This window comes from Trichoplusia ni, chromosome 23 (genome assembly GCF_003590095.1).
Source record: "Trichoplusia ni isolate ovarian cell line Hi5 chromosome 23, tn1, whole genome shotgun sequence".
Classification (NCBI taxonomy): domain Eukaryota; kingdom Metazoa; phylum Arthropoda; class Insecta; order Lepidoptera; family Noctuidae; genus Trichoplusia; species Trichoplusia ni.
The window spans coordinates 3123006-3238351 of record NC_039500.1 but is presented as its reverse complement, the minus strand read 5'-3'; the positions used below and the strand labels follow the sequence as shown (position 1 = coordinate 3238351).

Below are 115346 nucleotides of genomic sequence, written 5' to 3'. Positions count from 1 at the left end.
TCGTTTACGATTAAAGTTTCCTTCAACCAAAGACAGTTTAAATTCCAGTAACGAGAATTAAGTTTAAACATCTATGAGACAGGAAAGCTTAACGGAAACGTGCATTAAGGGGATTTTCTTTTGAGCTTTTTGCTTTGGGTTGAGCGGAGGAAGAGATAATCTATTGACTTCAACTTCTTTTCACTCATTTCCTATACCCTATGTGTACCGGGACTGCGGCAAGGTCTGTTTGTCCCACCGTTAGTTAAAAATATGCCGCTTCATTTCACTCAAAGGGCAATTCTTTGCAAGGGGCTAGCCCACGTTGTGAAGAAGGAAAGAAAAGACAACAGGGGCCATAAATGTACAAATTTGTTTTCCCAAAACGAATCGCACATAATTTTTCTTCCAGAAGTTGTTAGTAAACGTTATACGTTTATTGTATAAGAGATATTTACCTTCAAACAGGAGAGATGCCCGTTGGCCTGCTTGAGGTACTGCGCGATGACGCCGCTCGGCAGCGGGCATTGCTCATCCCGAATATGAACTACACTTATTAACGCCACCTGTAAACACAACGATAACTCTTAGATAATAATGAACCCTATTCCATATTAAACAGATTAGAAAATATAGCAATTTTCAGACTCCCGGTGCGTTTAACCAGAAGTCGCTATTGCAGTTATAAAACAAATATCAAGGATTTACTTTCTCTACTGGTCTTAAGTAAATCTAATGCTACCTCGTTCAAATTACTCTTTTTTTGTCCGGCGACTCGACTCGTTCAAATCCTCCTGGACTGTCTTCGCCCTGAGGAACGCGGAGAGGCACGAATCATACCAGCTAAATCCACCGGAGTGCTTCACCCTTCCCTTGTACCACGGGAATCCAAACCTAAAAAGGTATCAGTTTATTCTCACCGTGTCATCCGGCCTGAGTTCGCCTGTGTCCCGGAGATCTCTAGCCAGTATCACCACGAGCGGGTAGCAGGACCGGGGCGGGGGGCCCAGCTGGAGGGGCTCCTCCGTCGACAGCCTGAGCGGTTTCTCGTCGTGAGGGTTGCTCCTGGAACAATGGAGAGAGAGACAACATCAGTATGAGGAAAGTATACGTACATTTACAGCATGATTGAGAAACACTATACACTAAACATCTTTATGGACATCCTTCGCTCTGGGAAGGCGAAAGGGTGTGCCGGACTCCTACCGGCTAAACCACTGGAATACTTCCCGGTTTCCTTTAGTCGGGGGCCAAGCGGGAAACCTTTCGCAAACTACGGCATGATTGAGAAACCCTGACCGATCCTTGAAGGACTCATAAATGACTTGCCAGATGTGCTAAAATAATATGAAAAAATCTAGGTCTTAATGTGACATCAAAATTTAGTTCTTAAAAACAGTATTAACGATAAATATTACACTGAATATAGGGAAAATTATAGGTAGTTGTTATGATTGATCAGCTTCCAGTGGTGCCTTAGGTAACCTGTACGTTTTTTTTTTAATAATTAAAGTCAAGTATTTAATTATTTTTCAAGCTACACAACAACCTGATGGACAGGTATTTTGATACATACTGTATGAGATATATTAGATATATACAAAATAAATTTGAGTGTCAACCAACCGATTTGTTTATATTTGCCGCGAATTTGACTGGATTCTATTTCTTTAACTTTATAAATTAACATATTTATTAGTCTGTCCGTGTATTACACAATAACATCTAAAAATATATTTAAACTTTGTAATTTTCCATAATATCTTTCTAGACTTGTAACATGTTAAAAATAGAATTCATCACGTTATTTGTTTACCTTACGACCTCAGGGTCTTCTTGACGATTTATTATTATAATAAAATCATAAAAAACTGACAAAGTATGATCATTAATTTCAAATTCCCTTGTAGACACTATTTTTTTATATGTTAAGGTTAAACATGGAATAGTTACATGTACGTCAAGAAGGTATTAATGACTGTGTCGTTAATTTTTTTACATACAAAAACATTTATGTTTAGCACAATAGACATATGTATAAAGAAAACAAACAAGTGTTTGTGATCTTTGACTTTCGGCAAGAGAAGAAAGGATTTGGTTTGCATCAACCCACAAACGCAACAAGGTTTTTTTTAACAGATTTTATTTATTTCTAGGACCCTATTTATATAACAAATTTAACAGGCTACTTAAGGTATATAGTGTTGGCTTAAATAGGTGTAATAGAATGGTAACAGAATACCTACAGTCCCTCAATTACTTAGATACGGAAAAATTGCTCGAAATATTACAAGTTACTGTTTAGCTTAGTAATTATAATTAGTGGTAATGTAATTAAATAATTAAGGACAGCTTATCCTGCTTAGTAAGTTATTATACAATTATATGATAGAATTACAATTAAAATATCCATCAATCATTTTTCTGTTGTGATAACCCAAAACACAGGTTTAAAATAAACCTAGTTCGGGTGGTCCAATGGTATCTTTAGACCATCCTTCTCGTATATTATTATGTTTGGTGTAGATTAACTCAATTCCTATGATTATAACTATTAAGATATTAAGATCGTAACAACCTTTGCTTAACTTAGACCTTCATTGTTGTTATAGTGGCAACAGAAATACATCTTCTGTGAAATTTGAACTACCTACCTATCAGGGTTCATGAAATAGGTGCAGCCCAGTGATAGACAGACGGACCCTCAGTATAAGATATTGTATTTACCCTTTTGGTATAGAGGCCTAAAAACTCTAGATTAATCAAAAACACTGTTCATTGTTTTATCTCACAACCGGCAATAAATTATTTAGGTTTCTGCGCATAAGTTTCGTAGAAAGGAATGATAACACAATTTCCTGTAGATAAAAATAAACAATGCTAGCTTGTTCTTGCTAGTTTACATTGTAAATGATTCGAGACTATATACATACGTCCCACTGCTGGGCACAGGTCTCTTCTCATGTAGGGAAAGCTTGAGCATGAATACGTTTTCTGGCTCCAGGTTTCCTCACGATGTTATCCTTGATTGTTTGTCAGTGGTTTTCATTAATCATTATTTAATTAATTTAGTATTATTGTCATTTTTTTAATTACTTATTTATTTATTGGCTATATTATTTATTATATTCTCCGCGTTTCGGAAGGCAGGTTAAATTGTGGGTCCGGCTGTTATTCTTATATCTTTGACAGTCGTTACTGGTAGTCAGAAGCTTGAAAAGTCTGACAACCAGTCTAACTAAGGGGTATCGTGTCGCCCAGGTAACTGGGTTGAGGAGGTCAGATAGGCAGTCGCTCCTTGTAAAAACTGGTACTTAGCTGAAACCAGTTAGACTGGTAGCCGACCCCAACATAGTTGGGAAAAGGCTAGGCCGATGATGAAGAAACTTGGTACAACAATATTATTAAACGTTTGTTTTTGACGATTCATAAATTGTGTCAAACTCGCTAAATGATACTGTTTGTATGAGCTGATTTGGATTTATAGATGAATACATTAACTTTGTAAAGTTCATTGTATATTTATTTAATTATTTAATTAAATATTACGTATTTAGTTCAGCTATCACTTGTAGGACGTAGGTATAGTATTTTTAGACGACCTTTGTGTTACTTTTGTGTTTGACTTGATTATACGTTGGAAGTCACTTTAGTTAAGAAAAAATGCAGTCATGTGAGAGACGGACTCGTCATATTGTGAGTTCCGGACAAATAAGCTAAAACAAAACAAATAAGTTCAGTCCTAAAACCGATTTGTGACCATAAGGAACAACTGTTGTACAACCTATAAGATATAGGTATATTATGTTAAAGGACTATATCACCTGTGAAATGTCAACTTTATAGCTATTATGGTTCATAAGATAGATGCCTGGTAGCAGACGAACGGACAGACGGGCAACCTTCTTCAAAGCTTTTACCCTTTGGCTAAGGATCCCTGGTACGAAAATCATATACTTAGCCATATAATTAAATGTGATTACGTCTTAATAGCTATCGCGTAATTCCTGCTGCGTGGGAAGAAGTCAGGTGGTAGTACCACCATGGTAACCCTAGTTAGAAGACACTAGAACGTGAAGGTCTGGGTAGACCATCACGTCAGTAATATTATAATGGTTGTGGAAACGTGGCAGCACAATACACGGTATAGAGTGGCATCTCTCTTCCACAGTAGCCCCTGGTCCTTGTATTATATTGATTGGCCAGCCTTGTAAAAAGGAAAACGAGGATACCTCGGATAGAATTTATGATATTTATTATTCATTTCAGAAGCCACAATATGCTGAATATTAAAATAATAATGTATGAATACTAGAAGGCTAAGAATCTATATTTAGATTAATAAAATTTGTGTCTAATTAATAAAGGTTTTATAAAATCCAAACAAAAACTACGATTTTTGTCAAATGTGAGTATTATTACTCCGCGTGTCTTGAAATTGATTAGGAGAATAGTTGTATACAGGGTTACAGGAAAAGTCGACCTAGATCCGCTAAGGGCGTGTAGTTTGCAACGTTTCTGACTGATTCTACTATGAAATACCCTATCCTAAACTCAACGGTTTTCGAGATATTCAATTTTTTACTTTTTTTGAAAAATTATCAAATTTTTGTCAATTTAAGCACATAAATTAAAATTTGTGAGTCCAATTCATCGTTTTATTTGTTTTTTACACAAACAATAAGATGTTTTATTATCTCCATAACCAAAATTGTGAGTAATGTAACTAAATTAGGTCATAAAAGGGGTTGAAAGTTAAAAAAGTAAGTCAAATTTTTGAAACTTTGTTTTTCGTTAGTGAATATCTAAAAAAAAATGTATGGGAGATAGTCGGCGGATGTGCTATAAAATATCTACGTTTCAACAGCTAACCAACAAGGTACAACAGTCAAGGTTTTTTCTTAGAATTCATAGAAAAAACCCTAGTTAAGTGCCCGCAGGTAGCAAATCAAAAGGGTTCTCGCCTATTGTTTTTCAACTTTGGTCGGAGCGTGAAAGCGAGAAAACTTACGATTTATGCAGGTGTGTGAGAAAGACAATGAGCCGAACCTGTTTGGGGTTCAATACGCCATTCCATTTTGCTTTGTGTTTGGTTGTTAGTCTGTTTATGTGATTCATCCATGATAGATGCGATATCGTTTTGCTCTCTGTTTTCTACTCGACTTGGCTATGTTTTCGGACTGTTTCTTCTTATTTGTGACTGCTGTGCTTGTGAACTGGACTCGGATTTTTGCTTGTGATACGGAACTGTTGATGATGTCGGCCTACACAAATGAAGAATATGCGGATATGTTAATTTGCTACGGATACTGCAATTGTGTGTCGGCACAAGCTCGTAGCGAATACATAACCCGCTATCCTGGTCGTCGAGTGCCGGATGCGAGCGTATTCGACGGAGTTTATCGAAGACTCCGAGAAACTGGCTCAGTTTCAAGACGACGTACAGATTTGGGAAGACCACGTGTAATTGTTGACGACGGAGAACAAGACAATGCCATACTACAACGATTCCGGTTGGATCCAACTATTTCCACTAATGTTGTTGCCCGTGACTTGGGAGTCTCGCAATGGAAAGTATGGTCTACTGTACACACTGCGGGCCTGTACCCATACCACTACACGCCGGTACAAGCGATGGAGGAAGGCGATCCCGCCAGACGAATAGATTTCTGCAGATTTATGTTGAACGCCGATGCAGTAAGACCCTTCATTTTTTAAAAGAATTTTGTGGACGGACGAGTCAAAGTTTGATAAAGACGGTATTACCAACTACCATAATGCTCATTATTGGGCCCCACAACAACAAGGTAATCCTAAAAAGAAGAGAGTGAAAGGGTCACAACGCAGATTTAGCGTAAATGTGTGGATGGGAATAATTTCAAATTATTTGGTTGGGCCTTACTTTCTCCCAGACAATTTAAATGGAGAAGATTACGAAAATTTCCTAAGAGGGGACCTAAGCGATTTGCTCGACGACTTACCATTACAACTATTTCAAGAAATGTGGTTTCAACACGATGGCTGCCCTGCACATTACAGGAGAAGTGTCCGAGTATGGTTAGACACAAACTACGCTAATAAATGGATCGGACGAGGTGGGCCTTTACCGTGGCCAGCCAGAAGTCCGGACCTTACCCCCATGGATTTTTATGTATGGGGGCACATGAAGAGCCTCGTGTACAGGGAGCCCAACCCAATTTCCACTGTGGAAGAGTTGAGAGCCAAAATAATTAACGCGGCGGATCAAATAAGGCATAATTTAACAACAAGTGTTGTTAAAAGTGGATTGAGGAGAAGATTGCGACTATGCGTACGTAACAGAGGTGGACATGTTGAGCACGAAATTTAAAAATTGTTACACAATCCAATAAATGTTTATTATTATCAATCTTGTTATCGTTTCTGAGTGCAGGTGTTAAATTAAACGTTTTCAACACGGTAATTTTTTACCCTCTCAGTAGCTTAGTAGCTAAGTTTTTGGATGATTAAAAAAGAAAACCTTGACTATTATACCTTGTTGGTTAGCTGTTGAAACGTAGATATTTTATAGCACATCCGCCGACTATCTCCCATACATTTTTTTTAGATATTCACTAACGAAAAACAAAGTTTCAAAAATTTGGCTTACTTTTTTAACTTTCAACCCCTTTTATGACCTAATTTAGTTACATTACTCACAATTTTGGTTATGGAGATAATAGAACATCTTATTGTTTGTGTAAAAAACAAATAAAACGATGAATTGGACTCACAAATTTTAATTTATGTGCTTAAATTGACAAAAATTTGATAATTTTTCAAAAAAAGTAAAAAATTGAATATCTCGAAAACCGTTGAGTTTAGGATAGGGTATTTCATAGTAGAATCAGTCAGAAACGTTGCAAACTACACGCCCTTAGCAGATCTAGGTCGACTTTTCCTGTAACCCTGTATATAAATTAATTTCATGATAAATATACGAATTACATTCTCAATTTTAAAACATAATCAATAGCTTCAATTATTGACGGTACTGCTTTTATTAACCGACTTCCAAAGAGGAGGAGGTTTTCAATTCGGATGTTTGTATTTTTTACACTAGTGTTGCATTGCCAATTTATCATCAAATGAATTTCAAAACTATTTTGATTCACCTTATGAGATTAATAAAGATAGCAAAGATCTAACGTCAGATGGAGTCGAGGACTTTTCTAGTCTATCATACTAATAACAATCAATGCTAAAGCTTGTGAGAGTATTTGTGTGTGTTTACTTATCATTTCTTCACAGACAAACGGGGAAACCAATCTGGATTAACTTTTATCCGACTTCTTGAACGAGGAATAGGAGGGTAATGTTTTTGCAGCTTTAACCCACGTCCAAGCGAACGAAGATGCGAGCAATAGGCATAGCCAGTAGGTCTATAACTCTAAGCGGTTGCATCAATAAGTCACGGCCACCAGTACAATGACAGAGCGACATTCACACGTACGCGGCCGGCATACGTGAGCCCGAACATCCAACGGTAATGACGATTAGCGAGATCTATTGTTTATGGGAAAATAGTATTTTTGGTAAACAAGGGGAATATTATGTGAATTTTCGGAGGTCGGACCTTATTTTATTTAACACATATTGCAACAATATTAATCCAAATAAATAAATATTCTATTCTATGTAATAAACACGGAGATGTTTAGGAAATTATGGTGAAAAGCAAATCTAAATAAATCAGAATACATTTATTCAAAGGGAAAGTTCCAAGGGAAAATTCCAAGTATCACTTTTTGAAAGTCACAAAATATATCTTTAGACACCACCCCAAATCTTCACCGCTGCGCTTTCTAAATGCTATAAGCAGAAGAAACGGCGCAACAAACCATAAATCATATTCCACTACGAGCAGTAGAAACTGATGAACATGCTTATATAATTCAAAATACCTACAGATTTTAGATAAAATACATCCAGACACAGAACAAATGCTTTAGCTCATTAAACAAACATTTTCCTCGATGGGAATCGAGCCGACGAGCTTCGGTATAGCACCATCACTAACCACTAGCCTTTCGTGTGATTGACCCACGCTCGTAATAATTACCGTCGTATGCACGGCCGAAATGAAATGGCGCGAGGAAGCGGCGAGCGTTCCTTTGTATGTGTGTGTAAGCATTTTAAATTTCGCGCCATAACATAGACCGGTGATACAGGATGTTTATTTTTGATTGTTGAAAAATCTTTAATGCTGGATTAGAAATAAAAAACGTGTACAAAATTGTATCTTTTTATTTATTAAATTATTAACAAACATTAAAAGTTGTTCCTTATAATTAGTTACAAATAAAAAAAAATTAATTGGTTTATTTTAATCTAAAAAAATTTCCTTTCTTTTTTCTTTTTATTGTCTTTTTAAATCTTTTCGTTTCCATTCCTTCTGAATTTTTCAAGATCAATTATAATTTACGTCGCCTCCTTCTATTCAAAATCTGATCTTGCAAAATTTATAATTGAAGCAATGGAAACAAAAATACTTAAAAAGACAATAAAAATAAAGGAAAAATTTCTAGGAAAAGGATAATTTTCTAAATAATGACAATAACCATAGAATAAAAATGACCACTTTACGGAAAAAGGAAGGGTAATGAGTTTGACACCCTATGTATGTATGTATGTATCTGAATCGGTTGTTAGACCGTAGCTCAAAAAGTACTCATCAGATTTTGACAAATGAGGTGTCGATTGATTCGTCTTAACACCAGGAGTGTCATAGGCTAGTTTTTTCTATAAAAAATAGGCTACTTTAAAAAAAAAGCCGATGAGACAGAAAAAGTTGCACTAAATAAATTGATTTCTTCACAAATAACGTACTTGCATTAGTTTTGATTCAATGAGTATTGAAATACCATTTGGCATTACAAATATTACTTAAAATAAATAAAAAATAAAATAGCAAAGATTGAATAATTAGAAATTGTTCGACCTGCTAGCGCCATCTCTTGTGTGTTGACCGTATTATTTGGAAATGCTCTAGACACGGTATTTGTCCTGAACGTGAAGTTTGAGTAATTGTCACAAGCCACCAAAAAGAGAAAAATAAAAATAAAAGTTATAAAAACTAAAACCCGACTACGGAAAAAAGCATCTGAAAAGTATGAAACAAGAATATATTCCAGAATCAACGAAATACGGTATAGTGAGCATCTCCAGGTTATGGCCGTATTCGCATGCCGTTATGATTTATGCGTGCTTATTTAAGTGCTTACAATGGCATGCGACTACGGCCATAACCTGGAGATGCTCACTACCGTATTTCGTTGATTCTGGAATATATTCTTGTTTCATACTTTTCAGATGCTTTTTTCCGTAGTCGGGTTTTTTTGTGGCACGATGTTAGTTATACCTACATTAGCGACAAAATTTTATAAATTTTCGAGAGTGTGGTATTCAATCCAACATTGACCGAGACAAAGGAACTTCTGACACTTCTGGCAAACGGTGTTAACTTCTTTCCGTATTTTTTTTAAGGAGCAACGAACGCAGCGGTTTCTTTTAATTTTGTTTCTTTTGCTCCCCGCTCGATCTTCTAAAGAATCTGCATAGATTGGAAAGTGATTATCACCATCTAAGCGGAGAAGAGCAGGAGGATTTATTAGCCGAGATAAGGTCAAATTTGGGTATTTCTGAGCCAGTTGCTCCGCCAATTTATATCTGAATTGCCTGTGGCTGAGGGGATTTGTGCTGTTCTCGCGATGTATGATAAAAATGTTCAAAATGCTAACATTTATTAGCCGTTTGAACACTTTCAAGTACCATTTCATCCCCCTTTTGCGTTCCATTAAGTACATGGACAGCATTTGATCTTTTAAATCTACACCGCCCATGTACTTATTGTAGTCGTGCACAACCACAGGCTTCAATATTTGTTGTCCTGCTCTTCTTCCAGGCAACATGTCCGCATTGTGGTAAGTCGACACTGTGGTTACTAATTTAACGTCTTTCCAGGATAAGACAGATACGTCACCACAGTGTCTACTTACCACTGCTGCTTTTTGAAGTTTCCTTTCGTTGAGAATTTGTATGTCCCTCGGTGTCCCCATTCTTCGCCTGTTCAGAGTTCCGATGACATCGGTCTTATTCAACTTTAAAAATCGTGTCAAAGTAACTGAATTATAAAAGTTATCCATTACAAGACAGTGACCTTTGTTGAGGAATCTTTGCATGAGCCTTAGCACCACTTTCGCACTTGCGCTCGTAAAGCCATACAAGGAGTCCTCCGCAGAGTCCCCTGTCTGTGGATATTTTTTTCCCGTGTAAACCTCAAATTTGAGCAAATAGCCTGTAACCGCCTCGCAAAGTTCATAAAATTTGATACCAAACCGTGCTGCTTTTGTACGGATACACTGAATCCAACTCAAGCGTCCTTTAAAAAGCAGCAACGATTCGTCAATGCTTATTTCTCTGCGAGGCGTGTACATGCTATTAAACTTTTTATTACAATGGTCAATGATGGGTTGTATCTTAGCAACTTTACGATCGGAACCATGAACACTGATAGTATTGTTATCGACAAAGTGCAGGAAACGCATGAGTAGCCAGTACCGTTTTATACTCATAAGTTTACGAAAACCTGGCATGGCCAGGGTACCCGTGCTCCAGTATTCACTCACACGTCCTGCGACCATCAGCGACATAAAAATCATCACCGCAAAGAGCTTGTACAGCTCATCAGTAGTGGTTTCTACCCAATCATTTAATCGAGAATGCGCCGAGATACCGTCCGGTAACTCGGATGCTTGCGCTATCGTTTGCCAGGCATACTCGTTGGTCTGTGCCACAATACTGTTCATTATATCGTGATCCCAAACATGAGTGAATAGCTTCAGAGGATCTGTTTCCTTAATATTGGGACCTCGCTCGCCTGCCTGGGAATAAACTTCCGGTTGACCTCTAAATGTACTATAATCGCTTGACCAATTGAAAGATTCAGACAGCCTCTCGTGTTCTTCGGGATCTTCCTCAACATCTTCGGCTGTCTCTTCCAGGATAGCTCGAAGCTCCTCCAGCGACATAGGTTCCTCCTCTTCCTCACTGCCCGAATCCACTCTTAGCTCCTCGCCTAATGGCCCACTGAGTATCTACAAGAGTAAATTGCCATTTATGATAATTCTTTTTGATAATGTGACAAATATAATCATATTCATTTATAATTAATCAGAGGGAGAATGCGTGCAAAACTCTAAAAATAAAAAGTAAAAAAAAATTGTTAAATATCTACCTCGGAATAAGACATATCAAGGTCATGAGGCCTTTGATTAGGCTGCCAATCATAATCGTCGTCATCGGGAAAATGTCTTCCGGTACCCTACAAAGATGAAAATTGAAAAAAATATTTACTTGTTAGAATTCCCTGATTAACAAAAATATTTGATACAAATATTTATTAGCAGCATACCACACTTTTTGAAGTGCTGGCTTCGGGAAGCCCGACGTCGTCAATAATTCGGTCTGGCTCCATTACCTACGGTTATTTAGGATAGATTAGTTTTTTATTTATTTATTTATTTCAATGATGACAGAATGAAAGAAATAAAAAAAAAATCTGTACCAGTTAGTCAATTATGCCATTTAATAGTTTATTGGACGACGTAGATCTTGCCTAGTACCTTCTTGTGTCCACGTAGAGAAAATGAGTTAATTTGATTAAGAAATCAATTTTATTTTTGAAAATAAAAACATATTCTTCTTGGAATGATCTGATCAATGAATTTAAAAAAAGAATCAAATTAAAATTAAGAATTTATGAGCAACATTCGTCTGGGGGATAGTGATCATATACACTATAACCACATTTGCACCAGAAAAAATTTGATAGTAGAAGCCGACGAATTGTATTTCTACTCATGATGACACGGAAGTGCCTTATGGAGTTATTAACTTCCGTGTGGCAAATATGACAAATATTTTCCCGCAAGAAATGGGTTTCCTCCCATGGCCACATACACTCTCCTTTATAGCAAGAAATATAGTCGCGTTTATGCAAAAACCGGTCAAGATCCAGGACCACAACCATGATGAATTCCTAAAAAGAAGAGAAAACCACTAATGACTTATTGATACTTTCTGATATTTATTGCTTTCGCTTTTATAATATTATAAAGTTAAGATAGATACGCGAGAAAAACCGTGTGCAGAAAAATAGTTACGAAAACTTGGACGAAACCATATGAAACGCTAGTAGTTTTACGTGAGCGAAATCGATTAACAACACCAGTTATTTTTTTTTTTTTATATCATGAGCATGTATAGTATCGTTTATTAGTAAAAAATATTGAAATAGTAAAATAATATTGTTTTTTTTCATCTCGTTTCATTCCATTCCATCTCATTCCATTTATTTAATAACAAGTGTCAATAACGCCATAAAATGCGCAATTTATTTCATTGTCGCTATATACAGTTTACACTGCAATTATAATATATAGTTCAATATATCAATGGATTCAAACAAAACAACATACTGTACAAAAACATCAAGACTGACGTAACATGACGCCATTCGATTGCGTCATCTGCGTCACGTAAATGCAAGCCCTATTATGAGAATGTGTGCGTGCATTTTGCATGACCTTAGAAAATGTCAATTATTTTTCATATTCTGATAAAAAATGTACTAAAACCTTTATGCAATTCGAAAGTTAATGAAATTTCCTTTATAATGATATATAATAACGACATTTTTTTAAGATAGATGCAAATATAAATCGATAAGAAAATCAAAACATTGACAGAAAAAACATCGCGAGAGATTTGATCGTAGAAATATCACAAATCAAGTTAATAATACATTTATTTTCAATTGTTTTATGTTCTACATAATATAAACAAAAGCAAAATAGACAAGAATACTTACAGTTGTTTATTTTCGTGAGAATCACACAAAAGGAATTTCACCGGTCGCACGTGTCACCAGAATGCACTTGTTTTTACTTGTCGATCCCATTCCCATGACGAAATCCATTCAGTCTAATGGCCGCCCGTGACAGATTCATTCAGTACGTTTTCGTTGCAAAAAAAAATTTACCCAAAAGTCCAAAGAATAGAGAACAAAATCGCATTTAAAAAGTTTGTTAGTTTTGGACGTGGATCCACGCTTAGGCACACGAGGGTAAAGATTTTTCGAACGTGGATCCACGTCTAAAACACACGAAAGGCTAGACCAACAGGCCAGCCCAAAATAAAACACACACATAACTTGCATTCATACACATACCACCAAGCTTTAACCAGAAGATTTATAATAATATATATGTTGACAGGTCATCAATACAGATTACGTAGCCGAAAAGCCGTCATAACTTATAATGATCTAGCAAAGCGCATTGCTGGGGTCACATAATACTGGCCCACCATAAATATTCGGCGTTAGTTGACAAGTTGACCTTACTATGACACTGAACTATCACGGTTAGAGGTTAACAAACCAGCTTGTGTGTAAAGGTTATGGTGTTTTCTATGGAATATAGGAAAATATATGGAAATGCGTAAGGCTACATGCGCATGCAGATTTCGAACGTCTTACATTTTGTACCTCACCCCAAGATAGATTTTTATTAATGCCGTCGCTTGGGCATGTCAAGATTCACGATTTTTAACATGTGAAATGTTAATGACAGAAGACAAAGTCTGACGAAACTCAGATAGCGAATAAGTTGGGACTCCAGTACTACGGCAGTGGCACTTCCCTCTACTTTTTATATTCCACGATGTTTGTATCACACCATTGCATTGTCAGCATCTCACTGTCAGATTATTGAGTGTGATTGAAATCAATAACGTCTTTAGGTATTGTTGCTATGCAGTGTACGGTATAATCTCTCTTCTTTTTGTAGAGACGCATTTTGCAGAAAGTCCCTTTCAAAACATTTTCCGGCTTTGGACCTGTAAACGTTTAAGGTATCTGGGTCAAAATGTACCCTGAAAGTTTCCACAATTCTTTATTCTGCGCCATCGAGTGCCAGCCCTTTCTGTGTGTGTGCAATTCATCCCACCATTTTTTTTCCTGGGCCGGCCTCGGCGGCACTGTTCGACTGCTATCCCTCATCTTGTCGCGACCTCAGCGATGTGGTCACTTGGTATCGTATGCGTCTAAAATAAGACTCATAGCTAGAATCTATTTTTTCTTAACCTTTAGAGATATTCTTCTCCTAGCTTAAGCTGAAGCTTTAATTGAAAATTCCAATGTTCGAGCACTCCCCGGCATAAACGTGAAAAAAGAACGATGCCGTATTCGACCATGAATTCATCATCAGCCTATCGCAGTCCACTGCTGGACATAGGCCTCTCCAAGTGCACGCCAATGAGATCGATTTTCGGCTTCTCGCTTGGGGTAAACGAGTTCTAGAGTGGAGACCACGCCTCGGCAAACGTAGTGTAGGACGTCCTCAGGCACGGTGGAGTGATGACTTGCGCAAGACGGCTGGCAGGAGCTGGATGCGACCATGAATTAATCTCTCCAAATTAAACGATTTTGAAATTTCAAGACTAATCAATCGTTTGATCTTTTACCGAGTTCGCATGATGTCATTTAATGTGAGGTCATAGCTCTAGAAGTACATAGCCACGTATTAGCATTCATACGTGACTAACTTCTTATTTCCCTGACAGGGATAACTGTTATCCTTATTTTGTACTTGTTAATTGAACGTTCCGTTTCAACCGTAAACACATCTGTGCCATATTGACGAAACTTTCCATAATCACCTGAATGACGAATTTGTTTGTCAAGAATCTCGTTCAGGTATTGTTTTAATATAATATATAATAATAATATAATATTGGACAACATTCACACAACGCCATCTAGTCTCAAACTAAGCAGAGCTTGTATTATGAGTACTAGACAACTGATAAACATACTTATATATTTCTAAATACATACATAATATAGATAAATTACAAGCAGACACAGAACAAATGATCGTGCTCATCACACAAACATTTGTCCTGGGTGGGAATCGAACCCACGACCTCCGGTATAGCAGTCAGGGTCACTAACCACTAGACCAACAGGCCCGCTATGTTTAATGGTTCTTTAGGAAGTTTAATGGATGTTCTTCCTTCATTTAACAATTTTATATCACGTTTATTTTCTGTGGACTGTCACATTTTATTTAGAAGCGATTGTTTACAACTTCTCGACAGTCTTTCTTTTGTAAAAATGATCTGCTGAGATTTTAAGACGAGAAGGTTTCAACTTTAAACCTATTTCTTTTAATGGTTAACCAATATTTATGTTATCGGATCTCAGAAGATTTACTCTAAATCTTGGCGCTCTTTCAAGTTTCCTGAGTCCTGAATCGAACATAGGTACAAATTCAAGTCAAAACGCTTTAGAACAATTAAAAGCCATTGACACACAGAACATATACATAAAAAAAGACAAAACATTTGTCACACAAGTAACGGTACGTCCTTGGGGTTACAATGATAATTAAACGTGTGTTTACACAATGAGTGAGTTGTGTTGTGAAACAATAGTGAGAACGTCTGTCGATAATGCGAGGCGAGTCGTAAACGTTGCTGTTATCATACATTCTAGATCGCGGTATGATTCATTGTTTTGACATTAACTCGGTTATACATAAAATGGTAATTATTTTAATTAGTCGCGATTATAGGACGGAGATGATATCAAATGTTGTTAGTATTAGTAACTTAGTACTAACGTGTAGAGGGTCCACAAGTAGGTTTTACGTTAAGAAGGTTGTATTTGTGGAAGCAACGTGGCGACGACCTATCGCTAGTTTGATCCTATTTTTGTGTTCCACGAATTTTTGCTCTGAGTCTGATCTATTCTATATTCTGTGGTCTGGTTGACTTTGTGCTTGTTACCCGAATCTTAATAAATTGCCCCTAACGCAGAGTTAGAATTCATAAGGACGGGAGTCCTTTTTTTTCAATGTTTATAATTTATGATTCCTACAAACCCAAGCGCATATAGTTAAGTAGTCGTTAAATTTGACATTTAGTCACAAATGATTAGCCAATCAGCATTGAGGTCTCTCGCTAACAGCAGAGTTTATAACTCAATAGCACCGTTGAAATCAATAGATTTCCACACAGTTGTTTACAGAACCTGGTGGCGAATAGAGACTATCGTATGATGGTGGAAATTCTAACATGTTTTGCAACGAGGCATATAATGACAATCCTACTATCCTACAAATATTATAAACGAGAATGTTTTTACAGGTATATGTTTATAAGCATGTATGGATGTTTGTTCCTCTTTGTGATGACTGAATTTAGACGAAACTTGGTACATATAAGGTACATATAAGTTTATAACTGGGATTATTGATACACATAGGAAAGTTTTTATCCCGATGTATGTTACCGTGGGATCATTTTCGATTAGTAGCGGTCGGGCCCGCGGGCTACAGCTAGTTTATAATACAGATAAATGTAATTAATTTTGCTAATATAAAGTGTTTACTTAAAGTAGTAGGGATGAGGATCGATATAGGGGTAGATTACGACCAAGGAAACGATGGATGGATTGTGTGATATGGCTGCAAATAGTTCTTCTTGTGAGATGACGTGAGATAGAAAGGTATGGAAGAAGACATGATGCGCCGACCCCAAATAATAGGTAATTGGGATAAGGGCTGGGGAATGATGATGTTGATCTAACTATTAACTTCCGTGAGAATGATTAATATTTAAATGATGCAACTGCTTACTCACGCTTATTTATTGGGATCACCCGACTAGTTTTGGACCCAACCGGGGTCCTTAATCATGAGCTGATTTTCAGCTACATAAAATACAAAAAACGACGAAGTTAACATAATTAGTCACCGCATCACGTGTGTGATGCTCTATTATAATTAATTAAAGGGTGTTACACAACACTTTAAAGGTAACCTGTATTATAATTATGATTATATTCCGCGCATGCAACGACCGAACAGCTGATTTTAATTGAGGGCCAATGTCAAGCAATAAAAGCATTATGTCATAATTAAATTTTAATAGAGATAATTATAAGTGAAACACGTGTTTAAAGCTTACTCACAGTTTAATGTCAATTGCAATAATAGTGAAGTGTTGAAGAACTTGTGATACAATCTACTTGATTTTAATCAATTAACTCTTCACTTATGACTAATTTAAAGGAAAACTCTGTCTTTCCTACCAAGTACCTAAAATAAACTTTTTAATGGCAAGAGTCTTTGTAAATAACTTTAACCATGTTTATAATTATTTTTTTCATGGCACAGACCTTAACTACTTTGTATTGAGTACGCAGAAAACATTGCGAATCGAATAAAATTTAACCTCAGACAGTAATCGAATTCACGACTCCTTACATTGCCTTTGGAAATTTCAACTATCTCTGTTCATAAACAGTTTTACTATCACTGTTCATGAGATACAGCCGCTGATAGAAGGGACATACACTGTAGATAGTTGTAAATTTATTGTATATGCCTTGTAGGCACAAGAATGTACAAGGTTCTTCAAAATGTCATCCTCGATCCATTGTATGTACCTGCATTATTAGCAAATGAAGTTCTATTCTATTATATACAGCGGATCCTTAGTAATAAAGTACCGTCATTGAACCTTTGGGTACGAAAACTTAAAAAGGAAAATCTTCACAATCGTCATCGTATTCAAGCAGACATTATTACAGCACACCCTAACACCTATCTTACCCCATTCTATCCTACCCTAACACCCTTACTACCATCTGGCTACTCTAACAACTGAAATCTAACATAAATAAGGGAAGAATTAATTTAAACTAAAATATCATATCCGGATGTGGTTGAAAGATTGTAAGTCGAGATAAGATTGCAACTGTATAACACAGATAAGTGTATATGAATGTAATATGCGAATAATCTGATAGATTATTATGATTAGTCTTTATCAAACACCTGGGATTATTGTCAACAAATAACAAAGAATACCACGTGATGAAATAGCCGACAGAAAGTCTAATCAACAGGGTTGATTCAAATCAAATCGATCAATTATGAAAGTTTTCTGAGAGATTATCTAAAGAAACAAATTTTGCAAAATGTAATGGTCAATACTAATAGTAGCGTAACATATATACGTATAATATTTTGTTTGTATACGACACGTATACGAACAACATCAAGACATCGTCTTTAATTCAAATATCAAATGTCCAGTTATTACGGTTTATGATATACAGCCTTCTGACAAACGGACCGCCAGCGCAGCCTCAGTAATATATTTTACCCTTTGGGTATGCAAATCTAAAAATTATGTCTTGAATTGATTTTTAAATATTATATATTTCGCCTTCTTGAACCCTTGATAATCACCGAACGCTAAATTACCTGATTGGTTAAACATCATAATATATTAGGTATACCTCATAATCGGAACAACAAACACCTAATTCTCAGCTCTAACAAGAATTACAAACACAAAAACTAAAAAAAGACCTCACCTATATACACCTTATAATAGGCGTCGGGATTTACCCTGTATCACGTATATGGCAAGCCTTGTCACTGTGCTGTTGCTATGGTGTATCTTGAGGTTAGTCGAGATATTAGCTTGTGTTTTTACTTCAGCGTTGTGGTTTATGTAGTGATAGTTTTCAACATGCAAGAAGATCAGAAATGTTATCTGTAGTAGCCATCTGCATCGATCTATAGAATATTGTATGTTAGAAATTTTTTTTTAAACGATTTCAGTAATGAATCTAGTCTTTGTGTCACGAGGGTTTTATACAAACATTCAAGTCACATGCACATGGACATTCCGACTCAAGACGAGCATTCGTAGATCACAAAAATGCTTGTCCTAAGCAGGGATTGGTGCCACGGAACGCTCAGTGGGTTTGGAATGGTGACCTAGTGGTGATATAGAAGAAAATAAAAGAAGGAATGTAATGAATGGCGGATTTCACCCGGGGGACAATTGAAATTTTGGTACCCCAAGGTGAAAGAAAACACTTTTCGTAAGATCAATAATACATAGTTACGAATTGTTCCTATAGTGTTTTACATTTGTCAGTACAAACATGTACATCATATTGTTAACGCTTGTTTACACATAACCACAATGTGTGAACAGCGATGTTACTATGTCGCACAGTTATTTTATGAATAAATTATGTTGTCCGCACAAGTTGCTTATTCAAACAGACATTTTCCCTTTTGTTAGATCCAAACATCGTGCTTTTACTTTCACGGTATATGTAATGGATGATAATGCAGCAAAAATATGCAGTCTAAGATATTTCCAATTTTGAAACCTGTGTCTCCTGTCATTATACTGATATGGCTGTTTTGTTTGCATACCAATCCTAGGTCTTGTCAGAAATAATGATATTATCAGATTCAGTGGGATCTTAGTCTAGACGTCTAACATCAGGGTCTTTTGTAATTTAGCTTGTTTTAGAGCGTTGGTTGTAATCAAGAAGATTGCTTAAAGCGGAAAGCACCATTACACAGTTTAGTCAGATTCCTTTCATATTCCATGGCCAAAAAACCCTAAAGGCTCTAATTCTTAGATAAATAACGTGCTCCAAATCTGGGCATTATTTCGGGGAAGTCCTCACCGCAGCAATACCATGAAGCCGACTCTTGTTCAATTATCAAAATATTTTTAGTGAATCATATTCATGATAGTGATATGCTCGCGTGGTTTGATACAAAGTGACTCACAAATCAATGGATCGAGTCACGATGTTAACAGCTGTTGAATACTTAAACGGGTTTTATTATTTATGAAGATGGAGTGACGTTGCCTTAGAGTTCTAGTAAAGGCCGGTCGGAACTTTGTCAGGATACGTCCAGACTTGATCTGGACCGTAACAGTTTGAGTTACGCATAAATAAAGGAAGGCTAGTCAATATTCGGACGAAAAAAAGAGTCATAAGTATTACTTCCTCATCACAGATTTTTAGTTACGACACCTCTCGAGCCAGACGTATGCGAATAATTGAACAACATGTGCATCACGATACCTTGTACTTTTGATAAATCTTTGATCAACCTCGACTGACCACTTACTAGCATAAACAATTATTTACTCAAAATAACTCATGCTGGAGTAGAACTGTATTTATTGCCATTTATAAGTACTTATACCAAAAAGAAGTTGATGCATTTTTCCGTCACCATAATCCGACGTGATCGGAAAGAGATTAGACACAGGACACTGTTAGACGTGCTTTCCGAGGCACGGTCGTTAAACGTCGTGCCCTTGGTCCTCGTTGCACAAGATTCGCTCCAATGCTCGTTACCACGTCCTCTGGTGAGGTAATAGCTGCTTGATCGTTTTCCTTCCTTTCATTGGATCGTGATTTACCGATGCGTTGGGTTTTGAAGGTCTTGTGGTTTAGGTGTAATAATTAAGTTTTTCGTTAAGTCCATTGAAACTTAGTTTAGAAGTGCCCGAATTGAAATTATGTAAAGAGATAAAGAGTTACAGAATTAAGAGAATTCTTAGATCAGTGTTGTTGTCTTTGCTGAGGACATAGTAATTACAGTTTATGAAGTCAATCTTGTTAACGACGAGTCATCGTCTGCCAATGTGGACTGTCTGAACTTTCTTTATTTAGTAATTAAGAAACCTCGGATGTTGTGCTTGCAGTTATAAGATAGTAAGTTATCGATTTGGCAATATTCTTAGAAATAGCGATATACCAAGGCAAATGGCGATAGCAAATATTAAATCGATTGAAAACTCGCATTGACTAGCTTACGCAGGCTGGCTGCAGTGATCGATTCGCTACGTTCGGACAGACAGACATTATGCCCTACGAGACTAAATTCCTCGTTCCGAGGGTCTGATTAGTTAAGTCATTAAAAGTCTGTCACTCCCTCCAGCTCAACCAAAACCGGGACAAATCACGTGATAATTTCAAGTCCGGTAAAAGATTATTATAAGAGAGATTAAAAAATCCTGAGGATGTAAAACCATCAGAGTTACAAATGCAATGTATGATAGAATTAGGTATTGCTACTCGAAGTATCGCGGTCATTGGGTTAAAAAAACTTTCCATAACAGTTATGTTTCTAGTACCTCATTATATCTGCATTAGTGGTAAGCAAGAAACTTGCGATAACCGTATTGCTCTGAGTTATTTAAGTGCAGAATATGAGGAAAAATACGAATTTATCATATTGGCTGTCGCTGTGTTTTGCTCTGCTATTAAATGAGGAATACTTCTCCTTCATGTCAGACCAAATTAGGCATTAAAATTTAAACTTTTTACACTAATAAAAACAAAAATACGTAAACAAGTAAGAAACACAAAAACTCATGTAAAAGAACTCATCACAGACTAACATGCTAGGATCAAAACGTCACAAGTGACCGTATTAACAAAAGATCAAGTTACGTGCAAGTGCTGAAAATTTCCGTCTGTCAGTCACTCATTACATCCATAATGAAAGATGGCGGACCATAATAGGATCGGACAGTGAATACTGCGTTTGTTCCCAACACATGTGAATGGGTTAATTGGTGACGAGACAGTTCTGGAAACCAGTCTCACTTTTATTTTGGTTTGCAGCATAAATATTGGATGAGAAATTTTAAGGGATTTTTGCGGTAAGGGTCAAAATAATACCTTGTATATCACCGTGATAACCGGACGGTTGAAAATTTAAATCATGATCATTTTTATTTGTATACCTAATTGTTTGATTTTAGTGAATTTGCGGCTCCAATTTGCACTTCATCAGCTTTTTATGCTAGTCAATTCCAAACATTCGAGCAGTTGACAAATGTTTCCGCACATGCAAAATGGTTGCACAAACGATCGTTCTTGTTAGATCGTTTACGATGCGGCAGGTTTGATAGGTACGTCAAACAAGCATGTGCTTGAACTTTCGTTTGAAGAAATTGATTTTGCTGCCTGGTTCATTTTACACTGGTTTGGAAAGCCATCAAAGGGACTTCAAACGGTTTCAATCCAATGTTTGGTTTCAGTCGAAATTTTGATCATTTCGGGGAAGATATTTTCGCAAAATCTGTACTCAATTCAATCTTATACCTTGCGGCTTTTTATGACGTACCAATGTGAGTGACCCGTTGCTATTGATTCTGACATTATTGTTGGTCTTTTTTATTTGTTTTGTTATAAACATCCTTATGAGGAATGTTGTCCCTTAGGCCCGGGATGAATCATCTCCTTTAAAGGTTGTCTTTTTGTATTGACATTGCAAAACCTTCAGAAAATTGAAAATAGTCTCTGAACTCTTCAACAAAGGACAATTCATCCAAGGACTCATTAAGAAACTTTGCAGTCACGTGCAGAAGTCATTTAAGTCATTCATTCTATAAAAGTTAAATACGACTTCCTTCAGAGGCAAATTAAACAATTTTCGTCGTATACAGTTACGTAGCACGTTATTAAGGCAGGCTAATAATATCAGATCTGTCATCCAATTGGCTTTGTGACATACGTCCAGGAGTTATTTAAGTACTGTTTAACATTAGACGGGTCATTGATCTGGTAGCGATGACTTTTGTTTTGTTTTTATCATGTATTCTTCAGAAATCAGCAGAGGTTGGGAGTTCTCCGGGCTTTGTAATTAGAGACATGTAAAAGCTGGCAATAAAATACATTGGCACATCGCCTCATGAATTTTTCTGTCATTTATTCAATTATTTAAAGCTCTTTTATCTTTCAGCAAAAAAGCCGGGGTATTAGTAACAAATACCACTCTTCAATATACAAATATAAAGATAGAGATTTTCCATCAAGATAACTACATTCGAATGCAAAAAAAATTGGCTCCAATATGTCTCTACAAGAAACGTGGGCGGACCACGAAGGTCATTCATAAACCTTTTTTGCAATTCCAATACGAAATACAAAAAAATCACGACCTTGTTTCTGTGTAGTTACAATATTGCAAATAAGACGGTATTTTTCTATCAATTAGTGTGCATCGGTGAAATATCAGGAGCTAATCACTATATTTAAATAAGATGCGAAGCGATGAGGAAGTGAGAGAGCGCACTAGACGCCGTAGAGTGGCATCTTGTTTCCACAACGGCAAATGTATTATTTTGAGTTCTGGTGACCCATCAAATCATCTTAAAGTAATATTATTTCTGATAATGAGAGAGATGCTCTTGTGACTGCTAAACAACAAAAGAAAAAATGATCCCAAGAGAACATAAAATCGGGATAAAAACTATCTTATTAACAAATAGGCTAGTTTTTATCCAGGTTATAAACTATCTCTTTACCAAATTTCGTCCATCAGTTCATTCGTTTCTGTGTCAAAAAGTAACAAAATCCATCCATACTTTCAATTCACGTTTATAATATTAGCAGGATTACTTTAAGACGTGGTGGTTGACCCTCTGGTTTGTCAAATAATGCGTCTGATCCTCAGGAAGACACCTGAGCTATGCCATATACAAACAGACTGATTAAGTTTGCTTTACAATTAGCGATCGTGTCATTCAGGTCAACATTGGGAAAACCTGTATTTTTTTCGTTAAATGTGAAGTACCGTCCGAATTTGTTCCGTTCCGAGAATATTCTGTTGAATGGAATTAATCATGCTACTTGTAACTATTGTAGAGGACCTGACAGACTTGTGTATGAAATCAGATTTTAGGTTATATTTGTGAGGAATTACCATAGTAAAAACAAAGCTTTTGGTTTTTATAAGAAAATTTTACCCAGAGACGGAATGGGAACCCTAGTACTGAAGCTTCGCTGCCTGACGTCTGTCACCAGGAATTTCGTAAACATCGATAGCTAGATAGATGAATTTGAAAGATGATGTATCAAGCAAAGTTTGGTACAATCAAATTTTATCGGACCATTTTTTGTTGCAGATACGTTTTCTTAAGCATATTTGTAGTTTCGCAAGTCCGGCTCGTATTTGACCAGATCTTTCAAAGAAATGATTTTTTAATTTGAGTTACTTTAAGTATTGCTACATTCCAAGTTTAACAGTTCCACACAAGTTCAATTTTAAATTACACCTTTTATTGTTTGAACATATTTTATGGTGGCTTATCGCCAAGTTTTATGGGATTCTTAAGCGAGGTATTTACTGGTTGGCGCCGGATTCCAGGGCTTTAGCTGTAAAATGTATAAAATGTGCACTGTATATTTTCAAGGAAACTAGTCAGAAAACCATTCACTACCACTGAAAAAGTTATTGACCAAATTTTATTTTCAAAATGTTATTACTAATCAGTTTTTTTATTGTTTCCGGAGTATATAATTAATTGATTGATTATAATTATTAAATTAATGTTGTAAATGTGTATTTTTTTAGTTCGTTCTATTGAAACAAAAAAAATGATTTGTATGTTCCTTGAATCATATTGCGATGAAATTATTAAAATGTCCAAGTTATCAAACTTTCTTATAACTGCTACATTGTGTGTGTTATTTGACTTCAATAATAATTGTGGTTTTGTAGAGTATAAACAACAACAAAAACTATATATACTACAGTCACGCTTATAATAAACTAGCTGTTGCCCGCGACTTCGTCCGCGTGGTTAGAAGATATAAGTTATAATTTATACATGCCTTCTATCTATCTTGTAGGATTCAGTCAGTTTTTTACGACCTCACATTAGAAACTTCAAAAATTGTAGCCTATGTGTTATTCTGATGTATAAGCTATATTGTGGTAAAGTTTCATTCAAATCCATTCAGTAGTTTTTACGTGAAAGAGTAATAAACATCCATACATCCATACTTACAAACTTTCGCCTTTATAATAGTAGTAGGATGTATTTTTATTAAACATAAAACATACTATATTTACTCATATGATTAGAATTAGTAACAGTTAAACTGTACAAGAGAAACACATAACAGGTAATTGGCGAAACTGTTATAAATATGTAATTTATTTACACGTGTGTAGAGATTTTCTATTTCAAATACGGTTTTCACAGAGTTTGCAATTTGGGTTTTACGAGATTATAAAGTAGGTCTACGTGTAATATAGTCTTGAAAACGAAAACTTCAAATGTATGTGAATGAGAAAGATTCTAACATTTCTTTTCGACAAGTGAGTTATCGACACGTGAGTTGGACTTGGACTTAAATTAAAACTGCACTGCACAAATTGATCGATCACAGGTTAAGCTAAACTTGAGACGGTCGGTCCATGTCATGACGAGTTCCTCAGTGTTTCGGAAAACCCGTTAAATCGTGGGTGCCGACTGTTATTCACATCTTGGACAGTAGTTGCGGGTGATCAGAAGCTAGAAAGTCTGATTAAGGGGATGGGCAGCCGACCCCAACATAGTTGGAAGAGGCTAGGGTGATGATAATGTGAATCTGAATAGTCAGTTCAATACATTTCAGGTCAGCGTTAGGGATTGGATAAATGTAGCATGTCTATGGACCTAACCCCTTGCTGAAAAGCAGAGACTATGCGGTGCAGCGGCTTTTTGCGCTGCCTCACTTCAATAATAGCTTATAAGTTCCTGCTTCCAAAGCTCTTAAAAAACAGATTTAAACTCAATAATATTTTCTATCGTTCCGACACTTGTTAACGTTCTATAAAGGTTTCCTGGTTAAGACGCATGCGTGGATTGTGACACATTTATTATTAAACAAACACTTTGCAACCAGAAAGGGTTATCTCTTGTTAGGGTTGAGGTCACATAATCATTCACTAAGCGTTAGTCCAGTTTCTGATGTTTTCTTCCTTTAACTCAGTTAATTTAGATAAACTCATATTTTGTTAAAGAACGTGTACTTAATACACTCTAATTATAGACTATATGAGAATATTGTTAATAGGTTATTTATGAAATACAACCTTCTTTGATTTGAATATTTAATCAATGGCTGTCAAAGACGGGAAGCCCATAATACTTATTAAAAAAAAGTAAATATACATCGAATCGTCAACATGGAATTCTTAATTCAAATAGTTCAATTTCAAAACAAATAACAAGAATAGACCTTCGTGCTTTGTAATAAGACCGAATTTTAAGTCAATTTGTCACTTTTGATGTGTCAGTAGGTATTCCGTTTCGTATTCAAATATTAATTAATGTCATTAATTGTCCATGACTGTGATAACAAGAGACAATAGTAGAATTAATTGTTTTTTTTAGGGGGAAAAATATTTAAACCTATAACTAATTACGGTTTAGGAGACAAAGCGACATTTAAATGAATATTGAATAAAGTTGTCAGTTTTTATTCAGTCCTAAGTAGTTTTTGTTTTTTTTGTGTGACGTTATTATTTTTTTATAACTTAAATTTTTGCTTTTAATTTATTCTGTTTTAATTCTTCAAGTCAATTTAACTTCGGACAGAAAGAGTAATTGTAGAGTTTTTAAATTTATTATACAAACTATAGTATAGCTGTAGTATTATATTGCTTCAACGAAGTCGGCTTCCATAACAAATATCATCGAAATCAGTTCAGCCGTTTCGGCGTAAAAAGTTTACAAGCGTACACACATATATACAAACACACTTTAATACTTTCAAATTAATAATATGAGTGTCATTTTTAAGAACAAATCTCAAACAAATCAGTCCTATAAGTCTGACTTCTCCAGACATTTTCCACATTAAAGGGTAGGTCTAAGTCTGTGGATGACTTATAAGACCTCGTTCGCGACCACGCCTTCGTCTAGACACTTATACAAATATCACCAGCGCAATCTAATTAACAAACCACTAATTACCCTCGTACACAATAGCTTTATCTATTAAGGTCGGTTTACATTACGTATCTTAGTATTCGGGAGAGTCATTTAGTAGAGTGAACGTTACTTGCTTTAGTACAATAAAAGGGGTGATGACATTTTTTTCTGCCATGTAGTTTAGACACTTATATTTCCCTATGTCCCGCAATCGTTAAGTGATCAAATTACACTAAATGCAACTAACCCTATTCTACTTTATCACACCTACAAAAATAAATCATTCTTAAGCGTTCAATCGTACGTGTACTTAATACTAAAGAACTAGCCTCTCCAGAAGAATTAAATTACTCTTATAAGCACCAAGTTAATGTGACAAGGCCTTAAATATGTTGTCACTAAAAGCAAGTCAAAATTGACAGGGAGTAATGCTAATCAGATAAGCAAAATAGTGATAACCAAGGCGCGTCTATGTGAGAGATTTGCTTATGACATGCTCTGATTGCGTAAATCGCAAAAAAAAAACATATCAAATATCTACTAGACTACTGAACAGATACATAAAAAGCTGCACAGAAAAGCTTTCATTATTCGCTGGTATTAAGGAAATAGTAACAAAATAAATGTATTTTAACTATTAGAGGTAATGATGTCTAGTTCGCCCACAGAGCAACGAACAAACGAATTCTGAAAGCGACGGAGATGCGAAACGGCTCATTTAGGAAACCGCATAAATGTAGCAAAAAAAAATATTGTTCTACTGATGTGACCGCTACAGCTTTCCTAGATTTATTTATTTGACTTCATCAAACTAAGTCCGAGTTCAAGGGTGGCTGTGAGTTCTGCGAGAGGAGGAGAACCTTTCTCTTCCCGTTTAAAGAGTTTATGACCTCAACCACCAACCGATGAAGGGAGTTGAATTTAGTAGAGACTAAGTATGCCCAACTGCTGAGTACAGCAGTAAACCGTGGAAGCCTGACAAAATGGGTTGAGAAACCAGCACTGGTTGGATAGATCCTAACACAGCCCACTATACTCCCTAACTTAGGTCGATATTACTTGACAGCTCTACCAAAGTAAATTCAAGACTCGTTTCATACCATCGTGATAATAAGAATTGGAATATTAGTATAATGCAAATCAAAGTCTGTGACTTAGAACACAAAAAGTGTTTATTGAATGCCTCCATTAGAGGCACTAATTGATATGCCTATATTCAGTTACTGTTGACTTTGCCAACGAACACTGTGAAAAATTGCCAGATAAAATTGTGGGCGTCTATTAAATAATATTTGTATAGAAACGATATTTTAATGAATTTATTTTTTGTTGTGTTGTAAAGATAAAAGAATTTCCATTTAGGGAGGAATCGCAAGAAGTCCTTAAAACCCATTTACTCTTAAGACACTTAATCAAGAAAATTATAATGTACAAAATCAAAATCCATTTATTCATTAACTTGGGCTACTAAGTGGCCCTTTTCGTGAGTAAAAAAAGCAGACGGCACCCTTTATTTACCTTCCCCGGTTCTCAAGGGTTTAAGCTATGGAGAAGATGTTTTGCACGAAATCCACAGAGCATACGATGAAAAAGTTTTTTAAAATAACTGAACTTTTTAAATACCTACATGCTTTAACAAGAACAGGGGTAGTGAGAGGAAACCTACTCGATATATATTTGTTCTTTCCAAATGAGGAACCTTTATTCTATAAATGAAAATTGTCGTTTCGAAAATTATTATTATCAATGCATTAAATGTTCCATATATGGTCTTTGAGCATATCAAGGATTCCGATCGGTTAGTTTTTGAATTTGGGTGACGAATGCGTCATGTCGTACCCAAATAGGCAATAAACAAGTGAAGATCTTAAGCGTTTTCCTTAATGCGTGTTACAAACAAAATTGTTACCTATTCGATTATACATATTTTCTGTTTGGCTAGGTTTTTGTAAAGTCTTCTCTTTTTTTGTTTAGGAAATTATTGTAGTTTTTAATTGATTTTCCGAGTACTGTACACAAAGGGTAAAAACATAAGTTTACCCACCCACCAAATTATACTGATCCAACTTAATTCATCCAAATTATGTCATCCAACCGATACAACCGAAGAAAGCCTTCTTTAAGCCTACTTGGTCAAAATCCCCACCATCACAAACTTGATCAATTTAATTAAAATACTAAAAGTTTGAAACATCAAAATTGTTAAACAACTGTTCTTCAACTTCTTAATAAGCACTTCAGCAATTGCAATAGTCACAACTAATGGCCTATTGACCTAGTACCATATCATAAATGTACAAAGCCTGGGGTCAAGGGCTCAAAATCATCATATTTAGACATACAACGCACTGAGATTTCTACTCACGTACATTCTATTTACTTTATATAACATAATCATAGCGAATGTCCAATGTTGCGTTGTTGCCAAAAATATGGACAGTTGTGCGTACACCTGCTGTTGTGTCATGTATGTCTGAATAATAAACGCTTGTTTAAATAATATGGTATTTTATAATTTGTTTTTGTTATTGGGACAAGCATACCAGGCAAATCGTAAGTTGGAGTAGGAAAAATACTAGTCCTAAAGTGTAAATAAGTGCTTCCACTGCCAGTAGGAGGTAGACATAGCCATAAGGTAAGAGAATTGGTAGGTAAAGAGAGGCTTTCCAATAGCAGAGATATGAGATCAGCAACTAAGCTATGACCCGACTTAAGGATCCTTGATCTTGATCTTGAAATCATGGAACGTATCTAATGTATAAAATTTTCATGTCACGGTGCACAAAATTAAACTCCGCAACGGCTAAGCCGATTCTCATGAAATTTCGTGCACATATTTGACAGGTTTGAGAGTCGGACATCTATTTTTCAAACCGGCTTTTTTTTATTCTTCAAAGCTCAATTGTTTGGCAAAAAAACAGCTAGTTATATATATTTTTTTTCGCTTTTACTGCTGTTCAATCAAGTCCAGAAAAAGTTTCAACCCTGCTTAGTTAGTCCCGTTCCAAGCTTATATTATAAACAACTTACTTAGTGAAGTTAAAATTGTTCGAAGCGAGGATCTCCGCCAGGGATCCCCACAGCGTCCTGTGCAGCTCCCGAACCGGGGCGCCCCACCAGCTCGCGTGCCAGTACCGCACCGTCGATGACACGCAGCAGTTCACACCTGGAACAAGGAGATGGGAGAATTAGGAACATTCTGAAACCACATACCACATGAAGGCAGAGAAAAACCGCTTTCGTAGAAGTCGAAACGTTTTAACCTAGGTAGAATTCCTTGCTTAAGGCTACATAAGGAAGTATACGTCAGGAAGTATAAAAGGCAGGAGCAGCCGAGGATAGATCCCGATAGCGTGCAATTGGGGAGGCCTATGTCCAGCAGTGGACGAATATGGGCTGATGCTCAAAATGAAGTATAAAAAAGAACTTAACATTCTTTTTCGTCTCTAAAATTGGAAAAGAATAAATTAAAATCTTTTGACATCATTTAATTTCCATAAATAAACATTTACTGATAAACAACAAATTAAGGTCATCCAAAAAAATTTTTACGTAAACATTGAAATCAATTACATCTACAATAAAATCGTATTTTTATCAGCGGCGCAGGTGTCATTGAAAGATTCTATCACGCTTGGAACACGTAAACACTACGCAACATTTTCACAGCTGTTATTTAAGAGAAAAACAAAACAAATATCGAAACACTAGACTTTAAAGAACATTGCAAAAACAAAAGAATCCCAGTCTAAATCGCAAAAATTAAAACGTAAATTATCTGGTGTTTGTACGTCTGCGTTGGCAACTATTCAAAACTAGATTGAAACGCACCGACCAGAAGGAACACTAAATAAAAGTTTCGTTTAACATTTTGAGATTTATTGTACAAACAGATCCGATGTGTGTATCTGTTTTAGACAATTGTGTGATTGCACCGAAAACGCACTTAGATCCCGCGTAGGGGATATCGTAAGACATTTTTTAGTCATAAACATGTAAAAACCACGAATTTCTATCCATTGATATTATTGTGTGCTACATATCTAATAATAATCGCAAATTTTGTCTCTTTAAGGATGCTTCAAATCACTTTTGATCAAGACCCACAAGACTTTGGCAATTTTTTTAAATAGCATCACAATTTCCTAGAAAACGAAGAAAACTCTGTCTCTAGAAGGAAAACTGTTTATTTAACGACTTGTTTGCAGCAGAGCAGTAACAGTTTGACATTTAGCACCGAGACAGACGCTCGAAGGCTGGACAACGACTCGAAAGCAAGTGTTTTGCAATCGATTTGGATCGAGCAAACTGCGCAGTCAACAGTTACCTGACCAGTAGTAGTTGTAAAGTAACTAGTATTAGATATACCGTACACGAGGCAATGCAAGGCTTGAAATAAGCGACGAAATTACTCTTCAACAGCTTGCCTATGGAGGAACTTCTATGAGTTCTATCTCTGGGCTAAAATTAACAGACTTTAAAAATCGAAAAACCCACAAATTTTATCAAAATAGATCAGCCGTTTTTATAGTTGTAAATTGAATTGTCATCGGGTTTGAAGCTACCTTGATATTTCAGACTGCTAGCTTATCGGGAAGTGGAAACCGGAACGACAAACAAACAAGAAAGTGTATTAAAACGTGGGGAAAAATTGCTGGATCGGACTTTCATTGCCGCCTGGACAAATATCCTTAGCGTTTTTCTAAAATAACCTATTTTAAAAGATTATTTTAGAAAAACGCCGACATAAAGTAGACAAGTACTTCAGACATTAAGAATTCTTTCATTGCTAAAAGTCCTGTTTGAAGTTCGATTCTCTCTCTACATCTAAACCTGGTGGAAATTGGGGTAGGCCTATGTTCACCAGTGCACCTCGAGAAGCTAAATTGAATGACTGATTGGAATCTTTAAACAATCTTTGTTGTAATGCGAAGCTAAAGTTTGAAGACTTTCCCTGGCTCATGTCCTATAGATGGAGATAAATGGCTTGAATAACAATTCTCTACACATAAAAAGAAAACAGAAATGGCTTTGTGTGTTTGTTAAATGGTAGGAAACTAGCTACCTCAGCAAGCACGCAGGCATGACGATTTCCGTTGAAACCTTTTGCAATCTCCTTTTACGAATTGCGCGGAAGATAGACATTGAAAAAAATAACCCTGAATATATAAAACGTGAAATATTATAAAATAATTTTAAATGATGTGATGTAGAACTTTGGTATAATAAGGACTTGTCATGATGGATGTTTCGTACCTTAATTCTTACTACAAAACAGGCTTAGCACAATGGTTACCTAACCTATTTTTGCTATTAACACTTAGGGTTAACATATAGCTGGCAATAACGCAAGTTTCGTTCGTTTAGCCATAATTAGTGTCACTGTGAGGGATGAATCTACAATCACCTAGATGTTATATGCTACATCTGTAGTTATGTGTCATGCAAATTCTAAATACTGCATATATTCGCTCAACATGATCAGAAACCACAGAAGCAAAAAAAACTACAGACAATTCGTAAACGCCACCACCACACTAAAACCAGATTTCATTATCAATAAACTTCTTAAAAAACAAGTGAAAGAATAAGCAACGTCAATCAAAACCATGTCAAGAAGGTCGGAGCGAAAAGAATATTTGTACTTTTCCACCTTACGAGGTTGAAGAAAGGCGACGAAATCGAAAGTCCATACCTCATATTATCACAACATCACAGCCATTAACAGCCTCACGTGAATCTGTGTTATTTGCATCGGGTATGCGTTCACGGTCGCCTGCTTAATAACAGAGTTGAGTGAAAGCAAGTTCATTCCTCCGTCCGCTCTGGGTAAACTGGCTTGACACTTGACAGCTTATGCTTATGTTTACCTAAGATACACTTTATATTTGGTTTCGTACAGGAATCTGCGTGATTTCTGCGATATATCATGACTTCAGTGGCCAACAATATAATGTGCTTTTCACTTGAGTTTCGGAGAGTATAAAGTTTTGGAGTATTGAAGAGATTTTTGGCGGTTGTTTGCTTTTAAGCGAAAGTCGATATCGTTTTGCGTATTATTCAACTAAGATGGTTGAGGTTTTAGCAGTCAATGAAATTAATCGTTCGCTGCTAAAATCTTGTACTTGTATTTGAAAAATTGATTGTCTTCATACGTTTACGCTTATCATTTATGAAAGCTTTTCTCCAAAAATGATATCACTCATTAGTTAAAACCCACTCGGCAACTTTTCAGCGAAGGTCTTTGCAGTGTCTTAGTACTTAGCCAATTATTTTTTTTTTCAAACATAATATTAGTTCAATCTAAAACAAGTTCGAAGCTAACTCGTACATTGTAGTGGTGTTGAAATGGGTTACTTTATTCATTTCGACCGAACTACATGGCAGTTACTGACCGCTTTATTTTGCACTACAGTTTGTAGTGTACCTTAGACTGGTCTGCTGGTCTTAAAAAACTTAAGAATTCATGTGCCTAAACTTTTGGCACATTAGTTTTAAAATTTATTGATACAATGTATAATAAACGACGGTTCTCAGTCCATTAGGCGACGTTTATAATTAAGATACTTAGATATATTACAATTATAGAGACTAATTACTAAAGAAATAATACAGAGATTAACGAAAAACAAAAACCAAGAGTTTTATTGAAATTAACCATATAAAAGACCACAGAAATTTGCTTCATAAAAAAAAATCTATTTGACCTGACATAATTACACCGATGAATAAACGAAGGTGAGCCCGCTAAGTGGTATATGAACCCAACTCTAAAATATTCCATCTATAATGACAATCAAGGAAGGGAGCCACACCTGGGCGTATAAGGAAATATCCCAAGAAGGAAATTAATAAGCGATGAGTCAGCGTAGTGATCACGTGGGCTTAGGTAAGGGGTGAACGGTCTGGCATGGCCAGCGGCCAGGTTACGGCAACATGGGGTTAAAAAGATTGGACGCATTGCAGATACGAGACTGTACACGAAAATTAGGGTAAATTAAATTTGCAATGAGGTTGCAGTGGTTGAGGTTTTGCTTAATGAGGTTGTATGTCTGGTCGCTGGTCGTGCATCGATGGAAGAGACAACAGCATGATTTTAATCTCTTTTTTCCATGTTTCAAGGCTTAAACACGCCTAACACGATGTATGAGCAGGTCATAAAATATGATGGTTAAAAATCTCTAAATATTCTAAGTAGGATAAGGATAACCCAGTTAGATTTTCTTGACAATTAAAGGATTAAAATAGCTGGATATTAAAAATCTAACCACATTTTAACTCGTCGCATTCAAGAAAGGCGTTAATCAATATTGTTATTAATTATTTGTATAATTTAATCTTCGACATTGAACATAATATTCACACACTGATATTTGAAAAACTTTTCTAGCATACGAGTACGTCATAAAAGGTTAATGTATACAACTATTGATTTATGAATCATTAAACTTTTGGAATTAAATTTATTCAGTCACGTTTGTGCAGTTAACCGATTAACCGTTGCGCCAGCCGAATCACGTGTATGCACTGTGCAATAATATCGGTTTTTAAAACAGGTCACCTTTAGCAAGAAAATACGTAAGAACCGGCGCACATTTACGACTATTTTAAAAATAAATTTCAAATAAAAATAAACAGTACGATTGGAATTAATGTTTAGTTTAAAGTTGTATATCAGGTAGTAATCTAGATTCGAGATCTATGTTTATATACGGGATGGTAAGGCAGGTGTATTGCAATTACGGGAAAGAGAAAGAGTATGACAACGAGCGTAGCGGCATCTCGCTTTCGCAAGGACCAGTTTTAAGGTGTCATTAGCTTGAAGCTACAATGCAGGTTGAGCTGTTTATTTTTTCTTGTAGCGCGTCAGTATTTTTAAATGCTTTAACTATATGTTTGTCTGATACTCATTCACGGCTAAATTCCTGAATCAATTTTAATTAAACCAGCTAACAATTATGCTTGAATCTTAAGACGGTGTATGCTACTTGTCCCCTTTATAGTCGATCATCATCATCCTACATCCTACGCGGACGGGACCGCAAACAAAACCTAGTATCTTTCAAAACACTTAGCATATTTAAATAAAAATAAAATACTAACCTCTAAGATGAGAAAACTAAAAAATAAGCATTGACCTTGAAACAATTAGCGTGTCCAACGAAATAATAGTTTTATTTGTTGATTTAATTATCAAGAAACATAATAGCTGTATTTAAAGTTAACACGCACTTGAATTTAGATCAGTATGGTAATTACTGGCGACTGTGACCCAGTGGCTGTGTCACAGAGAGCGAGACACGAGACATAGCTGATTGGTTGACAAAATAATAAATGTCAGACTGATTTAGGTGCTCTTCACCCTGTATTTATTGAGATAATTATATTAGTTTTAGACATTATTTCAAACAGGTCAACGTTAGATTACGAACGACTGACTGACTTGCACGTATTTTAGAATAATAAAAACAATTTGAAAACCTTGTCGGTTCTGTGGGCGGTGTCTTTTACAAGATGTAAAACATAACAAGTATTTTTAGTCAACTTTTCTAAACCCTTCGGCTACAAGTTGTACGATTACTTGGAGATCGTTTTCTTACTTACTATATTGCATTGGTTGTTAATAAAGTAACTTCTAAGTCATATTTTTTAACAACCATTGTTTTAAAAAATGTTTCGAAGAACGCGAATGATGTCAAATTTAATTCAATTGCCATTGTAAATAGGGGAATTTGGGCTCTGATATTAGTTGGAACCTACTTAAAATTTTACATACCTACTATATTTTACTATATTAGTTGTGTTTCAGATAATCCTGCAGCGGTCATTGACCAGCCATCTCGTCTGACGCGGCGAAAGTGAGAGTGTTTGGTATTCAGTCCAAAACTTGCGCATGCGCTTACTCCGGTCGTCGCTAACTATGGCGCGTGCCACAGCGGTCACGTGACCGGGGCGTTGCAGCCGCAGTCTGTTGCAAATGGTAATAGTATTGTTTATGATGTGTTAGCTTTTATATTTGTTATCACGTTGATATGCGATGATTCAGATACAGCATTGAGAGAATTTACATTTTAACGTGATTTAAACCATGTCTTAGTAGGTAAACTGACTCGAACGCGACAAGAGAAATGAATTTGAAGATTATAAGTGATAACATTTATAATATTTGCAAAATAAACTATTAAATTTCGTATCTTAACGGGACGTACACCTGGTACACATTATTGGATACGGAACGATTCGGGCTTTCAGAATAAACACCAGAAACATAAAAAAATATAAATTCAGAAATAAATTGCTGAAACTACCAGCTGATTGCCAAAAGAAAAAGAAACAATCAAAACAGCTAGGGTTTATATATTAAAATACGTCTATTTAATACATTGTTTGTTATTATTCAACAATTATGTACATTAAGTATTAAACAATAGGTACTAGAAGAATTTACATAATTAATTCAATATTAACATGGACAGTTAATATTTGTTTTTCCTTTAAATTTACAAACAAATTTATTCTTTAACTATATGTCATTCACGTCACAAAACTGTTTTTTTTTTAATAAATCCGAACAAATCAGACACACAAGTTTTGTAAGTTCAAGGTGTTATAATTTTAACATTATAGAAGCTGATCTCGGAAAGTGGAGAGAGCAAGGGAAATACCATGTATATTAATAGATTTTACGATCTAAATCAAGCGACACTTTATTTCATCCGTCACAGAATCCGCGAGATTGCCCTTACAAGTTGATTAAATTTTGTATGAAACGGGAAACTTATTTGCGTAGTTAATTTCGCAATAATTAATCATAATAAACTTAAGACAGATTTGAGTATTGGTCATTGATAACGATATTTTCTTGACCGTATATTATGGCTTCCGTACGTTCAAATAACACCAGACGTGATCTCTCAGAATAGGTTCGATCTCTGACAATCTCAAAAGAGAGCAATATGAGTGACCCCTATTAAACCAGAGCCAGAGCAATCTATGGCAGTTCTAGCCTGTTCCTCTCCATGGGAAAAACTTTCGGATCCGCGCAGCAAGAGTCACTAGATCTGTAATTCAACGTTTTTATAGCGCTTTTTCAGATCTACGGGAAATCAAAACATTTTGATTTTTAGATTTGATTTCCCCAATCGCGAAATACATTCGGTGGCAAACGTCTTTAGTATACTTTGGATGATTATAACTTATCTGGCTGAATGACAGAGGCATGCTACTAACTCGACTAAACGTGCGCGTCTCATCCATTGCTCTTCATACAATTTCTTAGATGATCTACACTTTTCCTGTATTAATTAGATAGGATATTATTGGAAATGATTGTATAAATCGTCTATCTAAGTATCAAGGCCAAATTTCGTTAGGCAATGTACCCACTGACGTGGTATCGATTGTAACAACAGTTGCAGGTTGTAAATGAGCTCATGGCCCAGGAATAATACTCATTACGACCCCAATGTCATTAACAAACAAGTTACCAACATACCTAAAACGATACAATTCTGAATCACAGTCTATTTACATATACGGAGTTTAAATAAAGGAATTGCAGAACAATGGTCCTTATTGTTTGATTCGAACAAAAACAAGATGGTGCGTGGTTATGACACTATTTACGCCATTTTGGAATCTAAAGTTGTTTGCAAAAGCATCACGCGTCACTAATTTTGCTTCAGTGAATTGTAAAGACACCGAAACTGACGCAACCAAACTAACAGCTGATAAATATCAAGGACTACGTGACACGACACTAGTCGTTAGACAAATATAATATTAAATGAACATCATAAATAAATTACGGTTCAGTCTTATGTCTTTAATAGCGGCATCCATTTTTAATGTCATAATGATAGTTAACTCACGACTTAATGATAGGAGTAACAAACTACAATCACGTGTTCCGAGAATTGTTATTGTACCACAATTTCTTTGGTGTGGCAGATATTTAAGGCTTTTATGTATTCACTTATCAAAGAGATGCTTCAATAAACACGGAAACATTTTCCAAGTATTGGTGTGGTAGGTGTAAGTAAACAAAAAAACGAAACGATCTTTGCTAGTTCCTAATAATTACTATAACTTAGGCATCAAATAATTCAAGATATATGCCACGGATATTTCATAAGTGAGACCCAAACCACACAAAGCTTTCAACAAATACCGAATAACAGGAAGATCAACGGACGAAGCACAAAACTTCTGAAACACCCCGCCTTGCGCGATTGCCTTAATATACTTGTGAATATACCAAGCGCTCCAAGTTTTTGCGTCACGTCGAACTAGCACAAAAGCGTGTAGCCCAACCGCTCGCTTTCTACATTGTGTGCCACCCGTGACACTGGGATACCGGTCACGGTGCGTCGTGTAAAACAACCAGGTCTCAACTCTTTACCTTGTTTTTGAATAGTCATGTATTACTTGGGAAAAACAGGATTGCGACAATGAGAAATTTGTGGAAATAGGTAGGATAAAAAGGTGGTTTTTGTCCAACTAGTTTACAGTATAAATATGAGAAGTAAATTTGTTATAGAGATAAAAAATAAAAGAGTATATAAAATGAATGAACGATACTACGTATTGGAGTTATGTTCTCGATGATATATCTGTTTACTACTAAGGCCATTGGCCAACTCCATCTTTTTCTAGGAATAAGGGACAATTTCTAGAAATACTCATCTCAAGGACGACTCGACGTAATTGAAATGAGTATTTCTAGAAATTGTTTATGTTTTCTAAAAGGTAGTTCCCCAACTTAATCCTCTCCCCTTTTCCTAGACAACATTCATCTCCAACGACGCCGAGTGTATACGACCTTCACAAGGTGTGGCAAAAACAGATATTTACAAAATAATGGAATAGAAGTCATTTCAAAGCAACGATTCGCGATGGACCAACCGGGAGTTCATAATTATCGGAAGCAGCGTTCTTCTCGACTGATCAAGTTAAACGGACTTGGTACATAACACACGAGAACCGTACAGTTACAGCGATAGTTATCTAAACAGCACGTAACGATTAGCCGACAGACCTGTTTAATAAACTTCGGTTACGCGTATTGGAGAAATTTACCGGCTTCGCTTGGATATATGGATGATTATGGTCAGTTCGGTAAAGGGAAAAATGTTGTTCCAGGAAGGGTTTTACTTTCACCGATTCGATCTAATAACCAGTTCTATTCACTGTTACGAATCATTTTATGGGTTAGACTCGGATCTAAGAGCTGCTAAGCTCTTTTAAAAGCGCTAAGACTGTGAGAAATAACATTGTGAGAAAACCTGGTTTCCAAATATTGGCCTGTGCCCAGCAATGGGCATTTGCAGGAAAGTATTAAATTTTATAAGGCTTATCAGAAATATTCAACAGTTACGCTTTTGATTTTTTAGGGCACTAGGTATTAAGAAGCAAATAGAATATGACTATTGGTTTATGTAACGCAAAGTACGACCGTACGACGTATCTTGATATAGGGTGAATTGAAAATTCTCAATATTAGTATTAAATAAGTAAGTTGCATTGGTACCTAGCTATGACTTCTTACTTTATAATTGAATAGGATAGGATATTTTTATATTAGTCTTGTATTCTGCTGAGATCAAATTTATATGCCATCTATAAATAACACTTAAGTGTCAAGACAATTTATATCTCCGTCAAAACTTTAGCCACACAAGTCTTGAAACAAGAAGCCACTAGATTGTTCAGTGACTGCAATGAACTGCAGTATTTCACAAGCTTCATTACAATTTACATCTTATTATAAAGCCATACGTATGAATTTAACTTGCAGATACCTCGATTAGGATATTACCCTTAATGATCGGGTACCTTGCATCACACAGCATCGCATCTCGTGACCTAATTGGCAATGCGTTGTGACACCTTGCCAAGCGTTGCATATCATTGCCATTTAGATAAAAGTATGGTTTCTATGTGATGCAGAATCACACACACGATTTTAAAGTGGATTTTTACTACCTTTTGGTTGGAAAGGTCATAAATATAATATTATAATATTCCATAAATTTCACACAAGGCTACTAGTCTCAAACTAAGTAAAGCTTGTATTGCTAGACAACTGATAAAAAATACTTTGTTAATTCTAAATACATACATAATATAGATAAATTACACCCAGACAAAAAACAAATGATCGTGCTCATAATACAATCATTTGTCCTGGGTGGGAATCGAACCTCCAATTTAGCAATCAGGACCACTAACCACTAGATCAACAGGCCAGTCAAATAAATATTTCTATTGAGAGATTTTCCTTTATACGACATTCTTATTTCAGGCATAAACGTATTTGTGCATAAGAATTCAAAAAGGATCACGTGATAATTGCACCTTTTTGGTTCAGGCAAGAAAACCGAGAGAAGTAATAAATATTTATAAAGGTAGTTAAACAGTATCAAAGATTACGAAAACTCACATTCACGCCTGATTTAGTTTACAGTTTAACTTGCAGACCTTCGGATAATCGAAAGTAGTTCTAGTACATTTTGGGAGCTAAATTATTAAGGTACGTTTTCATTTTGAACCTTATTATTTTGGGAGAATGGTGTAAATTCGCAAATATCTCCTAAACTATGAAGATAACATCTGTAAAGTGTATATTGTTATCTAACTCCGAATTCAGTGCATTTGCACTTGCGTATTTATCTCCTCTTACAACTGTATGTAACTAGATAATTTATTCTATTTTTTGTAGAGCGATTAAAACAACTAAGACAATAAGCTGATAACCAGTTTAATAAAATATAATTTTATTTGCTTTTGATGCACACGAAGAAGAATAAATCCGAATTATCTTATTCAATAAAGAACACAAAACCAAAAAAACGACTAGCTTTTTCAATTATAGACCGATTTCTTTTTTAACCAACATCTTCGCCTTATCCCTATCTTCCCTCTGTACATCCAGAAAAGCCATGTCTTCTTACTTGCCATTATTTTCCATCATGGTCCAATTACGCCCAGACCTGACCACCTTTTTCCCCGTTTACAGCCGGCCTTGAGATCCACTGCTGGACTTAGGCCTCCCCAAGTTGCGTCACATCCCCTGTCCGGAGCCTTTCACTCCCAGTCCATATGGCCATCAGTGAATCGATATGTCCTATCTAATCTCGAGTAACCATATTCATTGATACAATATCAAAAACAGCAGTTTTCTAAAGGTCAAAAAACTCACCGTTATATCCTATAGGCGCGTTTTCTTGTATCTTAAAGGTGAAGGGTATGTGCACCCTCTGCATGAGGAGTCGCGGCGGCTGCATGGCGCGTCCCCACGCGTCCTCCCGACCCTCACCCATTATGCCTATGACTTCCATGTTCCTGAGAATGAAGGAAACCGAATATTACTAAGTGGACGATATTAGGTACGTATTTAGGTAGAACATTATGGATAAATCAGGTCATTTGAATCTTAAAACGGTAGTATGATTAGGTGATATGGATGAAAACACTTGGGTCTGATGGGGACTAAACTTGGACAAATTCCGTTTGAATTAAATATACCTACACACAATAGTGATCAGAAAGTTATCCTAATGGCAAAATGAGACGTTGCTCTAACAAAAAAACTACTGAGCCAAACTTGATGAAATTGTTTGTGGGAGGAAAGAACAGGTATTTCGCGTGAAATAGAATAAACAAAATAAGTTCAACCACTCCGAAATTCTGAGGCAAAACACAAAATAAGTACACACAAATTTACAACCGCCTACGTTTTTAAATTCGGTCGAAATAACAGAATAATTAGAAACTCAGAAGCCGTTAGCATCAACAACTCTTTCATCAATTCAACAACTAACGTAACTGGCAAGTAGGAGAATATTATGTGTAATATCATAGGTTTGAATCTGTGTCATACATGTGTGTATATGCTAATTTTTTGCCAAGCCTTTGCCGCAACGGCGTTGCACCACGAGAGGTCTAACAGATTTCTGCAACCTCTATGCCTGGTAACCTCTCCGCGGTTATTAATGGCACGAAGCAACCATTATCTTTGGTAATTAAGTAATGAAGAATGCCGATAGAGTAAGCTGTTTACATTTATGTCTTCAAGGTTAAATTGAATTGACGTTGGAAACAAGTGACTGATTGATAGGGAAAGTGATTTTTATTTGAGGACAAATATTGCCTATTATATCTTAGTAAGATGGTGCTCATTGCTGAAGTTTGGACTTGGTGGAAAGGAAGACGCTCACACAGAGAATGTCCGGGTACAAGTGTTATTTCCTTCTATAGAAACTTAACTAACAGCGAACCAATGAAAAAATACAAATAAAAAAAACTTTTACTTTATGCGATTGCAATTTACTTCATGAGACAGGATCATGGCATAAGCAAAGGCACATGATGATAATGAGATAGAAACAAATGATCCTATATTAAAAAAAACGATACCAAATAAATTAAATTGTCATAGATTAAGAGATTTAGAACTAGAAAAAACTTGGGCCAGTCGTTTCGGTGGAACACTATAAATATTTATTAAATATTAATATGATATAAGTTTATATTATGTAAAATATGCAGTGTGGTTTTGATTTATTTCCTAATGGAAAGGTCAAGGCTACTTAAGAAAATGAAGGTAAGCCCATAATTAATTAAAAGCAACCTAGAGAATTAATGGGTTCATAAAAATGTTGTTATTTTATAAAGAGTTACTGTTATTTTAGTCAGTTAATTTATTAATGAAGCTAACTGAATTTAACCAAAGAGTTAGCAAAGTTTAGGGTGATGGGAAAAGACAAAAGAAGATGGCAAAAGACCGTTTGGTTGAAAATAAATTTGTCGGTATCTAAAAATTCTAACCCTAACAATAACTTTTCTTATTTTGTTTCCACTCTAACCACAAAGTCATGAAGAAAAATATTAGAATTCTAATATTGTTTAAAATTTTATCAAAATCAGTCGAGTCGTTTATGCGAAGTATTAACTAACTCCCTCACAAATCTTTCCTTCGTAACAACAGTGTTACTCAATTAGGAAATACCGATGTTCCACGAGTAAACGAAGATCCCTCAACGAAGGTTTAACAAGTCACATCACCTTTACATTTCTATCTATGAGCACCTCCACTACTTATAACTAGACACTCAATTTAAAGTGGCAACTATAATTGCATCCGTAATTAATATCATATCTAAGTATCTGAGTTTCTATAAATGAGGTTGACATCATTTCAATTTTCGATTCAATATCGAGATAATTATATACATATCTAATGCTACTACCAACTCTTCGAGAATAATGGCATGTTACTAGCCCCCCTGTTTTGTCATATGAAATTATTTCTAGGGAGTTTCTGGTGTAGAACAAACACTACAGAGGAATGAAAAAATAATATTAGGACTGGACAACCCTCATCACTTAGGAGTATGAAAAATTGAGTAGCTGATTCTCAGACCTACTTAACAGAGTATGGTAACCAGCATTAACATATGTGACCTGTAAAAGTAAAAAATACCCGACTACGTAATGAAGCCAGTATCTATTTTAAAGTTTACAGAAACCATGAAGACGTTTAGGCTACAGAGGTTCTTTCACCAGGTCTTACAGTAATATTATTGCACTAGCTGTTGCCCGCGACTTCGTCCCCGTGGGTAGAAGATATAAGTAATGATTGAGGTATACCTGCCCGGTTTTTTTCACATTTTCCATTATATCTTAGCTCCTATTAGTCGCAGCGTGATGGTTTATAGCCTAAAGCCTTCCTCGATGAATGGTATATTCAACACAAAAAGAATTTTTCAATTTGGACCAGTAGTTCCTGAGATTAGCGCGTTCAAACAAACTCTTCAGCTTTATATATTAGTAAGTATAAGTATAAGTATAGAAGTATAGATATAGATTATTACGCCAACTAGGCTCCTTAATAGAAATAGCACTTTTTAAGATCAAGATTTCACTGGACAGCACCATGATACGCCCAATATACCGCTTGAAAACATAACCCTCCTACCGCAATCGAGTAAATAGACACTGTATTTACTAGGTAGTACTGCTTGCACTAACATTTCACATCATAAGCAGGATGTATCATCTCACAATAACATCAGTTAATTGAATTAGAATCACAATATAGCTCAATTGAACCCTACTGGTCCTGTTTGAATACATGATGTGGTACTAGTCATCGCCTTTCGTTTCACTCCATGACACGACACTAAATACGAGGAATTTTAAAATTACAAAGATGCTGAGCTGATTGAGAAACTAGACTTAAGATTTAGCATAGGATTTTCATTTTTGGTAAAGTTAAATTTGATAGCTTGTTTATCGGTTTGAAAATTCACATTTATACGTAGAGCATTTATATCAAAACAAAATTTTAAGCAGTCCATAAATTTACTGTAAAAAGACTTTCATGTAAAGTCCTTCATACATTTCTAAAATCTCTATAAATAAGAAAAAAAATACCCATCCGATAAAACTGACCATTAAAACGGAGAGCACGTTTTGACGAAGCTGAAGTGATCAAGTCCTTAGAGACTTAACGATAACTTAACTTAGATTCGTGTCAGTAGTCAAACATTTAATTACCAAAATATAAATCAAACAAACAATTACTCATGACATCACAGTATTTGTTTTCATCTACCGTACGATCAACGGTATTTAACCATAATGAGATAGACTCAAGGAGTATTTACCAAGGCGGCACTCACCTTTGTGTCAAGTGGAATCTCAAGAACGAGTCCCGTTGTATATGGGAAACCGCATACAAAAACGTTTGTTATTGACGCAAAGATTACTAAGCGCTATCAAAAGAAGAAATGACAAGAGATATCTTGGTAGGAGGTAGAACTGTTAATCGTAAATTGCTTGGTACAGGGGCAAAATCAGGTGATGATGCTTTTTAAATAGAAATAAATAAGGTTTGGTATAGCTTGAGACATACCGTTGCAGTTTTGAAGTATACTCTCAGTTAGATACCTTTTTTCTCCGTGTGAACTAAATATCAAGTCATAAAACCACTGAGATTTACTCAAGTTAATTAATCTCTTTATCAAATTGAAATAGTTTTCGAGTATTTGAATCTATTCGATCAGTTGTCGTACGAGGTTCAAGGAAGTCTGTTCACTGACTCCAAACGCCCATATACAGTTTCCGGGGCCTAAAAATCCATGCAAATATAATAAACAACAAACTAGTCGAGATAATTTAACCAAACTCGGAAAGTCGTAAAATCTGTCAGTTTAGTCATTTTGTTTATTACATATCCTGTTTATTGGCTGTGTGGAATTTATTATTCTTGCGGAATTTGCAATACCGGAAAGAATAGAGCAAAGGCTAACTTGGTAAAGTATGTTTTGCAAAAAACTACTGTGATCTGCTGATGATGATGATGGTACTGCAGGTTACCAAGCTCTCTCAGGACCGAAGTCTGTTGAAAGGATTTTTATTTCTGGAGGAAAATTTCGCCCTTGGTGGCAGGTTTTCAGCAAAAGTTCGACATTAAGGATGCAGTCTTTTAAAACTGAAGGTCAATTGATGATAATTAAATGCGGAAAAATTATGTGATATAATCGTAATTAGATCACTTACTAGACCGGCAAAACACGTTTAATAGGTTTGAAACCTTTGTGATCGTAATGATAATTATTAATTATTATAATAAATAAGAAATAAGCGTTTTTAGTTCTGTTCAGCAGGAGGAGGAAAATATTAATTGCAGTGAGGCATAAGATTTACACAGTGAAATAAATCTGTCAGTCCAAGGACCATAATAAATTATGCACTCAGTAAGTATATGTGTTACATTATCAAGGTAATTAGATAAAAATACCGCGGTTTCTTGGCTTCTTCACCTGAAGGCGTGCGTATTCTTACCGTTATGCATAATTTTAAATGACCTACCTGTACGTTAAACTTGAATTATTTATTTATTAAAATAATATGTCTTCTGAAACAGTTACCTGAATTAATTTAGTTCCACTATTAGGCCTATCACTTAGTATAAAGTGGTAAAAAGCGTAATTGCTGAATGAGTGAACATATTTTTTTTATTCTGCTTATTTATTTTTCGTTTTCATCAAGATTCTTTCACCATCTTCAGATATAAAGCAATGTCTTATCTGACTGGCTTGAAAGAAAATATCAAGTAAACCAGCTAAAATTGTACCGTCTTTAAAATATTCTTTCTTCGAATCTAAAATTCAATTTTCCTTGCGTTTCATAATAAATGAGATTCGGACAAAGAATTGCGATTGCATTCGAAGAACCCAAGAGATCAGAATAAAAGAGGACTACAAAGTAACTTGAATATTAAAATATAACATTTGAACAACAAAGTTAGAAAAGCAAACGTACTCTCATGCAAAATTAAAAAAAAATGGATCAAATAAAAACCTTTTTCTATATCCTTCTTAAGAGATTCATTAAAAAGGACTCGGTTGATCCTGGAAAAACAAATGAATTACGAAGGGATATTGCATGCGGTTATTGCATTTCGACATTTAACGGGGATACTTTTATCACCCATCTTGATATTGTGCGAATGAAAAACCGCAAGAGAATTTTCCACTCGAGCGAATTCACGAGCGGACGTTAGCTATTTATCACGTGTAACTATATCTCATGCAACTGGAGCACCAGGGTCGATACTTGATATGCTGTTATCAATTAACCTACACCTGTCCACTGCTAAACTGAGCAATAATTATTCTTACGTAAAGGCAGTCAACAAGACTCAGTTATTAACCTTTATCCTATAATCTTTGATTTTTTTTCTGAATAGGTAGGTGACAGCACTAGTGCTTTTCAGAATATACAAGATATTTTTTAGCCTATTCAAAGATAGACAAAACAGTACGTATTTGCAATCTTTCGCAATCCTAAATAACTCTATCAATAAGCAATCCAACGAAACTTGCTTCTTGAAGTTGGCTTTCTATTTGGTTGAGGATAGTCTTTCACTGGGGGTCTATCACCAAGTGTTGAAAGAGGTTTGTCTTGGAAACAAGAAGCCGATCTACCCCCCTAAATACGGCATCTCTTTACATTAAATTGAAGAGTTCCAAAGATGCAGTTGTGGAAGGCTCCTAAATCAAATCGAAACCTGAACATGTTAACACCTTGACCATTTATAGGCCTATCGACGTGAGACCATGACTAGCCTTTTCGACATCCATTTCCTGATTCTAGAACAACGTTTACAAGAGATTCTTGACACGTGTTGTGAATTAAAATAATAACTCTAATCGTTTGGAAGACTATAATTTTCTGTTCAAGTGCTAACATAAATAAATACAAAATGGCATGTTTCAGTAAATGATTGTTTTTAATAACCGTTTCTATTTATACAAGTGGTACAATTATGTTGGAGGCTGTTGTGTAATAGCAGTTTATCGACAATTATTTCTAAAATTATGGTTGTTACTACGACTCACATATTGCCACCTCTTAAAGGCCATTATTTTGCTTTAAGGGGCGAAACTTGACTTTAATTCACGTCAAAACGCCCCGACCTCCTTCTCCAAAGCCAGAGTCGCGCGACCGTTCGAGCATGCTCTACGCGACTTTGGCTACCTCTTACCTTACTGGAAACAAGACAGCTTGCTACACATACATAGAGGTCTGACCCTCTTCATTCCGAAACTGCAATTTCGCAATCTTTTACATCTGAATGAGAATCATAAAAACAATACGAAAGGAGTTTTGTTACTTTTCTTACATAATACACTAGCTGTTGCCCCCGACTAGTCCGCGTGGTTAGAAGATATAAGTTAGAAATTTTTGAACGGAAGCCCTCGCAGATGAATATGTTTCCCCGTTTTTGCCACATTCTCCATTGTATCTTCGCTCCTATTAGTTGCAGTCTGATGTTATATAGCCTAAAACCTTCCTCCATGGTCTATTGAACACAATAAGATTTTTTCAATTTGAACCAGTATTTCAAGAGTTTAGCTTGTTCAAACAACTAAACGAACTCTTCAGCTTTATATATTAGTATAGATATAGATGAATAGGATAAATACCACAGAATAATGATTTGATTACTCGGACACTTGTTCTAGAATTATTTTAATTGGAAAAGTCAGATACATAAATAGACATAGTTGATCCCTCACCTGACTTACACAACATGTTTACTTACCATTTAATTTGTAGGTAATAATTATATACAGTCTATTATGTATCAATACTATTGAATCATGTGTTCTATTAACTTTGTATTCAATTTCACTTATAAGTAAGTAGCGGTCAGTGGGTCATCTTAGGGCCAAAGCTTGGGGAATAATTTTAGGGGCTCGAAAGAATCATTTAAAAAAATGGAAGAAATATTTCGACATTCCAGAAATTTCTAGTTTGGGTAGTCATGTGCGCATAGGATGTAGCCGAATTTTTCTTTTCTCCGAACGTCTCGAAGTAAGGATGGTAGGATCACTGGGTTCATCCAAAAAGCCAAACCTATCAAGTCAACTCATGTTGATAAGAAGGTATCATATTATTATACTGAAAAGGACAAAAAATCTTCTTAAAATTAATATAATCTTCCAAAACAAACACCTCAAATCATGATGAGATACAAAGATTGACATAAAGGAGGTTCTCAATATCCACATAGCAACTCTTCACACACAAGTGCTAAATATATACAGGTGTGGCCGGTCTAGCTGGAAATCAAAAATGCAACGTAACCAATATTTATTTACTATGTAAGTACTTGTAAATTATTTAGAACTACTATAAGTTAATAAATATCATAGAATGTCAAATTGAGACAGAATGTTTCACAAATGGACCTGTATAAAACTATATAATTATTTAGACAATGCTAAGTACTGACTTGTGCAGTCTTTGTTATTACACTATTACTTAATTGTGATAGCTAGACAGTCGACATATTCACAGTTTTTGCATTTCTGTTGCTGCTATAAAAAATATTAAAACGAAATTTCTACCCATTTTCTGGTTACCCACCCCAAATTTTAATGGTTGCCCAAACAATCGCTTTTCTATTCCTATGGATCCCTCAGTGCCGCAAGTCCGACTCGCCCTTGACCAGTTTTATTATTATTGAATAACAATTAATATGTAATACCTATATAGAAACATAGACATTGTAATGATGAGGAAATAACTGATAAGTGCTGTTTGTGTTGACAATGTTTCTTCAAACTGATAAGCAAATAAAATTTAAATTGTAAAAGTAGATAACAATGCATTATTCAATACTGTACAGTGTACAAGTATTAAAGCAACAGAGAAAATAGTGGTTTCTTAGGTTTACGCGAATGTTATAAATTGAAATGAAACTTTTACAGATTTTATCGCAGTTTAATTTTAGATATTAGTTCATTTCAACAACAGGGAGAAATTATGATTTTTTATTGTTTAATCTAAAAATGGAGTCTTTCAATCCTTTCAATCCCTGTATAAAAAGAGCCTATGCAGCTTGTATAGAAAAATAAACAAAGCTGGATAAAAGTTATGCATTAATGCAGCACGCAAAATTAAAGGAAAAAAGCCAGTAAATGGCAATGCAGAATAAGACTATTCTTAGCAATTTAAACTCTACCATTAGGAATCAAAGTTAATTAATACACAAACAACATTTGAAAGACATACTAATAATTAAGTTAAACCAAAACCAAGGAGAATGCAATACTTATTTAAATAAACACTCATTTGTATTTCCCAATGCACTTTCAATGTTAATCAATGATAATTATTAGATTGCTTTAACAAGTATTTAAATTACCAAAAACAAAATGCTGCTATGTGAATAATTAAAACCAGAATAATAAAAATCTGGTTTGACTTATGCAACTCTTGTTTTTCAATTTAAACATTATTAAATACGATCAGATATAGGTATATCATGTGATTTAAGCTTATTTAATAATGTTCAATATTCTTTTGCACAATTTCCTAACCAAATATAAGTACTTAAGTTAAAAAAAAATTGACCTTTCTAAGTGCTTACTAATTCACATAGAAAATCAATAATATATCATTCTACTTGTGTACTTTTAAAGCATTCCTATAGCAAATGTATTTTTTTAATTATGTACAATTTATCCATAAAGCATCTTGAAATACAGCATGCTTTAAAACATGCAAAATCTTTACCAAGCTTCAAAATAAGATAGGCATAAATACAAAAATAAAGGCCACTCACAGATTTAATAATATAACTATCTATTGTCTGCCATTTTAGCTGTGTTGCATTTATGTTTTTTTCATAGAGACAAAGCTAGCCAAATACCAATATTGGTATATTGGAATAATTGAGCAGTATAACCATGAAAATAAAACAAACATTTAATTTGTTTTTCTTAGGTTTGTCAGTTTCTTAATTAATTATAAAATCTGGGCATGCAGTTAAGAAAAATATGATTAGAAAACCTAATGGTTTGAAAGCATAATTTTTAATGGGTGAGTGATGTAATTTGATGCTTAAAACTATAAAACTCAAATTAAGTTATCATTAGGTATCTCATTAGTCTCATTAGACTATTTTAATGCTTGTTTTTTAAGATCTATGTAATTTGCTTTTTTTGACCAGACTAGTTTTTTAAAGCACAGGAATTTATTCTTATGACAAAATTTTTAAACTAGTTTTTTAATAATTCATCATGTCATCTTCATCAATACAAAAATTAGATGAATTGAATTTTACATAGGATTATATTTAAAAAATATATGATTCCATACAATAAGTATTGATCAGCTGTTTTTTTTTATTATAATTCTGTATAGCCTTCATGGAGAAAGTTGTCTGTAAATCTGTAGGTTTGAGTGGGCTTTATTTAATAACTTAGTATAAATTTTATAATATGTACCTATAGCCTAAGTGTGTTATTTTGATAATCAATAAATATTTTTTTCATAATATAAAGAGAACTGAATAATATATATTTTTTTAAATATTGCAAGTGTCTGTCATATTATTATGTCTTCATATATCTGTTGATAAATCTCATGGTTAACATTATTATGACTTTCAAATACCAGAATGATTGTTCAGCAATGTTGTGATTAATGTAAGAGAAAGTGTACCTTGTTAACTTTCTTCTTGACTCTTGTGGGCTTGGAGATTTAGATGAATTTGTGACTATGATGGTGTTGTGACAAGTGTCAGTATTTAATGTCTAGGTGTGTACATTTATATAGTAACAATGGCAAAAGTGTATTATATATTATGGAAATTTACAAAGATGGGGCCTGTTAGAGTCAGGTAGGATTACATCTATTCCTACTAGAAAATTGTAAGAAAGTCCTACTATCCTTCTTTGTATATAAGAATCTCGTAATAGTCAGAATGAGAAGGCAACAGTCTAGCACATTCTGTGAGATAAAAACGATAATAAACAACGCGCATTTTTAGATAATACCTTATCACAAATGATGACTTACCTCAGTAATATAACTAGCATCACGAACAGCGCTACGAGAGCACCGATCATAATGAAAATATTTGGCAAATCTGCCAATGTTAGCCCCGTGGAGCCCATTTTTCACAGTCTACCTCACACTGTCACAATAATTTACAACACATCAATGTACTATAGATGCTACAAGCAAGCATCAGTTCACTATTTAACCCAGATTTTTATCTTAAACAGTCACGACCTTGCTACAAGATTCAATTTGCAAAACCCATAAAGGTACGTACTGTTTCACTTATTTCATAACGAGTGCAAAATGTACGCCGGGCGTATTGCACAATTATGTTTTCGATTTGTACATTAAAACAACGACGGTGCGACTGGACGCGACAGCCGACGTATTATCATTACATTATGCCGTTCACAAACAATAACAATGATCATTGATCGAGAAATCGGACAATATACGTGTTCTCGTACGCGAGTTTTTGACAGTAATGAATGACAGTTGCTGCGGCAGAAACACCTCTCTCGTTAGTGATTGAACCGTGAACGAAGTGCGAACGAACAACGAGGTTCGTAAACGAAAGAGGACATACATTTTCATGTACGTTAGAAAGAGACAGATGCAACAGCTGAGTCTTCGTGTAGCGCTGCTTTAAAGAAATATTGTTTTGTTTCAGGGTTTAGTTTAAGATTTTAAGCATGAGAGTTACATCAAGTAAAAAATATTTTTAAATAAATAAGAACAATGTTCACATTGTATAGAATGCATTACATTAAATTCTTATTGTACATATATTATTGAATTCTTATTGTATTCATATTGTCTTAGTCGCATATAATACTTAACCATAATGGGGTAATCCCAAGATGGGCTATCATCATCATCAGCCCATACTTGTCCAGTTGTCTGCGTTTGGGTTACCGAAAGAATCATGAATATTGTTTTTGACCGGCGTTTATTTTATGATGCAACTTAGTCAAATATATTTTTACTTTTCGAATCTTTAATTGATGAAATTGGTCTCACATTTCACGAATAAAACAGAATAATTCCAGATGTTTCATAAATTGTATCTACCACCGTTAAATATAAGAATATTAATAAATGCAAAATGCATGTCCATGCGATACAAGCAGATAGAGTAAATACTTGGCACTTTATAATTATTATAAATTCTTAACACGGTTATTTAAGTACTCATGTTAAACAGATTATGACGTGTAAGATGCTCGTGTACTCAAGTGGCCCAGGGCTTATTTACATTTACAAAGGCTTCCAGTTTCAAACCCAAACATTTGCCTCTTATATATGTGTTTGTAGTTTGGAGTTATTAAGTAGACAAGTGTGTGTAATCACTGACGGATCCCGGGAAACGAGCGCTACTCGCTAGGGGTTCTCAAACCAAATGCTTTTGAATTTTGGGGATGAAATCTTAACATTAACTTTAAATAACTAAGGTATTATGATAAAGATCACCTTACAATGGGAGCCAGTGGATTTATGGCGCCGCCGTGGTGTGCCTAAGAAACGTTGGCGGAACTTTTTAAGATTACCGGGTGAGCTGGCTCCAAGTCGCCCAGGGTGATGGAGAATCCTGAATGATTTGGTGGATTCCTTTAGCCAGCTATATAGGGCTAGAAAAAGGCATATTGCTATGACAGATACAGTTTTGCAAGTCTTTAAGGAGCAATATAAACAAGGCATTTTGACTGCACGGATAACCGAGTGGTTGTCACCACGCGAAACGCTCTATGTGCGTCGTGTTCGATCCCTGCGTATGTCATCCGCGAAAAGCGTTTTGTGCGTCTGGATTCCTTTGTATATGTGAACTTAATGTTTGTGAAAAACTTCCGTGACCAGGGATTAAATTCCTTGTAGCTAGAGTATTTACCAAATACGTTATGTTAAAATTACTAATGATGCAAAATGAAATTCTAGAACTATCAGTGTACCCAATTAATTTATGTATAATTTAAATAATGTTTTAAACTATTCATTATTCGACGTAATTCTGATTAAGTATACAATTTATAAGATCATTTTAGCACAAGCATTTCATAATGTGATATCCATCCAATGACCATCATTTAGTTCTATTTAATATTGAAAATTTAAGTCGAGGTTAGAGAATTAAGGTAGGTACAAGAAACATAACTTCACAAAGCTTCAACTACTTACACCATGTTGTGTAAATTAACCCTTCAATTCTAGTAGGGTACAAAATACATACTTACATATGAAAATTTGGGGAAAGGGTTCATATAACGAAATTATGATTGGACTGCCAATATATCTACCTATTATAGTAGGAAGGTGGTCTAATCCCAAACAACTACTAACGTGTAATGTAAATGTGAAGATAAATCTCAAAGTAACTATCTTAGGGTTGGCAGCGGTTCGACAGTTATGCCAGAATAGATTGGCAATAAGTTTAAAAATAATGCGTCATTACGACTCGGCATCACGATACAAAAATTTCCGAAACAATTAAAACACCCCATCAGAGCAATTTATAAACAAATAAAAATTGCATGTGCACCTAAAGAGTATAAACACATAACCATAAAAAAAACTTCAAAAATATCTTCGTAAATAGCTCTTTTAATGGGTTTTATTTAAAAATCGGATATCAAAGATCGTAAAACGTAATGAGAAACGTAATTTTCTACACTGCCGGTCATAAACTCTTTACACACAGTATTCGAAAATTGAAACAAATAAAAAACTTCGCGTGTACAAGCGTAATGAAATCTGAAAAAACTAATCGTAATTATTGCTTTGAGGGGACTAAAGATATAGAGACTTTTTAAAATGGTAAGGCCGAGGTCGTATATCGAGTAACGCATACATAACTATTCGTGAAAAAGTCTGTCCATGGTTTTGCACTACCTCAGAGGCCCAGTGAAATAAAAAAAGCAGTAGAGTAATAATCCGGCCTAATGCAACAGAGGCCAGGCTTGACCTTTGGAAGAATAGATTTATAAGGACTTGATCCCTAACCTACATAGTCCGATTTTTTACGGATTACATAAATATGGACGGGCGTGGGCAGTGGAAGACTAAGATGTACAAGATGCTCTCTTGAACTTTTTCAGAAAAAAATGGTTCTCTAGGTTCGGCCGTAGTGTCTGAAGGCAAAGGAAAATTGTATTTGATTGTATGTATGGAATTATTAAAAAAATTGGTATAAAAAGATGAATAGACGTTTATAAGTCATATCAAATCCCCTTTAAAATTACTATCATAATTTACGAGACGAATAAAACATGACTTTAACATACGAAGGTAATTTAATAGGTAATACCCGCATGTAGGGTCCGCCCACATGTATTAGCATCGATTACAAATGGGGACCCGATCATGCATGAAAGCTTTTTGAAAGCGTTATAGTCAAGGAGACGGACACTTTTTACATTTATCTTCATTATTTTTCTGCGGCATTTCGATTGTACTGCTATTTTATTTATGCGGTTGAAATATTTATTCGCATCCTTTAATATAAAGGTTAATTATTAATTGCAGCCCTTATTATAGAGCAGTAGGTAGGCGTGTAGTGTAGGTAGATAGTGGACGCAATTCATCAAGGCTTGAGCTTTTTGTTTTAGATATTTTAAATCTAGTAAGTAACCCTATTTCTACTTTTTTTTCGTAAGCATAATCAGTTTTCAATTCGATTTTTTTTAACAGAAACATAAAATGCCAATCGTCCACAAAAAAAGTCGACTTCTGGCCTATATTCCGCCCTACCACCGCGGTTGTCATGTACACAGGCCGACACAAACTGTAAACAAAACACCGATCGATATTAGTCAGAACCACAACTAAAAGCTGTGCAGCCTTTGTCACGACCACTCGTATTCCAAAATTAAAAAAGCTTTTTGTCAATTACGGGCGCGAATTCTTGACATAAATTCCGGCGGGAAATGCTCGCAGATTTACACGTTCGGATACGCGAATGAAGGATTTTATTGTGTGGGATTGTTCGCGCATCAAGCTGTGGAACAACGTGGCATCCTGTATGGAGAAATGGTTCGGTGATAAACGGTTGTGGTTATTTGGTAACAACCTGCCGCTGCTACCGAGAAGGTAAATAATTGTAATTTTACAAATACACCCAGTGCTTTCTTCAATTTGTGTGCTTTTGTAGCAGCACGTTAAATTGACCTCCTTATGTGTACTCGATTACATCTGTTGACCTTTTGGGCTGATAAAATACGTACCTAATTCCTTCACCTAGGTACCTACTTGCCTCATATCTTGAGACTCTAATAAGTTGTTAAAAGCTTCATTTAATATTACATTAAAAAAAACTGTGAATTGTTTATGTTCTGACAGAATTTTACAGTCCAGATTTTGGACGTGAAAAATAACAAATCTATCTTTATTGTTATATATGTAGAATGCGCTGCGAAGCGGTTAATATTATTGTATTATTTACATTTATTTACAAACGACCAATTTAAAAATTACGATTTTATTTAGGTACCTACCTAGTAAGCGAATTATGTTCACCACAATAAGGTACCTACTGTACTTTCTTTTTGGCCGTCGCGTCGTTTATGTCAAAGCTGTCGGTGGTCGCAGTAAATTATATTAATTGGTCTAAAAACTTTAATAATATTGCCACTTAGCACTTATTAGGTCAACGGCAAAACAAGCACTAAACTAGTCTTATACCCAGCATTTCATGCGCGTTCTGGTCCAGAAATACGGACTTTCTTAAGGCCAAGAAAATTCAAAGAGTATTTAGTATATTCAATTAAAAACTTGTAGCTAAATAGCTACTTCTTGTTCTCATAATAATAAAAAAAAGTCCGTGATTCATCTATTATAGTATTGTTTTTATAATATTAACCTCGGCCTACGAGACTCTTCCATTCTTCGAAGCTTTCATTATTTCAATCACTAGCGTAACTCCTACATAAGATTATCTTCATACGTCATAAAAAAACATTGACTAGTCCATCACCAAAAAGCAGAAATGTATTCAAAAACAAAGCATTTAACTCCCTACGTCGCAGTCAAGTTATAGTTTCTTAAGTACAACCATAACTCCCGAATTGACGCGCACTAAATAAGGGGAAGACGTTGTTAAATGTTTACCCTACTTTCTGAAATTATAAGGAACTTGAACTTGAAAACAACCCCTAACTTAGACAATTGATAACCTTTGTCACAACATTTTCACGGAACAATGAGCAAATTAGGTGTCTCAAATAAGTAACAGTCAAGCTGACATTTAAGCTATGAGTTACCTTAACCTTATCTTACCGTAAGACTTGCTGGGACTGTATTATAATTTTATTTAATCTAAGTAGGTATTAAGTACTTATTGGAAAAAGTTAAAGACTCGTAGCAAAAACTCTGAAATTTCGCTAATTCCGTTTTAACATTAGCGTGGCTAATTTAAAAGGCTCAACTGCCCAAAAGGTCTAATTCTTGTTCTTATAGGGCTGTTTGCTTCATAAGGTTGGCTATCATTTCAGGTATTGAAGAGCAATTTTTGTTTGTGCCGAGATGTCGCAAACAAGATTTTTTTGCCAGGCCTAGTTGTACCCTGGATTTCCCCTTATACGATAAGTTAGAGAAGGTCATCCGACTAGGTGTGTATTTCCTAATCTTTAATATGGTTAGAATATTTTCAACATAACCTATTTCTACAGCACCATGTTGTTATGGACTCACTGATAATGAGATCTTTAGCATTCTCCGACACACCCAAAATCTTTTTCTAAGACGGTCTTATTATAAAAGCATTATTTTAGACGTTGACGTAGTATTATAAACTAGTAATAACATGTACATTGCGGGATTTTGCGACGGTCTCACAGTAATCGATCGTTGAAGGCAATGTAACAATTACAATTACCAACTTATTTCTCACACCTTTTTATAGTAACTATTTCATATTGCATCTACGAGTAAAATCTATTTTCATTGCAATAATTCAAGGCCATAAATACAACATTATTGGCACTCGCAACTTATAAATGATAAAACAGATATTACGATAAGATAAAAAATATATTACGCAACTAATTAACAGGTAGGTTATGTAATTAACATTGATTGAGGAACTCATTAAAACGTGTTGAGTACGTGACGAGCTATCGATCTTCACACGTTATTAAATTAATTGGCTGTGTCATTGGATATGTCAAGTTGGTAATTAAGTATATATTAGACATGTTAGAAAATCAATTCTTTGATTCGTCATTGTCCATGAACAGTGATAGTAAAGACTTGGTGCCATTTAGTAAACACACCATAAATAAAGAACAACATAAAACTTTTCCATATTATTTCATACGAAATTACAACATAATATTTACTTAAAAACTCTATACAAAGAAGCATCTTTGTTTCCTTGTAAGCGATCCCTCAGGGAGTTTCGTGGTCGGTTCCCAGTAAGACTTATCAGCCTATATACGTCCTACTGCTTGGCACAAGAATCTCGCCGGATACTTAGTTTAGGCAAGGTTTTAGCTATGATCCCCACGCGGGTTGACGATTTCAGACTCCAATATGTCGATAATCCAGGTTTCTACTACATGTTTGCATTTTTTTTCTTGATTTTATTGTTCATTAATATTTTAGCTTTGGTAGCCTAGTATTGTGAATATAGATTATGTGTACGCCACGCTTCCACGGCTGCAAGGGAAGGAGATAGAGTTTAAAAGATGGCTCCCAACTCGTCTAAAGTCAGTCAAAGACTCTACATTCCTAATATCAAATTAAGTCCTTCTTTCCCTTTGTCCTCAGAAAGAAGATTGTATATGATAATCTTCTGTCAACAACAAAAAGAAATAAATGGAGACAAACTGCTTCATGTCATAGTAACCAAATGTTTCCGTGAAACCTAAGACCATCTAGGTTAAGTTAAAAATAAGCTGAAATACAAACAAACCAAACATTAATTACTGCTGTCTTCAAATTATGTTCGAGAGTTAAAATACAACGCACAATATTTTCGTCTATAAGTATTTAAATTACAGTGACAGAAGATGAAACGGGACATCAACTGCGCTATTGTATCGGCGGAGGTGGTCGCCTTTAGGTACACTCGTAATCTGAACCTGTAGAAACCAATGGTTATTTTCTCCATGCGGCAAATACTTGGTAACTGGATGGCCCCTGAGAAATACCTCTGGATTGTTTAATTCTGATAGAAGACACCTCACGTTTTGTGATTGTATTAATTCCTCGTAGGTTGCAGTCGTAAATATTCGCAATGACCAGCTCTATAGTAGTTGTAGCGAGAAAGCTTGTTGATAATTTACTGGTAGTTCTTCAAGCATAGCATATCGATGTGTCGCGGGTTCGCTCCCCACGTAGGACAAGTACTTATGTGATCCACAATTGATTGTTCTGTATGTCTTTGTGCATGTGTCTTAAATACTTGAATGTTTGTGATTCCCCCAGCGACACAAGGATTAAAATCCGTCGTGCAAGAGTCCCTAACCCAAACTGCCCTAAAGGTACTGATCTAATGTGATCTCTTTGTATGTCCAGATCACGCGCGAGCAGTCGCGCTATGGAGCGGTACGAGAAGCTCGCCAAGCTCGGCGAGGGCTCGTACGGGCTCGTTTACAAGTGCCGCAACCGCGACACCGGCGAGATCGTCGCCGTCAAGAAGTTTGTCGAGAACGAGGACGACCCGCTCATCAGGAAGATCGCGCTCAGGGAGATACGGATGCTCAAGGTGAATTATAGTTGTAATTAGAATTTTTATTATAATAGATTTCATAAGTCTCATGACGGCTGCAGAACTTACCTGCAGCTAAATAAGACAGATAAGTAGAAGTGAGTTTTATCGAAAGCCCATTGTTTAAGAATGGTTTAACCATGTGTAATTATCGCCTGAATATTTTTTATAATCGTACTTAACTATATTTAATTTTAACATATTACGTAGCGCTAAGTAAGCAGATTAACATTTATGCATGCTGTGATCTCCTATAATAGAGGCAGTAAACTAAACTTGATCTCTGGATAAATTATGTTTAAAAGCTCGCATTGTGTATATTCCTTGTTGGAGGTCCTAAATTAATTAATAAATAGTCTCCACCCTGATTTTTTGGGTAAAACGCTATGCTTTTTGTTAGTACCATCATTTCTTTAACGATTTTTTGAGAGGTAAAACCTGTTCCCTCACATTCTCCTCATCAAAGAAGACAAATTGTTTTTAGTTATCGCCTATGTTAAGAAATCCATCATCATTAAAAAGAGCTTTTTTTCTTCCTTCTTATGTGTTCAAACAAATTTTAAATGAAGTTCTTATGGCATACATACATAAAGTACATACGATTTAAATTAAATAGTCTAACTCATACCAAATATTATCAAACGTACAACATTAATTGATAGTTGTCGACACGAAGTAAACTAATATACATTCAGTTTGTTACCTTCGTTATTGTTCCGATATTCAATGACACTGATGACACATTCAAGTGTTTAGTTCAGTGACATGTGATTTGTGTAATTTTGTTGTCACGTTACAAGAACGTTGCACGACATGTTGCTTTTACTGTCATTAATGTGATGTATTGATGCCTGTTGACATTTTATGGCGGTTTGTTGACAGCTGATTCAATTTCGTAAACTAGAATATTGAATCGGACCTTGTTTCAGACACGTGGTTTTTAAGAAATATTTTTTTATTAAATGAATAAATCTTATCGCGCGTCTTTTGGTAGAGACTTATAAAATATGCACCCTTGTACATATGTATATTTTTATATTCTGTCTTTTTGACTGTTTTAAGTCATAAAAAACTATAAACACACTAGGATAGTTATTAAATCCCTTAACTATCCCTCCTTAAGCATATTTTCTTTTACTTCTCAACCGTGCTCTCAATTGCATATATTTTTGACAACGATTTTCTGTATTCCGTGATAGCTAACATTCATTACATGCCGCAGTTATTCACCGACAACGGAACATAAAGACAGTCTTATGTTTTCTAAGCAAATACAAATGTATACTGGAGCACTGTGACCACCTTAAATTGAAGACAGCATTTATTGAAGCGAGATAGCCCAATACATGGTGTAGAGTTGCGTCCCTTTTCCACACCCGCAATCTTACTATCAAAGGCGGATGGTAAGCCCCTAGGACCGCCATGCTATCTTTAATTTATTGTGACATGACCTTTAAACCGACGTTTGCAAGTATCCAAGGTCGCGACTTCGCAGTAATAGAGCATATTGTGACCACTATCGATTAGTGCATCGCAATGAACTAGGATTTGCTTTCATAATACTTCTTAGAAACATACGTAATGAATTAATCAATAAGTTATGGAAATATGCTTTATTATGTGCAATTGTTCAGCTTGTGTTGAAATTCCACTTGTGTAAAAACTTTACTATGTTTTCATTTAAAGTTCTTTCGTAAGATTTATCAACCACTCGTAATTATTGCTTTTACAACTTACGCACTCCTCATAACTAAATTTAATATTATTGTGGTGTTCTGCAAAGCAATCATGCTGAGCGGGATTTCCCAAAAGAGTTACCGGTTTTTCCGTTCTAAAAAAAATTTTTTTCTACGGAACCAGCTTTTTCTTAGATTTAAATTGCAAGACGTTTTACCAGCAACAACATCAAATCTGCTTAGTGCCAGTAAAGTTTTATCCTCCTAAGTTGCAGATCTAGCCAAGTGACATTAATACAACCTCTAACGACTATAGCTCTTGCCGCTAGAATGCACGGTTGACAGATCAAAGTCACGTGACTTATCGAAACGTTGTCGTAATTTCCTTGCGCTTGAGCGTTATAAATTGCCGTTAACGATTTTAGAAATGTCTCTCTGCTGAACACTAAGTCTCTATAGTGGTTTCTTAGGTTTACGCGAATGTTAGACATTGAAATGAAACTACTTTTACGGATTTTATCGCGGTTTAATTTTAGATTTTAGTTCCCGACGCGACGTTTCGAAACCTTTGCAGGTATCATGGTCACGGGCAGACTGAGATGGCGTTCGTCTTGTCAGAAGATGTTGCTCGTTCTACCTTCATATTTTAATTAATTATTTGTGGTCCGACCTACGCAGTATGAGCTCACTGTGTCTTGATGTCTTGCAGCGCTGCTCTTGGGTTTGGCCTTGAGTTTATTTATTATTGGATCCCAAGTAGGTGATATCTTCCAGCCATCTTCTCTATTGAAATTAGGGTGTTTTTTAATCTCAATAGCCTCGCGAAACATCCTAGGTAGGAATTTGGATTCTTTAGCGAAGATCTGTGGTTGGTCAAATCTAATATAATGGCTGGAACCTTCAGCATGTTCGGCGACTGCAGACTTCGTTGAGCGGCGGTGTTTGACGTCAGCTATGTGTTCTTTAACGCGGGTCCCTATGCTTCGTTTGGTTTGACCGATGTAAGAGAGGCCGCAGTCACAATCTAGTTTGTATACTCCTGCATCTTGTAGAGGTATGTGACACTTGACAGATGGTAAGGACTGGCTAATCTTCTTGGGCGGCTTGAAGTATGTTTTAATTGAAGCTCGCTTCAGGATGTAACCAATCTTGTCAGTGACTCCTCTGACATATGGTAGTACAGCAGGCAAACGATCAACAGTGGCTGGCTTCACTCGGTTTCTGTGACGGGGCCGTGGAACTTGGAGCTTGTTGTCTCGCAGTACTTGCTTGACGTGTTGAAGCTCAGCGGCAAGGTGTCTGTCATCACAGAGTCCGTGTGCTCTCTGAAACAAAGATTTTCCCACGGTAGCTAACTGTTTAGGGTGGTGGTGAGATTCACCGTTTAAGTACCTATCTGTATGGGTCTTCTTTCGATACACGGTGTGACTTATGGTCTGATCAGGATTTCTTTTAACTAATATGTCCAAGAAGGCAAGAGATTTATTATCCTCCAACTCCATAGTGAATTGAATTTTGTTATTGATGGAGTTGAATTGTTTTAAAAATGCATTTACTTGACTAGATGGTAAAACTGTGAAAGTATCATCTACGTACCGTTTGTAAAACCTGGGAGTGAAAGGAGCTGTTTTTAAGGCTGTCTCCTCGAAGTCTTCCACTAAGTTACTCACTAACTAAGTCACTAAGTCTCTGCTGGAAAAAATCCTCCACAAAGATCCAAGACCTTCAAACCACCAAAAGTAATTGAATGCAAAACTTTCTAAAATATTCCCCTCGGAGCTAAATATAGGCATTGAACGTGAAGAGTATTACCTACCAACGTCCATAAATACTTTGAAATGTTAAAGGTGAATAAATCAGGGGCGTCCAAAGCTTTGTATGTAAATTGGCTGGCTTACAAATATCCTCGAATACACAATTTAAAGTTTATTAATTTATATTATATTATATTTATTAATATTGTACATTTAGATGCATTTCCGATGGGGCAAACAGTTAAACGATTGTGAAGTTGATTTATAAATATTTATTCAATAATAATATTTTACATAAATACTAGCTGACCCAGCAAACGTTGTTTTGCCGATCTTTTTCTAGTTGTAGGTATTTTTAATGCCACATCATAAAAAAATAAAAACAAACGATTTCGTCCAAAAAATAAAATATATTTTTTTTAGTGAGGGCAACCCTTATCACTTAGGGGTATGAAAAATAGATGTTGTTCTATTCTCAGTCCTACAGAATACGCATATAAAATTTGGTAAAAATCGGATAAGCCGTTTCGGAGGAGTACGGTAACTAACATCGTGACACGGGAATTTTATATATTAGATTAAATCAAGTTCAGTAGTTTTGCTCTCCATCCGATCTATACCCATACATTTGCATGATATGTAGTTCATTTTGGCCTTATCTGAATACTACTGTTAAGAAAATGTCACTACACCTCCCTCCATTTTTCTTCTTCTAAACATCTCGATCTTAGCCATATATTACACTCGTGCCGCGGTGTACGGTATTGAGGATGTACATGGATTTTTTCCCTGTATTGGTATGAAACAGAAATCTTCAACGTATATATCTAACCTTCTTTCTTGTCAACAGAATCTAAAGCATCCGAACCTGGTGAATTTGATCGAGGTGTTTCGTCGCAAGCGCAAGCTGCACCTCGTCTTCGAGTATTGCGACCACACGGTGCTTCATGAACTAGAGAAATTTCCAGCCGTGAGTATTTATGTATAATTTTTATAACAACTTTCATGAGAATCATGAGATGGCGCGGTGGCGGTGTCGCGAATCGTATTCTCAGTACGACTTTGGGTCCGAAACTAATCGAGCTATCCCGATAAGTACGCTTTTTTATTACACGTATTTGATGTTATTTCAAAAACTTTTGTGAAGCGGATCTATCGTGATCGCCCGACTAGTTTCGGATCATGATGGATATATTCGTCGTCAATAAATATCTAAGTAATCTTTGAGAAAAAGTTTCTCGTTGCTTGTTAATTTTAAAATCATTTTTTCTTTTCCTTTAATTCATTTTGGCGTAATAAAATACTAATAACGGAATTAAATCATGAACAAAACTTAATTCACATAACGTATTATATGCTTGTGAGCATAAGCTTGCAGTTATTGAGCGCTTATTTTGACCTTGGCCATAGATAATACATATAATAATGACCTTGGCTAGTGATAAATAAGTGTCAATCGACAAGGGAAGTTTTAATTTGGAGAAACAGCCTACCTTTTTCATGTTTCAAGTGAGAAAATAAGGCTGGTTCCCTATCTGTAAGACTTTCACAGCTAAACCACAAATAGATGTCAGCGAAATGTTGTATGTAGCCATTTTACACTTATATTTTCAATAGATATTTGCTGTTAGCCTTCGCGTAGTTTTTATCACAATATCCAACATTGATTTAAACGAAGTTACGGGAGAAAGCTAGTTAATACAAAATATCCCACGACACGAAATAACGAGCAGTTTACCATTCTACAAACAAGTCCCCTTTTTTACTTTTTTTTGTTATTACTGTAATAGCCTGTAATTTAATGTTGCGTGTTAAACTTAGTTTTACTTGTAACGTCTATTTATCGTATCATTCGAAGGGCTTGCCTTCAAACGAAGGGTCAGAAATAAAATGTTCGTTTGGTATTTGTGATACAATAACTATGAAAGAGAGAAAGAAACATTTATTGGTAACTATATACTACTAATATTACACTATATACTAACTATTTTTGCTTTCAAAGGCCATACGTACCGTAGGTAGATACTTATATTCAGTGATGTTCTTCATTAATACTAGATACTTTTGTCTCTATATTTGGTTTGTCCGTGATTCAGACGGCATGACTTAAGGGTGACATTTTGTTATCTCGTTCTTGTATACGATCACAATTGTCAGAAAAGAAGTAATCTTCACTTTGGTTTTGTTAATCACATTTGCAAAGGGTAACCAACATACATTGTCTATTGCCTCGGTACCCAATAATAGTATTACAATTGATAACATTCATACAAAAATGACAAGTCAAAGTCACTGCTATTATTATCTATTGCCTCGGTACCCAAGTGACAGTTTAACAATTGATGGTTTATACAAAAATTACAGGTCAAAGTCACGTGGTCAATCAAAAACGAAATGAGTCATTTTAAAATCCATTAAGCTTTTTGTATTGAAATTCAAATTTATTGTAGATTTATCACATGTTTAAAAGAGCTGAATTAACAAATCGTTTATCAACAATTTATTAGAGTTTAAATTTAATAATAGTTTTATATCTTTCTTTTTTTTGTGTCTAAAGTCTGTATTTACCCAGTGACCTTCAAATGAAGACGCGGGAATGGTGTTTAAAAATCAAAATGGCGACCTTGCTTTTTTATGACAGATAATTGTGGCACCAGTATTTTACTATTATAGTCTATATTTTGATGCTTCATTTACTTTTTTACGTTTTGTTGTAAATTACAGGCTTGAATATTTTAGCTGTGTTGAATGTTAAAGTTCGACTATTTGTTTTTTTCGTAATGTCTTTAATAAAAATGTTTCTATTAAGTTTTGGTACCCGAATATAACTATCTACCATTCAATGTATTTAACTTCAAGCTATTAGATTCTCAAAATCCAATTCAGATATTTTAATATAAGCTATACACCGCGTCACCGCGAAATCTTTTCGTGTTCCGTACTTAAAGGGTTTAACGTAACTTCGCTAAGGCCCCGTCGCAATGTCTGTCCGTCTGTCTGTCATCAGGTTGTATCATGAACTCTTTCTTATACCTACCTACACAGTTAAAATGTTCATTTTTCATTTTTCAGTTTTCAATTTGCCCTTGTCGCCTTAACAACCAATAGTATACTGTCTAATTGTCTATCTATTCCATTTTAATTTGATTCGGTAATAAATATCGGATATTCGGATCTGTGACCACATTGATCTCCCTGAGCCTCTTTATAAGGAACACTCGGTGTTGTGAGTGCAACTTACGGGTTTTTTAACAGGTTTCGAGAAATACTGTGACACATGCCTCTATTTAGGATCATCTTAATATGATCTACTTACCTTCAGAAGCGAGTCAGAAAGTGTTCTTATGTTGCGAAGACAGTGTATTGATTATAAAGGTTGCGTAGCTAAAAATAACGTTGAACATCAAGACAAATAAGATCCTTTATTGCCGTTCTATTTACGTAAATCGTTTCTCGATCGAATTTGTCGCGAGCTTCGACGTAAGCACGGACGTAAGTATTTTTATCTCCCCATACTTAGGGTTGAGAAAATCGTACGATTATTGACTTAGTACAAGGTTTATTTTTTTGGTCTTCAGATTTGGGAATCAACATTTCTGTGTTCAAATCAAATTAAAAGTCGTTTATGCAATGTTGCTCCTAAGCAACACTCATAGAGTGTAAAATCTACTAGAAAAAACGGGGCAACAGCAGCACGCTGTCTTTCCATTTACAATATATAATACAATATTTTAATCCATACTTATACCTATTATAAATGCTAAAATATTAGGGATGGGCCGAAATTCGTTTTACATTCGGTTTAACCGAACTTCGGCAGCTTGAACCGAACTTCGTCATTCGGCCGAATTTCGGTTAAAATGCCGAATATTCTGCACTAAATATACTTGCACTATCATAATAGAAATTAATGAAAAAACGTATGTGTAGTAACAGTGAAATAAAATAAGCCTAATATACTCATAGTCATTTACTTGAATAAGAAAAAGTAATCATACGTGATAAACAAAAACTTTAATTATTTTTTTAATTACCTTTCTCAAAAATATTTGGTTACTTAATCAAACAAAACACAAAATTAAACCGCTCTTCTTACTAATCAAACCAGCCTTAGAAATCTTTATTTAAAAACAAAATTTTAATCAACAAAGTTTAGTCAATCAAACCAACAAAAATCACGTAAAAACAATTAATTTAATTTGCAAAATGTAAATAATAGCACGTGATAAGATGGTGACGTCTTTACAAATGACTAGCTTGCTAACGGCCCCGCGGGGAAGTGCGGAGTACGGTCGAGGTACATCTAGCAATATTTGCAGCAAGTGCGTAAACAAGACACAACACGAAAAAGGTCGGCGAAATTGAACCGAATTTCGGCCGAAGTTCGGCCGAATTTTTCATTTTTACCGAATGTTCGGCCGAAGTTCGTATTCGGTTTAAACCACATTCGGCCCATCCCTATAAAATATCTCTATCTCGCTGTCTCGCACGGTACACTATTGGATTTTGGAATAGACGGCTTTAGAATTTAATATTGTTTATTTAAATTATTTTAAATCAATGAACAGTACGCATTACGCATCTGTGAAAGTAAGTCAACCTATCTGTAGTATCGGACTCTGTAACGCTTGGGCAGAGTCGCGGTTAACTGCTAATTCTTACTATAAAACGTAAAAAAAATGCAAAAAGTATTTTGATATTTATCACAGAAACAAAAGTTTTGGGTTTCAACTCTGGAGGCGCCGGGTATCGATCCCGGTACCTCTCGCATGCTAAGCGAGCGCTCTACCATCTGAGCTACGCCCCCGTGGTAGCACTTGGCGAAATAGTTTATCAGTATCTGAGAGTACCTTTTATATTAATTTATTATCAAGATTTGTTATATCTCAAAATAACTTTTTATTAGAAACGAATAAATAAATACCTGATTGAAAATTATTCATCAATATTTTTTATTTTTTAAACATTTCACTAATGATTTAATTCAAAAATTTAACCATAAAAATTTTATTAAAATCGGTTCAGCCGTTTTTTAAGTCGTAAATTGCATTGTCATGAAACCTCGTCCGAAAAAGATAGGTTCAGATTTTCAGAAAAAATATGTACCTACCTATAGATAATAAAACTTATATCCATCTCAAAAAAATATTACGAAGCAGATTCATAAAATAGCTGTGCATGTTACAGCCATCGCTTAATTAAAGTATCAAAAACGGTCAACTTAAATCAAATCTTTGTGAAAACTTCTTCTGAAGAATTCTTTCCAACTTTCTTGTAAAACCAGCCTTAACCGTAACGGTTAAAATCTCATAAAAATAAGGGAATGTCAAGTTGTTCGTACAGAAGTCACGTGACCTGTACGAGACCATGTCACGTGACACGCAGTAGCTGCTTTAGTGTCACGCGAGCTATGACGTCACGGCTTAGTACCCACTGTAAGCATACCGCTACGTTTTATCGTGATTTTATTACTATTGAGTAAGCGAGACGCCGTTCTACCCCTTGTAATGCGCTGTCTCTTTCCCACAGCTGGTGGTATTCCCAGTATTGTATTAAAGTTTAATGCTTTGACAGTTTCTCGAGTGTTCGTTACTTGATTTCAATATCTTTGTTTATGTGTCCGTTTTATATACTTTTTATTGTTCTATTGCTATTGTTTGGAACACGTTATTTTATATTTGACTAGCTTTCGCCCTTGGCTTGGTAGTTAGAAGTCTTATTGGTTAATTGGACCATAAGTTGATTGGTTAATTGAAAAGCTAGTAGGCCATAACAGTATAAGCCCTAGGGCCTGTGTATTGGCTACAATGTATATCTGGCCCCTAGCCAAGTGACATTTAGGCAATTATCAGCGTTCATGAGATGACAGGTTAAAGATTTATGTAAACGAAATGGCAAATCCATACATTTAAGCATTTTCTATCAACTTGCGAATGTAATAAATGACGTTTCGCCAGAAAGACTGAAATAGGAATGTATACACAAAACTTTTGAACAATTTAAGCAATAAATTGCATATGATATGTTCATGTTTGAATGATGTTTCACCTTTTAACAGTGTGTATTAAAAAGGCTTTACGCAAGAGCTATAAATTTCCTCTGATGCACGTGATAGCAAATAATTAGTACTAAATTGACCTCTGTGGAGTTTAATAAATCCTCTTTCGTTATTTTTTTATTGCTTAACTTCTTTAATTGAATAAGGTATTATATTCACTATCTGTAATTATATATATTCATATCAATTACGTTAATTTCCTGCAACGATTTCGTAATTTAGCCGGTAGTATAAAAATAATAACGTATTCTTTTAACTAGCATTATACCAAAAACAATTACTAATGTTAACGAAACCTCTTTTTCAAAGTGAAACCTCCTTCAAGATCCTTAATGAAACCTCCTTCGAACCTGTGATTTGACAAGCAGTCCGCTATAAAAGGCGGAGCGCGCTTAGCAACGCTCTCTCCGGTGTCAGCTGGCTTCGCTGGAACATCTCCGTGACCTTCGTTGTATTTATTCAGCATAGCAGCCATATTGTTATTTCGATAATTGCCATTCATATTCCTTTGCAGTAATTAGAGTTTGATGTATTAACTTTAAGTTTTCTTTGTAATGATTTGGTTAAATTGTTTGTGACGTAACCGTGCTTTCTTTTTTAAAACCTGTCCTCACTTCTGGTTTCTAAGATTAAATTATTTAACATTAACGAAAAATTGTTGAGAATGTGGGTAGAGAAATATGACTTAGCTCGAGGCGAGGGGAAAGGTATTTTATTTTTACACAATTCATCTTCTCCAAAATTCTCATCAATCTATTATTTAATTCAGCCTTTCAAGATCCACTACTGGACGTAAGCCTCCCCCAAGTTGCGTGTGGAGGCCTTAAATGAAATTATAATACCTAATCTCTACATCAGTGCTTTAAAAATGTTCATGTAAAACTATCCGAAGAACCACTAACACTTCAGAACAAGGACTGTTTTATTGAAAAATATAAGGAAACCTTTATAACACGTGCATTATAATTATCTCACTATATAACATATTTATATTTAATAAAACTGTTAGAAGAATGCCAATTATGTTAGTATAAAAAAAACGCACGGAATAATAAAAAACACGTGTATGACATTCTGCACTTGACTGACAATTATTATAATTGTTTAGCACAGGTATCACGGCATGCAGCTATTTAACTTTGATTTGTTTGATTACCCCTATAGAGAATTTGATTCATTGCTGAAGGAGTTGCAAAAAGTTTCAACTATTCCATTTTTACCTCAGATTTATATAACCTAGACTAGGCCCGAAGCATATATCTTAATAGTCAGATAAGAATATATTATGATTGTGTTTTTATTTCTTCGAATTTGACAGTCGGCCTATGTCTTGTATTATTTATTTTCAGCCATTAGTGTCCCACTGCAGGGCAAATGCCTCCCTTCCTTCCATCAACATATCTCGGAGCGATCTATGGCTAACAGTCTTATATTATGTAATCTATTTTCTTATAAGCCGTAGTTGAGTCTCACAAAAACAAATCTGCGTGAATAATTTCTCCTACTAGACTAAAAACAATAAGGCTAAGATTTCATTGGTGTTCGGGGTAGGTAAGATTACTAAGTCCGTACGGTCGAGACAAGTACCTACATAACAAGCCTTAACTCTGTTCCCCAGGGCTGCCCGGAGCTGCTCTCGAAGCAGATAATCTGGCAGACGCTACAGGGCGTCGCGTACTGCCACCGACACAACTGCATCCACCGCGACGTCAAACCGGAGAACATCCTGCTGACCAGTGAGGGCGTCGTCAAGCTCTGCGACTTTGGCTTCGCGAGGATGATCAGTGCGTAATATGTTTATGTTACTTTAGGTATAACCCCAATGATACGTGTTGTAATGCTATGCAGCACCATGTGCTGGTAACAAAAAGCGGCTGACGTCACCTAGCGGTTTAGGCCGTTTAGGATTACTCACTATACCCTTAACCCTTCATCTCTCCTTATCCTTTCCCGATCAGGTGGCAGTTGTTCGTCGGAGTACTCCGTCCATACGATGATACCGTTCGGCGTGGATGTGCGCAGGAGAGCTAGTACCTATCTAATTTTGATACATTTTTAAACTAGTGTAGATTGATTTATTAGATATTTAAACTGACTTTAGGATGTCATGTTGGATTTCTATGTTACGTTGTACTAATGTCTACGACATGGTGTAGTTTCGTATTGTTTGTATTATTGAGATGGTAATTTGATTTGATTTTGTTACTTTAGAACTATATTGTTATTTGGTTGTTTTAGCAGTTGTTTATGGAAAGTTTTGGCAGTAAGTTTTAATTTAAGTCACTTAGAATCAAAGATCAACCTCTCGAGCTGATCTAATTAAGATTCGAGTCGTTAAAAAAAGGAGTATTTGGTATTAGTTTATACGTGGTTAATACAGAGTTCCCTTCTTTTTGGACCGATTTTCCTTTTCCCCTTAAAATGGGATAATAAGCAAAAGGTTCAAAGCTAGACTTTTTTATTTAAGCACGCAAATAAACTCTCCAATAAAAAGAAATCAAAATTAAATTTATATAAAATTATACTCTTATTTATTTTATAAGAGCCCTAAGCAGTTTAGTCTGGAACAAAACACTCCTTCATAATACTGGTCTACACTTCAGCGGTAACGGAGCATTCTGATCTAGGTGAGCGATAACCTCCTTGCCAGGTCGAAGCTTATCGGCGATCGGCCTCTTACCGATCGAACTGCTTGGTATTATGTGGAATAATGCTGATGTTATTAAGGGTTAAGCTTTTTGTGCTATTATTATACGTTCGTCTGCGATGGTGGAATCAACTGCATGCAGTAAAACCTGCTATAAGAAGGTTATAAGAAAAACCTTGGTTAACATTAGTGGTGGCTAGCATGGATTTGTATGAACGGTGCAGGTTCGTTAAAAACGCAGGCAAAGTACCAATGTGACTACTGACTAACGGTAAAGGAAAATTTCGTTAATAAAAGAAACCTGGATTCCAAATAAGTATTCATGATCGTGATGATCAAATGACAATACTCAGACTTTACCAATACGGGAAGAAATAAATACTGGCCTTAAATTTTCGTCGGGCTTTGGACAAGAGAATCTGCCCATCTACGAAAGCCAAATTATAAGACTTTATACATAACTGAATAGGGGTGGCTTATAGCCTAAAATAGTGTCAATCATATCAATAAGGTAAAATAACCAATATTTTTAAATAAAATAATAGTCAGTCATTAGGGCTATTTCAACCTTCAACCCTCAAACGAAATACCTCATATTCCAAGCGAGTACATAAACTAAGTAAATTCATTTAAATATTCAAGAAGTTTTTGGCCGGCCATAACGACACACATCGCATGATGGAAACAATTTATGAAGCACGTGAGGGTTGAAAAAATATCGATTAGAGCTTTAAATGTCCGATAATTCAATAAATGATTTGCCTTTGCTATTTTATTGTGTGTAATAGCAACAATATATGTCTTGTTTCGTTGTGTTTACTTGTCATGTCACGTTAAAACCCCAAGGGGCGCACGGTGACTCTACCAATTCAAGGAAGTTTGGACGCAGACTTTTTATAGCGACTAAGGCGTTTAATCCATGTGTCGCGGGTGTTTCAAAATATTCAAGCCTGTACATATCCGGACTTAGAACAAGCATTGCATCACAAAAAACTTAACCTACCCGGGAATCGAACTCTTGACTCGTCACACGCAGTGGGTTTTGCTTGGTAACCACAGCCACTCGGATTTTCGAAGTATGATGTAAGGGAGACTTTTTTTCACAACAGCAACGATCTTTCTTTGTATCCTGTTTACCATTACAATTATTATTTAATTAACATTGCAACTTAATAGTACATACTTGAGTAATTAAAATTTTTTATTCAATGGAAACTTGATTATCTTTTTACAAGAAATCTAGTGTATATTGCTGCAGAGTTTTTGTTAGTGTTAATTATGACTGGAAGCGGCAGTTAACAATCAATCAACATGTAGGATGCCATTTTAATAATTACGATGGAAGTCTTTAATGCCTAGATAACTAACACATCAACTCCACGTGTAAACAATTTCGTCTAACTCGTACTTACGTATTGATAAAATTATTGACATATATTATTAGTAATTATCCCGGCAATTTCGTAATGCCTCACAAACTATGCACATATAACATGTTTCATCCAGGAATGCTTCTTTTGGTACGCACTCTTTAGACGGCCGTTGATCAACTTGCAAAGATTTTTGTTAAAATACATTTATTTTTTTCAACACACCTACATTCTACATGAACCTCATAGTTTAAGAACCAATTTAATAGTTGCTAGTTAAATAAAAGCTTGTTATAAAAAGTAATGCAAAACTCCTCGACCTTGACACACATACGAGAATATTTTGTATTTGCAACACATTGCATTAACTCTTGATTCTAAGTGTAATACTTGCACAATATGTAGAGGTACTCGCAGCTCCAACATCTTGAATGAAGATGACTAGTATTGAATATCAGGGCTCCAATCCTGCTATTTACAATGGCCGATGAACGACGGCTCAAAACGACACTTTTTGCATTTTGTATTCTCTCATGCATTTTGCCTACACTATAATTGGAAATTTATTATGGGACGGTAGACTCAAGGTCAATAAAATTAATTTTCAATTATTGTGTTGGCATAATGCTTTAAAGAAAAGGAATAATTTCAAATTAAATCCAATCGCCATTCATTCATCGGCCATTGTAAAATAGCAGAATCGGGGCCCAGTAATCTTATATTGTAAAGCTCCAGTACGGCTCATAATGGGACAGAAGAAAAGCATTTAGATGACAAAAAAAGGTTGAACCTAATTAAATATTTATTTATCTGTTAGACAAAAAGTAGAATGACACCTTTTTGTGCCTGGTCGTAACATAAAACAGCTATTTAGGTTCAACGATCTTACTACGTCATTAAACAATAAGTTTGGTAGCGACTTTTTACGTCATGAGAGGGGGCAATGTAATCAATTGAAAACTCGTTGATACCAAAGACTTTTTGCTTAAAAATTACTTTAAAGGTAGATTAAGTCTAGCTTAAAGTAGACTGCATTAACTGTGATAAGATAGGTCAGTGCCTCAGGTCACTGACAGTTAAGTAAATTAGTCTCTAGGTTCAGACATTTGAAAGGTTTACTATAATAGTGCACGAACACGAAGATAGTTATCTAAAATAAAATGAACTGATTAATTTACTTGGGTACTGAAATAAACTGCATGAAACAAAGTTAAAACAAGTTTTTAGTTTAAAAAAATCATTCAGTCCAGTTTTGTTCATTGCCCATAGCACAAATTACTAAATAGTTACTATGTAACCTATAGGCATTGAATAAAGAAAAGTACTACGCTTATAGTGTCCTAATGTCTAATGTAATGTCCTAATGGGGTCTCTCTCAAATCCTTTCACGATGACCTATAATATCGAGACTTAACAATATATTTATTAAATCTATTAATAAACACATCACAAACTAATCACAAAACGATTCTTTTATATTTAGAGTTTAACCTTCTTTACGGCTTAAATTTTTTAAACCAACTTCAAAATGGGTGGATACTAATCACGCAATTCTCTCGTCACCATTTCTGCTTTTATCCTTACTTATAATATACCTGAAACCTTGTTTTTTTGTTCGTTACCCGTTCACTCTGAAGCGCCTAAACCAATTTTGACATGCTTTTTATGGTAAGCATATCATCATCATCAGCACCATCAGCCCATATTCATCCACTCCTGAATACAGGCCTCCCCAATTGCACGCCACCGAGATCTATCTTCGGATGCACGCATCGTAAGCTCAATGGTTTAACCACGGCTAAAACCATTACTTACGCTCAGCTATAAAATAATAACTTAGACCAATTCTGTACTCTTCAAAGCCTCATATGTTTCGAAACCCGTGTCAATGTCAGAAGCAATAAAAGTAGCATTATGTATTAGTAATGGTTGCCCCATAATGTACGCTATTACCGCACTGCAAGCCGCAACAACCTTCCACAACACCATTGCCAAGGTCGGACATAAACTGTAGCCGTTTTAAATGCTATACATTGGTGAACATTCAATGCATCTTTTAAAGAAAAAGTACTATCTTTTAAATAGTAGGTGTTAAGCATACAATTTATGTTTTGGAATTGAGTTATTTGAAAATGTTGATGGTTGGCAAATTGGTGTGTTTTCTGGCACGATAACGCAATTAAGAGTATGCGATTCCCGTGTTAAGGAATTTAATCCTTGTGTCTCGGGGATAAACATTCAAGACACATGCATAAATACACCCAGATACAGAACAAGTATTCAACGATCGCGCAAACGCTCGTCCTACACAGGGAACGAACCCGCGACACGGCGATCACAGTGGCTTTAACGTAACAATTCAACGACTCGACTATCCGTGTATTTAATGCACTATTGGTGTTAATTGTCGTCGTTTTCTTATTGTGTCTTACAAAAATAGAAAAACCGTTTGATAAAACTAGAAGTCGTCCACATACATTTGCAAAGGCATTTGTACTAAAAATACAACAATTCAAGTCCACTTAAAAGCTATCTGCATTAACGTTTATAAATAGTACACACACAACAGACAGACCCTGGTTGATTCCCTAGTCTATATTTACACTAAGCCATTAGCGCAAGCAATTTAAAAACCACGCTATTAAAGTGTTAGCACGCGCATATTATATGGCGATAGTGCCTGTAAAATTGTTCAAGGATTCAAGACTGAGTTCTTAAACGACTAAGAATCTGCAATCTACATAATAGTCGTAAAAATAGATCAAACAAAAATGGCATTTGGTCCTCGATCTTCATTTTAAACTACGACTATTTATAGCCAAAAAGACAATTACGCTCTTAATAGTTTCATTAAAATGGCCTTCAAGACTAGGAAGATTACTGTAAAACTTTACTGAATTTAGAAATTTAAAATTTTGTCAAGAATTTGTTAAATTTATTTATTTATTTATTTATTAGGTATACCAACAGCATAACATACATATTTAACAAATTAGAAATTAAGTAACATAGTGTCTCGTATGCATGCCTATGCGTATAAATGTTCTACTTCTGGGCACAAATAGTATCTTGTTCTACCGCATGCATGGTTCGATCCATCGGACTTTCCCCAGGACCTTAGATTTCATAATCTTAAAAGGTGAACCATACGATTCGACGACCTCCGTGGTCGAGTGGCGTACGCACGGTTTCAAGGGTGTCGCTAGCTCTGAGGTCCCGGGTTCGATCCCCAGTCGGGTTAATGTAAAAATTCACATTTCTACATTGTCTTGGGTCTGGGTGTTTGTGGTACCTTCGTTGTACCTGAATTCTATAACACAAGTGCTTTAGCAACTTACTTTGGGTTCAGAACAATGTATGTGATGTTGTCTGCATTGATTTATACTTTAGGAGCGTTTGCTCATTTACAATTTCAGACACAAATATTCCTATTTTTGGAATCCAGGTTTCCCAATGTTTTTCTTCACCGTTTGTCAGTAGCATCATATACCTCATAATTATAGCAGCCTGCATTCTTGTGAGGACGTTCACAATTTTCTCACATCAGATCTTTGTGGGCATGGTGCATAGTTTGTCCCACAAAAGCTAAGTGTCTATTAATAAATCATTCAAACTGTCTTCGATCATATCAATAAGTTGTTCCAGTTTATTCAAGCAGTTTAAGACATGTCTACCCTACTTTCGTGGCTTTATTTATAGACCCCAAGGTTCTGGGGTCGTGTATAGGGTGATCCATTAATCAAACTATCTACAAAGGGTCTGAAGCTCAAGCTTAGCCTTCAACTTCGCCCTTTGTAAAAAGTAGAGGTATTCTTGTTGTTTGCTAATATTGGTAACAAGTCAAGGTGGATTGAATGCTTGTATGCCAGAAATTTTTATGTAGTGTTGAGTAGTGTGCCTACATAACAATTTCAGGCTTATTTATACACATACTTAAACTTTGTATATTTTAATGAATGCTGTAAAGGTCTATCAAACCAAGAGATTTTGAAATTTAAGACATATTTCTATAAGAATTAGAACATAATTAAAATCTTGTTAATACAAATGTTACGAAATCAACTCTTTAAGAGTTTGCTACGATACAAGCGATTGTGAAGAAGTCAAAAACTCAATTATCGGTTTAACATTTAGTAGATTTCTTTCATCTAGAAGGAGTCTTTAATTTGTTTTCATTCAATTTTGTTACTATTATATTCCATAGTATGTGACGGTAGCTAACAGCATCTTTCCCGCCAACATGTCCAGGCCCGGGCGAGAGCTACACGGACTACGTGGCGACGCGCTGGTACCGCGCGCCCGAGCTGCTCGTCGGAGACACCATGTACAGCACGCCGGTCGACGTGTGGGCCATAGGTATGTTATTGTATTTAATAAATATACTTGTTAACAATGTTTTTTTTTCTCTTAGATACCCATGAGTGTTTTGTGTTTTCATCTAACTTAGCATATAGAATATAAACATTTCTTTTTGTGGGTTTAAGAAAATTATCAGATAAAATAGATAGACTGATAAGGATCTGATCTTACAGTGTTTTTTTTAGTGGTGCATTGCAAGTAGCAGAAAGCAACGTATATTATGTGATTTACTTAATTTTGTCAAACAGCAATATGTTTGTAACCCAGCGACACAGAAAATAATAATTTCATCAGGCATTATGTTATCAGCATTTCCTCTAAAATACTATAATATACCTTATACAGGACAAATGATTGTGTGATGAGCATGATCCAGTGTCTGCATCACTTTAGAAATATGTACATAAGTATGTTTATCAGTTGTCTAGTACCCATAATACAAGCTTTGCTCAGTTTGAAACTAGATGGCGCTGTGTAATACTTGTAGAATTTTATATTGAACTACGCTTTTGTTTCCAGGCTGCGTGTTTGCCGAGCTCCTTTCCGGCGAAGCGTTATGGCCGGGCAAGAGCGACCTAGACCAGTTGTACCTCATTAGGAAAACCCTCGGCGACCTGCTGCCCAGGCACATGACTATATTCTCACAAAACACCTTCTTTCAGGTAACCCCATTTTAGCTAAACTTTGTCGTAATAAATAGACTACAATCAAAGATGTTCACTGATGTGGAACTAAGGAATTCTCTTGGATATTTTTTTTTTAATTCACTCTACACGCATTCGAAAACAGTGTTTAGTTTTTAATATTGGGAATATTATTTTTAAAGTTACAAAATGAACTATTTTTTTTTAATTTAGATGTTGTGCTTGACTGTACTCATTTCGTTCGATGCAAATGCCTGATGGATACCAAACTTGAAAAGTTTTTCTCTTTTTCCAGGGCATGGCGCTACCAGAACCTACAACGTCAGAGCCACTTGAGAGGAAGATCCCACAAAGATATTCCAGCAACGAGCTGGTCCTAGATTTTATGAATGTAAGAATAACTCTTATTTCAACGCAACTAAGACTTATATCTCGGGAACTCTTTCCCTTTGGTATTGTTCAATCGTGAAGTCTCCTTTCCCAGAAAGTTTTTCCGACAAACTGGATTTGGTGAGGTTCGATACATAAGTGAGCTTGGAAACAGACAAAAAACGACGAAATATCCAAGTGAATTGATGTCACATGTTTCTGTTGGTGGTAGTGATAACTCCGTTATCATTCCCCCTTACCAAGAAAGACCTAAAATGTATCACTAGTTTCTCTTTATTCCAGAAATGCCTAGACAAAGACCCCATGATGAGGTGGACGTGCGAGCAGTTGTTAAGGCATCCAATTTTCGAGAACTTCCTATTCACAGTACCACATTCAGACCACGAGGAGTATGAGAAGGCCAGAAGAGCACAGGTTCGTCTTCTAAAGTCTCTATTAGTCGAGGCGAGGAATATCAAGCGAGTTGCAATACATTGCGGCGTCGCGCTGCTCTTGTGGTAAAATATAATATTATCGCCGGCAATGATTGCCACTAAAAAATTCCTCGCACTATGCAGATGAGCTTGAACATGAGTTTTATTCTTTAGGGCGTTTCCTTTTAAGACTGTTTATCTTTGATATACGTTTAATTGCAAAGATTGAATTTGTTGCCCTATTGTTGCGCGGGGTTTTTACTAATATTCGAGTCTCATGCAAAGACATCCAGCCACCCAGACTAGGTTCAATCATTTGTGGGTCACACAGATGATCGCGGCAAATTGGCGTAGTGAGCTATAGGGAATTACCACTCGACTACCCATGTGGTCCATAATGAAGCTAAAGCACTGGGTATTATGTGTGAATACTTCTAAAATAGGGATGCATAAAAAATACTGTAGTATGGGGGTCATTTATAGTCCAAACTACAAGCTACTCACTCCGACTATCCAATTATTCCGCAGCGTGAATTTGCGGAACGTTACCTAATGAAAGACGACCAAGATGATATGCAAAGTGAATTAGTTTCACCAACTCCAAGGAAGAAGGGCAAAAAGAAATGATCGCACGCGAAGAGCTTTAGTAAGCGCGTGCAGTACCACGGCGTTCTGAGGTGAACATACCAGCCTCTCTGCCCAAATGATATTCCTAAAATCGTTGATGTCAATTGAAAACGCTGAAATATCTGGAAATAGGCCCTGAATTAGTTTCGACGTTTCTTCTCAGGGTAGTTAGTTACGAAATGACGATTCGAGCTAGCCTAAAAATAATTTGTCGTGTAAAACCGATGTCCCCATTAGCTTAACATAATAATTTCATTTTATTTCATGTAATTACATTTCGGTTGATTAGACGTGTGACCCTGTCATCTCCGATGAGCGTTTTCTATTGAAGTTAACGTTTGACAAAATATCATTTGGCTCGAGAAGCTGTTCTGATTCAGCTAGTGTAGAAACATTTTTGGGTACCGTAGGAACTGCCCTGTTCTCCTAAAGTAATATAGAGCTGAAGTGGTAGGGAGCACTACACGGCAAGAGTGACGTCTCCCCTCCACAAATACTTTACCTTATCACTTATGTAACTTTAGGGGGTACATTCCCCATTCTGATTGACCGCAGATAACGTAGAAGTATTTTGGATTACTCATTTAGACTTGGGCTATTATGTTACAAAGGGTTACTGAATTATCCAGTTCTATTACCTGTTAAATCTGGTACTCAATCACTAATTAGTTGAATCTAGGGAATAGGGAAGCCAACAAACCGAAATTTGGGTAAAGACAAAGTATTATACATAGATGGTTGCGTAATTGATGTGGTTTTTAATGTAAATTTTATGGAGTCATTACGTTGAGTAAGCATGTAGAAACTTAGAAAGTAATGTTAGTATGTAATGGTAATGTTCTGGCGTTGTTGTAAGATGTAAATAAGTACCTATTGTGATTGTAAGTTCGAACGGTAGATTATATTTTATGTATATTCAGAGAGTCTCTAAAACCACTGGTGGGTCCACGGGTTTACTATTTTGCCTTGCCTTGTTCAATCTTTAGGTATTTGGTATCGATATTATTGCAACGAAGACAAGGATTTGAAATCATTTGTCGACCTTTTCCAACAAATATGATGAGAAAATTACCTGCAAGTTCCGTAAATAATTTGTTTATATCTTGTACTCTATACAATTAATCAAGACTGCCAGCTATTTTGACTTGGAATCCACCTCCATCCTTTTCTTCTTGATATTTTTCCCTATGATTGATTGAAGATGTGTGTTCATCAGGTGCAGTCATCACCACTGCTGCCTCAGTTGATAGTGTCGGAGCGGAGCCAGCCCGCGAAGGGCAAGAAGTCGGAGCTGGACTCCAGGAGTCACCTGCCCACCATCTGACTAGCGCCGCGCCAGCGGCTATAACCCTCGTTGTGATTAAATGTTCTACATATTCTGAAAGTTTTTCTTTTACCTTTTTGTATTTCTGTGGGTGTTATTTTCGATGATTTGTAAAAAGTGACGACTACAAAGTGGTACGGGTCAGGGAGGATTTTTTATGTAAGAATTAATTTTATTTATTGAAAAGCTTTAGATGTAACCAACCTGTTTTATATGAAAAAAATTTAGCAAACTAATAAACATTACACTCGGAAATCGTGGTAAAAAGAGGTTTTTTTACAACTGTTCCATCAGTTTAACACTATATAATGTTTACCATCAACGACAGCAGATGGCGCCCCTACATTATCATATAACTTGCACACAACGCCATCTAGTTTCAAACTAAACAAAACTTGTAACAAGTGAATAACATAAAAAAATACATATTTTTGAATACATGCAAATAATAGAAATTTTTACCCAGACAGAACAATTAATGATCACGATAATCATACAAACATTTGTCCTGGTTTGAAATGGAACCATTGAAGGACTTTAACAAAATTATAAGAGCTTTCTCTAAAAAGCTATCTGGTATAACAATAAAAACTCCATAATAAGCTTTACAAATTTATTTTACATTCATTAAAATACTAATTAACTTTCTATTTGTTAAACGAAAGCGTACCCATCTTCTTACATTTAAAGTAGCTTAATTCTGTACAAGGTTTCTTCAGCAGCATCAATCATTTGTCAAACTTATGTTTTTCAGGGCCTGAAAGAAGAATATAGTTTCAAAAATAATGTTATAAAAACTATAATTAACTGTTGTGTTTTTTTCAACTTATTATTTCAGCCAAGATCATCCCAGTGCAAGGTAAGCGTCCTTCTTCCATTTCTAATATTAATTTTACTTGAAAATAAATTTTCCCTACAGAGGGATTTCACACAGGCTATATACATGATATACATAAAAAAGGTTATGGGGTAAACTGATGTATGTGCATCAACTTAACATTAAAAAAATAATTGGACAACTAAATCTAAATAAATGTTATTCATTAATGGCACAATAAACTGCTAATAGAAAAAAACTATTGGCCTCAAGTAGCAAATTAATAATGAATTTTATATACCTATACATGTTGAAGACACAGTAAAGAGATAACTTATCAGTCATTACCCAGTGTATGCTGTAGGTGTCATAATACAAGATAACAATACTGATACATATTTCTTTTCTGCAAAATTTAAGGAACAATTTGAAGGTAGCTAATTTTAACTACTGAAGATGGCTCTAAAATGGGTTGGTTTTATTTAAAAATAATATAGGATGTTACTATGTCCAAAAGCAATATTTTTAGGTGCCTAATCTGGTGTTACAGATATAAGTGTATTTATCTACTAATATGCATAGAAATCTTTAGATGGACTTACATGACCATCGAGCCGAGATTAAAACACCTTGCAAGACAAGCACATAAATATAAGAACAGAGAAAAAAAAGAAAAGTTAAACACAGACAAGCAAGCGCATGCAGCAGTTATATTAAAAAAAAAGAACTATAAAAGTACTTTCGTAATCGGCAGTTTGTTTTTCTCTTCGACAGACACTAAAGAATCGACGTCCTGAAGTTTGTACCAGCCGTAATGTGCACCGAATATTAGCGGCACCATTACTATAGCTACTAAATTCTTCGAAACAAACTGCCCAACACTCATTTTGTAGCGAATTAATGAGTCTTCAATAATTCGGTTTTTTACGTATTGGTTATGATTATGAAATTTCGATTGAAAAACTTCTAGATTGCTTTATAATGCTAGTTATTTAAAACGTCAATGAGCCCTTGGCTATTTCTCTTGATATCTCGTCTTCTAAATTTGGCAGTATATCTATCAAAATATAAACAGCTGTGTACTGACATACCAGTGACAGAACGAAAGGCGTTCAAATCCCAGAAAAAATAATAAGCATTAAGTGAACAAACTTTTCTACTACTGAGATAATAAAAACATTTTTGGACATTATATTAAATTAATAGTTCACAGGAAATGTTATTGCAGAATATGCTTTTTAATTAACTAATTTAAGAACCTATAGGGTGTTATAAATAAAAATGCGCAAATAACATGTTCAGAACGCCCAAAAAAGACGTACTGTTACATGTTTTAGTGCTTTAAATAAAAATTAAATTGGTAAAAATTAATAGATTGAAATCGTTTTATTAATAAAATCATCAAAAAATTTACTATTAATACATAATTTTTATCACTAAGAAACTAAACGCAAAGTCTGTTCGCCACGAAAATAGTGTGTTTATATAACAGCCTATGAAACGCACATAAACAGAGTGATCCAGCCAATCACATTAGTACATGAATGAGCTACTTGACACTTGTGATTTGAAGTGCGTCAAGCAAAACGTGCCACAAAAACATGGTGGCAGCTCAGTGAAGAGGGTGTACCTTACGACTAGTCATTATAATAACAGAAGCTTATTTAGCAGGAGTGTTTGATACAATTTGTAAGTACATCTAAGACACCCGGTGAAATTAAAATTCGAAAGGAATTAGTGACAAGTACGTTAATTTTTAGGTAAACACCGTTTAATAAGCTTCACACAAAACCGAGGATGACGTCTGAAGAAACCCAAATATCTGAAGAACTGAAGGGATGTTACGAGAATCTTATTGTAATCGACATTGGCGCGAACTTGACGAACAAGAAATACGGCCGTGATCTCGATTCTGTCGTTCAAAGGGCAAAAGATGCAGGTTGGTTATAAATTTAAGAAAAAAAAAACATATGTGCGGATTGCGTGTGTACCGATTCGGTGTTACAACGCCGACATTCACGTTAAAAGTAATTTATTCATTTAGAATGATTGCACATTGAATTCCTCGCGAGTTACTGGGTTATTGTCATGCTATGATTACAGTTTTTTGCCGGAATTAATTGTATTTTTATGTGTGCAATGAAATACGATCTAGCACTTTAGTTTCATTTAAGAAAGTAGTTATTACTAAATGTACTACTAGTACTACTAAATGTCTATTATAATAATAAAGCATGCTTTTCAATAAGCATTCACTTTTTGAACAAATTTCTTGGGAATAGTATTGTTTTTAAATATAAACTATGACTAATGCATGTTGGGTTTGCACAAGTATGTGATGTTATGCCAAGAATAGTTTTATTATTGAGTAAAACCTCTGTTGTAGAAACTCCTTTTGCAGTGTACATTCTACTCTCTCAGCCCTAGTTCATGCATTGTAAACAATAGTTATTGTATTAATTAAAATTAATTGCTATAACAACTTGCAAATTATTGTTTGGCAACTTGATTATTACTCTATTTGATACATCCATAGCATATTATGTGTAGAGATTATTATGTAGATTTTATTTTTCTTGAAAAAAATGCTTTATAAAATAATAGTTTGTTTTTAAATAAATAAAAAGCATTATGATTTTGCCTAGCCCAGTATAGATGTACAGGCAAAAATTATAGTAAACTGTGACATCGTTTTCCCTCTAGGACTTCACACATTTAATCTTTTCATTAAAAAATAAACCTTCATTTAAACAGGTGTCCAAAAGATAATGGTCACGGGTACATCAGTGAGAAACAGTAAGGAAGCCCTAAGATTGACACGCCTCTACCCTAGCACAATATACTCGACAGCTGGTGAGTCCATCTCAATACCTTCACAGATAACATATAACTGTTTGCATCTGACCTTCTTGCTTAGATTAAACTGTGTAATATGTGCTTGTAGAAAATCGTTGATAAGGGGGAAGGGGGGAAGTTTTGCAATGCTCTGATTGATTTGAGTCCAGTAAAGTTTACATAAAAATGTTTTATTGTTAAAATTTTAATCTTAAAATTCGAAGTCATTTAAAAGGTTTGAGCTCTTAATACTTGTTGTCCCTTACAGAGTTTTTAGATCCCTGATTTAGGCATAAAGTTCAAGTTTCATTACTGTTTAATTTTAAGGCTAAATTTGATAGGTTTCAATTATTTTTATACAATTTATTATGCCAAAAAGTATCTTAAGAGTATAATAATAATTACATAAGTAATTGAGGGTTTTTTATTTATATTATTTAAAAATTATCCTTAAATAAATTGTCCTTGAATCCCTTACATAGTAAACCATTGTTTTATAATTGATTAAGAATCTGCCTGAAGTTTTTATAATAATCATAAGTTTTATATCTAATCACTAAAATATTTAAAATCAATTACTACTGTTAATTTGCTTTAGATAATGATCTGGTAAAGACATGTTATCACTATGACACGTTATTTCCTGCTACTTTTTATTTGAAACATCATACACAGTAAGTGAAATCATTTATGATGTAAATATTTTGCTAATTAAGTAATGCACTAACGAGTAAAACAGTGTCAGACTCATTTATTATTTATTTTTTGTATGTAGTCATTATAAGGGATTATAAAATTCTTGGTACCATACTGATTATGAAATTTGTAAATATTATAATATACTACTCAATATAATTCTTGTTTTGTTATGTCCAACAGGGTCCAAAATGCTCCAAAACTATTATATATCCTTCTGTACCTATCACCTAAGTAATAATAGAAAATACTATAGCACATTGGTATAGGTATGTGGTGTAAGAGAAGGTCCACAATCTGGTCGTGATTTTTAAAAGCGCATAACAACAACAATGAATAAATAACTGTTATATTTCAGTGGTACATTTGATTAGGTAAACTTTATTGCTATTCTGTATTTGCTTCTAATCTTCTTCTATTATCAAACTCTGTGTAGTTTTAGTCCGAAAAATGTAACAGTTAGGTGCAGTAGCCATCAACGTTAACACCCGGATGTTAAAATGAATTCCGTAATGTAATAAGAGTAGGCAAGCAAGAGAATGAATTAACTACTAAATGTGTAAATTGTCGGATCTGCGCCCGCGTCGATCTCAGTCCATTAGTTTTTTTCTGTAGGCGTGAAAATCCGAACGTCAATTTTGTTTTTATTCCATTCGTGTTTATATGCGTGATACATTAAACTGGTAGGCATTATGATAATCTGTTTAAAAGAAGTGATGAGATGAAACTAAATGAGGTGGAAAGATTTCTCTCTCTCTTTCTCTCTGTATTGAAATTGTGAGATATAGTAGTCGATTCTCGCACCTATTAAATGTGATATTTTACTCTCAACTTATCATACATCTGTCTTGTTAGCAAAGTCCAGTTGGATATAAATAGCAGTTTAGATAAGTTATTAATCAATTTTGTGATGAAACACGTTTTGAACTCGAATATTCTATTTAACACTCATTCATCAACCTACTGAGACTTGATTTTCATATATTATTTGCATAATATTTTTTTTCTTTTTATTTTATAATTTATAATATCTATAATCACTGTATTTATTAAGTCTTTGTCTAATGCAATAACGATCTGACAATACGATATTTAACCTGCATGTATAAGAAAGAAAATAGTGTAAGTTATTTTTTATTACAAAATATATAAAATACAGATTCAAATTTAGATACGGTCTTGGAGTAGCCGTAAATTTAGAACGACTAACTTACATTTCTTTATTTATTATATTCTATGGGGTGTCAAATTATGCTTTCTTGTAGTATCAGAAAACATTTTCAAAACCGACAAAAATATATCTACGAGAAGTTTTAAACATCTCCAAGTTTTACTCGGTACTTCAGTAAACGTCTTTAACATAAATATTTAATTAAATGTACGCAAAACGTTAATTGCCCTACTTTTACGTGGAGTATAATTATTTATTTAGTAACTCTCTCTTTATTATGAATTCATGTGCATTATCTGGCTGGCTAAGATTATATCTCACTCGTAATTTCCAGTGGAAATCAGTGTGTTGGGGATTTTTCCAAAGTTTCTATTGTTTTTGCTAGTAATTATGATGCCCGAAGCCAGAGTATGTGGCATTGATCGATCGTTTGTGTTTCTATAATATAATACTCCACAACTTTCACACAAACCCATCTAGTCTCATTGTATTATGAATACTAGCCAACTGATAAACATACTATATTTCTAAATGTTTGCATAATATTGATAAATTACATTCAGACAGAACAAACGATAGTACTTATCACACAAATATTTGTACTGGGTGGGAATCGAACTCACGTCTTCTACTAACCACTAGCCACCACTAACACCTACTTTAAATACATAATTATCATATTCTACAAAGAACAGAACTGTTTATTTTCTAATTATTATTGACCGTGACGCTTATTCTTATTTTGAAGCGGAATTGCTGCTATTGAAATATGTATTACCGCTACGGGCCACTGTATTACCCAATAAAAAGGGCCGTGTGGGACAGACAGGCATGTTCCAAGTAAAACACTGTTTCAAATCTGATAAGTGTGGGACGCCAAGCCCAACAGCTGGGCGTTAATCTCCATATACATTATCATTTCAAGGATCCTCAAGTGGGACTGGTTGTCAGATCTGTAGTGACTTAAAAACTGACAAACATCAAACATGAAAAGTCAGTACCAGCGCATTGAAGCTTCAGAAAATTATTATACAAACACTTTTTCCATATTTTTGAGATCTTACTACTTTAGAATCCATCAATCTATCGTTCTCAAATCATGAATCGTCAGTATTACTATATATCATTATAAGTTCGTTAATAGTGAGTGTGGTGTTATTATTCGTTCACCTGGACCCTGGAATCTATACATGCCCTAACTACCCCCATTGTATTTACTGAAACTGTAATATTTGATGCCCAGGTGTACACCCTCACGATGCGAAGTCCATGGTTGAAGAAGACATGTGGGGCGACCTCCACGAGATAGCGGCCGCGCCGGAGTGCGTCGCGGTCGGCGAGTGCGGCCTCAACTACAGCAAGGACTTCTCCGAGCCGCACGTTCAGCGGGAGGTGTTCAAACGACAGGTAGGTGACCAGTTCTTCGGATATTAGTGCTACAGCAAGTAATGAAGATGTCTACCAATCCAAGCTGATAATAGCAGCTGTAGGAGTCTATCTCAGGCCTAGTGATAGTGTTTTTTTTACAGCTAATTAAGATAAAATAGGTTCTTTAGTAATCCCGCAGTAATTGGATCAAATTGCTAACAATAGTAACGAATTCTCTGTTCTATTCCAATTTTGTTAAAACAGGCAGGACTTCGATTAATATTGACTTTTGAACAATATACATTTTCTTGGTTAACAATTTTGGTTGATGCTTTGTTCTTCTTTGTCAATTACTTGCACCTAGGCAAAGAAATCGATAGTCTAATGGCTTCAAATATGATTATATTTTTGACTGACCAACCAAAGGCCTCCCACAATTACAAAACAGCTGCATAGGGCAAACCAACACGCCCAGTAAACACTCATGTAAATTGAACCTCTTAAAGTAATAAATACAATAATAAACACTGTACAGTATTACAAGCATCCACATAATCCTGTCTAGAACGACCCAGAACATTCGATGACGTCATCCCGCATCTGTTGGGAGACGAATCTCTTCAATAACACTTAATGCATTCAATCCAACGCTTTGAATGGGAACGTTTACATAAATGGTTCACATTACAATGGTTAAGAGGTATAGTCAGTAGAGAAAGTTTATGAAAACTATGAGATTTGTAAAACAAAATGCAGGCAAAGCTGTGAAAGACATCTATTCGTTGTAAAAAAATTACAAAGTTTACAATGTTTATTTCGATTTCAAAAGCGAAAATTTTCTTTTTTTTTGTAACTAGATTGATGTATAATGGAAAGCAAACATCTGGAAAAAAGTTATTGCGACGGGATAGACACACTTGATGTCAGAAATCAAATAGAAACACTAACAAGTCACTGAGCATTACCACTAGACTTTGTGCATTGACTTTTGTTGCCAACTGTACAAGCGATGTGATCTTTGGGTTGGCCCTTCGTTCCTATACTTCCTGTAGTCAATAGTCATGGTCAATAGGGATCGTCACGTACACATTTTGTAAGGGATTTATGTCCATGTTCCGACACAAATAGATCCAAACTGTTTATAATCATCTTTTTGGTGCTAGGTTGATTGCTACCCTGTCTGCATTTATAAGCCTGGTATTTACTTAGATTCAAACACTTCTTTATGAATGGCTGTCTTAAAGAAAATAGTTTAATCGTATTGTACGACCTGCTAGCCTGCTTTCTTTTTACCTGATAAAGTAATATGAGTTTATCTTCGTTTTTAACTAAGTAGACTACATTTTTTAAAACCATGAAAAAGGTATTAAAATATCCATTTCGTCAAGTAATTATGCAAAGTAGCACATTTTAAAGTTTAAAGTCATATAAAATAAGAAACACCCCTTGCTCATCCTTCACCTCTTCCTATATCTCTATCTCTACTATCTCTCCTCCCTATATGCTCTGTCTGTGAAGAAGAAACGGCACTGCAAACTTCACAGCATAGCAAGCTACCCTATCCTACCGTACCCTAGTCAATCATTAAACCCTGGAACAAAGCTCTTCTCTAAATCAATACTCTATTCAACTCTATTGTATGTAACACACGGGTTAAAAGACACATGAATCCTTCCCAAGGCACGTCCACTCGCTGCATAGTCGTGCCTCGATAAATACTCTCTCGGACATCTGTCTTACAGCCTGTTTCGTACGGTGGCACCCTGCCAACTGACAGCTAGTCCGGAGATATTACGTGCGCGTAATCCTTTGTTATGCGATCTATTAACAGATTTTTACTATAATTTGCTCTTTATGACTGCTGAAATTGGTATTGCTGTGAAGTAAAATAAATTATACTGTAGTCTAGCTGTTGCCCGCGGGCCCGCCCGCTTCAAATCGAAAATGAGCCCAATGGAACATAGTGGATCGGGATAAAAACTATCCCATGTGTGGATTCTGGTTAGACTATTTGTGTACTTAGTTTCGTCTAAATACGTTTAGTGCTTTTTTCTTGAAAGAGTAACAAATATTATTTTATTTTATTTTATTTTATTTTATTTGGGGAGCTTACGGCTATATTTACACATTAGATCAACAACATAATACTAGCATATGCCAATTACAAGCTTCCACAGATGGTAAGAAAACATTATAGGTGTTGTAAAAATTATACAGGTCACACGAAAAATTACTTACTTATAAAATTATAACAGTATTTTGGGTTCCTTAGATAATAGTCTAGTGACATAGTGGGGTTTACTACAAAACAGGTCTATAGTAGGGTTGCTTTGGTTTAACTTATTAAATATGTGTATAGCTCTTGGAAAGTAACTATTTTTTCTGTAATTGGTGTGGCAGAATGGGGTATGGAGTAAATTATGAGAGCGCAATCTCCTAGAAGGTGTGTTCAAATATAAGTTACTGAGGAGATCAGAACAATCAAGACCATTTTGAGCGATTTTCAGAAGGAAACGGATATCAGCTATTTGTCTACGAAGATGAAGAGGCAAAAGATGGAGTCTAGTGCATTGTTGGTCGTAATCTAAATATTGTAATTTAAATTTAAAGCTTAGATATCTTAAAAATCTTTTTTGGATTCGTTCAATAATATTGTTATATATATAGTAACCTGGGTTCCAGACTTGACTAGCATACTCAAGGTGGCTACGCACATAAGCACAGTAAATTACTTTAAGTGACTTCATATTTTTGAATGGCGAAGAGGCACGAAGGATGAAACCAAGCGTTTTGTGTGCTTTATCAACAATGTGATTAACATGGTGATCAAATAGAAGTTTACTGTCGACTAGAACACCAAGATCTCTGACGACATTTACACGCTCAAGACATGCACCTTTCAATGTGTATCTAGAAAGGAAATTATGTCGCTTTCTCGTGAAGCTAGTGACGCTGCATTTAGTGACATTAAGATCCAGTTTGTTTAGATTGCAGTAAGCATCTAACCGATTTAAATCTTCTTGAAGACACAAAACATCAGATACCTTATTAACCTCTCGAAAAATTTTCATGTCATCTGCATACAAAAGGAAGTGAGAGTTCAAAAAGCACGAGCCAATGTCGTTCATGAATAAAACAAAGAGAAGAGGTCCTAGTAAAGAACCTTGGGGTACCCCGGAAGTAATGCTAACCCAATCAGATGTACATCCGTTCATAGCAACGGCCTGTGTCCTGGCTGTAACATAGGAAACAAACCATCTGTAAAGATCACCATGTATACCCAAGGCAGATAGTTTTCTAAGTAGTATATTATGATCTAATCTATCAAATGCCTTACTGTAATCTGTGTACACAGCGTCAATTAGATTGCCTCTGTCCATATTAACAGTTATATAATCCAAGAAAGTCACTAAATTAGTTGATGTTGATCTGGCTCTAACAAAACCATGCTGCTGAGGAATTATTATATTTTTGAAGGATGCATACATTTGATCAAAGACTAGACGCTCAAAAATTTTAGCCAAAAGACAGAGTTTTGAAATAGGCCTATAGTTGGTAACTTCATTTCTTGCCCCTTTTTTATGGACTGGTGTTATCAAGGCTGATTTCCATAACTTAGGCATCACTCCATCATTCAAGGAACGCCTAAAAAGTATGGTAACCGGATGTGAAAGCTCGCGAGCACATTTAGCCAAAAACAATGCCGGAAGAGTATCAGGACCAGCAGATTTATTAAGGTCAAGGGCTGAAAGCAATTTGGATACCCGATCCTTACTTACCTCAATGTTAGATAAATCACAAGGAGTATCGAGTATCTTAACAGAGTGAGAACTCGGTGAGAATGTATCAGTAGCAGGTAGGAAAGTAGAACTAAAATAAGCAGAAAAGAGTTGAGTGGTACCGCCACACGAATTGCTAGTACGAGATAAATAGGTCATAGTCGACGGATAACAGCTACTACCTCGCTTCTTCTTGATGTAAGACCAAAAAAGTTTGGGATTTTTGGAGATCGAGTCTTCAACACTTATAATGTATTCCTTGTAACATTTATTTTCAGCTTTTTTAACCCTATCGCGGAGTAACCGGAAACTATAGTCATCAGATATGTTACCATACGTTTTATATTTCTTTAAAAATTTAAATTTTTCTTTAATTATTTTGACAAGATAAGGCTTATACCAGGGAGGATATCTGTGACTAGGCGTAATACGTGTTGGTACAAATGTGTCCCTTAGTTTGAGTATAAGTTCATAAAAAATCGAGACTGCTTCCTCCATCGACTTAGTGTTTGATAATATTGACCAATCGGTAGTAGATAGGTGGTTGCAGATTAGCTCATAGTCAGCATGACGATACATGAATATTTTACGTCTAGGTATTTCCAATGAGTCTAATTCAATAAAAGTGGGCTTGATAATAAGAGATTTATGATATGCATCTTCAGGCACCAGCGGATCGGGGCATATCGACACCGACACAGTATTACTACATAAAACCAAATCCAAGATACCACCTGAATGATTAGTGTGGTTATTGTATTGCTTTAAGTTACAGTCATAGATGGTATCAACCAGATTATTAGCAGGTAGGCCAATAACATTTATCGGTTGCAGACCCATATCAGAAGGAATCCAGAAGATACTGCTCATATTAAAATCTCCGAGTACCAAAAATTCATCATGTTTAAAATTTTCAGTCGCGTATTGAAGTTTAGTTAAAAAGTTAGCCAACTGTACAGAAAAACTATTACCCATGTTTTGATTGCATAAGTATATGGTACAAATATGAAGTTTAATCGGTTTTTTACTACGCGCATTACGTAATGTTAAAGTGATCCAGATATCTTCAGCTGAAGAATTCCAACTAAAGTTTGGAGTGCATGCAAAATTACGGTGTACTGCAATTAAAACCCCACCTCCCCTGGTCTGTTGAGTCATCGCGTAATCTCTGTCGCGACGGAATACTAGGTACTTGTCATTAAAAAGTTCACTATCCGATATATCACTCAACAACCAAGTTTCTGTCAGCGAAATAATATCATAATTGGACATACATAAGTTCCGATAAAAGTCATTGGTCTTAGTCCTGAGTCCTCTGCAATTCTGATAGTAGATACTAGCCATTGGTGTAAAATAAGTTACTGTATCTAAAGTAGGTATGTAAGTATAAAAGGTTGACGGTAAAAGACATAAGTGTAGTCAAACCATAGCAAAACCCCACAAACACATAAATATTGAAAACTTTACAAATAAGTCCAGCCAAAAATTGCATAATTCTTAGAAAATAAAGTATAGTACTAGAATATTTATTAAGATTAACAAGCATATCACATACGCAAATCGAAGTAAGCAATATGACTATCTTAATAATGACGGGTAACCGAAGAAAAAAGGTGTAAACAATAATATAATTTTGTAGTAAACAACAAGTAGCGAGCTCGCCGCAAACAAAAGCATTCCATTGATGAGTACAAAGGATCACTAATGAGCTGTAAGTGATTCTCAAAGTTTTATGATAACAGTCGTGAATATTATAATAGGTAAATAGTAATGACGAACTGTATGCGAAAATTACATTATTTTGCCTAAGTCTAAATCGGTTTTTATTATGAAAGATTTTGTTTGAGTATTTTTGCGAACAAATATTTTGCAGTTTTTTACCCATACATATTCGTAGTCATGTTCCTTCGCCAGGTTTTTTGCCTTGGTGAGAAGAATTTTATTTTGTACCGTTAAATGATCATTGATATAGATGCGCCCCTTATCTTCAAAGCCTATATCAGCCGAGCAAAGAGTTTTGAAGGATTTTGCAGCTGCAACGAAATCTTCTTTGACGTAACGATTCAGAAAGGATACGATTATAGGTTTCGTCCGGTTATCGCGCGCAGGAACTCTAGCAATGAAATTGATATTTTGTTTCACTATGGGATACATTATTTTGGATCCAATTTTAGAGACAATTTCAATCAAGTTTTCGCGATCTTTCATAGGAACACCTTTGATTTCAATGTTGTTTAATCGCGTCCATTGATTCTTTTCATTCAGGTCTTCTTCCAAAGTAGTAACTTGATTCTTCATTAACACAGCATCCTCTTGGGCCTTCTCCACTTTGAGTAATCTTTGGTCAACGACTTGAAATTTCTCAGAATAGGAAACTAGCGTGGTCTTAATGTCAACTATTTCCTTTTTAATATCTTGGACACCAATGGTTAAGTCTTGAATCGGGGCAATAGTAAGTTTGATATTTTGTAGTTCTTGCATTATCAACTCAAGTGACACAGGCTTCGGTGATTTGCATCCAGGACATTTCCAGTTAGCCTGGCGCTCAGCACCCAACCGGCGATATCCACTCTCAGTGACACCCGAACAGGCATAGTCGTAATATTTTTTACAGCCACTACACAAGACGGCGTTACTTTCGGACACTTCGTCGTTGCATCTACCGCAACTAACCATTTTTAGCAGTAGCTATAAACAGGAAGTGTGACGGAGCAATTAACTTTGAGAAACGCTGTTTCCTAGCAGAGCGAGACACGGGATACGTGTGACCGATAAGCGACGCAAACGCGAACTGATAGATACAATCATAGATACAAACCTTCTAACGACATCCGTGGTCGAGTGGCGTACGCACCGGTTTCAAGGTGTCGCTAGCTCTGAGGTCCCGGGTTCGATCCCCAGTCAGGTCAATGTAAAAATTCACATTTCTACATTGTCTCGGGTCTGGGTGTTTGTGGTGGTACCTTCTTTGTATCTGAATTCCATAACACAAGTGCTTCAGCAACTTACTTTGGGTTCAGAACAATGTATGTGATGTTGTCCGCATTTATTTATTTATAATATAGGACATCGCAATAAGGTTATCTTTAAACGACTTTTAAAAGTATCAAAATTCAGTTTTTTTTTTCTTATAAATTCAATTTCTATAAAGAAAATTCAATTTTGCCGTCCCAAAAATTTACTACAAGTATTTTATTATCAGTAGTGTGCATAATATTCTTGTTAGAGACATTGACTTCGGATTCAGAATCATTTCTGAATTTTCACTTTTAAAGTATTCATTATTATGACCTCCTCCTATGATCCGGTATCATCATACCGTTTCATAATGGAACAGGAATGACCTTCAATCCCTCAAAACAGACTGGTTAGATGACAGGTTTTCATTTAAAAACCCACAAAAGATCTACAACATTTTTTTTTTAATTTTGTTCGTTTTACGGCTTGTGATTCAGAAAAGAAAAAATACTGGTTCATTTAAATAGTATTTTAAACAATTGTTATAGAGACCTGAGTTTGACGTATCGGCTTTTTTAAGTCAAGGTTATGGAGGACGCACTTACGTTATTCTATTATTACTGGAAATGTACACTATATGGTACTCGTTAGTTTTATTTTCGTGACACTGGTTCAAAACCAATGTGCGCGAAGTGCCGCGAAGATGATAGCCGCGTAAGACAAGCATTCGTGTGGTCCATGAATACTTGGTCTGAGTCTTAGTTCATGTGATCTTAGTATCTTTGTGCGTGTGATCTGATTTTTTGGAAAACCCCTCACACCTCAAAAATTACATTGCTTAGAGAAAAGGAACTAAAAATCCAACAATTATTTCCTCTTTCAACTCATATTATGTACTTAAAATTGAATTACAAACACTTATGCAGCACATGAATCACAAATTTCTCAAACTCGTCGTTATCCATCATCGCAATGTGTAACAAATACAAAGAGATTGTTATATACGCCAATACCAAACCTATCTTGATCGTACGTATATATCAAAGATATTATATTATTAGTTCTGAGATGCGTTGTCGCATAAAACGCAATACGAATGGCATCTGGTTTCTGCAATCCAATGAGCATTACTGTTCGGTGTTTGCTCGTTAATATCTTGTGTGATTGTTTTATACGTACGTAAAATACCATTTAGATGTTGCGAGAATGTCTTTCGAGTAGGAATTCTGCGATATGTTTAACATATAGCAGTGATAGTCCTAGTGGTATGACGATTGGACTGCAAAGTCAAAGTCAAAGGTCGCAGGATCAAATCCTGTTACGCACGAATGTATTTTTGAATTAATGTGACGGAAAACTTAGTGAGGATAGCACAACAGAATTATCCAAGAGTTTGTTTAAAACTACGGCAGAAGCCGAAAGAATACAATGCCCTATGATTTTTGTTTTAATTATGTCTGAATATCTATAAAATGCTGTTACTGTAGTCACTTGCAGGCATATAAGGATCCAACATTTATCTAAAAATCTTAATTAAATATAATTTTGCTGGAAAAAGGGAGATAACTTTTCATAATGACTCTTCATATACATTGGAACAGCTTGCTCACTGTTCTTGAAAATTGACGTATCACAGTAACGTAATAATGTGATTCACATACGAAGCTTAACTCCCATAGCAATTATCCTCTAATTTCAATTTAAACGTTTCCAACTGGCGAATACATCATTACCGTCAATTTGATCCGCTCCGGCTATGTTCAGTGCAGTGTCTACCTAAACGTTTTGTATCGGAACTATTTTGAGGCTAAATATAGATCTATTTAAAAAAAAAAACTTTTTTGTTTTGTTTTGTTTTTTCCATTTCATTGGCGGAAACCTAGCTATAATAGGTCTGCATTTTTCCTTTCATCAGAGGGCAAACGAAGGGTTATTATTATCGTATTAGCTAAAACTACCCTATGGGTTAATCTTGGTTATAATCTATCTTTGCACCCAGTTTCGTCTAAATCCGTTAAGTGGTTTTAGCGAGACAGAGGAACAAACATCCATACATCCATAAAAATACAAACTTTCGCGTTTATAATATTTGTAAAATATCGGTTTATTTGAAAATCAATTTACCTAATGACACACTTGTTTATTTATTTTTGACTGTATTAGGTCCTATACCTCTATTTACCTCCAATAAATTTTCTCCTCAAGGTCACAACATATCCTACATAGCACCAAACATTCCTGTTTACTGACACCGATCTAATTCGAGCCCTGGTCCCGTTCGCAGCAAGTTCTGAGTCACAATGCAGTCTTGACCTGTTTACAAGAACACTTTTATCGTGCACTCGTTTGTAATTAGCGTGCGAATACTATTGATGATTTGTTCGACCTTGGCGTAATGGAATTTTGGCGGTTTACCTTCACGGGAAATGGTTTTTGATAAAATGAGGCAAGGATGGTGAAAAACAGACAAGACGTTGTTCTAAAAAGAACTCATAAACGAAAGGTTATGTATGACATTTCATCATAATTGATTGGAAAATAGGGGAATGTATACTTTTTAATAAATTTTTGGACCAAATAGGTATTAAAATACATGGGGCCTGTGTCCAGATTTTTTATAGCCACTATTAAGCTTTGTCAGAGCTTGAAATCACTTTTCATTGTATCGCCAATGAATTTATATAAAAGTCAAATGTCATCTTAAAAGGTTCCAGGAAGTGGCGTAGGACATAATTGTATATCTAGAAGATGAAGTCTATATTATCCAAAAAAATATGTAACATAATATGTTTCGAAGCTCGAAGGACAAATGTACACTTCTCTACTTGTTTCTTTATGCATAAGCGTCATGTTCGTCGATCTAAGGGGAAACACAAATACTAATAGTCATAATACATTTTTATGTAGGTATTTTGTTTGTATGATGTCACTAGATGATGAATGACCACCACACTTATCCTGTGCGTTTGCAAACAATATGAGTCCATTTGTCCTGTTACCGCAATTCCTGAATGGGATGCTAAAATTATTTTTTGCATTAGCAGGGTCTATGTCCAGCAGTGGTCTTCGATAAGCTAAATTAGTTAGATGGTTGAAGCAGTGCCTAGTTTTTTTGGGTTTAGCCCGCCACACAAACACCTCATTGTCCGTCCCTGTAAGCCAGGATCTGCAATGATACCAAAGAACACAACTGAACATTTAAGCTCTATTCTAGTTAGTGTTCTAGTTTATTCATATTATTTTTTAAATTTAAACCATTATATCAACCGTCTGCTTTTTTCTTCATTACCGTATTTTCAATATCTGAACATTACCATATACACTTCTATCATTCGCATTCAGCTAAAACCAAAAAGAAACTTTTTATAAAGTCTACCTAATAATACACCAATTTATCCACTTAATCATTCATTAAATTTCTCAGTATTAAACATATTTTGTATTCGTACAAGCTAATATGACATGCAGGAACACCCACACTGTATTATCTGTAGGTCAAATTAATATGATTCGTCGCGGGTATTGAACTGCACTCGGTGGAGCGATGCGTTAAGTAGCTAAAGCTATGCCAGATATTTAGGCGTTGGCACTGGACGGAACATTCCACAATTTATTAAGACAGGGCTGAACATGTACGAACAATCTTTGCGTAAACTGTCCCTTTAGTATTAAGTTCTGAGTACACGGAGTGGTATTGGTCACCACGCTAAAAACACCGTGCGAGATGTGCCGCGGTTTCGATCCCTGCGTGGGACAAGTATTTTTGTGATCCGCAAATGCTTGTTATGAGTTTGGGTGTCTTGAATGTTTGTGAATGTATCGCGACACGGGGACAAAATTGCTTTTTGCGGCAGTTGTATTAAAAATAAGCATCATTCTTGGGCATCCGCCTCGTTCTTGTTATATTTTTCTATGTGAATGAGGGACTCACAGATTCCAGTTTCCATGTCCAGTATGCTTAGCTATTTCTTTAACCTAACCTTACTGCTGGTTGTCGGGCTTCACTGTTGGGATCGGTCCTTTGCCACTATTCTCTCCACCGGACGGCAGTACTTCAACCTACAAGTCTCCCGTCGCTAGGTCGCTGTCTGCCTACCTCTTCCTCAACTACGTTTGCCTAACCTCAGTCCCCACCCTGCCACATGTCTGCTTCAACTACTGCAATTATGTTACTGTGTTAAATTTCCGTATCATCAGATAACAGTATTATATTAAAAAAATAACAACCGAAACGATGTATTTGCGGCAAGCAATATATTGACTCATTATCAGCGATGCACTCACGAATTAAACCTAATGATTATGATTATTTATTTATTGATAACACACAATTAATAATCGGTTACGTCTGAGGGAGTGGAAATATCGGTAAAGTCGCGGCTATTAGCCTTGTAACAAAGGTTAAGTTAAAATTAGAACGTGTAGTTTAATTATTGACGAAGGAATGTTAGTTTTCCCCCTAAGGACTGTAGACATATGTTTCCTAGTTATCCGTTGTCAAGTTAACGCAATTGAATTTAAATAATTAAACTGTCCATGTTTGCCTTTCGAGGGGTCTTGACTATAGTCAGATGGCGTAAACAATGTCCGAAGTAGATATTAGAAATTATAGAGAAACCATAATGACTTTGGCTCGGAAACGGGCGATTGTAAATAACATGTGCAGTGGAAATGATCTAAAATTATGTTTCCCGACAAATATGAAACATTTAAACACGTAACGTAAATAAACCAACCAATATTATAAATACACTGTAACCGATCCAAAAATTGAAAAAGCGACCATAAATTAATTTAAACAAAATCAAAAATTGAATGACTCGGAAAATGTTTATTTCTCGCTTTATTCGTCCGGAAACGTCCGATCTGCTGATCAAAGGACAAGTTAACAAATGTCAGACTATTCTCAGCTCGATCCAGACTCACGATCCTGTCCATATAAATTTAGATAGCTATTAACGTTACCAATTGATGGCATCCGAACGCTATCTCACAAGGATTTTAGGAAATAGTTATTTTCGTCTATCTGTTTTCTTAGTGGCGTGACTTTTCGGCGTTCCGGAAAAAATAATTAAATGTAGTATTTTTCTGACGGTAATTATTTTCTGAAAGCGGTATTGTATCTAATATTTGAGATTATCTTTCCACGCGATCTATGTAGGTTAGTAATAATTTAGTATTAAATTATAAAGCGGATTTTTACTGAATAGAGGCTTATACATGCAATATAAGTCTGAAGTATTTTTTATTTATGCGCAAATGCAGTTAACATTGTGTTTTTTTCTCTATACCGCTCCTTAAAATATGTCTCTTGCAATTGCTTGGTGACGAAATAAAACACTCACCCATTTGTTGTTGAGGTATGATGATGCACATTTTATTGAGATCTGAGTCAACAAGGTCCAAGTTTACCACTGAACGTGCACTGTAAATCATCGAAGAATTATACAAGACGAAGTTAAATTTGACTACACGGACGCTTTAGACTTATGAATGTACTGGGGACTAGTTTTAATAACGTATTCGTTTCCAAAATTTATCTGAAAAAGACATTTCTTAATACTTTATCACCTCTCCGTATCAGAGGCACAGAAACCGCCATGATTTGCCCAAGAGGAATAACAATATACTTTTGCTCTACAGGTTGAAATGGCATGCGAACTACGGAAGCCCCTATTCGTTCACGAAAAAGAAGCCCAGGACGACTTAATAAAAATTCTAGACGAGTTTGGGAGTCGTCTACCAGCGGTGGTCATCCACTCCTTCACCGGTTCAGTTGAACAAGGTCTAAAGTACATCGAAAAGGGCTACTATTTGGGCATTACGGGATACATTTGTAAGGACAAATCTGACGGCGGAATTAGAAGGCTGTTGTCTGAAAGATTGCTGCCCCTTGATAAGTTGCTGGTTGAAACTGATTCGCCGTTCATGTACCCGAATATGAGGGCTTCCAAGCTGCCGTTGCATGTGAAGGACTCTTTGACTGAGAGGTGAGTGCTATAATTGCTGAGAAAAGTGGAAAGTGATGAGGAGAACGTTTTTTGAGAGTGTTTGTGTTGTTATCCGATTAGGACACAAGTAGGGTCGTGTTTATAATTTGGAAACTGTTCGATTTCGAAAATTGAATTTAGAATCTAAAGATAGAAGAAAAGACCTTTGTTTTTTGGGAAATCGATAGATTAAGAAAAAAACTCCGTCACTTTACCAAAATAAAAAGTATTTTTTTCCTTGACGAAACACTTGTATATTTCGTAATTTATCTTCAAGGGTCCATATCTTACAATAAGTACTCCAGTATCTAAGAAGCGTGATGTAAACGTGAGCCAAATAAAATTATCAGGAAGTACATAGATATAGAAGTAATCTAGATCAGACCCATTGCAGATGTTTCTACACCCGAATTATTGGGACATGAATGATAACGTATCTGGAATAATCTAGATCTCACTAGAGCCGTGATAATAGATGATAAACAACAAAACAATAATCTACACTTAAAATTATATTAAAGAGTTGTTTTTTTCTGAGACCGATTTTAACAAAAGATTTCTGCTCTAAGTAATTTAATCCCTGTTGGTATTTTACAACGACTCCATTCAGATACACAAAGACTCAAGATAGGTATTTGTAGGTGTCATTTTATTGCTCCACTCCTCAAAATACCCCAAACTTTCTTTTACTTATTCCACTGCATAATCAGTATTTAGCTTTGGTCGAAATAACTTTACAGGGTTTGTTGTGAATTTGGGTTAAAAATTTGGGTTTTTTTTTCGTTTCTTTTCAAATATTCCATACAATAACAACAAATTAAACATTCCAGATCAATGAACTTCGTGAACCGCTACTGCACCTTCCAGAGGAACGAGCCGTGCGCCCTCCCGGCCATCGTGGAGCTGGTGGCCGGCTTCCTCGGCCAGAAGCCGGAGGACGTCGCCCTCGCCACCGCCTTCAACGCACTCAAACTGTTCGGACTCAGCCAGTGAATATGATGTGTACCCTCTTACGAATATACCGAGATTGAGGGCGTAAGGTGAATAGAGGCAAAATTTTGCTGGAGACAAGTTTTGGAAGGTAAAGAATTGATTTTGATGAAACTATTTGGAGGCAGCTTAAAGTTGAAAGACGGAAATAACAAAACCTGAAATTTTGTCTCTATTTACTGACACGGGGATTTTGCATAATATATACAAGCGTTGATTATTTGTAAACGAGATATTTTGATAATGATATTTTAAAGTTGTTAGGAGCGAGTAAGAGGGTTCTAAGAATCGAGATTGTGCCTTAAGCGTATACAGTGCCTTCATACAATGAGATACCTTCAGATATTTAGAGCTATTTATTAATTAGCTCGTATTGTTTCTTCAAACGTCATTCTATAATTCGTGATTTAATTAATTATGAATTAAAATTACTAACTCGAAGAAATAATACTCATGATCAATGTTAACATGCATTTCGATATTGACGATAAACGATTTTTTTTTTGGACAATGAAGCGATTTATATTGCTAAGAGGCTATAGGGTATGGCAACACCAGACAAATGAAACTTGGCGTAATGGCCAGTGAAATATACTATAATACCTACTAACACGCAGTCTTGCCATTTAAGAAAATTAACATTAAATGTTGCCCCTCTATCATAAGTGTTGCAAGATTCTTGAGAAAAAGGTGTACTTGACTGGAATTAAATAGTATTATAGAAGTTGGTAAAGAAATGTTTAAGATGTATGACATCATTATTGGTTTATTTATTTTTAGATTATGATTTGTAATGATTGTTAAAATGACAATGTAGAAATGACTCAGTATACCAGTCGAGTATAACCTAGAAAATAAAAAGAAAAATCAACTACGCAATTTACAAAAGCGTACCTGAAAGGGCCAAGTCTAAAATTGCCATTTTACTGTACTTGGTTATTCGCATAATAGATTTACTATTATTTAGTTTACTTGTGTACTTGTGGCTTATTATACGCACGCGCCTTTAATCCGGTGGCAATTAGGTTATAGTCAGACTGATCTCAGTAAAACCGTGTTTGAAGTATATTCCACATTTCCCAGCGTTGTTCGACGCGTCTATGACATTATTTTTAATACTATATAGTTCATTTTTGCGTAATTATATTAATATAGACTTAGTCAATGTAAACGATGTTTGATACTAACCCTTGTGTAATGTAGTTTTTAAGGCGATTTGTGATTGAGACGGATAATTGTCTATCGTAAATAAATGTTGTCTTAAGATTAAGTGGAAAGCTGTATGAGAATGTAGGAATATTATTTTTTTACACGACTTCCCGTAGGCATATAATAACGTTCTTGTACAGTTTTTCCACTTATACCCTATTTGTGTACGTACTTAAAAAGGTAAACAAACATGGTGCGTCATTTTGTTAAAAATAAAAAAGGCCAAATCAAATATATCACTGAATTTGTGATTGTACAAAAAGACACACCATAAATCCTCTATTATAAGGTTGTCTACCTTTATAAGTATCTATATAAAAGGAGTATATCAACGAATCGGCCGTCTTGCCTGCGTATGCGCAAAAGTGAACTGTTTCCCTGTGAGCCCATTTCATGAACCTATTGCCATCAACTTGTGCACGGTGTTAGGTGTCTTTAGTTATTCTCGCTCTGCGCAGAGCATTCCTAATCGAATTACAATATTTATATTATCATCGAATATTTGTAAATAGTTTGAAAATGTTTAATAATAATTATTTAATGTATAGTTTTAATTTAATGCTGGTAGTCACAACGAAATCAAAGACTGCAAGTATTAAAACGTGAGCTTGACATGTTAAGTTGTTTATGTTTTTTGTATCGATATTTTTTACGTATTTAATCGATTATAGGAGTACTGTTATTTCTTTATTTTTTGACAATCACTTTGTTGTAGTTTGTAAGTGTGTGGCGGGCTGTCCGAGTGTATATAGATCGGTATATGTAGCGATGTACAGTATACGTAGGTATACGCTGCCTTCCGGCGCGGTCCGCCCTTTGCGATGTAGTGCCTTCAATGAAACGTCCTTTTGTGATACAATATTTTCATAGAATGTACAGATTATTTCTTTCAATATACAATTAAAGAAATTATTTGCGTTTTATTTAAAAATGAACCTGTATAATTTTAATTAACATTTTATGCAGAAATAAATACCAGTGGGTTGGCTAAAAGGGTTACCGCGGAACCTGGGATTTAAGTCAAGTCTGAAACTCTCAACGCGACAACTCGCTCAACTCAAAACGGGAGGAGTCATTTCATGACTTGAAATCCGAAAATAAGCAAAATATGAATCGACTTTATCTGGTTTAAATTGTCAAACAACGAAAACAATATTGTTACTGATATCAGTGTTGAAATAAAATAACGCAGTGGATGTTACTATCGAGGTAGAAAAATAAATAAAAACTAGCCTTGCATTTATCATTGGAATTTATTGCTACTTATTTACACTTTGGCAGTCAACATTATTATACTAAATTAACAAAATTAATCATACATATACAGTTTTATCTAGCACTGCAAAGCTAGCTGTAATACTGTAAATTTATTTACTGGACAAAAGCGATTTTTCTTCATAAGTTATTCATTTACAAAATAGTTTACAACGAGACACTGCCTCAAACCCAATACATTCACTGTCGCACATTTCAACTGAACAACTTGCAGAATTTAAGGGACTTATAAATCTAATAGCAAACAAGCAAAATTGTTCCTTATCTGATAAGCTTTAGTATTCATTTCCTCTTGCCAATTACGACAAATTTGTTATTTACGTAAAGCTTCTTGTGACCATTTTATGATCTTGTGATATTTCAGTCATGTTTATGAAGTTGCATTTTTATTGTGGGATGTCATAGTCAATATAAGTTTTAACGGTGGCCATAGCGCAAGGACAGTTTTTCAAACAAGTTACTTGTAGGCAATACTTTTATCATTTGGCGTCTCACCATACAATATTTAAAACAATTAGCAGCAACTTTAAATATAATTATAAGGTTATTTTGTTTTATACTGCAAATAAAATAAAGTTTCGCATTGGACTCCAAACGACAATTACCTATCGGAAAACCATCCTGCAGCTAAAGCATTTTCAAATGAAAACAAAAGAATTTCAAAAATACCCAAAAAGATTTAAAACAATCTTTTTAACACCCATATTTAATAACGACACCAATAAAAGTCACTCCGGTGACATACTGTCTTCGTCACTACCAAGTGGAAAGACAACGATTATAATTATCAAAGTGTCGTTCGAATACATAACAGCTGTATTAGCAAGCGACACTTAAACAAGTTACGTTATAAACATGTCTATCTGTCGTTGACAAAGACACTATGGCACCTGGGGCCGACATTTAAAAGTGGCGTACTAAATATAGCAGTTGACTGAAGGATTCCTGCAACGTTTTTCAAACAGTTGTTTCTAAGTAGTTCTAACCTAAGTATCACAGTTTTAGGTCTTCTCGAGTTTCCTGACGATGCCCGGGGGCGGTGACGTGAGCACCTTCCGGGACAGTCGCGCCTGCCCCGACACGGGGTCGCGCCCGAAGTACTTCACCTGGATCTCAGAGCCCACCGTCAGGCCCAGCGCGGACGGGTGCATGATCTGCGACAGGAAGATCTTTATTAAGAGTCATTGGAGTGTCACTGATCAGGGGATGACTGTTGAAAATATCATGCGTGATAATGTATTCGTCTGTAGGTGAGTTTTATTTAGTTAAGCGCTGATGCTGTTTGAAACGCTTCAATATGATGATGACATTCTAGCCGATTTCGGCCACAGCAACTATCTACCCCTGAGGATGGCAACGCTCATACGCCCGCATATATTAAACTGACTAGTCAGTCGCGTAATTTGTAGTTCTAAAGTCTCATAAAGCGACTTCAGCGTTAGCGGAAAAAGGATTGTAATTTATCTACATATGTATGTTTTTAAGTCAGAGGCGTAACAGCCAAAAGTGGATGTGTTAGATAATTAATCTATAAGCATGCATAATAATCTAATATGTATAACATTGTTAACAAATATTTGTTAATATATTAAGTAAGGACACTTAAATTATCAGCTTTTCCCGCAACCCAAGCTTTCACAAACATGCAAGCTTTCGCATACCACTTGGACTCAAACAGACATTACTACCTTTCTATGGTCGAGCTGTGTGTTATGCACCAACGCGGGCGCCATTCCTGGGTACAAGGTGACGAGGACGCCGCTGTCCTTGATCTCCACGACCCTGGCCTTGTATATCGCACCGAACTCGAGCTCAGGGGTCCTTTCGGCTGTGAGCCACTCCGCGATGCGGATCTTAGCTTCATCCATGGCCGCTTGGGAAGGCGCGAACACGCTGTACTTGAGATCGTCTATTGGGGTCACCTGAGGATAATGTTTTTGGATTAGCATTTGTTTTTTGGAAGGTTATTCAATATTGACTATTACTTTTTTAGAATTAAGACCCATTGGATTAAAAATATTCTTTAGTCGCTTTTTGGTACGACACATAAACAAGACTCCGATTGAATCAGAATTGGGCGGATCTAAAGAAAAGTGCGTGAATAAACCGTTTTCACGGAAGTCTAGACTTCCGTGATCAGAAAAAAACGTCATCACATTTACATGTCATATTTCCGGAGCCGGAGTCCATATTTCCCAGCTGGCTACCCTGAGAGGAAAGGTCGAAACAAACTCAGCGGTCATCGCCTAGGTACGGTAAAACTAAATAACATTAGTATAACATACCTGGACCCCATTCTCGACGTACAGTCTCTTGAGGTTGCTGCCCCCCGGGCCGAGGAGCTTGGTCCGCTTGTGGGCTTCCACCTCCATCTCCTCGATGAGAGGCCTGTTCTCATGGTGAGCAGTTCTGTGAAATACCATGCCATGATTTAGAACTTTATCTTTTGTAAATCCAAACTCAATAATAGTAATATATAATAGAAACTCAAGTTAAATTCAAAACTAGTGTCGTACCTCGGTTTATCGATACACCGGTTCATAATATCGATTATCTTGGATTTCGCGTCAGTGGCCTTCTGAATGGACTCCATGACGATCTTGAGCGGCAGTCCTGACACCTTGATGTCGGCTTGTAACGCCGTTATACCTTTCTTGGTACCAGCGACTTTAAAGTCCATGTCACCCATGTAGTCTTCTATACCCTGGTGGTTGTAGATGAGTTAATATGTGTGTCTATGATAGTGGAGACTGGCAAATAAAAGTATGATTGCTAGCTAAATTTGATAAAAATATATTGTATACAGTATAAAATATAAAAATGGCGGCAATAGTAAGATAAAAATACTACTGTAACTTGCGGTTAACTAACGGTTACTTAACGGTTGACTAAATGTCAGTGATATTATATTTTTAATTTTAATTTTAATGCGGACAACATCACATACATTGTTCTGAACCCAAAGTAAGTTGCTAAAGCACTTGTGTTTCAGTGTTCAGATACAACGAAGGAACCACAAACACCCAGACCCGAGACAATGTAGAAATGTTAATTTTTACATTGACCCGACCGGGGATCGAACCCGGGACCTCAGAGCTAGCGACACCTTGAAACCGGTGCGTACGCCACTCGACCACGGAGGTCGTCAAGTATATGACTTAATATGTTGAACATTTTGATGAAATAACTAACAAACTAGGTACCAAATCCTACACTATTATTAAAAAGAGTGTGTGTAACCGTCACACGCGATTGAATATAAACTTTTTTGATTGACCATTTACCTCCTAGTCGCACTTAAAAAAGATTTACTTCATAAAAAAAAACTAAAACTAACTACCTCAAAATAACCAATCCCAAATCACACAAAAACTACCAAAACAAAAACAACAGAAAGAAAAAAACCTGTTCCAAAACTCGTATGACGTATCAAGAACAAATAGAACTCACTAACAAATCAGTGAGTATCCTGTAGTCGGCGATGTTCCCGTGCGCGTCGGGCCGCGACACCAGCCCCACGGCCACGCCCGCCGCCGCCGCCGACAGCGACACGCCCGCGTCCAGCAGCGCCAGGGACCCGCCGCAGATGGACGCCATCGAACTGGAGCCTGGGTTGGAAAGAAGACATGGTTAAAAATATTTTTTAAGTTTTATGGGGAATGATGAATCGTTTCATTTACTTAAATTTTGCAGAAAAATTAAATTGTAAAGGAAATAGCTTTTTTATCTTATTTTGTATTGTTGATGTTTTATTAGAAATAATGGTTGGTTATCAATTAAGAAGTGCGTACGACTTGGAAAATTAAGAGATTCTATTGCCAATATATTAGTAAAACGAACGAACTTCTCTGCTACTGGCGATATATTTAACTGTTCGAAGTAATGTGAGGAACTGATGTTGTAATATGATGTTATCTTTGATGGCACTGGGGCTATATTTGGCTGAGATAAACTTGTAATATGACCTTATTTTGGATGGCACTAGTTATACATGTATCCCCCTCACCGTTGGACTCGAGCACTTCGGCGGTGAGCCTGACAGTGTAGGGGCTGTCGGGCACGACGGGCAGCAGGCCGCGCTCGGCCAGCGCGCCGTGGCCCGCCTCGCGCCGCCCCGGCCCGCCCGCGCGGCCCACCTCGCCCGTCGCGTACGGGGGGAACTCGTAGTGCAGGAAGAACTTCTTCTCCTTTATGCCACTGCGGATGGAGAAGGTTAACAAAGTTATATTTAGTAAATAAGATCGAAGTTCGACTCGGGACCCCGGTTAGGTGGGAGACTAGTCGGGCGAACCCGATAAATATTGTTATTAAATAAATACTTATGAATCCACCTCCAGAAACTTATTGTAGATGTTAAGCGACCTCTACGAAACTGGTTTCAACAAGATTTCAGTATATTTCTGTTGATATAGTTATTGTGCAAATGCTCTCAACTGACTAATATTTTAGTTTCACCAGTTGTGGATAATTTGTCATTTGATTTCAGATCGAAAATATTTGTTAATTATGTAGTTACTATACTGCACTATAATTCTGTACTGTGGTCACACTGTAGTATAGAACTTTAGTATATTATAACCTCTTACCTAGTCAACATGGACAGCGTGTCCATCTTGAGCGCGCTCTCCGGTGAGTCGAAGGCGACGGTACAGAGCACTTGTGTCTGCCCTCTCTGGAACAGCGCGCTGCCGTGCAGGGGAGTATAGAGCGATACCTACGGGGAATTGTAGAGAAATAGATTAAGATTCTACCAATCGATCTAGATAAACGCTAATGTCCGCAATCCGATCAGAATTGCTTTGAAGTTATAATTTTAAGTTAATAATATTGGACAGTTATTATTTTGAAAGTCACGTAATTGGCCTATAAGGAATGTAATATTCGAATAGGATCATTTTGAACATTTCTTTCGCAAGGATTTCAATTTTCAGAAATACTCGAGTGACATACACAAGATACCCAAACTTCAAAACAAGCATTTGTCCTAAGCAGGGATCGAGCCCGCGACATGTCGCATTCAGCGAATTTGGTCTTGGCTATCCGTGCAGTCAAGTAAATTAATATATTTCTACATCTAGTTAGTGTGACGATCAAAACTCGAACTCCATTTAAAAAGAAAACAAAATCCCTATCAACCCTTACCTTACAATTAATATCCCTTATATCATCAAGTTTCCTTCCGTCACACCTCACTTCTGTATCCAGGATCATGTCCCGGAATATCTGGCGAAGGTTCTCGTTGAAGCAGTCCTGGATGCGACCGAGCTCGAACTCCGAGTCCCGGTACTGGTTGAGGACCATCTGGCGCAGGTTCGAGATCTCGTTGTCTCGAGATGTCTTGTCGTGATTGTAGTCACTGTCGGGGAGAGCAATATTTCAAGATGGGATTACATTGTATATTGGATGTGTATGAAGAATTGCAGCGCATTGCCATACACCGACACAAAAACTCAGATGACGTAGCACGGCGGTTCAGGTTTAGTCAGAGTCTGACACACCCCTTTTCTTAGCCTCGAGTGAGTGGGTGTCGTTGAGGACCTTACTTAAAAAAGGCACGAGGTCGATTTTAATTGCAAATACATAATCTTTCTTCGGTCGGATAAAATTAGCGTATGTGTAATATAAAGTGTAGGTTGCCACTTTACCAAAATCAGTCAAGCCGTTTGAGCGTCAAGTGGTAAGAAACACGCACACTCACACAAATAAACGACAAACTCAACCACGTCGTGTCCTTGACTTGGCTTCTTACATTTAATCTCATAAACAAAGGACAATCTAAATTTCCTCCTCACCTGAGGATCTCCCTGATCTTCATGGTGGTCATGCTGCTGATGGAGTCCACCACCATCTGCGGCAGAGGCTCTTTCTCCTCGTACTTCCGCTTCATCTTCCCCCAGTCGCTCTGGAGTCGCTCTATACCTCGCACTATCAGCTGTGCTTCTCTTGTTCCTATTGAGTTTAATAATTTATGGATGTCGTAAGGTTGTTTGGTTTCTATGAAATTTTATAAATTCCCAAAAGGCTCTGCTCTATAAAGGTTCGATAAACAGTTTTTTACTATTTACCCTGCCGAATGTTGTTATTAATTCCAAATTACAAGTTCAGACTACATCCTACTACTGTTATAGAGGCGAAAGTTTGTAAGTATGGATGTATGGATGTTTGTTACTCTTTCACGTAAAAACTACTGAATGGATTTGAATGAAACTTTACCACAATATAGCTTATACATCAGAATAACACATAGGCTACAATTTTTGAGGTTGCTAATGTGAGGTCGTAAAAAACACATTTTTTGCGCTTACATTGCAAACGCCGACTGAATCCTACAAGATAGATAGAAGGCAGGTTTAAATTATAACTTATATCTTCTAACCACGCGGACGAAGTCGCGGGCAACAGCTAGTATAAAATAAAATACTTCAATATAACTTTATGTGGAACGTGAGAAAACTGTTTCTATATGAAAATCATGATGGCAAAAAAGCACAATAATACAATATTCTTAGACGAAAAATTACATAAACTACACAACTTTTTTAAAGATTCTTCTAATTGTAAAAACCAACGTAACCGATTAAGAAACCAGCTACACAAATTCTATTATAATGCGGACTTACATTCATACCTATTTTGATGGCTCGGAGCAGGTCCTGCTGCAGGATGTCCTGCGCGTGGCCCTCCAGCATCACGACGAGGTGGCGGTTCGTTGCCGTGACGACCAGGTTCAGGATAGACTTCTCCAGATCCTTCCGAGTCGGATTGATAATCACTTCATTATCGATTTGGCCTATTCTGTAATTAAGAAGTATTTTTCTGCCTTAATAACTTGGAAATTCGAACATGTGTTTGAACCCGAGTTTAGAGTAATGAGGGCGATGTGCCGTGGCTGTGATTCCCGGCACGTAACGTGGTACGTTAACTTGGGTATGTGGTTCTTCAAAGTCTTGTTATACCAAATATATGTATGAAGAATATTTGTATTGTTCCTTGTGATACAGTGCGCCTATCCTCAAAGTTCGGTCCCGTATGTTAGAACTCCATTTGTAAACATGAACAAAGGTCTCTTCGATTAGCTTTACCTCAACTCACTAGGTGGTTTCAATATCTGTTCCTCAGCCAAATAAGTCAACACTATCAATGTCTCACCTCACAGCACCAACAGGTCCAGACCAGGGCACATCAGACAGCGCAAGCGCAGCGCTGGCAGCATTAATAGCTATCGTCTCCGGAGGGTTGGTGGCGTCCACAGCCAGCATGTTGCAAGCAATGTGCGTGTCATAGCAGTAGTTGGCGGGAAAGAGAGGCCGGAGTGAGCGGTCTATGAGACGGGAGGTCAGGATTTCACGTTCTGTTGGACCTGTGGAAGAAGAGAAGGAATCTTCATTATGGTTTGCTTTTGAAACCAACAGTTATGAATATGTTAAGTACAAAACGATGATCAGCGCAAGATAGCTCGCAGGAGCTGGGTACGAGTAGTCAAAGGCAAATCTTGATGGAGTGCAAATGGTCAGGCTTGTGTCCAGTAGTGGACGAATATGGGCTGATGATGGGGGTGGTGCTGGATGATGATGGGCCATTATAGCAAACATTAATTGCTGGAATTGGACAAAGTTAACGGGCTGCAAGTATGTTACTTTATTTTGTTTGAAGTCAAAAAGTCTGTAGATGTGGAAAACTTAATTCAACCAACCAACAAACATAATTTAATATAAAAAAAATATGCTATTAAAAATACTTTTTATTATGTAAACTAGAATTTAACTATTAGATACAAAAGAAATTGAAAGTGAACTATTTACAATTAAGTAAGTCAATTAAATTATCGTTATATCAAACAATACAGATTAATATAAACTCACCTAACTCCCTTCTCAGAAAGTTTGTAGGTATCCGTCCTGCGGCCGCCGCCTTCTGTCTGTAGTCTACTACAAGGGGCAGGAACGAGGATATGCTGGGTTTACTCTTAGAGACCACTGTGGAGAGGATAGATGTGTTGCCCAGGGTGGCCACACAGGCCCCATCTGCAAACCTGGCATACTGGCCTGTTGATAGCTTTAGAGTGGTCCTGGAAACACCATTTTTGTATTATGTATATTCAACAAGCTTGACACACCACTATCTAGACTGAAACTAATCAAAGCTTGTATTATGAGGACCAGACAAGCGATACACAGATACAGACAAATTGTTAGTGACAACACAATGCTGATTATGGATGCCCTTACGGCAGACATACAGGAAGAGGCACCCTGGTGCATGCTGTTTGCCGATGACATTGTTCTGGTTGGGGAAAATGGACCCGAGATCCAGAGCAGATTGGAGGTGTGGCAACAGAAGCTGGAGAGTGTGGGCTTGAAAATCAGCAGAACAAAGACAGAATACATGTTCTGCGATTTCGGCGGTCTCTCCAGTCCTGAAGCTATAAAGCTTGATGGTGTGCGCCTTCCAGTCTGCTCCGACTTCCGGTATCTTGGTTCATTCATTCAGAGCGATGGCGAAATAGATCGGGCGGTTAAGCACCGAATTAACGCAGGATGGATGAAATGGCGGCAGGTAACGGGAACGATTTGTGACCCCCACATTCCCCTTAAATTTAAGGGGAAGATCTATAAGACCATTGTCAGACCTGCTGTCTTGTATGGATCAGAGTGCTGGGCGACAAAAGGGATGAATGAAAGACAATTGCATGCAGCAGAGATGAGAATGTTAAGAGGAATGTGTGGTGTTACGAGAGCGGATAGAGTAAGAAATGAGTATATAAGGGGAAGTTTGAAAGTGGCACCGGTTACAGAGAAACTACGTGGTAACCGGCTGTCATGGTATGGGCATGTTATGCGGAGGAATGAAAATCATGTGGTAAGGAAAGCGTTAAGCATGGATGTGGATGGATATAGGGGAAGAGGACGACCAAAGAAACGATGGATGGATTGTGTGAAAGACGATATGGCTGTAAAGTGTGTTTCTTGTGAGATGACGGCCGATAGGAAGGTATGGAAGAAGATGACATGTTGCGCCGACCCCAAATAAAATAATTGGGATAAGGGCAGGGGAATGATGAATGATGATGTTAGTGACAACACAATCTCATTTTTCCAATGAAGTCCGATACCTCCAGTATGGCAAACAGGGCCACTAACTATTAGACCAACAGGACAGTCACATTTTAGATACAATGTGTTATGATCATAAGTATCACACTTTTTTTATGGATAGAAACAATTTTGGTAGATAGCAGTGTAAAGAACACATTCAATACTGGCGGGTAAGATTTTGGTATATGCCTAGCAATGAGAAGTAGGTCTGTGAAAAATATGTCAACAATTCTAATAGCTGTGGATATGACAAATAGCTCTTAAACTATAATAAGCTAACCATTAAAAAAAAATAAAAGGTACTCCAAGGAATGGTCTTATACCAGTATTTATCTTTGCACAATTTCGATAGTGTTTTTTTAGTCACCGACATTCAAAAGTGGAACATAACCTATAATAATCATAACCTAAAACTTACCCATTAGAAAATGTAACATCCGTCTCTCCAACATTTGGTTGTGTCGAGAATCGTCTGAAACACCATGAGTTTAACCGAATTCTTGAGACAATATAGTCTGTGATTAATAACATTGCAAAAATACTATCGTCGGTAAGGGTCAAAAAAGGGCATTCAAAACATTACGACACAGTAATTTTTATTGTTTATTTCGATTTTAAAAGGGGATTTGAGGCAGAAGTGTTTTGTAGATTGTTGACAACTATAGAAGTAAAGTGCGGGGAATAAAACACATATTTTTTTTATTTTTAATCGGGTTCTGGGATTTCACCAGTAACAAGTTTAGTCAACAATCTGTCAATTTTGTTTTAATTACGTTTAATACGTTTCATTCGTAATTTGAAAACTTTCAAGCATAAATCATTCTTTCTCTTTTTCTCAACTGCTTCAAAAATTTGCCTTCTCCCTCTAGGATAGGGGTGGGCGTTAATTCAACGAACGGCTTTTTTAAACTGTTAATCTAATGTTTACGAATTAACTGCTTTTTATTTACCGCAAAACCCGTTAAATCTATTAACTAATTCATTCAACTATTTTGGAAAAAATATTATTTTTATATTATTATTTTGAAGCTGCAAAAGCAAAACCAGCTAGCCTAGCCGAGTGGACGCGAGTGCGACTAATACCTATGCGAGCGAGCGAGACGGCGCTAGCTTAAAATTGTACGAGCGAGAGTGAGAGAGATTTATGTTTCTAAGTTCGCTTGCTCCGGCTCGCGCCGCCGGCGCCGCGCTGCCGCGCCGCCGGAAGGAACAGGTTTTTGCTTGTAAAAAAAAAAGTAAAAAAAAGTATTGCAAGAAATAAAACAATATAAATAACTAAGATGATTATGTATATAAAAAAATAAAATGATTCTGTACATAAAATGAATTAAACTTTTAAATACGCCTGGTAATGTTATATCTTTTTTCGCCACTACGCCAGCCAGTCCTAAGCCTGGAAAAAGTATGAAGGGAAGTTTATTTCATTTAAATGACGACTTAAATCATTATTTAAAATTTACTCGTCACTTAAACAAGCTAACTTAAAAACACGAAAACGTTGTTATAGTTTTAGCAGTACGCGACGTAACATCAACTCCTTTTTCAATTTGAACAAAGTTTCGTCCATTAACTGCTGCGTTGGTACAAATCTGCTACATTAATGAGAACCTGTTAATAACGTTAACGGCTTTTTTAACAGGTTAACAGGATAAAATTAACGGCTTCGTTGCGTTAACCCAAAAATCGTTAACGACCCACCACTACTCTAGGACGATAATAAACCTGGAACGAATATATTCGTTTATGAAGGAGTAAGACTTAAGAGTTACTTACCAACGATTAAAAAATATTTTCGTTTACGATACGCTTTAGTTTATTTTGTAACAAGCTTTGTTTTTGTCAATGTTCATAGTTCGTTTGTATTCAACATTTAGTGTCATAATTATTTTTCTTCCAAGTTTTTTTAACTATTGTTTTTTGAACGTTACCTTCACTGTCATTCCTATCAGCTGATTGTCAAACGATATTTGAGTCGATGCATTTCGTTGTCGACTTTGTTGATACAAATGATCAATTAAAATGAAGAAAATTCAGGGAAACGATTCATTTCAACGAATTAATTATTTATACCAAGTATGTTTCTTATTTATTTTCAGATTCTCAACAGAAACTTCTTTGTTAATTTTCCGTATCTTCGCTGCCTCACTGACTCATTATTTCTATTATTTTCTTTCAGATCAGTAAAGAAATAGCAGATAAAAACCCAGTACTCTCAGCTTATTATGGTAATCTATTTATAAACGTGGCTAAAAAGAATGTGGCAAAAATGTAAGTATAAACAAGTTTACATTTTCATTACTTGATACTTATTACAACTAATTTCTATATAGCAGTATGTGCCCATAATTAATTTCACACTGGTGCGTGACTAGATAGATATTAAAGAGTGAGTTAGAAACCACCGTGGCCGGCAGCTCTAGTCACTGTTCTTTCAGTGGGAATAGACCGTAAAGGGATTTGTTTAAATATAAAATGGTGTAGTCAGGGAGTATAACTAATTTTGTAACACAAAGTATTTATACTTCAGCAATCAAGTTATGTTGCAAAGTTCTGTCTTTTTTCCATTTGTAACATAATAAAGACAAAATAATATGTGATATACAATATCCTTCCTCTTTCGCAGACATCCAGACATTAAAAGACAAATATGCAAGAAATGTAGATGCATTTTAATCCACAAAGTCACAGCAAACATGAGTATTAAAAAGAAAAACAAATCAAAGATGGTGGAGTATCTGTGCAACACTTGTGGCTCTAAAAAGAACTTTCCCGCCAAAAAGGACAAGGACTATAGAACATGGTTGGAAAAACCAGAATCTGTGGTGGAAGTAGTTAGCTAATTATATGAATTATGCAGCATTCAGGCTTATGGAAAAGATCTGGAAAATAATGTAAAAATGTTAATAAAATAAAAGACTGACTTCATGTTTTGTTTTTTTTTTGTTCCTATCTTGTTTATGGTCACGTAGAGGAAATGGCAAAAAGTTTTAATCTACCATAAGGTACCTTATATATTTTTGTTAAGAAATTATATAATATACACTAGCTGACCCAGCAAACGTTGTTTTGCCGAATATTTTTTTTCTTTTCTTTCCGACATTTGCATCAGACCTTTTCAGGTAGCACTCTTAACCACTGCCTGTCAGCTGTTAAAGCGGGATTCTGTGCTACACGGCTGTAATGTCAAAAGAGAAAAACATATTACAATATAAAAGAACAC

The 115346-nt window shown here is 35.8% G+C and overlaps 5 protein-coding genes, 1 long non-coding RNA gene and 1 other non-coding gene across 14 annotated transcripts; 4 read left to right on the top strand and 3 right to left on the bottom strand.

The window, feature by feature from the left end:
- Positions 1 to 3261: 3261 nt before the first annotated feature.
- On the top strand, positions 3262 to 8234 carry LOC113504917. The gene is made up of 3 exons (XR_003401591.1): positions 3262 to 3279; positions 4906 to 4909; positions 8024 to 8234. It is a non-coding gene; the product is annotated as an uncharacterized LOC113504917 (long non-coding RNA).
- Positions 8235 to 9313: 1079 nt separating this feature from the next.
- Positions 9314 to 13141, bottom strand: LOC113504914 (piggyBac transposable element-derived protein 4-like). Of its 4 annotated transcripts, XM_026887427.1 has the most exons (5): positions 12869 to 13141; positions 11564 to 12037; positions 11411 to 11476; positions 11234 to 11320; positions 9314 to 11093 (listed from the first exon to the last, which is right to left on the bottom strand). In XM_026887427.1, the coding sequence occupies exons 3-5, from the start codon at positions 11471 to 11473 to the stop codon at positions 9378 to 9380; spliced, it is 1866 nt and encodes a 621-aa protein (XP_026743228.1). In that variant the 5' UTR covers positions 11474 to 11476; positions 11564 to 12037; positions 12869 to 13141; the 3' UTR covers positions 9314 to 9377. The 4 variants fall into 4 exon arrangements, with proteins under 4 accessions (XP_026743228.1, XP_026743230.1, XP_026743229.1 ...); XM_026887429.1 differs by lacking the exon at positions 11564 to 12037; XM_026887428.1 differs by lacking the exon at positions 12869 to 13141 and having other exon boundaries at positions 11564 to 12072.
- Positions 13142 to 54678: 41537 nt separating this feature from the next.
- On the top strand, positions 54679 to 79998 carry LOC113504875 (cyclin-dependent kinase-like 4). Of its 4 annotated transcripts, XR_003401588.1 has the most exons (11): positions 54679 to 55062; positions 58489 to 58678; positions 62962 to 63081; positions 69788 to 69953; positions 70128 to 70199; positions 76429 to 76542; positions 77065 to 77207; positions 77485 to 77580; positions 77862 to 77993; positions 78521 to 78669; positions 79836 to 79921. XR_003401588.1 is itself a non-coding variant. In XM_026887365.1 (10 exons), the coding sequence occupies exons 1-10, from the start codon at positions 54932 to 54934 to the stop codon at positions 79941 to 79943; spliced, it is 1272 nt and encodes a 423-aa protein (XP_026743166.1). In that variant the 5' UTR covers positions 54679 to 54931; the 3' UTR covers positions 79944 to 79998. The 4 variants fall into 4 exon arrangements, 3 of the variants coding, with proteins under 3 accessions (XP_026743166.1, XP_026743168.1, XP_026743167.1); XM_026887365.1 differs by lacking the exon at positions 78521 to 78669 and having other exon boundaries at positions 79836 to 79998; XM_026887366.1 differs by lacking the exons at positions 54679 to 55062; positions 78521 to 78669 and adding an exon at positions 57625 to 58033 and having other exon boundaries at positions 79836 to 79998.
- Positions 66846 to 66918, bottom strand: Trnaa-agc. Its single transcript has one exon. It is a non-coding gene; the product is annotated as a tRNA-Ala (tRNA).
- A 2327-nt stretch (positions 79999 to 82325) lies between the features above and the next one.
- On the top strand, positions 82326 to 102668 carry LOC113504872 (3'-5' ssDNA/RNA exonuclease TatD). The gene is made up of 6 exons (XM_026887363.1): positions 82326 to 82449; positions 82521 to 82699; positions 83515 to 83613; positions 86706 to 86869; positions 99211 to 99557; positions 100388 to 102668. Exons 2-6 carry the CDS (start codon positions 82558 to 82560, stop codon positions 100548 to 100550), a joined length of 915 nt encoding a protein of 304 aa, XP_026743164.1. The 5' UTR covers positions 82326 to 82449; positions 82521 to 82557; the 3' UTR covers positions 100551 to 102668.
- Positions 102669 to 102990: 322 nt separating this feature from the next.
- On the bottom strand, positions 102991 to 112914 carry LOC113504870 (polyribonucleotide nucleotidyltransferase 1, mitochondrial). 2 transcript variants are annotated; one of them, XM_026887360.1, is made up of 13 exons: positions 112545 to 112914; positions 110894 to 111099; positions 110181 to 110391; positions 109660 to 109826; positions 108824 to 108980; positions 108174 to 108387; positions 107618 to 107745; positions 107038 to 107228; positions 106482 to 106639; positions 105548 to 105735; positions 105317 to 105440; positions 104720 to 104953; positions 102991 to 104200 (listed from the first exon to the last, which is right to left on the bottom strand). In XM_026887360.1, the coding sequence occupies exons 1-13, from the start codon at positions 112655 to 112657 to the stop codon at positions 104033 to 104035; spliced, it is 2259 nt and encodes a 752-aa protein (XP_026743161.1). In that variant the 5' UTR covers positions 112658 to 112914; the 3' UTR covers positions 102991 to 104032. The 2 variants fall into 2 exon arrangements, with proteins under 2 accessions (XP_026743161.1, XP_026743162.1); XM_026887361.1 differs by having other exon boundaries at positions 102991 to 104185; positions 112545 to 112913.
- Positions 112915 to 113418: 504 nt separating this feature from the next.
- Positions 113419 to 115051, top strand: LOC113504873 (ribonuclease P protein subunit rpr2). Its single transcript, XM_026887364.1, has 3 exons — positions 113419 to 114199; positions 114303 to 114394; positions 114750 to 115051. The coding sequence occupies exons 1-3, from the start codon at positions 114146 to 114148 to the stop codon at positions 114964 to 114966; spliced, it is 363 nt and encodes a 120-aa protein (XP_026743165.1). The 5' UTR covers positions 113419 to 114145; the 3' UTR covers positions 114967 to 115051.
- Positions 115052 to 115346: the final 295 nt, after the last annotated feature.

Coding starts and splice junctions, on each gene's coding strand:
- LOC113504914 (XM_026887427.1), bottom strand. CDS start 11,473: ATGGAGCCAGACCGAATTATTGACGACGTCGGGCTTCCCGAAGCCAGC. Junction 11,321..11,410: donor CCAGCACTTCAAAAAGTGTG/GTATGCTGCTAA, acceptor TCATCTTTGTAG/GGTACCGGAAGACATTTTCC. Junction 11,094..11,233: donor TTGATATGTCTTATTCCGAG/GTAGATATTTAA, acceptor TTACTCTTGTAG/ATACTCAGTGGGCCATTAGG.
- LOC113504875 (XM_026887365.1), top strand. CDS start 54,932: ATGAAGGATTTTATTGTGTGGGATTGTTCGCGCATCAAGCTGTGGAAC. Junction 55,063..58,488: donor CTGCCGCTGCTACCGAGAAG/GTAAATAATTGT, acceptor TTGTATGTCCAG/ATCACGCGCGAGCAGTCGCG. Junction 77,208..77,484: donor CACAAAACACCTTCTTTCAG/GTAACCCCATTT, acceptor CTCTTTTTCCAG/GGCATGGCGCTACCAGAACC.
- LOC113504873 (XM_026887364.1), top strand. CDS start 114,146: ATGAAGAAAATTCAGGGAAACGATTCATTTCAACGAATTAATTATTTA. Junction 114,200..114,302: donor GAATTAATTATTTATACCAA/GTATGTTTCTTA, acceptor ATTTTCTTTCAG/ATCAGTAAAGAAATAGCAGA. Junction 114,395..114,749: donor AAAAAGAATGTGGCAAAAAT/GTAAGTATAAAC, acceptor CCTCTTTCGCAG/ACATCCAGACATTAAAAGAC.
- LOC113504872 (XM_026887363.1), top strand. CDS start 82,558: ATGACGTCTGAAGAAACCCAAATATCTGAAGAACTGAAGGGATGTTAC. Junction 83,614..86,705: donor CACAATATACTCGACAGCTG/GTGAGTCCATCT, acceptor TTTGATGCCCAG/GTGTACACCCTCACGATGCG. Junction 86,870..99,210: donor GGGAGGTGTTCAAACGACAG/GTAGGTGACCAG, acceptor TTTGCTCTACAG/GTTGAAATGGCATGCGAACT.
- LOC113504870 (XM_026887360.1), bottom strand. CDS start 112,657: ATGTTATTAATCACAGACTATATTGTCTCAAGAATTCGGTTAAACTCA. Junction 106,640..107,037: donor CGAAGTGCTCGAGTCCAACG/GTGAGGGGGATA, acceptor TTTCCAACCCAG/GCTCCAGTTCGATGGCGTCC. Junction 105,441..105,547: donor CGGTGTATCGATAAACCGAG/GTACGACACTAG, acceptor GGTATTTCACAG/AACTGCTCACCATGAGAACA.